Source organism: Staurois parvus, unplaced genomic scaffold (genome assembly GCF_062004578.1).
Source record: "Staurois parvus isolate SC_StPar_1 unplaced genomic scaffold, SC_StPar_1.0 ptg000133l, whole genome shotgun sequence".
Classification (NCBI taxonomy): domain Eukaryota; kingdom Metazoa; phylum Chordata; class Amphibia; order Anura; family Ranidae; genus Staurois; species Staurois parvus.
In genome coordinates, this window is record NW_028317929.1 from 14,438,807 (window position 1) to 14,582,985 (window position 144,179).

General features: G+C 42.3%; 1 protein-coding gene and 1 pseudogene across 1 annotated transcript; one reads left to right on the top strand and one right to left on the bottom strand.

The window, feature by feature from the left end:
* Nucleotides 1-295: 295 nt before the first annotated feature.
* HSPA4 (heat shock protein family A (Hsp70) member 4) lies at nucleotides 296-51,488 on the bottom strand. Its single transcript, XM_089673039.1, has 19 exons — nucleotides 51,231-51,488; nucleotides 29,080-29,137; nucleotides 27,165-27,305; nucleotides 26,446-26,568; nucleotides 22,796-22,895; nucleotides 18,004-18,137; nucleotides 16,831-17,075; nucleotides 15,859-15,935; nucleotides 14,993-15,144; nucleotides 14,506-14,612; nucleotides 14,277-14,410; nucleotides 13,929-14,110; nucleotides 13,744-13,830; nucleotides 11,795-11,947; nucleotides 10,975-11,100; nucleotides 5,098-5,205; nucleotides 3,469-3,588; nucleotides 2,686-2,847; nucleotides 296-1,772 (listed from the first exon to the last, which is right to left on the bottom strand). The coding sequence occupies exons 1-19, from the start codon at nucleotides 51,335-51,337 to the stop codon at nucleotides 1,572-1,574; spliced, it is 2,517 nt and encodes an 838-aa protein (XP_089529165.1). The 5' UTR covers nucleotides 51,338-51,488; the 3' UTR covers nucleotides 296-1,571.
* Nucleotides 51,489-95,787: 44,299 nt separating this feature from the next.
* Nucleotides 95,788-98,296, top strand: LOC149466074 (uncharacterized; annotated as a pseudogene).
* The last annotated feature ends 45,883 nt before the right edge of the window (nucleotides 98,297-144,179 follow it).

A 144,179-nucleotide genomic window follows, 5' to 3' on the forward strand; every position in this document is an offset into this window, starting at 1 on the left:
ATGCTTGATTTTATACACCTGTGGCCATGGAGGTGATTGAAACACCCAAATCAAATGATTTGGAGGGGTGTCTCAATACTTTTGGCAATATAGTGTACTTTTACAGTGTTACTAAACCCAGCATTCTGCATTCACTATTTCTGGTCTCCCAAGGTACACATGTACAGTAGCTGTATAATTATGCATAGCAAGTAATGTGCAATAATATTAAAAAGGGTCAGTCACTGGCTGCCCAGAAAACAAATGAGGTAGGTGGTGCAAACTTAATGACAAAAAGGGAAAAACAAAAAAAGACTTATGTTGCAACCCAGCAATTTTATTGTCAGACAGGAACTGCTATAGGTGTCAAGAGTTCTGGTTATAACAACACAATAAAAAGAAAAAAAAAAAAAGTGTTTTTAATGCGATATGAACTATTAACCTTAATTATGCTACAGTGTTGTACGCAGGTATTCCAAGTGGTCTGGGATGCCTTATGTATAACACTGCAGCACAATTAGCACGTGCTGAGAAAATAATCCAGTTTTCTTCTGGGATCAATATGGTTACTAGAAATGAATATCACAAAACAAATACTGAACACTTGTCTCATGTTTAAAATAACATGAAGGATGATTGACATACAAGCTGCATTGCATCTTGGTGCAAATGAATCCACCTGCACCCATCAAGTGATGACCATTAACATTAGCTCCCAGTTCCACAGCAATCAATTCCACAGCTATTCTTTAGGCAAGATGGGTTAGGTAATGCACAGAGTTCTTGGAGATTCAACAGTACTACAAAGGAAGGTTCTTGGCCTTGTGTTGTATTTGAACTTTCAAATAAGAAATACCTTCTGTATAAGCTCAATTTTCTGATATGGTGGAAAGCCAACTATTGCCTTACTGGATTCATTAGCGCTCCATCATGGATAGTACTTTGCTTCTAGAAATACATAGGTTATATCTTTACACAAAAGTATGGAAAACAGAATATTCAATGGATAAAGCTAGTCCAGCGCTTTAGGAAAAATGAAGACAGTGGCTAGTGCTGGGTTTTAACACTCCTATTTCTTGGTAGCCCCATGAAGCAACCAGGCTTCCATGCAAAAGGATGAGCTTGCTGCCAATAACCAGCTGCCAGTGGGGCGGAAATGCAGTGCACAGAAACAGATGCAAATCAAGACTTCAAAATCTGCTTAGAAACACAAAATTATGTTGCTATAATTGGGGTAAGTGCTTTTTTCCAAGCAATTCAGCCATTTGTAGAACTTGAATACTACTCAAGCTACAGACCTGGCTTAACTGCTGACAAAAGCCTACTAGTTAATTGTGCAAGTTACAGTCATTGCTAAAACTGCAACAATGAGGAATTGCTGCAAAGTAACAAAAATTAAAAAAAAAAAGAAATGGACATCAAAACAATACATATGTCAAAGGGTGTAGAAAATGCAGGAAATACAGGGGCTGACTAAGAAACTACAAGTAATTTGCAGTCATAATTTTTCTCTGATCGGTATTTTGAGCTGTATGAAGGTAACAACTTAAAGCTTTGTTATACTGTTTTATAATAGAAATAGATAATGGAATTTATTCAATGTCCATCTCAGGGAGTTTCTTTTCTGCTTCAGAGGCAGCTGAATCTGAACTCTGCTCTGTGGCCTGTGGCCCTTGGCCATTTGTGTTATTGTCTACTGGTCCATTCTGCTCGCCTGCTTGCTGCTCTTCTTTCGGGGGCTCCACCTTGGGTTTTGGTTTGGAGACTATGGGGTTACAAGTGTTCATCAATTCCTGGAAAACAACAATTGAAATAGTCAATTTTGTATATGAAATTCAGAACAGACACAAAAATGCATTTCCTTAATTGGGAATTAAAGTGGAAGTAACCCCACTTTAATATCTTTTACCTACATGTAAGCTTATAATAAAGCTTACCTGTAGGTAAAATTAATATCTCCTAAATGTGCACCGTTTAGGAGATATTTGCTCCATTTGACAGGCGGCACATACGCTCTGAAGGAGCCATTCCTTCAGAGCACTGTGCCGTGGCCCAAGGCTCGGCTAGTCAGACAGCCGGAGATCGCATACCCAGAAGGAAGTTTAAAGCCTCTGCAGTGGTGACAGCACGCCACTGGAGGGCTTCATTTTAAGGTACGTCCTTTAAAATGTGCAAGTATGCGATGCATTACATTACCTTGCAAGGGATCTCTCCTCCCTCCCCCAAGTTGCAGTTTACTACCACTTTAAGAAGGAAAGGGGGGTTGGTGGGTTGTCCTTTTCTAAAGAGGACAATGCAATAAATAAACATGCACCTTTGACTGGGCTATGACCTGTGCCAAGTGCCCTGCAAATGACAAAATGTCATCAAATGACAAGAATACACAGCTACAGTTTAAATCCTGCAGTCCTATCTAAAAGGATAGTACAGTAGGATAAAAGGGGCATGCACACTGCATAACCTAGTATATATGTGCGTGTACTAGAACAGAATGCCAACAAATGACAACAAAAGACATCCTAGGTTTTTCATGGCATGGATCTATTTTTCAAGCATGTTTTGGGTGTAAAGATATGCTCTTACAGCTTTTACATGACAGATGAGCAGGATGTATAATTAACAAACACCATATATCAAAGTGTCAAAAGTGTGAACTGCACATGTTCCTAGCAACCACACCCCTAAGGAAAAAAAAAAAATACTCACCTTTGTTTTAGCTTGAATATCCTTTGTTTTAACTACTGGATCTGCAGTAAGATTCTGCTTCATCTGTAGATTCATTTTGTTGTTCATCCACTCCATGGCTTCATTTATACTCTTTTCAACTTTGTCCATATCAGCGGGGTCCAGGTGGTCGTATGCCTCTTCCTATATGGAAAAGTCAGATTAGTCCAATTCAAAAAACAAATTTAGGCTGCTATGCATTCACCGGAGCCAATATAAAGCAAAACTTCCCATAATACTCCATAAATACACTGGCACTACAAATCCCCAACTCAATGCACCACAAAAACAACTGTGCATACATATGTACAGGGAAATGGAGCAAATGGTATGTTCGACTGTCACAGATTTCCACTAGCTGTCTACTGGGAAGGTACAGGTTGACACAATTGTAGTGTTGCTTTATTACAGGCAAGACTGCATAAGAAGACAGACTCTGAAGACAAGATTTTGCTTATTAAGTTGTATATACTTGCCAAAGTATGAAGCACAGATAAACAATCACGCATACTACACATGGTTTAAAAAAGAAAAAAAAAAAAAAAAAAAAAAAAAAAAAAAAAAACTAGTGACGTTTTTCCTTTAGGAGAAAGCTGGAGAGGCATGGAAACTGACATCAGTTAATTCATATCCAGACATGCCTGCGAAGGTGTGTATTCTCCCAAAAGGCAAAATCCTATTGTAGCAGCACACTTTCAGGCTGCCTCCAAATACAAAAATAAAATCTCAAGGAAGAAGAAAAAAAAAAAAAAAAAAAAGCAATACCTTGCTTTTGAAGGCATGAATAACTTTCATATAAAGCTGAATTTGTTTCCCAAGCTCATCAAAGGCCTTTGGTCTCTCTTCAAACTCTAGGTAACGTGCTTGTATAGGATGGCCTAAATTCTGGAAAAAAAAAAAGTGGAAAGTGAAATAAAAGCAAACATTCTAATCTTGATTTAACTATTTAAATTGAACTGTAATGGAAAACTTTAAAAGTGTCTGTAAACTTTTTTTTTTTTAAATAAAAAAAAAAAGTTATACTTACCTGCTCTGTACAATGCCCAGAGTGGTCCCTTTTCTTTTTTTCTGGAGCTTCCCGCCGATGCGGTCTACTCCTCCTCGTGTGCGCCTCCACAGCCTCCATGCTATGGGCACATAAGTGCAGGCGTGTCCCAGGCTGTATGCATCCATAGATACACACCGTGCCCCACTTCAGCCTCACAGGATTTAACTGACATCAGCAAGAGCCAATGGCTCCCACTGCTATCAGTGCAGCCTGTGACAGCAGGGAGAGGACAGAAGAACTGCAGTTGGGCACATCGCTGGATTAACAGAGGACTCAGGTAAAAGTTTAGAAAAGGGGATGGGGGGGGAGACAGGCATTGGAAGGTTTATTACCTTAATGCAGGGAATACATGAAGGTAAAAAACAAAAAAACAAAAAAAAAACAGAACTTTTGTTTATGTGATAACACAATCAATATCAGTTAAATGCCAAGTGTAAATAAAAATCAAATCCAAAGTGATCTATATATACCTTGTACACCACCAATAAAGGTTAATTCATGCTGAATACAAATAATATTGTGTAAATAAAACATCAAAACTAAAAAAGTATTATGTGCAAATTAACACCACGTGTGAAGACTGAAAAAGTCCATCCAAAAACTGTGTTCACCCATGGATCCCTTGACCCTGTCACACACAGCTTCTTACCGACGGTGAAGACCCCAAATCATAGATGTCTAGGCAAAGCTTAGAAGTGTGCCTTGCTGTGTCAAATTTTCCAATCTTGTATCATAGATCATACTAGCAAAGGACTGCACAGTGAGCTTCCTCTCTGCAGATGTTACCCAGCAAAGGAAAACACATAAATCTTCCATAGCATAAATCCGTCAGATATCTCAATTTAAAGAGCTGCATATCTACTTAAATAAGCAATAAGAAATCTCATGTAAACTCCACAAACCACACCGTTCGTACCGGATCCAGCAGACTCATGTGACATCAGCACAAGTTCTAGGGAGGAGCTTGTGCTGATGTCACCCACATCTGCTGGAGCCAGTACTAGTAGCGTGGTTTGTGGAGTTTACATGCAACTTGGATTTGATGTTTTACTAATACTTGCCCTTTATTAACAGACATTGATGGGATCATTTTTAAAATCTGTATTGGGCGTCTGATTTGTATTTTCAGTACAACAGTTTGGGAACATAATATTTGTGACATTTGAATTTTTTGGTTGAGAGCAGCTGTAATTTAATTTTTTTTTTTTCGTTAGCACTTAGCGTAGTTTTTTTTCTTATTAGAGTAAGATAAACTTGTAAGCAATAACATTCTGACAAGTGTTGACACATGGAGATTTACAAAAGAAATACGGAGAATGAATCCACCATATTCCATGCTAACCTACCTTTAAGTCTGTTAACTTGTCTATATAAACTTGTTTTGATTGATCCTCTCCATCCTCATACAACCAGTTCTCTGTATCTTCAAGCTTCAGGATGAAACGGTTTCTGTCCTAAAACATTAATTTCACAGCAGTCAAAAAAAAAAATAAAAAAGTATAATATAATATAAATGTATGTATGTTTGTTTATTAGATACACGGGGAGATGGGAGACACGGAGTTGCTAAAATATATAGAATTTTAACGGCACTAGACACTGACACAAAATTAACTTATGTAGAGAAATGGGGAAAAGATATGGGTAGGGAGATAGATGATGAACAGCAGAGGAAAATGTTTAGATTAACTCACGAAAATATTAGTATGAGAGAAGTAGAATTAAATTATAAGTGTTTAGTTAGATGGCACATTGCACCGACTGTGGAGCACAAGATGAACGGGGAGAACTCTCCACTGTGTTGGAGAGGTTGTGGAGAAGTGGGTACACTATATCACATATGGTGGGAATGCTCAAAGATACAGGTGTTCTGGGGGAAAATCGTACATTTAATAAGGAAAATTACTAAGATCGATATTAGATTGGATCCAGAGTTATGTCTTCTTCATATCTCTGAACTTACAGTGAGATCATATAAGGATTCAGGGATTTGGTAATTTTTGAGTGCAGCTAAAAGCTTGATCCCTAGGTTTTGGAAAAAAAGGGAGGCGCCGACGGAAGAAGATTGGTTTATCAGAATGAATCAGTTATGTGAGATGGAAAGACTTTATTATACACCTATAGATGGCATGGAGAAGTACTATAAAAAAATGGGGAAAATGGGAAGAATTTAGACAGAAAGTGAAATATACTTGATTTATACTTCTTGAAACGAATAAGGTATTTTAGAAATGAGTTTTAGAAAGAAAAAGCTCTCTCGGATTAGACAAGAAAAAGCAGAGTGGGCGGGAGGGGGGTTACGAGGATGGGTGTGGGTGTGGGAGGGATTTAGGGTTGTGGGAATTAAATAAATTACGAGGAATATAATGATCTTTTAATGAAGAAAATGTTTGTTAATTATTTTTGATTGAAAACTAATATTTATAAAGAAAAAAAAAAAAATATTATAAATGTATGTCTTTATCAAATCAAATTATTCCACAAGTGTCAAAGACTCTAGTCTTTGTAAAAACTAGCCTGCATTATGAACCTCTGCCATTTTGCTCTTCCAAACACAATCAAATAAAAAATTTGCAAGAACCACTATCTCATGGGGCAGTGGATTACTAAGCAACAATTAAGCGCTTTGTGTGCAGCGGATTTCCATTCATGTATACAAATGCCACTGAGCACCATGCTAACCATCCGTGGCAAAAGCTGGCAGCATTTGTGCGCAAGTGCGGAAATCCACTGCATGTGCGCATGTGTGCTGCTGGTTTCTTCCAGCTCCCAAATGCCTAGCATGAAAGAGCAGTGGGGGAGGTATTAAAAAGTAGTTTAGTTCCACTTTAATAAGACCACCCATCACAATAGATATCCAACAGTGAGGGGCAGGGCTAAGGTAGACCAACAGGAAAAGTCAAGTCATACCATTAGCAGCAAAATATCTTCCCATCTACTGAATGCTTTGACATGTAGTTTTTAACCAAGGTAAGCAACAAACACCCTCTTCTATAGGTATACCCATAGCCAAGACCTAACTGGGTTTTGGTTTTGTAAAAGGCTTTCCATGTAAAATAGATCCCAAAAGATTCAAAGATTTCTGCACCAGCACCAGATGGTATCTAGTAACACGCCCATATGCTGGTGCCACCAATTACCAGCATCGCATATAAACAGACATACAGCATGCTGATAGATGGAGGGCCCCCTTTAAAGTATTACTAAACCCCCGGACCCTACATTCACAATATCTGATCTCCCACAGTACACACAACATAAGAAGTGCAATTATTTTAGTAAATATAAACTGCTAAATACCTTTTCTCATCAGCAATTGGAGCAGTCCTGTGACTTCAGAAGAGCACTGATTAAAGCTTGTAAGAGGAGTTTTCTTTCTGCTCTAGGAGGATGTGAAACCTCTGACCCTCTGTCAGGTCAGTGCTGATCATATGCACCCTCTCAAGAAAAAAAAACCTCTCTTAAAATACACACCAAACTGAGCATGGGCATGTGACCACAGGTTCAGTGTGTATCAGGTGTCATTTCAACAAGAGGAGAGGCAGGATCAAAAAGGATCAAACAGCCTTTTTACACAATGCAGAGGATTAACCCCTTAGGTTCCACAGTGAGTATAACAAGCATGCTTTACTGCATATACAGACTGATTTTACTGTTGTGGGTTTAGGAACACTTTAATTGCATACACATTATAGCTTAAAATTTAATCCCCTATATTTTGACTTTCAATTTTAAATTAAACCAGTTTATTACTTACCTTATTTTAGACCTAGCAACTCATGTCTGTTGGGAGGAGCCTGCAGGATGCTGCACATACCTTCCTAAAAACACCACAGCCCTACCCAAGTACGCTTCTCAAAAGCCATCAACTCTGATGCAAACAGTGGACTGGCTCCTGGGGATAATCATGCAAATATCAAAAACACCTTCATGGGCAGGGTGTCAGTACTGAGGAGTGGACTTTCCTAGGCAGTCTGCATTTGTATGCAGACCGCCCTTGGCAACAGATCACAGGTGATACGGAGCCTACCAGAATGGAAAAAACTGAAATCTACTGTATTTCAATGGAAAGGGAGCAGCCAAGGGATAATATAGCTTGGGTGAAAATAGCAAGATTATATGCTGGACATCCTCCAGCCAAAAAATGGGGAGAGCTCTAATCTATCTGCAGCTTCTAACGCACACTGTGAAAAGCTCAGAGCGTGCAGTGAAATCAGACTAAGCAGATTCCTTACAGGAGAGGAGCCTATGCAACTGCAAGACTGAAGGTAAGGCAGGAGGTCAGCTTTTAACCAGTCCTTACATGGGACTGTGAAAAATGTGTCCCTCCCTACCTCACAGGTGTATACAAACCATCTGTTTAACAACAGAGATCCCTGCCTGCAGCAAATTTGTACAGTTGCACTCCTATTCCTACAGGTTTCACAGGTCTGCTGTAACTAAAGCCCTAAAAAGAAATGATATTCCATGGATTAGCCACAATTTGAGGTACTTCTCCATGAGAAACACTATAAAAACCCACAAACAAAACGTGAATTGTAGGCATCCCTCCTTATTTATTATATAGCCCTAGTGGTCCTTATCACCAAAATGGTAAATTCATATTTTACATTTGATTTACACTAGTATCTTTCCTCATGTGTACCAGTGTACAAGCATTTGCATTTTCCATCAGTTATTCAGATCCAGAGCAGATGTCGCAATATTTGACCACGATGTAACTAAATGGAAAAATCAAATATAAAGCAAAGTGCTTTGCATGCAGAGTAGATAATGTTTTGGTTCAAACAATGCACTGAAGGGACAAAAACCTGACTTCTCTCATCAAGCATCTCGTGTTTTCTGCCTCTATATTAGTCTATGTGTCCATGCACACATTTAAAAAAGGAGCTTAGCGCCATTTAAAAGGCAAAAAAACCCCACTGCCACGTGTAAACACGTCCATACGTGCATTAATGCTAGGAGAGTCAAGTACTTGAGTGTTATTTCATTTCAATGACCAGAATTCTGGTCAATGAAATGAACACTGAAGCACTTGAAGTGCCAGTACATGTTTACATGCATCAAGTATTTATTTCGGCAAAAAAGTGGCTGACAAGAGAAAAGGCATTTAGGAGAAGTAAGGTAAAGCCCTATGTGCATGGGGCCTAACTCGTCACACTCACAACATGTACAACTTTTCAGGCATCCTTGTTGACAGTTTAAACAAAGCTGATGGCGTTTCTCTACCGAATGGCGGCTATAGAGCGGTTGTCCAGTTCTGGGAGGGCGTCATGACATCCTCCCAGAACGAGCCCCCAGCGGCACACACCCGACACTGTCAGTGATTGCTGTGTCCCATGGACACAGCTGATCACATGACTAGGTAAAAGGCCAATCACAGTGGCCTTTTACCATGTGATCAGCTGTGTCCAATTTTTAGTGCAAAAAATAAAAACCCCAGTGGCAATTAAATACCACCAAAAGAAAGCTCTATTTGTGTGAAAGAGATTATAAAAATGTCATATGGGTACAAGGTTGCATGACCGCAAAGTTTTCAAAGTGGAAGAGCATTGAAAGCTGGCTTGGGCGCGAAGGGGGTAAAAATGCTTGGTAGGCAAGTGGTAAACAAAAAAAAAAAAAAAACACTAAAAAAATGACTATTTTAAATTTACTTGAATCTTTTTTCGCTCTTTCTATAAATGACTTATTCCTTGCAATGTGCCTTTACAATTGCAAGAAAATTGGACTACTCCATTTTAGTCAATGTGATAGCACAGCCTCCTCCCTTCTTGCAAGTCCTAGCCCTCTACTTCTGGGAGTGTCAAATTACTCAGTGTTGTCCCAGCATCTCTACCCCTTCCAACAATCTTATGTAGCCACCAGGGAGAAGAATAATAGAACACTATAGGGTGTCTTGAGTGGGAGACATCACTCAATCTGATGACATCATGTCCAAGATGGCAGCACTCAGGAGCAGTCTCATGGCTTCTGGAGGCCGACAAAAGGGAAGGTTATTACATGCATAAAAAGGCCAGGAAGTACTGGAGGCTGAGAAAAAGGAAGAACAAAAGAGTTCCTGTGGTTCCAAGAGTGCAGTTCTCTGCAGGGGCTTGCTGGGACTGGAGTCTCACAGGAACATAGTCAGTGGGATGTGCAGTTCAAGCTGCAGGCAGAGATATGATCAGCAAACAAGGCAAAATTATCTGTTCAGACAGCAGGCAAAAATGTGATCAATAAACAGGCCAGGGGTTAGTAGAGCTGGCAGGAAGAGGCAACACTGCACTGGTATGTGGTGGTGGACAGGAACACTATTCCTTACTTACACTGGGGACTACTGTGGCAGTAATCGGTAACACTGCTGCTGACTTAAACTGGTCTGGTGACACTGGGACTGGTGTGTAGACAATCAGGGACTGGTATACACTGGTGTGGTAACACTGCGACTGGTGTTAAGGTGATGAGGAACACTGTTGCTGGCATACACTGGTCTAATAACACTGGGACTGGTGTGACGGTGATCAGGGACAATATGACTGGTGCAGCAATGATCTGGAACACTGGAAGTGGTGCAGTGGTAATCAGGGACAGTGACTGGTATCACTGACATTGTTCTGTTGTGGTGGTGATCAGAGATAATATTTGGAGTCACTGACATACAGCAATATCAGAAGCAGCCAGCCATTGTACATAACTGTTCTGGTGACAGTATGCAAAAAACAAATGTCACCAGAGCAATGCAGTGTTACCATACCAACACTCTACAACCCTGGGGAGGCAATTTGGATTTTTTTTTTTTTTTACAATGATGATCACTGTATAACCATCATTTACACTCTGTGGCATCCATTCCTAATGTCATTGTTTACTACTGTGATAGCTGTGATTGGCCAAAGGTATCACAGGGTAAAGAGACACTGATTGGCCCTAGACCATGTGATCCCTGTGACCCATCAAAGAGATCACAGTAGTAAGCAATGGTGTCATGAATGACAACCATTGTTTGCTACTGGACATGTGACAGCGATCACATGGTACCAGGGCGAAGCACAGCGGTCTGGTACATCAATTGGTGATCTGCTGTGTCCAGTGGACACCTAATGTGTTGCTGTGTCTTCATGACGAGGTTTGACCACCCAGAATATCATTTGGTGGTTAAAAAATTATTACTAAAAAAGAAATTTAACAATTTAAGAGAAGTGAAAATCCCAGAAACAAATACGGTGAAGTGAAGTACCACTTACATCTTCATTGACAAATTTCTCATAAATGCCACACAGCTTGTCCCTCATCTCATATACATATTCTTCAACAGCATTCTTGGCATCATTTCGCTCCTTTTCAAGCTTATCCTGCATGATCATCTTTCCCTGGAGAACAGAGGTAAATAATTAACATATTAAACTACTTATTTCAGTGCCCAGCATTACAAGTAACTGTTAATATTTCATCCGAAGACAGGCAAACATCTAATAGCAGAAGACCCAGGTCTATGTGTCATAGATCGATTAGATGACAATCAATATGTTTTAACTGTTCATATGAGGTGCGTTTTGACAGCCCATTAATTTCAATGACCTGCTAAACATGCAGGAACTCACAAACATTACAGTAGGTTTCATCATTAAAATATGGAGGCACTATGTATTTTGATGGCAGCAAACGCCGTGCAAATAAATGGCACCCACACGACTGCAGCTGGCAGCATATTCCAGTGCAGGAAAACACATACTTCTGCACGTGTTCCTACACCACAATTGGTGTGAACAGACCCTTAGGCAGTTACAGATAAACAGTAAGTATGCACAATCCTTCCTTCTTGTCACTTGTATCACATAAATATGAATACGTGCAGCAGACAATTCAACAAAAGGCATTACATTAGAGGACTAAGGTTATTGGCCATAAAAAACCCCAAAAAACTCAACAGCATATCTGCCTTTCTGCAATCCCTTCAACATCTGCCAGCCTGAAATGTCAGTCTCTTTGCAGGCACCATTACCCAGCCACCCCTACCAATTCCCAACATCTGCCAGCCAATATTGTAATACACAGTCTACAAACCTCATTTTCCAGAAACAGGTTCAACATATCCCGCCCTATCTGCCATGGAGGATAGTGATCAATAGGCAATTCAATTGTACTAGTCTTCACTTTAGCTTTTTTGGCTTGTGGAGGTTGATCCGTCTTCTTGTCTTTAGGTGTTGCTTGTGAAGTCTAAAAGTATGAATTAAACAAAACAATTTCACAGACATACCAGAGATGTGGAATATTCATTAAATTAGTAGCACTTTGATGCCATATCTAATAGCGATGTGACTTTGCACTATTATATACGTAATATTGGTCCAACTGTTGCAATCTAGCACCTGGCTTCTTTGTTAGTTCACGATCTTTGATTTTTTGGGACTTCAGCTGTGGCTGTGTGATTAATTTACACATATTGGAACAGTAGTTGTGGACTGTGACTCAGACTGTGGACTTAATATGTTTTATCCAGAGAGTTGATACCTTGTGTGAATGACAAACACACCCTAACCATCCTCACACATGGACTATTCAGAGCCCATTACTTATTGTTGTTAATTTGAGCACTTTACTTGTGTTTAATGACTGCTACTAGTAATCTGTCTGCTTTGCAAAAACTGAATGTGAAGAGCATATCTATGATCCTATAATATTTTCCACATTAAGTTTAAAATGTTTCTAGCCTACTCCTATTAATCTGAACAATCTTTCAAAGATCCCCACACATTTACATCCTACAATTTCATGACACATTCACTAGGCTCTGTGGGTAGGAACTGCTGTGTCAAAGAACTCACAGAGTCTATCTTCTGAACAACAGACATGCCAAGAGTCTGAGTATCAAGTGGTACAATCTGTACAGGAACCACTGCTTACAGGCAGCAAGGTATCATGTAATATGTAGTCCTTAGAGACTGAAAGTAAAAAGCAGGGGAGATACTGCAAATCATGCTGCGAATCCAGGACATTGTGGAACGATGGCCAGCAGTCAGGCAGATCTCACAACATGAAAGGAGATTTTTCAAGCAAATTTATATTGGGTTGACAAGAACAGGTTTGTATCGTTTTCCCACAATGCTATTGTTATAAAATAGAAATGAAGGCTATGACCATAGATCTTCTTTAAGCCAGTTTGTTTACTGTTGTTCATAGTATCATCCCTGCAATGTTATAATGCTAATAATGGTCCACAATGTCCCCAACTTGCAGATAATTATATCACTTCAATAACATTTTCAACAATCATTTCATGAGGACAGAAGTAAAAGCCTCAAAAGCATTGCTTCTAAACATGGAGCGTCTGTACATTGTCGCTGTGCTTCTGCTGGTGGAGTCAAACCATACTAGATTTACTTGCAAGTAGTATGCACTGATGCATCCACCTACCTAGCCTCAGGCCTGTATGTATTTCTAGTGACACCTATAATACTGTTACCATGGACTGCTCAATTATGTACCTTTAACCAATTTCCTTGCAACGTGTCCGAGATCTACAAAACACCAAACATGTGGAGCAGAAACACTTGAAAGCAATCTTCCCATAGGTCCAGCGGATATATAATTTTGGTGCAGTCTAGTTTGGTAGAACCTGTATGACATATTGCTTAGTGTGCAGCACATGGCATGCGAAAGTGATATTCTCAGCAAATCATCCAGAACAAGTTTTAGGTCTAGCAGACCCACAGCTGTTCCAAAAAAGTGTTTCTGCAACTGGACAGGTTGTGGGTATGGTGGCAGATTAAACGCAGAAATCAGGTGCAAGTTACAGAAAAAAATAAATACTACCATAGGTCTCTACCTTTACCCAAACTGATCCACTCAGTAATGTAAAAAAAAAAACAAACAAACCCCACACACAACACCTAAAAAGGATCACTGATCCATTGCATGTACTCATAAGTACTGCAATCATGATAAACACAACCAGAGCTCTATTCTGGCTGATCTGCAGAGCATCTACAACCAAACAACTGAATTTTTGGCACCTCCATTTCTTCAGGATTAGACTTAGTTTCTGCCTGTGTGGACTGAGCTTCTTCTTGTTTAGCCTCCTCTTGATCAACTTGCATTTTCTGGAAAAGAACATGTGAAGTCAGATAACAAGTATGCATGACTTGCTTCTGATCAACAGTACTCTAGTACAAGAAAAAGGAACAGAACACAGCAATACCTCCTCATCTTTTGTAGTCTGGTCAGTTTCCATAGGTTCCTCAGAATCATCTGTTTTTTGGACTTCAACAAGAGATGCACTAGATACACTAAATATACCATGGACATTTACACGGACTTTCACTTTCACTTTGGAACTGGATCCATCAGCTTGAGGGGCAACCTTCTGTACATGGAACTGACCTGCCAAGAAAAATGAATATGGAAAAGACTGCAATACAGAAAACAAAATGTGTCTATTCCCATCAAACACCTGCTTTAGAAAACATGCACAGAAAGATAACAGACCTTTTATAGTCTTGAAATTGTATCATCTGAACCCAACAAGTATTTAACTTTAAATTTTTACCTAATGAAGGGTCTGGATAGGGCAATTCTTTGGGTGCACTATAGTAAGCATCCAAAGTGAAAGGTTCTTTTCTGTAAAAGGTCAACACTTTGGAGAAAGGAGCTGCGTGGTTCTTAGGAAATACCTCACAATCACTGCAAAAAAAAAAAAAAAACACACAGATAAAAACATGAACAGAGCCACATCAATTTTTATACATTAGTGGACTAAAAGTGTAAAGAACCCTCACCTAAGACCTTCCTCTGCTGGAGAATTCCATTTCAGTGATATTGGGTACGGTACAAGATCAGTAATGGAAAACTCACGAACTTTAAAGGCTGGGGATAGAATGGCACACTACAACCAGAGAAGCAAAAAAAGTCAGACATTAAAAGCGAACAGGCAGCAAATCAGTTCCTTCCTACAGAACATTCATGTAAATAGAATAACTACATAAATTGAACGACAGCCAATCAAGCACAAACTTTTCTACATCAGCTGTATATGGCCATGCATGCTTACACTATATAGAGTGGTTACATGGATTACTTACAAGCAAATAGAGAATTAGGTGTTACTTTTAAAACACTTGAGTTATGTTTTTAGGACATTTTAGTTCTAGTTCTAAGAAATTACAGTCTTTTTATACACCAAAACAGGTTCAGACATGTCGGAGAAAAATTAAAAAAACCAACAACATTGCCTGAATCTACAATACACATTGCAGTGACTCTTACCTGTAATGCACAGCCCCTGGTTACAGCTTCATCAGCATTCAACGTCGTGCTGACTTCTTTACCAAAGAATCGTATTATTCGTTCTTTAACAGCTGGAATACGTGTAGCACCCCCAACTATCTCTACTGCATAAACATCTTCTTTCTTGAGCTCTGTGAAGACATAAAAAAGGAGTGAAACAAAAAGGACTAAAAACATGAGGCTCATCACCCCAAAGGACAGCATAAATATCTAGCACCTGGTTATGCTGGTTTTCATTACCTTGTTCTAAGTAAACAAGAGCTCAAAAAAAAGCTGTATGTTTTTTTCACCCCTCTCTCCAATGGTAGATAAAAGAACGAATAAAACACACCTTGTCTGATTTAAAGCTGAAGAGTAGATATGGAGTATTTTGTAAAGTTGGATTGGTCCAGCTTGCAGAAATTTAAGTATGCATGTACCATACCTGGCTGATCCCCACAGAATATGGAAATCACTGCATTCACCGAGAAAATTCAAAGTGTTCTCTAAATGGCACCCATGCTGAGTGAGAGCCCAACCTCCTGTGTTCACTAAGCAGGACACTCACTTGGAACCAGGAAGCTAGTAGTGCTGCCTATCACAGCGATTTAAAACTTCCATGAAGGATCAGCTAGGTATGACATATGTAGAATTACAATTTGTCCAAGTTGCTATGCCTGCCTTTTTGTAAAGGCTCTTCTGTATGTTCCTTAACTCACTTTAAGAAGCAATAAACACATTTGTGGAATTAAAAGAAGGAATTAAAAGAGAAGGGTACAATAAATGGGCATCATTTCCATGAACTTTTTCTCCTATATTACCTAAACTTGTTCACAGAATAGTTTAAGCATTTTTCTTTTACTTACTAGCTTGCTCTAAGACGCTGCGTAGAGGCCCTTCAATTCGCGACAACAGGCTGTCACACATTTCTTCAAAGTGACCCCTTTGAAAATGGAGGAAAAAAAAATACTGTTCGAACAAAAGAAAAACTGTTTCCAATACAATAACTGATTTGGTCTGCAGACTTGCCCCACAGTGAGGTGAAGGTAGATGGTAGTACTTGGGTCAGAAAGCTGCATAGAGCAGCAATTCTACCATTATGCAATTTAGCAACTTCAGTTTGCTTTTCAGCTAAACAGTATGACATGGATTTGTTTAGTTTATTTGTTTTATTATTTTTCTCTGCACCCCCACCCCACACAAACTGCTAGAAGCAGATCATGTGACCGAACCAGAGTGCTCTTCAGCATAGGCAAGTATAGACATCTTTCCTTTACAGGCAGTTAGAACACGCTTTGGATGGGGGAGGGAGCAGGCTTAACCCCTTCAAGCCGGCACTTCCCGACCCTTTAAAAGTTTCAGAAGCAGGGAGGCGGGGTTTAGGGTCATGTGACTGCCATGACACGCTGTCACATGATCGGGAAAGATCCAGATCGAAAGAGGAGATCGTGACCTTTCCGTGAGTACCGGACATGTGTGCAGGGCACGCGCTGTCGGCACATATGTCCTTTTTTAATAGAACGCAAATGTGCGGCCTCCCGGCGTCTAGGTTGGATGGCGTGAAGTGGTTAAGTATAGTTAGGATTTGACTGGACATGCACTTTAACTGATACAATACTAGAGAAAGTTATTGTTTATTATATTTTGGGAGTGCAGAAAGGACACTTTAAAAAGTATGGTTATGCATAGTATCCAGTCAACTTGACTGAAAGGTAGTTTTAGGGGTGGATACTATTTCAAAATTATATCCATCAATGTACTCACAAAAAAGATCTTTGATTTTAAAGCTAATGCCAAAAAAAGGGCTAAGCTTCAGAAATATGCACATTGATAAATACCTGTTCATTGTTCCAGAGACATCAATATCATTCATAAAACATTCAATATTTAGAGGCAGATCTGAAGCATTTGCACTCATCAACTTCTTCAGCTTTTCGCACTCTTGAGCGAGTCGCAGTAAAGGCCTAATCTTAGACTTGATGTCCAGTTTATATTTCTTTCCAAACTCTTCGCAAAAATAGGCAACCAGAACATCATCAAACTTCCTTCCACCAACATACGAGTCAAAGGCAGTAGCTAATACCTGATAGATATTTAAAAAAAAAAAAAAAAAAAAAATTTAAATAAATAAAAAATGGATTAGGTTATGCAGCATCTTCTGATGTGTGACACTGTAGGCAATATATGAACTCTTGCAACCAACATTAAAGGTGAAGGAGCAACAAAAAGAAATAATTGATTCGGCAACTACTCATGTCACCTGTCTGGTTGTGCATTGTGAAATACAAGCACAGAATTACACGTTTTTGACAGATAAAATTAAACAGGTAATTAAAATGGTCATTAACAGTTTGTCTGGAGTTTTGCTTTAAAAACAGGATTTCTGAAACATGATAGATCGATATTTCCCTCAATGCATCTGGCCACTGTGATTTAGAAGCTTGTAACCACTTTTAGGCTCTATACGCACTAGAGACTGAAGGACCATAATAAATCCTCTTCATTGCAACCCCCTGTACAGGAAAGAATCTGAGGTGATTTGGGGATTTGGACTGCTGTGTAGATGGCCTGTAATAAATCTTTAATAAAAGACAAATACAGTAATTATCTGGGAGACTTCACCTCTTCTGCATCAGTGTATAGAGCCTTCCCTTACTGCACTGTACCCTCAGAGGAGTAATTCTTGTCTACTTCCCCTTTCCAAGTACCTGTATCCATGTTTGCGGGTGCAGGTACTGCAGGGCAAATTGCAGGGTCAAAAGTGATTTCCCTGCGGCTGCATTTTAAAATAGGTACATTTTCTGTGGGAAATTCAGACACAGCAACCCATTCAAATGAATGGGCTGCCGTGCCTGCACAAACGCAGGCTGCACATGTGTGAACCTAGGCTTATAAACTGTGTTACTCTGGCACCTCATAATTTCTTTCAGATTGTATATATGAAAAAAAAATCTCGTTAACATTATGTGCTTAGCATTGATCCTCTAGAAAACATGAAAATTCAAGCTTACTTTAAGTTTTCCTTTGTTAAAAGCACACACAGAGACTTGATACGCAGAATGTCCCATATCCACAAAAACCACAATCCTTGGCTTTTCTTCTGGTGCAGGTAAATCTTGTTTATAGATTCCATATGCAAGTGCCACTGTATTGGTAAATAGGGAAAGAACAGGGACAACAAAACTGTTTAACAGCATTTTAGATTTTTTGTTTCATTTGCAGAGGCACATGTTCATATAACTATTCCAAGACCATATTACTGTTTTATAAACAGGCCCCTAAAAGAAGACTTTTCAGAATGCAAGGGGATGTGTAAAGATTGTGAGAAAAAAAAAAAAAAGAAGTTTTACACTGGTCAGGGCTGCATTGTGGTTTTCAACGTTAGTGTTCCCAGGGTCCATCAAAATCCTGCACTTGTCACCCTCAATTCTCACCTGCTCAATTCCTACGGCACCATTCAGGCATTCCCAAAACTTTCATATTTCAAATCTTTGGCAATGCATATTATGAACGTGGCCAGAATGTGTGTTTCTGTACCCTGGCGGGTAACCCATCCATCCCGATTGCCAAGTGGTTCATTTGCATCAATAAAGTAGAGGAGATGGAGGAGATATTCACCACAGGAAATGACTGAATCCTCCATTTCACCAAGACCTGGGCTTGTTGGTTACATATATTATACTGTAAATCTACCAGCAAAAACACAGCAATTGTTAATGAATGCAGTTAGCAGCCCTATAGGCTCACCCAGTGGCATAGTTGAAAGTTACAGCTTTAAAAAAAAAAAAAAAAAAAAAAAAAAAAAAAAAAAAAAAAAAAAGGAGAGAGAAGGACATGCTCCACACTTGCGTGGACAATGTGACTCAACCCCCGCTTCAGTGGGTGTGTTTTCCCATTAACTGGCTTGCGGTTTTGAGGATCCCTTCCCCTCCTTTCTTTCACCTTGCCCCGTTTTTTTTTTTTTTCCATGTCTCTCCTGCTTTATTTTTTTGTTTTTTTCCTTCGTCTTGACATGGAAGTGACAGCAGACAAAGTCTCTTTGGCTTAGAGGAACCTTTTGAGATGGGTTCCTTATATGTCACAATTCAAGCTATTGTGCACTTCCAGAGTAACTTTGTAAGGTTTGGACTGCCCTTACCAGCATTTATCAGCTGCAATTTGCTTCCACCCCTCTCTTTGCTTAGTCTATAAGAGATCGCTATAAATTATGTACCAATGGCTATGTCATGATGTGTTCTGCTGTCCTTCCATTAGTGTTTTGAAAGCATAAAACTCCTCATAAACCTTTTACAGAATAGAAGAGAAAAAAATCCTGCACTTACACTTGGCCCAGAGAAGAACATATTTAGATCAGGGCATACACGGATTATCAATATAAACATATCATACAAGTGAACAAACACATATTGCAGACACTCTCATTGAAAACATGTCAAATGGCAATAACAGTCTTTCAGGTACAAAATCCAAACCAGATGTCAGACATCCCCCTTCCTCAGTTTTATGTGGCTGAAGGCATCTGGTGTAACCCACAAAATGTCAACTGAAACACAATCAATAAGGACTATTTGATGCCTATGTATGTGATGGCTGTACCATTTGACAATTTGAAATCCTTTGGATAAATTGACTGTTTGCACTTGAGAAGCTTTTGCCAAAATAAAAAAAAATAAAAAAATCAATAAGGACTGATAACCAACTAAGATATACAAGATCTGTATATAGTTATTGTAAAGCTGTAACTTCCAACACCAAAATAAGCAAAGTTTAATTTCATAGTTACATAGGCTGGATGCTGTCATATGCACATGCTGGACATTGGGAGCAGCAGGATAGCAAGGGGAATCGTAGAGCTACCCCAAAGGATGGAGCTGAGCGGGAACAGAGGAGAGCTTAATGACAGTAGAGTGAATCGGGGACCCCAGCGGTGAGCAGTGAGGTGTTTGGAAACGGAGCTAAAAACACAGACTGCATATAGGTGGACACAGGGGGCAATGTGATCAGTGCGCGAGATCAGAGGAGAGAACGCCGGGGGCTGTGCGCACTGAGGGATTGAGGCTGGGGCCCCGTGCGCACTGAGGGATTGAGGCTGGGGCCCCGTGCGCACTGAGGGATTGAGGCTGGGGCCCCGTGCGCACTGAGGGATTGAGGCTGGGGCCCCGTGCGCACTGAGGGATTGAGGCTGGGGCCCCGTGCGCACTGTGGGATTGAGGCTGGGGCCCCGTGCGCACTGAGGGATTGAGGCTGGGGCCCCGTGCGCACTGAGGGATTGAGGCTGGGGCCCCGTGCGCACTGAGGGATTGAGGCTGGGGCCCCGTGCGCACTGAGGACACAGAGTGATGGGAGTGGAAAACGAAAACACCAGGGACGATGTGATCCGTGAGCAGGAGCATGCAGAGAGGATGTCGGGGGCAGTGTGGTCAGTGAACAGAAGATGCTGGGGGCCATAGAACCAGAGAGCAGGAGGAGAGGATGCCAGGGGCTGTGATGAGTGAACAAAAGAAAAGAACGCCAGGGGCCTTTGATCAGTGAGCAGGAGATCCAACACTACTAGTGCTCAGAACGAGGTTAAGATAGACCATAAATATAAAACAAAATATTTCTATTGTATCAGAAGGACAGATAGGGCAACAAGTCACAAAGACCATGATAGCCAAACAGTATGCGGTTTACCGGATACTTGGGTTCTTTACATTGCAGATCAGATGAACACACTGTTGGGTGGGGCTGAGCAGGATCCAGGTGTCATGGAACATATTGGTACCAATGACAAAAACAGGAACATGAGTGTACTAAAAAATGATTTCAGGTTCTTGGTGCTCAGAAAAAGGGTGCTACTATGGGCAATGTTGGTAGTGTAACTAAAGCACCAATGCCTGTAAACTGGCAGAATCTTATTGCAGTCTCAGAACAAACAAGGAGGAAATATGCTTTTACCAGCGTCAAGTGTTTTTTTTTTCTTTTTTAAACATCCGACGTGCATGCACCCGAATAGAATAAATGCAAGGTCAGAGCATATTGGCCCCAAAAAGGATAATCAGGGGACGTTGGCTACAAGTGAGGAGAAGGCAACTGTACTAAATATATTCTTTTCAGTTTTTGCATACGAAAAAGGAGGGGAATAAAAGACAAGAATGTATTTTTAGTAACACAGCACCAACAAGTACCCTTGTGGCTAACTGAAGCCAGTGTTCAAAAAAAAAAAAAAAAAGAAAAAAAAAAAAAAAAAAAGGACTTGAAAGAAAACCTAATGTGAATAAATCAGCAGGACTAGATGGCTTACAACCAATAGTACTCAAAGAACGTCTTTATTCAATCTTACCAGCTATGTAACTACTCAATCAGATGATAGCAAAAATCCTTTTATAATTTTCCCTTGTACATTACTAGGATTTCAAAGCGAACACCGCTTCCCACTTATTTACATTAATATTGCCAAGTGAACAGCAATTACCCTCTCAGCATATAAACTCCAAAGTTTCCACATACATGCAAAAAAGCAAATTACTAATTTACTAGGCAAGCAGCAACAGAATGAAAGCATCAGATGATAATTTCCTCCATGGAGGGTTTGTCAGTAGCATCTGCCTCAAAAGACCTCAAAGAGCTTCCAACCCAAGCGGTCAGATCAGGTAATTCACCTCATAAACCTCAGACTGATGAGGTGACCAAATGATCATTAACTGGCCACCTGCACGTTTGGGTCTATGGTCATTTACAAAATGAAGAATTAAACTGTCCCCAACCCCATGACTGCCATATGCCTAGTTAAATATTTGCGCTCTCTCTTGCTACCACTGACTTCATTCTATAAAATGTTAGTTGTCTGGCTGTTACTGATTTTAAATAATCCTGGGTTATGTACCCCTGCAATATACAGTCAATTACAATGTGGATATGCCTTTTGCCAATACTATTCAACTTATGGTATCATTACACTTCCATGTATATTGTAAGACTGACATGCACAATTGAATAAATAGAAGTTAAAAAAAAAAAAATACTGAATGACCTAAATCAAGTATGCATGGTGAGATATTAGTGAAAAGTCCTGATAAAATCTAGTGCAACTGCATAAAAACCAATTAGCTGACAATTTTTTTGTGAAAGCTTAAAACAAACAAAATACCATGCACAGCTGCACCAGATGATGCTCTCTACAGTTTTAGTAAATCACCCCCAATGTGCTGTGACAGACATTTTACGGCAATGTTAAAAGTCTATCACCGCAAGTATGCACAGAAAACAATTGTTTCTTATGTGTCTCATTCACAGTGCAACACAGCATATGGCTGGGGTGCAGCATACTGCAATACAACACAGAAATGCTGTATTTTATCACAGCACACTGTGCTGAATCGAATGGCAATGTACAGAAGTGCAGTCTACTGCCATCATGACTGAATTGTATGTTTTGTACACTTCACAAAGTTTGTACAAAACAAAAAAAAGGAAGCATGTGATGCGCTAAATCGGGCAGCAAGCTACCCTCTACTGCAGCCGGCAAACAAGAGCTGCCAGATCAGTGAATTGCTCTGGCAGCTCTCTACGTTGCTGTGTAAAGTCACTCATAAGTAACCTTTTAGCAATCCAACTCTTTCACCCAAAGCTGAAATATTAACAAGGAATATAAAGTGATTAGAATTCAGAGCAGAACCAGTTTTAGGATCTATTACTAGCTAGGAAGAGGCAGCTTCTCAGTTAAAGACCTTCTGTAATTACACAGAAAGGGACTGCTTGTTGTCAAATCAGTCTGAAAATATAGCCTTTCCTGAAGTTTGAATGATCATTTTGATCTGTTACCTGCAGTAGTTTCATTAATTAGTCGTAGACAGTTGAGCCCAGCGATCTGTGTGGCATCCATTACAGACCTCCTCTCTGCATCAGTGAAGAAGCATGGAACCTGGAATAAAGAGAACACTGGACTACACATCATGACACACCTTTATTTATATACACTAAATACTAGATAAACACTATAGACGTATCAGTGTTCAGATACTCATATTTCAGTCCCAATTAGATTCATAAAAAGTTATGATAAGGGCAAAAATGTGTCAACTTTGTGCTTCCTAAACTTGTCCTGATGTCCTACCAACAGGTTTGTGGTACACACACACACACACACACACACACACACACACACACACACTTTTCCTTCGTACCGTTCTAGCTACGTTTGTATTTGCTCCTTGACTTATGATTTTATTTCCCTTAATGCATTCTCAGCATTACGGTAAAAATGCTTCAATGCTCAACCAACCCCCCCCCTCAATCTTAACTGAGCCAAATCTCGATCCAGAAATATGCATAAGACCAGCAGCTCTCCCCCTCCTCATTAGCTGAAAGACAGCATCAGGAGTCGTTGGCTCCCGTTGGTGTCAATCACAGCCAGTGAGGAGAGAGTAGGGGGCGGGGCTTGCACAAGTGCCCCCCTTAGCAGCGACTTACTATTGAGGCAAGTGTACAATCCAAAAGCACACATTCCTGCGTTAAAAATGGCTGTGTGTATAAAAGGGTGCTGCAGCGACTGTCAACTGAAACCGAACAGAATCAGCAAGGGAGAATGTCACCAACACACCGAGGATCACCAAGATGGGTCCAAAAGTTTTAAGCAAAGATAACAGTTACAGCAAGGCAACGTGTCGGAGTCTCGCAGGACCCCTTTATCAGGCATGTGACCAAGGCTTTTACAAAAGGGGATGAGCCAGGAGCGCTGGTAGGGACCAGAGAACAGGAGGATTGGGGCTGCTCTATGTAAAACCTAGCACAGAGCAGGTAAGTAGAACTGGTTATTTATTATTATTAATAATGTTTATAATCACTTTAAAAAGCAGAGCTCCAGTCATCTTGTATTTTTTTTTTTTTTTTAAATTACCCCCGCGATTGTTGCTGCAACTGTACTATAATCGTCATGCTGTATATTTGTTTGGGGCTTTTTTTTTTTTTATATAAAATTCAGCATTACCTACAGTACCCCGTGGATCATGTAAGTGGCCATTGAACTAACTGTGGCGTACTATGTGTATTGCAGGTTGCCAAGGCAATGGCAGCGTCTGAGGAATTTCCCGCCCTGTTATGGCAACTGGCAACCTGTCAATCAATCATGCGCCTACCTCCCCCTGGCATTGCATCATTTCTGTTTTTGAAATAAAGCAATGCTAGAAACGGAGGATACCCTTTGACTCCTGATGATACCGATATCCTAGGAGTCAACAGGAAAAAGGAAAGGTAGAACAGAAGTGGAACAATTACTTACATCTAAGGAGGTACTAAAACTAAACAAACCAAAAAAATGACAATATCCAAAAATTAATGGCACAGGGATGGGCGACAAATGTTTCTATGGTTGCAAAATAGGGTGGAACTCTTAAAGTAGCAGTAAACTCTTATTTTTACCTACCGGTAAGCTGACAATAAGGCTTCCCTGTAGGTCCAATGAACATCTCCTAAACATACACAGTTTAGGAGATAGCCCAGTGAGCGGCAGCCGGTGATGTCACCAGGGCAAGCGTTCTGAAGAAACGGGCATACCTGTGCTGTTCCTTCAGAGGTGTGCGACATGGCTGACACTCCCGCAGGCATGCGTAGGAGTGACGTCATCACAGATTGGCCATTTAAGTGGCCGCAGACCACAATCCCAGAGGAAGGACTGGGTGAAAATAGAAGCCTCTGCAGCAGCGACAGCAGGCCACTGGAGGGTTTCATTTTCAGGCAAGTCTTTCATAATGTGCTAGTATGCGGTGCATACTAGCACATTATATTGCCTTACTACTGCATATTATATTGCCTTACTACTGCTTTAAAGTATTGAAGCCAGATTGAGAATTCCTCCTTCATGCTGATCACCGGATTCAGACCGCTAAAAAAAGGGGTCTCCAAACTTTCTAAACAAAAGGGCCAGTTTACGCTTACTGGAAAATGCTTCGACATAAGTGGGTCTAAACAATGCCCTATCTTTGGTGTCACTGGGTGAAAAAGAATCATGCCCCATTGTTGGTGTCAGTGGGGAGCATTGTGCCCCATTGTTGGTGTCAGTGTGGAGCATTGTGCCCCATTGTTGGTGTCAGAGAATGAAATACTGCTCAAAGGGCCAGAAAAAAAAAAAAAAAAAAAAAAAGGAAGAGGCAAAGAGCTGCAGCCAGCCCACAGGCCAGTTTGGAGACCACTGCAAGCCTGACACAGAAAACAATCAGCATGTTCAGAAGGAGTTCATTAAAGGCAACCCCCCACTTGTTAACCACTTCCCGACCGGCCGTTGTATATAAACGGCCGGACGGTGGCACTGCAGGGTCGGGTGGCCGTCTATAAACGGCCTCCCTGGGAGCGCGCAGCACCGCGATCCGGTGCCCGCTGTGTCCTCCGGACACAGTGAAACACCGATCGTCGGACGGGACCGCTGTACGAGGTCCCGATCATGTGATCACTGATTGGCCAATCAGTGATCACATGCAAAGTAGTAAGCAAGATGTCACTTCTGACATCATTGCTTACTATGTGTGAAATCTGTGAATGATCACAGAGGTCACATGGTACAAGGCTATTCACAAAAGCCTTGTACCATGTGACAAGCTGTGACCAATCACAGCTCACTCAGTTCTTCTCAATGAGTGCATGAATGCACACAGAGAGAAAGAGAAATGATTGCTTTTACATCCTATATGGGTGTAAAAGCAATCAGTGTAAAAAAAAAAAAAATCTTCATCACCCCTCACAAGTAGTACAGTGTCACCATGGTGACACTGTACTGCTAGGGTGACAGTATGTAAAAAAATAAATAAATAAATAAAAAATAATATAAAAAAATAAAATAAAAATGTAAAAAAAAAATGTTTAAAAATTATAAATTTTTGCTTATAAACTAATTTGGATTTTTTTTTTTTTACTAAAAAGATAACGGAATAAATTTTGGCTAAGATTTATGATGAAATATTATTTATTTGCAAAATTTTATTAAAAAAAAAAAAACACTTTTTTTCAAAATTTTTGGACATTTCATTTACATAGTAAAAAAAATACAAATCCCAGTGGTGAATAAATACCACCAAAATAAAGCTTTATCTATCTCAAAAAAATGGTAAAAAATTCATTTGGGTACAGTGTTGCATGACCGCGCAATTGTCATTCAAAGTGTGATAGCGCTAAAAGCTGAAAATTGCCCTGGTCAGGAAGGGGGTAAAAGTGTCCGGTCTGGAAGTGGTTAAACACTGCTGCCTCATGAATGTAAAAAAAAAAAAAAAAAAAAAAAAAAAAAAAAAAAAAAAAAAAGGATTTCAGGTACTGACTGAACCTGGTATGCAGATTCAATCAACGCCCAATTATAAGAATATGAAGAATTGAAATATAGAATGTAAAGGAAGTTGGAAAGGCATGCATACACAAACTTTTTACACCACAATCCCTGCACTCTTTGCTAAACACGAAGTTAAGCCTTATGACAAAAAGATACTTACTGCAACAACACAGTCTACTACAGGCTTCTTTAATGCACTTTCTGCAGTTTCTTTAAGTTTGGTCAGTAGCATGGCAGTCACCTGCTCAGTAGTAAAGGTTCTCTCCTCCTCCAAATACATGAGCTAAAAAATAAAAAAATGTGGTATTATATTTTGGCATTGAAAAACAAACCCTGTACAGCATCTGGAAAATGGTAGTCTTCTCTTGACTGGATCCCCAAACAAGCGTTTAGATTTCAACTAAAATGGTAAAGGTTACTTAACAGGTGGTGCTGCCGACAATTCAATGGGATTTTAGCAATGCCATCTTAAATAGGTACTGTTGGAATGCAAATTCTGATACCATATTAGCATTTCCCGGGCTTACCACCTCCCTTGGTTAAACCCTTCAACTACAATTTAGGACTAGGTTCTACATTATTTTTGCTGAAGGCTCTCGTGGCATAGGTGGCCTACTGGTATTTATGCTAATGATGGTATAGTCTTCAGCTCATTTAACCACACAAGCCTCGCACTAAATCATAGAACAGGAACCATCAGACATGCAGAATAAATTCTGTATACAGCAACAATATATTAATGAAAATCTCAGATTCAAATTATGTAATAAGCGCACATGGAAAAACTGGGTACTAAACCTATTTAAAAGCCATGAAGAATTGCCATTGAAACCAGACAAACCCTACTAATGAAAGAGCATTTAAAAACTTTTTATTTACCTTGAAACCAGTGGAGCCCATTGGCAGCTCAACAAGCTCACAGGCCAAACCAGGCTTCTCAGCCTGGACAAATGGGTCAGTGTAGGCTCGCCCATGAAACCTTTTAAAGCCTTGCAGCGTGTTCTTTGCATTGGAAATGACCTAGAGAAAACAAAGCCAAAAAGTTACTCAGCATGTTTTTGGCTGCTGACATAAGCAAGAGGAAATATTGAAGTACAAACAAGTCTGTATCAACCATAGGAAATGAACAATGCAAAAAAAAAAGAAAAAGACAAAACCATTAGCTTAGGGGAGAAGTGGCTGAATGTACTGCGTAATACATTTTTATATTACTATAAAAAACTTAACTAGAATCACCCAGTGAACTTGGATTTGTGAAGTTTTTTGGAATAAAAGTTTCAGAAACAATGTGGCCAATTTAGAACATGTGTCAGATGAATAGGTTTTTGTCCATGGATTCAATCAATAAGTAAATGACAGAAGCAATGTGAATGGTTGCTATGAGCAGTGCATTTCTATTTTTATAGCTACAGCAATACCTCGGTTTACGAATTTAATTCATTCTGCAGGACTTTTCGTATAGCGAAAAATTTGTAAACCGAAACACCGTTTCCCATAGGAATGCACTGAAAACCAATTAATCCCTTCCGGAGGTCACAAAAAAGTAAAACGCTACTAAAATACCGAATAAGTTATTTTATTAAGTCATGCAGTATTTTAGTAGTGACAACCATGTGTTAATGTTTCAGCTGTCAGCGGGGTTCCCCACTGACAGCTGAATGTAAAATAATTGCCAGCAATTAAAAAAATGTTGTGGGGTTCCCCCTCCTATCCATACCAAGCCCTGTCCCCCGCAGAAGATCCAACGCCAATCACAATGAACGCAGTCACCGCTGCTGACCCGGGTGGCCCCGCCCCTTACATATGTGAGAACTGTCAAGCTAGCTCAGAGGGCTGAAAGCCATTTTCGGAAATTTTTTTTTTTTTCTTTTTTTGGGTCGACGGCGGGCATCTGGATTGATGTTGGATCTACTGCGGGGGACATTCTTTACGTTTTTTCTTTTAATAAAGGACTTGTCAAAGATCGTGTCCTGTCTTATTTCACACTACACTTTTTGTGAATGAGTAGCAGTACCATGTACCCCATACTCATTCACATGGGGGGGTTGGGATCTGAGGGATCATGTTGAGGGCATGTGGCCAGGTATGGTTTAGGAGGGGGGCGCTCACTCTTGCCCTCCCCCTTTTCTGACCTACCTGACTGCATGCTTGGATAAGGGTCTGGCATGGATTTTGGGGGGACCCCCCACGCCATTTTTTTTAAATTTTGGCATGGGAATTTTCCTCAAAATCCATACCAGACCTGAAGGGCTTGGTATGGATGAGAGGGGGGACCCCACGCCATTTTGTTTATTATTGTGCTGGTTTTTAAATGTAATTACCGCTTTTTTTTTTCTTCACTATAGCTCAGAAATTCAACTGTCACTTCCCCCCCAGCTAAAAGAGAAAAAAAAGTTTTTTTAGTTTATTTCCCCAAGTTAAAAGATCCTTTTAGTTTCTTAAAAGCAACAAAATTTCCTGCAACTCTGGGGAAAGTGACAGCTAATCTTGTGAGCTATAGTGAAAAATAAAAAAAAATAAAAAAATAAAATCAGCAATTGCATTTAAAAATCAGCACCGACATACACTTCATACTGCAAAAAAAAAAAAAAAAAGAATTTGTAAACCAAGGCATTATTTTCAATGGATTTTCATTTGTAAACCGAAAATTACGTTAACCAAGGCATTCGTAAACTGAGGTACCACTGTATTTGCCACTTTTTTTTGTCCACTGTATTTGGACAAAAAACAAAAAAAAAAAAAAAAAACACACACCATAGGGCTTTATAGATTTCATAGGTAGATTGAAGCTTACTTGACTTTTTGCTGCTGCTCCAATGGATCTGCTTTTAGGACCAAATGAAATGCATGACCTATGAGACAGAAACAGAGACTAAAATGAAGCACAATATAAAAGACACTGGATGCATTCTCATAGCATTTAATACTTCAAACTACTTTCTACCTTTTATCATATTACTAGGTAATGCTTAAATGATACAAATTCCATTATATCAGCTCAGTTCAAGGTCTCTGATTTAAAAGGATGAGTTCACCTTTTAACAAAAAAATAAATGCACTTTTTTTGCAGGTAAAAAATAAACATTTATTTTTTGTTTCTAGAGCCTGTAAAGCTCTGCACCAGCAACTTGTAGTGTCCTCATTCCCAGAATACTGGCCGGGCGGTTCACCTTTTTTGTTTCAAAATTTTTTGTCGATAGGAAAAAGTTTGCGGATATTGGGGACTGTGTGTACTGCAGATGGGGGGGATAGGGGGGCGGCGGAGAAATGCAGGAGAGGAGCAGTGTATACAGTGACTTGCTGTCACTATATGTTAGTGCTGGTTTTTAAATGCAATTGCTGTTTTTTTTTTTCCCTTCACTATAGCTCAGGGAATCAGCTGTCACTTTCGAGCTAAAAAGAAACAGTTTATTTTTAGTTTCTTATCCGAGTTAAAAGAAAGAAAGAGGACCTGTCACTTCTATGCTATCAAATAGGGGACTATTTGTCCCCTATGCGATAGCAATAAAATCAGAAGTTAAAATTTTTTTTTTTTTTAAATATATACATGAAAGTAGAAAAAAAAATAAAAATAAAATTAAAGCCTTCCCACGTACGCAGACATTTCAGTTTGGTTTTCGGCCACATGCATTCTGAATTTACGATTTCGGTTTTGGCACCAGAATCTTCATTTTGGCGCACCACTACTTTTTGGTATTTGGGACAGGAAAATTGTTAGTGAACTAAGGAAATAGTTCAACACCTGATGTGATTCACAATCCCTACACCTGCCCTTCTCCTCCAGGTGATTGCTCCGGCTCACCTCTGTAGTTTCATTCTTTTCCAATGTGCAAACTGCAATGTGCCAAAATGCCCCCATGAGCTATTTTGCTGTGTTTGTCTCATGTGGGGCTGCCCATTGAAATCAATGGGCTGCCCTATGCATGTCATGGAAAATGCACCAAATAACATGTGCTCCTGCTACACAGTGCGAATGGGGCCTGAAAGTGAAATTGTGTTTACACCCTCCTGCTCCCTGAGCTGGACCTGGTTTACAAGAACATCTATAGCCGAGTATCTCCCTTCCCATGCATTTTTATAAAGCTGGCCATACACTGCAGTCTGATTGTACAATCTCTGTACAACTTCCTTTAGATTGACCAAAGCTATGTAAAAAGGAGGACCCACCAGAACAATCCATTCAATCAGGCAGCCCCTTACACTACATAGCTGATGGCAGAAGGAAAGGAAGGAAGGAAAGGAAAGAAAAGGTATATTAAGGAGGGAGGTGTGGTTCACAGATGTAAAAACACACCTTTATTCTGTGATGCAGTAAAGCAGTGCATGATGGGATATAAAATTGCCTGGATGACCCCATGATGCCACAGGAAGTCAGGTCTCAAAGAACTTTTTTCAAATTTTGAACAGAGAGGTGAAGATTCAAAGTCTATTTATTACAAAAAGTCAAATTCTATCTGAAAAGGTGAACTTAGCCTTTACAGGGATGTGCAAATCATATCGTTGGTTGCCCAGGACAGTTGCAGGCACCAGTTTTTTTTTGTTTGTTTTTTTAATTTTTAGCCCTGCTGTGGGCAAGCAGCCTCTTTAGCCTGGGTTCACACATGTACAGAAATCGCAATGCTTCTTTGTGAATACCATTCCAGTTTCTGTGCAATTTCATTACTCTCTCTCCACAACCGCAATGCAAAAGACACCTGTCAATAGCAATCCTATATAAACATTTCTCTCCGCATGCCACTCTACTCTATCACTTGCAAGTCTGGAACACACAGCTACAAGCTCACACAGGACCGTTTACGTAATACCACTCAAAACACAAGCCTGTCATGCAAATCTGTGTGTTTGAAAACGCATGTCTGAACCAGGTTGGCTTCATTAACACCTGGGCATTTTGGGATTGCAGCAGAATTGTTGTAATTCTGCCCGGAATCGCAAAATGCATGTTCAGATGCCATTATTTTCAATGGCACCTAAAATGTGATGCGGTTCTTTCTGGACGACAAGCTTCACGCAACGTTATTTGCCGCAAGTAAATCATGCTACAAAGCTGCACCACGTTTTATGTGCCATTAAAAATAAATGACACTTGAACCTGCATTTTGAGATTGTAGTGCATTTTGAGAATATGAACAGAATCGCAACGATTCTGCCACAATCCCAAAACACCCAGGTGTGAATGGAGCCTAATGGAGTGGACGTCAGAGCTTGATTCGGATGCTCAGCAGGAGCTAGTACTGAGCACCCAAGTGCTTCCGTGTGCCAGGGTATCCTGAAGGAATAAAGTTTTTTGTTTTTTTCCCCTCATTGAGGCCGGCTCCTTATTTACTCGATCAGCAGATGCACTTTTGCTGAGCATTAAAAGAGCCCAACACTCCTCTTTCCTGACCAGAACCCAACTGGTGCTCATCACACTGCAAGGTCTCTCCCCTGCCTGCTAGTTCCTGGGTGCGGTGCTGAAGACATGCAGGGCGGTGAGGAGAAAAACAGCGCAATGTTAAAAACATTCCAAGTTTAAGTCATCTTAAAGCCCCTTTTGTTTTTAGAAGCCCCAAACATTCCTAAAAGCACCTGTGCCTTATAAAAAATGTCAACACACACTTTTTAATTTTTTTTTCTTTAATCAGGATGAGTAGATAGGGAGCCCAATTTAGACCCTTGGACAGGAAGTTTTCAAAATAATTTCTAGATCCCTGCCTTTAATGACGAACATCAATAAAACAGATCTTTAAAGACAAATCTAAATGCTAATGGGCTGCCAAATGACCATTTTTTTTATGGTCATCAAAACAAGTGTCAAGAGACAAGAACCAAAACACGATACCAACTGGCATAGGAACCTATAGTAATGTGCTCTCCCTATACCATTTACCAGCATATATCATATCAACAGCAAACCTTAGTAACCCCTATTTGGAGGGAGAAAAACAGCATGGTGAAGGTTTTCTACCTAAACGCAGGTAATGCAATAAGGTAAAAAAAACCCTTTTGACTTCAGAGCCACTTAATCCACAAAAATGTCATATTTTACTTTACCAGTCCTTAAATATGTTGGCAGCATTAGCTTTTTTTTTTTTTAAGGCGTTGCTGTTTTTTTTTTCACCTGATTATCTGCCCATAACACACCTCCTGTCTTAGGGTGATTTCATTCTATAGAAGGAACAATGGAGCCACCACTGGAAAACACCAACCTGTCAAGGGGGTAGCATTAGATGCACTATTAGATAAATAGCCACTATTAATGTAAAGTGCCAAATACAGCAAGCCCTGTTCCACGGGACCAACTGTACCCAATTACAGCTGCCACAATGTAAACAAACAAAAGGTCCTTTTTCACTTACCACCTCTCATTACCTCACACAGAAACCGTATGTGAGGAAAGGAGAGTCAGTTTGTGCTGGATCAGTAAGTTTGTTTACATACTGTGACCATTACAGTATCACACACAAATACCCAGAACTGCCACACCAGTCATCCACGCCAATGCAGCCTCATCAGTGCCCTGATCAGCCACGCCAGTGCAACCTCATCAGTGCCCTGATTCAGGCACATCTGCCCCAGTGTCACTGCAGTATGGTGTCACCAGAGCCAGCCATATCCAAAAAAGTTTTACACAAGCCAGAACCCATTTCAAATCCTCAGCATGACAGAGCTCTCACTATCCAATTCAGATTCGGAGTACAGAATGTATATCAGGGTATAATTCTAACAATGCATGCTGTGTGTAAGAAACAGAAGAGGAGACATATGGAGTATATGCGCTTATATTCCATTAAAATATGCATTTCTTTACTGGTTTACGCTATAGAGTGTTTTTTCTTTTCCATGATGCATATTATATATATATATATATATATATATATATATATATATATATATATATATACATATATACACACACACACACACACATACACACAGTGGGGATCGAAAGTTTGGGCACCCCAGCTAAAAATTTGTATTAATGTGCATAAAGAAGCCAAGGAAAAATGGAAAAATCTCCAAAAGGCATCAAATTACAGATTAGACATTCTTATAATATGTCAACAAAAGTTAGATTTTATTTCCATCATTTACACTTTCAAAATAACAGAAAACAAAAAAATGGCGTCTGCAAAGGTTTGGGCACCCTGCAGAATTTATAGCATGCACTGCCCCCTTTGCAAAGCTGAGACCTGCCAGTGTCATGGATTGTTCTCAATCATCGTCTGGGAAGACCAGGTGATGTCAATCTCAAAGGTTTTAAATGCCCAGACTCATCTGACCTTGCCCCAACAATCAGCACCATGGGTTCTTCTAAGCAGTTGTCTAGAAAACTGAAACTGAAAATAGATGACGCTCACAAAGCTGGAGAAGGCTATAAGAAGATAGCAAAGCGTTTTCAGATGTCAATATCCTCTGTTCGGAATGTAATTAAGAAATGGCAGTTATCAGGAACAGTGGAAGTTAAAGCAAGATCTGGAAGACCAAGAAAAATATCAGACAGAACAGCTCGCAGGATTGTGAGAAAAACAATTCAAAACCCACGTTTGACTGCACGATCCCTCCAGAAAGATCTGGCAGACACTGGAGTTGTGGTACACTATTCCACTATAAAGAGATACTTGTACAAATATGGTCTTCATGGAAGAGTCATCAGTAGAAAACCTCTTCTACGTCCTCACCACAAAAATCATCGTTTGAACTTTGCAAATGAACATATAGACAAGCCTGATGCATTTTGGAAACAAGTTCTGTGGACCGACGAGGTTAAAATTGAACTTTTTGGCCGGAATGAGCAAAGGTACGTTTGGAGAAGAAGGGGCACAGAATTTATTGAAAAGAACCTCTGTCCAACTGTTAAGCATGGGGTTGGATCAATCATGCTTTGGGGTTGTGTTGCAGCAAGTGGCACAGGGAACATCTCACGAGTAGAAGGAAAAATGGATTCAATAAAATTTCAGCAAATTTTGGATGGTAACTTGATGCCATCTGTGAAAAAGCTGAAGTTAAAGAGAGGATGGCTTCTACAAATGGATAATGATCCTAAACACACCTCGAAATCCACGGGGGATTACATCAAGAGGCGTAAACTGAAGGTTTTGCCATGGCCTTCACAATCTCCTGACCTCAACATAATTGAAATTCTATGGAAGACCTTAAAAGAGCAGTGCGTGACAGACAGCCCAGAAATCTCAAAGAACTGGAAGACTTTTGTAAGGAAGAATGGGCAAAGATACCTCAAACAAGAATTGAAAGACTCTTGGCTGGCTACAAAAAGCGTTTACAAGCTGTGATACTTGCCAAAGGGGGCAGTACAAGATATTAACTCTGCAGGGTGCCCAAACTTTTGCAGATGCCATTTTTTTGTTTTCTGTTATTTTGAAAGTGTAAATGATGGAAATAAAATCTAACTTTTGTTGACATATTATAAGAATGTCTAATCTGTAATTTGATGCCTTTTGGAGATTTTTCCATCTTTCCTTGGCTTCTTTATGCACATTAATACAAATTTTTAGCTGGGGTGCCCAAACTTTCGATCCCCACTGTATATATATATCCCCAATAGAGTTGTGATCTGTGGGAACATAGAGGTGCAGTTGTTTGAATATGTACCTACGTGAACATGGATATCCTGTGGAGTTTATAGAGCACTGTTTTTCCACTCATTACAGGGGTCATTCAATTCTAGTAAGCCCCCCTCTTTTACACACCGAGGTGGCATGCTACTTTGACACAAGAAAGCTTTTGGGATTTACATTAGTCCTCTTCTTGTTGCACATCGAAGATTGCTCAATACATCTTTTGGCTCTTCACTTGGGACTTTTAGTTTTTTTTCCACTTTCAACGCTTTTATATTGATATAATTTGAAGATATTGGTTTTTGTTATACACGTGTTTATGGGTTGAATATCATGTCACTGTGATTTCATAGTGCTGCACTGCTGGTTGTAATATATTACGAGTGTTTTTGGATTTAGATATGGATTATAAATGTTTCCTTTGTAGGACTTCTGTCATTGAGGGATGGTATTGCTACAGCTGGAGGTGTCTGCTCAGCTACAGAACTCCATTATAATGTCTCTCAAATATCGGTTAAGCATTCCACTCACGTCAAATAACTGGGTCACCAACCACAGGCCCTGGTGGTCAAAATTCCATTCACTAAGCTAAACTGACAAAAACACCTTTTATAGTTTCAAATAATATCAGCTTAATTTCATCTCCACCATTCTTCAGCAAGGGTACAACTAAGTGGAAGCCAATTGAATGTAAACTGTTGCTTTTTGTTGGTAGCTGCCAAAGGGTTAATCTCCATGTAGATGTTTTAAAGGACCATATACCTACTACCTGTAAGAATACCCCGTACTATAAGAAATCAAGGATTCGTATGAACCACTGATCTCAGCATCTGATTGGCTGTGCTTAATCTCTGCAAGTGTACGTGTAAGTTTGAACATGTGCAGAATGACACACATTCGGTAACAAAGCATAAGTTAGTCATTTTACATTTGATTATATTGTGCAACAGCTCTTCGTTGCACTGTATTTGGCATGAATAGACAGGGGTTTAGGGTATCTCTGTTATGCATTGTCTCTACACTCGTGTGTGGACAGGATGCAGATATCATACATTGTATATGGGAATGGAGTTTTGTTAAAGTAGATGTAAAGTCTAACTGGAAGACATTTAGGCCCCATTCACACTATGATGCATCACGTAAGGAATCACACAGTCGCACTTTTTTTTTTGCACGTTGTCACGCTACATGTGCAGGGTAGCCCTGATCATTATAATAGACTGCCCTACACGCATTAAGTAGCTCATGCAGCTTTTTGAGCGTCAAGGGTCAAGTGATTTTCCACACAAAAGCCACGCATCTATTTGCTACCTTTGCGGTACAATTACGTTTTATATGTTCTTATGGTCATGTTGATCAGGTGCAGAAAAATGCCAATCACAACACACGAGGGGAGTTTTACTAAAACTGGTGCAGCTGTGCATGGTAGCCAATCAGCTTCTAACTTCAGCTTGTTCAATTAAGCTTTGGCAAGAAAACCTGGACGCGGATTGGTTACTATGCAGAGCTGCACCAGATTTTGCACTCTCCAGGCTTAGTAAATAACCCCCATACTGTGACTGAGGCCTAGATGATATTGCGTTAAAGAGATTTAATAGGTTACAATAAATTAACAGACAACATGCCATCTATATAATACAGTGAATATCAAACATTTGTAAATGTCCTTTCACATTGCAAAGTCAATGAGGGCAATTCCTTATCCTTGCTACAAGCAGAGGCCAAACGTAAAACCAAAATTTTTACCCCGTCCAATTACTTGCAGAAGGTGTTGTAATTGCATTAGTCTGGACTTTTGGCTTTCCTAGAAATTTTGGTTCCTTCTCTTCAGCCACCAACCAGCATCAGGCCTGCCATAAAAGTGTAACCTAATTGGTGGCTATGGGGAAATAACTCCAGTTCTAAGCTCAGTGTGTAAGAATGTTAGTATAGTAGGCTGCAAGAGATTTACAGAAAATCTGCTCTGGAAGAAATATATATTGGTTTCAGACTGTGATTTAGGTATGCTAAATGGTAGAGATGCGCCACAAATAGGGTTAATAAAAAAAAAACCAAACACAGATGATGATGGCAAGCTGCGTCCCACAGACTTCAATGCAAAAGCGTGTGCCATGGACTTCAATGCAAAAATCTCCAGTCAAATTAATTTTTTTAGAAAAAAAATTAAACAAAAAACGGTTTCCGTTTTCAGCCAAATGCATCCTAAATTTTTCGTATGGAAATGTTTATTTTGTTGTACCAATAGTCATCAGTCATGCTGCTCCTTTGACAATTACATACTTAATCAGTAGCTCAGGAAGTACTGAAACCTTAAAGTGGTTGTAAAGTTGAAGGTTTTTTACCTTCATACATTTTATGAAAGTAAAAAACCTGTGTGCTACTCTACCTACAGCCACCCTAATACTCACCTGAGCCTGTTCTTGATCCAGCAATGTTCACACGTGCCTTGGCTGCCCTGGTTCCCTCTCTACTCATTGGCTGAGACATAGCGTTGGGAGCCATTGGCTCCCACTGCTGTCAATCACAGCCAGAGGAAAAAGCAGGGGCAGGGTACAACCATGGCTCTCTGTGTCTTATGGATGCATAGAGCAGAGCTCGGAAGCAAGCGAGCATGTGCCAGGACCCTCATAGCAAGCAGCTTGCTATTGGGGGCACTGGTCAAGGGGGAGGACAAGCAGCTGGAGACCTGAGGAGGATCAGGGCTGCTCTGTGCAAAACCACTGCACAGAGCAGGCAAGTATAAAGTTTGTTTTTTTTTTCTTGAAAAATAACCAAACCTTTGTGTCTTCAGAGAAAAAGATTGACATTATCACAGGGGGACTGTAGGTGATCAATGAACAGCATGGTAGCTCTTGATTAACTGTTCCTCACACCAAATCCAGCAATGGCAAAGGACCTGGAGGGGGCGAGTAATGCCAACTTTACCAGATATAGAGAGAGAGAAAAAAAAAAAAAAAAAAGAAGGACTGTCTACATAGGTAAGAGGAGATGGGAAGGGTGTGTGTGCGTGTGGTTGGGGGGAGGGGTTAAAAAGTTTGTTTTATTTAGAGTAGGGCTTTAAAACATTCATGGATAGCTGTGAAGAATTTGACTAGATTACATTATTTATGGAAAAACTGACCTTTTATATTTCCTCTGTGCTCTATCTACACCGTGGAGCGGCTTACAAAATCCAAAATTTGTTTGCACATACAAATCCTTTACTAGATGGTATTGTTACTTATGTCGACAAAGGTAATTATGTAACACACTATTACACCTCTGCTAGCTCTTTAGCAACATGCAGCAACAAATGTTGCATTTGTCTGCAATACTATCTACTTGTCTTTTTCAACCTGCCTAGCATGAAGGAATTCTTGCAATAGTTTTCATGTCTCAGAAAACCCCAGTTAATAATTACTATAGCTACAGCTCATGGTACACTAGTGTAAATAGCAAGGTGAAATATAAGAATAAATGAAAGCATATGGAATGTGGCATACTTAGCCAGTACCTTGGTACCAAGGGCTGCTCAATAAAAGAAAATTATTTTCAGTAATAATGAAATAAACAAATAATGACCAAAAAAGAAAGGCAGACCATGAAAACGGTACTGCTCCTTTACATTGGTGGTGAGCAGCAGACTTATATTAGTCATCCGAGAAAGCAATGTCCCTTAAAGGATAAGGTCACCTTTGGAACATGCTACATGTTCCACCCGTTTTTAGGGTGGAACGTGTAACATGTTCCAATAGTCGTTGCAGCGCCTGCCACCCCCCTCTGACAGATAATACAGGGAGAAGTTTCCCCGTACTATCCGTAAGATTTTAAAACAATGTGGCCATGCAGAGCTCTGCCAACACGTCCGCGTCACTCATTCACAGAATTCTATGAATGTGTCTACAAGTCCCAGCATCCTTAGCAGCTGTCAGCTTGTAGTTTTCAATGAACTATCATGGTGCTGTGGAGCGCCGTGGTAGTTCATTCAAGCTTCCTGTCAGAATTTCTGCTTGCCCATACATCCCGTATGGCTAGCAGATATTCTGACAGGCCTGCAGGAGACCTGCATAGCATCAGCAATCTACTGATCACTGGTGCAATGCTTTACAAGCTCCTTTGGACAAAAAAAAAAAAAAAAAATATATATATATATATATATATATATATATATATATATATATATATATATATATATATATATATAACAAAATTTTCTTTACCTGCAAAAAAAAAAAAAAGTACATTTATTATGTTTGTCCAAAAAGTTATCTTATCCTCTAAACGGTCAGTATGCAGATTTTTACCGATCAGCCTGCAAGTATACAATATTCCTCCATTCATACTACACAGTGCGGATGGTCAAAAATCCCACTGCGTACATTCTAATCTGACAGCCAGACCCCACCTGCTGTCAAAATACTAGAACATGACTGAATCCGATTGGATACTGGACTGTTCAGATGACAGACAGACGTGTTCTGCCTGGCTCCTTTGATTTTTTTTTTTTTTTTTTTTAATCAAGAGATGTTGGACAGGAGGCAGCCAACAAGGTCATCCATTGAGCAAATTTTGGTAGATCAAGAACTCGCCAAAATTTGCTTTGTGTGTGACTAGCTTTACATCTCCTAGTTCCTAAGGTTACACAAAACCTTGGTTGAGCAAGACAGGTCCATATCAACGATGCCCAAATGCAAGATCTTGTTTTACCCGAGTGTTGGCTCCATAACAAATTATGATTTTGTTTTAATGCCTTTCCTTCACCTGCAGATTCTACAACTGGAATATAATCAAAATATAGAGAAGTGCTGTAATTTCCATTTCATTCATTACATCACAGCCCCCGACACTACTGGCACACTCTAACAGCTCCCACACACAAATAGGCAAGATTGTTTCATCCATTTATTGGTAAAAGATAATTCACTCAGTGATTACAGTAGGGTTGGTGTGGTATGCCTGTATATTCAGGACTTTTGACCTAATGTTTACTTGGCATCTCTCCCTCTATACAAGTGGGATGAGTCTATTGGTTCCAAATTATCTTCTATGTCTGCTTTAGGCTTCCAACATTACAAATAAACCCGACTAATAACATATGCTGAACATTGCACACTATATGGGATGCTGGGTGTCATTTAATGTTTTTTGATTGCCGATTCCTAATCACATAATCTGAGGAAGGGGCAAGTCCCTGAAACATGTTATGATGACCGGCTTCTCTCCTTTGGTTTGAGTGCTCCCCTAGGCTTCCAGTTTGCCCTCATCAGCACTTGTTCGGGTGGTCTCTCGCCAGGTGCATGACACAACCGTATCTGGGACATGTGACTTACGGAGGACACGCCCTCTCAGTGATCCCAGAGGCTGCCATCCACACACCCTGCCCAGTGTTCTGAGGCTCTTGGGCTGAGAAACCTACTGTTGGGTCCAGGATCAGATGTCATCCTCCAGCTGCTGGGAATGTGTTCCTCTTCTCTACAGGCTTGGTGATGTATCAATCTGAGCACTCCTACAATATAGGCTTTTTAACCCAACATTAAAGTGAATTTAGCTATTGCTGGGCTTGTGAATCCATTGATTTCCACAGGGTTGGGAGCGCTCCTTTATTTGTTTTGTGTTTAATGCAAAAATGTCTCCCACTGACTTCAATGCAAAATTGCCTGTCAATAGCAATCCTATATGAACAATTGTCTCCACATGCCACTCTACTCTATCACTGGAATGCACCGCTACAAACTTACACAGGACCCTTTCTGTAATTGCACTCAAAACGCAATGCATGCAGATCGCATCTGTGTGAACAACCTCAGTAGAAACACATATGTAGCCTGTCCTGCAAATATGTGCGTTTGTAAATGCATCCAGAATCCCATATATATGAATCAGGGAAGCGCCATTCACACCTAGGTATTTTAGGATTGTGGCATTTTTTCCAATGGCACCTAAAACGTGGTATGGTGTTGTTGTGCAGAAAATTGCTTGCGCTCCTTTTTGGGAGACAAGCTTCACATGATGCAAATTGCCATGCAGTAAATTGCACAATAATTATGGCAAAACCACATGGTGTTTTAGGTGCTCAGGTGTGAATGGGGCCTAATTGAGTGGACACCGGAGGTTGATTTGGCTGCTAAGCAGACACTAGTACTGAACACCCAAGTGCTTCCATGTACGATGATAACCTGAAGGAATAACTTTTTTTTTCCCCCCCCCTCATTGGGGCCGGCGCCTTATTTGCTCGCTCAGCAGATTTGCTTCTGCTGAGCGTTAAAAAAAAAAAAAAAAAAAAAAAAAAAAGAGAGCCCAACACTCCCCTTTTCATCACGAGCACCCTATCGGTGTTTGCAGACAGGGAGGTGAGGACAATGTTAAAAACATAAGTTTGTTTAAGTCGCCATAAAACCCCTTTCGTTTTCAAAAGCCCCAAACATTCCTAAAAGCACCTCAGATTTAAATACGGTTTTGGTTAAAATTATTTTTTTTATCAGGACAAGTAGATTGTCATGAGGGACAAGTAAATTAGAACCCCAATTTAGTCCCTTGAACAAGTAGTTTTTTGTTTTTTTAAATTTCCACACCTCTTGAGGGGAATGGGAAAGAGAAGGTAAAAGGAAGAAAAAAACAAAACAAAAAAAAAAAAAAAAAAACAAAAAAAAAACACACCATAATTTTGCTTGGGGTTTAAAACTACTTCGGGTTTATTTAGTTTGCTATTAACATCCAAACAGCCCATAACATACTACTCAAGATTTTTTATAATAGTTTCAAAGGAAATCTTAGGTTTTACTGACATTTTATTGTGTTGCATGTTGAGAACATTAGGAAGCAAGACCTGGAATGATTTTACAAAACCAGGGAAAGGTGTGTTCATCAAGAACTATACAATAACTAGCCTGCCAACTACAGCTTTATGACTCAGGATTTGTTCAGCCCTGTCTGGGTACAGATGAGTATGTGAACATTGCACTCACTGATAGTACGCACTTCATGAGGGGAAAAAAAAAAAAAAAAAAAAAAGGGAGGCAGTCATTGCTGGCCTCAATACACAACAGAAGGGATTGCTACAGTTGGTAGGGTAATGTATACATAGGACAGTGAGGGATGATTTGCTCAGCAAAACAACTAAAGGAGACCAGTCATTGAAGAAATATATGGGTTGCTATTATGGATCTCCATTGCCCTTACTGATGCTTGCTAGTGTGCTGCACTGACATTCATTGTTGACCACTTCAACCCATTCCTGCCCAGGTCAATTTTCAGCTTTCAGTGCTATTGCACAGTCATGCAACACTGTACTAGGTTTTTTTTTTTTTTTTTTAGCAAAACACACACACTTTCTTTTAAACAATTTGTCAAATAAGTAATTTTTCTTCTTCACTGATGAGGTACTGATGGGCACTGCTGAGGCAGTACTGGTGATCAGTGCCCTGATCATCACTGTAAAACAAAGTGCTGTCAGGATTGCCAGTTATTGGCTTTCCTTTCCTCACACAGTGACAGCGCTGAGAAAAGGAAAAGCCGGTAACTGACAAATCTGTTTGGGATTGGACACAGCCGATCACATGGTAAAGGGCCGCTGTGATTGGCCCTTTACCGCGATCAGGTTTTTTTTTTTACACTTCGATAGGTACATTATCTATATCAGTGATCGTTACCTTTGGATCTGCCAGACCTTTTCTGCTCATCAGCTATCTTTATTGTTAGTGTATTTTGTGTGGTCCAAGACAATTTTTTTTCAAATGGCCCAGGAAAGTCAAAAAGCTCGGATATCTCTGCTTTAAGACCAAGAACGTCCAAGTGTCCAAAAGGACACAGCAGTCACAGAGTGCGCCTGATGTGCACCCCAGGGGGGTCTATAGATGCCCTCCTATAACAAGTGAACCAAGCTGTAGCTATCTTTTGGCTATAGCGCAGTATTAAAGTGGTTAACCAGTAAAGCTGCATTGCAATGCCCCGTAGTGAATTATGTGCTGCATTGCACAAACTGTGTATTCACTTTTTTGGGCTCATCAGGCTGCTTTAATGCATGTCCCCTTCTGCAATAAAAAAAATACACCTATGTGCCTGGTCAGAGTCTTCTGTGGCATGTAAATTAAACTGCATGTGCAGCTCAGTTTACATTGCCAACACGAATCTGTGCGCTCGGGTGACTGAACCCTGCATGCTTGCAGGAGTTAAGTCAACCCATGCCAGCTGATGAAGATGCCAGTACCAGCGAGGGACCCTTCCCTGACTTCAGACCTTTACAGAGATGTTAAGTGTAGTGATTTTAGTTCCAACAAGCTGTCCAGCAAAAGTGGCAGGGGGATAACCAAACCATTTAACACTGACAGCTGTGCTTACAATGGTCAGTTTATACATTCATGTAAAATCCTAATATGAAAAGGAAACTTTTGCTGTGTCTGCTTAAGAAATGTTAGCTGGAGTCTGGCTTTAACTCATTAGTAAATTTTCTGGTGCATAGAACGCTACCCCTTCTAAAAGTTGACAGTGCTGCTTTCCAAGGGGGGCAATTGCTCCTTCATAGAGCACACAAATCCGAAGACAGATGTATGTTACTTGTGGGATCATTGGATGAAAAAGGAAACAAAAGCCTAAAAAAGAAAAAATAATCCAGCTTCCATATTGAAAGAACTGGTAAGCTGTGATATAGAAAATTTTTGTTTTTGGATTTAGATACACTTTAAACCAGGAGTGTTCAACCTGCAGCCCAAGACAGCTATGAATACAGCCCAACACAAAATCATAGAATTACTTACGATTGTAGATTGTTTTGTAAAAATGTATTGATACCTAGGGCCGGTTTACACCAGAATCCATGCTGTGCGCATGTTTCCTGCACCGTACAAGAGGCACTGTAGATGTGATCTGCAGTTGGTGTCATTTGTAAGTTAATGACATCCCAGTTTGCCCACACCGGACTGCATGGTACAAAAGTACCCCACGATCAGGTTGCAACGCGCTTCTAAAAGTAGTGCATGCATTACTTTTGGTGCGATGTGATTTCATGCGTTAGTTTATCAAAAATAGTGTCAAACATCGCACTAGTTTTATGTTCCCTCTTACTTTAATAAAAATATTAAAAAAAAAAAACAAAGTTTTTTTTTTTACTTTGATAGGTACATTATCTATATCAGTGATTGTTACCTTTGGAACTGCCAGACCTTTTCTGCTCATCAGCCATCTTTATTGTTAGTGTATTTTATGTGTGGCCCAAGACAACAATTCTTTTCCAATGTGGCCCACGAGAGTCAAAAAGCTCGGACACCTCTGCTTTAAGACCAAGAAAGGAGCGGCAATAGAAACCCATTTGTTCTTAAATGCAGCAGAGTACTATGTATTATGTTATTTAAAGCGAAGGAGACAAGTGTTGAACTGCAATGTGTACAATGGTTAATTTGTGCAGATTACCAGGCAAAAGGCTCCAAACACAAACGTATTACATTGTTTACCACACACTGAAGTAAATGTGATGCATTGCTTTTTGCTAAGAGCATGTGTGCAGTACTATTCATTTTCGATAGCACCCTAATTAAACTGCACTAGAATGCCTAGTAACACACCACTGTGCATTGGGATGTGTTGGGAAGAATAGTGTAGTTTCAATTTCAAGTCTGTTGTGGTGCAACATAACCCACCAGATTGAACCGGATAGGTCTGAATGGACTCTAAAAGCACAACACAATTACACAGTTACTCATATTACATGTTTACTACTGAATCTACAGTTTAATTTCAAATACTTAAAATAAAAGCTTATTTCATTTTAAAGGTTTAACAGTTCAAGCATTCACTACGGCAGAGCTATAGTAGTTACTATATGGTATGATGAGTCTTTTTTCCTCTTGGTACCTGTGTCCAAACACAACCAGTGACTGAAAAAAGGGAAAAAGGCACATCCATGCCAGAGATCACTGAGCCCTGTTTACATTAGGATGCACTCAGTTATTTTCAGTGGCTCTCAGTAACATGAGTGCTTAAAATAGATGTAATTTTTGTGAAAATAAAGGATTCTTAACCTAGCATGCCAGCTTTGTGACTTGTATCTTTAATTTGTTAAAAGGGCAGAGGAACAGCAAATGTACGCTTTTTATTGTTCAAAATAACCAAAATGTTTATTTGAAGTAAACCTTTCAAAAAGGTAAAGGATTCCTACTTTAAAGGCAGAGATAAAAGTATTAATACCTCTAATTAGTAAGGTTATGTCTAGATTCCTAAATGAAAAGCAAATTAAAGCGGAGTTCCACTCACGCTGTCAAAAAATAAAAAAAGTCAGCAGCTACAAAAACAGTATCTGCTGACTTTTAAAAAAATCAGCCACTTACCTGTCCCTCTGTATGTCCCCCGCAGTCTGTTTCACCTGCCATCCTGTATTCCAGGAGGCCAGCGTCTTCAGTGTGGGCACCCTGGCTGTGATCGCTTCGTTTGGGTGACAAGCTTTGTGTGATGTGGTTTGTAGCCATTTATACTGCACAGCGTTTGGGTACCATTCATTTATAATGGCACCTCAAACACGTGTGGCGCAGTTCGCCACTTCTGCAGTGTGATTGCAGTGGAATCGCAGGTAGAATTCTGCCCCTGATCCCAAATCGCCAGATGTGAACGGGACCTAAAAAGGAACCTTGCCTGCATGTATACATACGTACATACACACCAATATATAGAGCAATTTTATTGTTGATCAATACACAACTGAAAAAAGTTATGACGTCTGTACAACACGTATATATCACGCTGTTCCTCGTAACAAAATCTAACAGCCCTTTAACCACCTTTCTACTGCCATACTGTAAAACGAGACGAGAAAAAGGTGGGTGTATATTTATGGAGTGCCATTTACAAATAGGGCTTTAGAAATCACACTCGAGCGGCCAGTACATTCGTGAATGGCTGTGACCTAAGCCATCATTGGACAGGTCAGAACACAGTCATGATGTACAGGGCCAAAGTGGTTCTGTATTTTGTGAGCATTGTAAACCAATCCCAGCCATTAAAAGTATAAACACTTGGGATGAATGTTTCCAAACACTACCACATCAATAACAGGGGAAGCCACCTTCATTGGGAATAGGCTGTATGCTTGCAAACTAAATAGGAAAGATCGGTATATCAAAGAGAAAAGATGAGGGGCTTTAAAAGGATCACTGACCAGAGTTTTTTTTTTTTTTTTTTTTTTTTTTTTTTAAGCCTAACTCCATTGTTTTGTTATTTTAACTAGTAAGGAAATGCAATCTGATTGTGCAATCGTATTTATATCACCAAAACTATATAATAGCAGGATAAACCTACATGATCCAATCAAGGTCTATCAAGTCAAACAGGCCCTTATATTATATAGCTGATGGTACATCCAAAAGTAAATTGTACAAATCAGATTGTAGTGTGTGGTCAGCTTGAGAGAAATATCCTCAGTCACAAATGACAATTAAAAATGCGGCAGGATTTTCATTACTCCCATTGAGTCTATCTCAGGACCTCTATCTGGTCTACTCCCCCCTCCTTTTCAATAAGCAACACCTTACAAACAGCAATACCTCTGTTTTTACATTTGTCAATACTACCCAACAGCTTTCACAATTGTACTGCCCATATATAACTTCTGTCTACCTTTAAAATTCTCTGTATACTCATGAAACTCTTTAATAAGTCTATTATACAGGAACAAAGGAAAGCACTGAATATTTAAGTGGCTGTATTAGCATTGATCCCTCTCCTGATGCATGTTCCCAGTCACCAACCACCCCTATAGCATGTTCACAGTCTCTGGCCCTCTCCTGTAGCATGTCTGCAGTCTGACAGCTTTCTGTAGCATTACAACCCCTAAACATTATGTGCATCCCTTTGGTGATGTAAAGGGCTGCACACAGGACCCTACATATTGTGAACGTTGACCATTGCTAAATATTTCTTTTTTCCTCCCCACAGCAGCTACATAAAATGTTATGTAGGGAAATAAAAGGAGGTGCAGAGGAGCAAAAGGAGGGGCAGATACTCCCAGAAGAGAAGGGAATGTTCAGAGGCACATGTCAATTGAAGAAAAAAAAATAAATAAATTTATGGAAAATGCTGCAAGTAAACATCTGAAATACTTTAAAAGGATATTAAATCTTCAGGTTTTTTTTAACCACTTCCCACCCAGGCCAATTCTGACATTTCGCTCCAACATGTTAAAGTTTTTTTGCTAGAAAAAGACTTTGAACCCCCCCAAAACAGAATTATATATATAATTTTTTTTTTAGGCCCTAGACTAGAGAATAAAATGGTGGATGGCGCAATTTTGTATGTCACATGGTATTTGCGCAGCGGTTTTTCAAAACAAATTTTTTGGGAGAAAAAAAAACAAAAAAAAAAAAAAAACACTTTAATGAATTTTAGTGCACAAACACAATATAATAGTGATGTTATGCCGAGTAGCTTACCTGGTTTTGACCGGTACCTGCACATATCGCCTAGGCCATCCGAGCGGCCATCTGGGACACATCACAGGTCCCAGAACACTATGGGATTACACAAAGCACGGATCGCACATCACAGCCGGTTTCCCTTACCTAAAATGTTGGGGCTAGGGACATGAAGACTGGTCAAAAACCAGTCTATGCGAGGACAGCGCTGGATCCATGGACTGGTAAGTGTCCTTTTATTAAGTCAGCAGCTAAAGTATTTGTAGCTGCTAACTTAATTTTTGGTGGGGAGACTGAAGCTTCTCTTTAACCACTTGTCAAATATGGAGTTGCTTTACCCTTCAATGTTATAATCCACTTTAAACTGGTGACATGACCGCTGCCACAAGTTCCCTTTTTCAGGGTGGTTCCTTTCTTTTGCAGTGTCCTATGGAGCCAGCCGTGCATGCAGAGACTAGAGTTGTGTCTCCCTACACTGTGTGCATCAACAGAAACACAGCCCCATAACCTAGAATGGAAAAGCATCTTTCCCCCATCCCACTCTTCCCTCCTTCAAGCTAACAGACTGGCTAGAGACTGCACTGTCCAATTTAAAGCGTTGTTAAACCCAAAAGCAAACATTATATTGCAGCTTACCAATTCTTGGATGTGATGGCTGCTTTGGTTTTCTTTTTAGGCTTCCTTTCTTTTATTTTAACTTGGTGAACTGGCCAGTAAATCTGTTTTTCAAAAGAACAACCTTTTCCAGATGTATCAGTTTAAAGGGATGAAACAATTTACCACTGACAGGGGTGCTTACATGATCAGCTTTTATTTATATAAAACCTTTATTGCAAAAGCTAAAAAATGCAGTAACTGCCAACAGAGTGTTAGCTGGAGTTTGCCTTTAATTTGTTAGCTTAATTTATTTCAGTGCTCTCCAAACTGTGGCTCGCAGGCCGGATGCAGCCCTTTGCTTGCATTTTTCTGGCCCTTAGGGCACTATTCCTTCCACTCTCTTCTATGATGAAACACTATTCCTCCCAATGACACCAACGCTGTGGCACTATTCCTCCCAGTGACACCAAACATGGGGCACGATTCCTCCACCAACTGACCACCATTTCTGGGACATTATGTACTCCCACTGACACCGAGGCATTTTCTACTCCCACTGAATACAGTCTGGACCGTCTAAAGCACAATAAACTGGCCCTTTGTTTGGAAAGTCTGAAGTGTATTTAAATCTGCTAGTACATCTAATACAGGAGGGCAAATCATTGGACAGATGAAAGCCTAAGAAGATAATGCAGCCACCACATCTGATTGTTAAGCTGCAATATATGACATTTATCATTTTGAGTTTAATACTACTTTAAAAGTAGTAATCCACTCAAATTCTAGCTAAACCTAAAACCTGCTCCCAGACCCATTCTAAGCCTATTCTAACCGCCCTGTAAGGCTGCTTTCACACGGATCCATTTTTCTTCTGCTTTTTGTGTTAGCCACTCGCCCTCGGGAAGATTTACACCCCCCTTCATGACCAGGCCATTTCTGCATCAAAAATGCACCCATCCATTGAAAGAAATGTAAAATGCAGCAAAAATGCATGTGTTACATTTTTGAGTCACACGTCCTGTAAAAAACACTGTAAATGTGGTAAAATCTCATCAAAAACACAAGCGTTTAAGCCCTGGATCAGTGTGAAAGTAGCCTGAAGGAAAGATGGCTATACTTACTTAAGCTGAAGGCACTCCAGTCCATTCACATGATCTCTCCAATGGCCAGCTTCAGCGAAAAGGAGAGATCACCGACAACAGCTGTAGAGCCCATGCGGTGACGTCACCCGTAGGCTATGATGGCTGTCCCTCAACAGTGAAGTTGGCAATGGGTACAAATCATTTGACTGGACTGAACAGGTAAGTATATACATCTTTACTGGGTAGATAGAACAGGCTTAGAATGGGGTGGAAGCAGGTTTAGGTATAGTTAGGATTTGACTGGGATGCTACTTTAAAGTGTTACTAAACCCAGGAGCCTGCATTCACTATATCTGGTCTCCCACATAACATGGAAATGCATTATGCCACCAGACAATCATTGACCACTGTATGAATGCCTCACACCCTGTAATGTGCATAGCCTCTGCTATTCTTTGTTTACTATTCACCATTTTTTCATAAAAATGTATCGAAACAGAAAAATAAGCGATGGCACTTCCAATATTTCTTATAAATTTCTTCCAGGAAAAACAGTGAAGCGGAGTTTACCTGGAAAAAAATTCAGCTTAAATTGTTACTAAACCCAGGACCCTGCTTTCACTATATCTGGTCTCCCACAGTACACACAACATGGAAATGCAATTATTTTAGTAAATATAAACCGCCAAGTACCTTTTCTCATCAACAGAGCAGTCCTATGACTTCTATCAGTGTCCAGCAGAGCACTGGTTAAAGTTTACAGGAGGAGTTTTCATTCTGCTCTGACTGTCCTATGAGGCTGCATGACCCGTGACCCTCTGTCTGGACAGTGCTGATTGGTGCTATGCTGATCACACACACACCCTCCCAGGGACAAAACAACTCTAGCCATACACACCAATCTAAGCATGTGCAGAGTGACTCCTAAGGCTCTGTACTATCAGCAGATGGATTGGGGACAATAGAAGGGGAGAAGCAGAGAAGCCAGGATCAAACAACCTTTTTACACAATGCAGAGGATTAACCCTTTAAAGTGATAGTAAACTACACATTAAAAAAACCCCTGCAAGGTAAAGGCATAATGTGCTAGTATGCATTGCACACTAGCACTTTATAAAGGACTTACCATATAACAAAGCCCTCCAGTGGAGCGCTGTCATGGCTCCCCAAGGCTTCCATCTTCACCCGGTCTTCCTTCCAGGTTTGCAAGCTCTGGCTGCCCGACTGGCCTTAGCTGCGATCACGCAGGGAGTTCCATTCCACGGCACAGTGCTCTGAAAGAACGGTACGGGTATGGAGTTCCTTCAGAGCGCATGCGCAGGAATATCAAGAACGGGCCAATATCTTCTAAACGGTTCACATTTAGGAGATATTCATGTTATCTACAGGTAAGCTTTATTATAAGACTAGCTGGAGGTAAAAGTATTAAGAATTTACTACACTCTACGTTCTATAGGGAGAGTAACAATCCGCAGCTTAAGGCTGCATGCACACTTCAATGTGTGATTTTTTTTTTTTTACGATTTTTTTAAGTTTGAGATTTTTTGGCGCTTCAAGCTACACAAGAACTCAAATTTAGAAAAAAAAAATCAAATTGTTCTCTACGGTGCTTGTTCACACCTGATCACGCGAACAGGCACCGTAGACAACTATTTTTTTTTAATAAGTTTGAGCGTTTTTGGAGCATCAAGCTCAAGTGTGAATGCAGCCTTACTGCATATACAGACTGATTTTACTGTTGTGGGTTTAGTAACACTAACTTTTTCCTGTGATGCCAGGAAGTTCAGGGAAGCAGCACTGTAAGAGCAGAAGCCAGTAGCAGAAAGCTGTGAAGTGTTGAGGGTAAGAATTTGATTTACTATGTTTTCTATGTATTCTTCTTATATTATTATACAGGATTTATATAGCGCCAACAGTTTACAATATAATGGGAGACAATACAGCAACAATACAAGAGGGATAGGAGGGCCCTGCTCCTTGGAGCTTACAATCTAGTATTACATAGTTTACTCTGTTAAAAGAAAATAAAAAAAAAATTTGAGGGTTTACTAGCATTTTAATTGTGTTTTCTAGCCAATTTGTTTAGTGGATGAGAGGGATAAGCAGAGGGATTGGGAGGTTCACCTCCTGATATGAATGAAAGCCTATGGCTGAGGAATGAGGCAATGTGGAGGTCTAATAATGATGTGCTAATATGAATGGCGGCTGGATGGTGTGAAATGAGGAGAAAGCAGGCAGGAAGGCTCACGCGGGCCTCCCCTGTGTCTAGCAGCGATGACACGATGAGAGGGAATGACAAGGATCAGGCAGCATGGCGGCGCCGGCTCTACTCACGGGGTACTGCGGTCGCTGTACTCATTGGCCACAGTCTCGATCCCTCCGGCTCTCGCCACCGCGACATAGCAGCTCTGGAAGCCCAGGTCGAAGCCCACCACTGACATGACTGCAGCTGGGGACACCGGTAGCGTACAACACGGGGAGGGGACACGGCAGAGCGGCCGCACTACACTCCTGCACGGGGAGATGAATGGAACCCTGGAAGATCTCGAAAGATCTCGCTGTCACAGGACGAGGAAAAGCAAGAAGCAACGCCGGAGAATCTCGCGAGAAACGGAAACGTCATGGCCTCAGGTTTACCCGGCCAATCCGCTCCTCCCTGCGCCTGTGTCTGGCCAATGAAAAAAGGCGAACGGCTAGAACATCACTAGAACGAGTAGGAGGGCTCTCGGTGACGAATTCCCTCCTCACGCTGCGATTTCCCTTTCAAGGGGAGGGGGTGGGGCCACGCCGTGGAGGGTTGCGTCATACGTACGTTGATGCAGTTGCTACGGATACTGCAAAGTAAGGAGAAGAAGGCCTCCCCTCTGGTGTGACGTCAGCTGCTCTATAAATAAATGGCGTGCTCTAATGAAGATGGCTCTGCTGGTTTTTTGTATTTATTTGCATGTTAAAGTCTAACTCCAGCCTAAATAAAGCGGGAAGGATACAGTTTCTATCAGTTTAATCTCCGGCTGCTATAGGGAAGATATTTTTCCTCATATCCTGTGTTAGTAATTTGGGGTGCAAGCAGTATTAAAAAACACTTTTAACCCTTCTTATAAAATGTGAAGAGAGTAACCATCACTCCTGTCACTTCCTGTCCTGACAGGAAGTGAAGGGAAGTCACCCCAATAGGGATACGGAGGGAAATGAAAACCTGACTAGAGGGGTTCAAACTATGAGAAAATCAGAAGAAAAATTCTGTATGAGGCACGATTGTCCGATGTTCGTATAGTGTGTACACAACTTTTCACACCCGACTCAAGACTTTCCAAATGAAAATTTTCAAAGGGACAAATTCCAAAATGTTTCTGGTATGGGAAGAGAGCTAATGATTTTTGTTTAACCTCTTCATGCTGGCCGAACGCAAATGTGTGGCCTGCCGGCGTCTGGGCATAGACACAGAGCGGCTGCACATTTGCATTCTATTAAAAAAGAACATATGTGCTGAGAGCGCGCACCCTGAGCGCTCCCAGCATACATGTCTGGTGACAGCGTGTCACATGTGTGACGATCACGGCGTCAGACTCCAGCCCTTCTCACCAACTCGTGACCGAAGGACCGGCCAATCTAAAACCACGCTGTTACGTGCGTAACAATGCCACGCCCAGCTGCACTCTGCACAAAGATTTTCCAGCTAATGGACCACAAGCTGTGTATCTGCAGCCTGAGAGCGATTGTTACTGGGTCAGGTTAATTACGCAATTAACCCTTCACACTGCCACCACCTCCTTTTTGTACAGAGAAAGAGGAAACTCGGCAATATCAGCAATAACACTATGATGTTTGCATAAGCGTTGGTATACCACTGGCAGAGATATACAGAAGTTTAAAACACACACAGTAGCGCTTTTCAGAGGCAGGGGTTCTTAGTTTGCAATAAAGAGCTTTAGAAACAGTTCGACACTTTCAGAAAGTAAGATTTATTACTAAAAGGTCAAAAGGGTGCAATAAAATATTTACAGAAAAAGATGTATATGTATATAAATATACAGAGAGCAATAACACAGCAAAGAGATAACAGAAAGAAGTTTAGAAGGAAAAAGTACTTGCTGTCAGCCTTGGTTTAAGCAGATCAGGTTTCCTGAGGCAAAAAGATGCCTTATCTCCCAAAGTTAGTTCCGATGTTAAAAGGGAGAATCTTCAACTTAGTTCAACTCAGCTAAGCTCAGCTTTCTCTAGGAACTCAGCAGGGTGTCTCCTTAAAGAAGAGAACCAATCGCTTCATTTGGGGAGGGGTGTTGGGGCGGAAACCCAAGCTAGAACCATAAACCCTCGCAGTTGATGTCATGGTTCATAACCTATTCTTGGTGCATTTAGCAGCCTTGCCACTAGTAGATTAATACGCAGAATACCCTGCTGAACGTCTAGGCATGAAATATGACATACCTGCTGGGATGGTTAAGGAGATATCATGTTCTGCTCTCCTGTTGATGCCAGCTAGGGGATGTAATATATCAGATGACTTGTATTAACGAGACCGATCTTAATATATGCACGTTTTTTTATATAAGTCTTTCATAATCCAAGATATGTAATCATAGGGGAAAATGGATGTTGAATGTGGTGTCTGGTTTACTGTTTATCTGGAATGTCTTAGTGAAGGACTTGGTTTATGGCTTTACGATATCCCAGATTGAGAAGTTAACAGACATCTAGGCACCAGCTCGGTTGGAATTTTATAGCCCTGGAGCTCGCCCGCTGAGCCTTGACTTGCCTGTGGCCTCTGCCTTATCCAGACCACATGTCACTCAACAGAGAGGGAGGGGGGATGTGGAGGAGCTGAAAATGATAGAAGATGGAGGCCTTTGCCAAAATGGAGCTTCGCATCCATCTCTGTGTGCGCGTTTGCTACATGACCCTAAACCCCGCCTCCCGGCTTCTGAAACCCTTAAAGGGCCGGGAGGCGCCAAGGGGTTAATGTGTACTGTTACGAAAGACTTGCGCATGATCAAAAACTAAAAACAACAAAAAAAGCCTTTGTCGTACAAGAATTTTTGTACAATTAGTACCCTTCTCAGTTTCCACCTGCTGTGAAACATCAAGGAAAACTGGACAATCGTTCGTCTGATTTTTTTCTAGTGTGTACTGGCCTTAACTCTTACTCTTTCCAAAACAAAATTAAACATTTTATACTTTTATTTATACTTCTTGTTTTTTTATGGATAAATAAAATATATATACCTTATAAATATACCCTCAGCGGCCACTTTATTGGGTACGCCTCTTCAATTGCTTGTAATACAAATTGCTAATCAGCCAATCACATGGCAGCAACTCAATGCATTTAGACATCTAGATGTGGTGAAGACGACTTGCTGAAGTTCAAACTGAGCATCAGTGCTCAGTTTTGCCACCCATCAGTGCTTCCAAGCAGTTCTGCACGTCAGCGCTGCCCATCAGTGCCCATCAATGCAGCCTATCAGTGCCCATCATTGCTGCATATCAGTGCAGCATCATCAATGCCTCCTCATCAATGCCCAACAGTGGCGCCTCATCAGTGTCACCACATCAGTGCAGCCTAACAGTGCGCCGTATTAGTGCCCATCAGTGCTGCCTATCAGTGCAGCCTCATCAACATACATCAGTGAAGGAGAAAATTTACCTGTTTGTAAAATTTTATAATAGAAACAAAGAAAAACTTTTTTTTTCAAAATGTTTTGCTCTTTTTTTGTTTATAGTGCAAAAAATAAAAACCCCAGTGGTGATTAAATACCACCAAAAAGAAAGCTCTATTTATGTGATAAAAAATATAAAAAATTTCATATGGGTACAATGTTGTATGACCGTGCAATTGTTAATCAAAGTGTAACAGCGCTGAAAGCTGAAAATTGGCCTGGGCAGGAAGGGGGTAAAAGTGCCCAGTAGGCAAGTGGTTCAATCCCCTTTCTTCTCCATTCTGATGCTCAATTTGGACTTCAGCAAGTCGTATTCACCACATCTAGATGTCTAAATGCATTGAGATGCTACCATGTGATTGGCTGATTAGTAATTTGTGTTACCAAGCAATTGAAAAGCTGTACCTAATAAAGTGGCTGCTCATTACAGTGCTCATTATCAAATATATAACAAATAATATGTAATCCTGTATTAGACAACAGCATCTCATATGTAAACTTCTCGTGTCCCTTCTTTTGCACCATGTGTTCTTGATTTCTCTCAATATATTCCAATAATCAGGTCTTGTATAGTGACTCCTACCACCTCTGTGCCTGTGCACTCACCTCAAACTGTATGAATCAGGTCAAATGCACTTTTCCAATCTGGGGATCAATCCAGTTGTCACTCTGGTGGTACCTCTGGAGATATTCTCTCTTGTAGAGCTGTCATATCTACTTTATATCACATTAGGAAGAAGAGGCTTGTGGTCCCTTTAAGAGTTCAGGCCAGTGTTCGCATATACTCTACTTCCAAGCTCACAACATATGGGCACCCACATAGTGTAGTAGTTAATAAAATTGCTTTATTTAATTTAAAATTGCACCTACAAAAGAGTAAAACTCAAAGCAATTCAAAATATACAGAGGGGCTGCAGCTCCTGCATCACTTCTGGTTGCAGCTGTCAATCAATGTCACCCGGCTCCACCCTTTCTTATGTGACATTAGGGCTCATGTATCTGGACATATGATTTTTATCTAGGTTCAGTGTGAGGGTTTGTGTATATCCCTGGGAACAAGATGCTGCGTAAAGTCTTGTTAGTACACTGTGTGCATGTAATGAGTGCATGTGAGCTAACACTACATGCATACAGCCCAAATGTACCTTGTGTGCTAGGACACAGGTGGCTCACACTGACTAACATCCTTGATTGCTAAGGGTCCTTTCATACGGACATCAGTTCAATCACATTTATTGTTGAGAAGAAACTGATGAATACTGATTCAGAGTACATCAACTTACCTCCGTATCCAGTTCAGTTTACATCAGTGTTTGCATTAATTTTCTGTTGTTGAAGAAACTAATCATTAGTGACAAAAGTATAAACAAAAATATGTTTCTTGCCTATAAACGAACATCTGTTTACATCTCTGTATATCTGTTAAAATTTGTATAAATGGAAAAGAACACAGCCTTGTGCCATTTAAAAACAGACCTAAATGGACACTGATGTAGTAGGATGTAAATAGATGTTTACTTTTAAAGTGAAACTAAACCCATCGATTTAACGGTTTCAAAAAACAGTTACATTCCTGGCATGCCAGGTATGCTAACTGTCACTTTTGCTTTCATCCAAACTGTCAAACCATTAAATCACTGGTGTCATAACTGATCATATGTATAGCACCATGGCAGTTGCAAATCAGAGGCTAAGATGGCAGCTTGGTTGGCTGAAAAGACTTGGAGGATTTTGTTCCACTTTAAATCTGCAAGCCCATAGGAATAATTTGATGTCCATTTTCCATGGATGTATGAAAACAGACAAACAGAGCAGTCGTGTGAAATGGCCCTAAGACTGAAGAGGATCCTACCACATAGTTTCCTCTGTTGCTAGGACTCAGGAGGTTCCTACATTATAGTGTCCTCGGTTGTTAGGACACAGGCAGATCCTGACAGATAGCGTTCCCTGTTTTGGGGACACAGGAGGTTCCTCCAGATAGTGTCCTCAGTTGCTAAAACTCAGGAGGTTCCTACCACATTGCTTCCTTGGTTGCAAGGACTCAGACAACTGCCACATAATCTCCTCGGTCCCTACAACACAGGGGGCTCCTGCAGCATAGCATCCTCGGTTTCTAGGACACAGACAGCTCCTGCCACATCACATTTTCAGTTTCTAGGACACAGACAGCTTCTGTCACACAGCATCTTTGGATAGTAGAACATAGATGGCACCTATTACATAGCTTTGTCTGTTGCTAGGACTCAGGCAGCTCCTGCAGCCTAACATCCTCAGTTTCTAGGACAAAAGCATATCTTGCCGCACAGTATTCTCGGTTTCAAGGACACAGACAGCTCCTGTCACATATCTTCATTTGCTAGGATACAGCTGGCTCCTAGCATCCTTGGTTGTTAGGACACAGGTGGCTCCTGTCACATAGCATCTTCAGTTGCTTGGATTAAGGGGATTCCTTCTGCATTGCATCCTCAGTTGCTAGGGCACAGACGGCTCCTGCCACCTAGTGTCCTTGCTACTAAGGGCCAATAGCATACACTGTATTTATGCTAAATGCTGTATGCATGTAAACCTTAGCATAGAGATTTACATGTGCACAGCATTAAATAAGGTCCATATGAAGGACTGTAAATGCAATGTTTTGAAAACATTTTTAATCAGCAGAACACATCTCCTGATTAAAGCGGAGCTCCACCCAAAAAAGGAAGTTCCACTTTAAGCCTTCATCCCCCGCTCCCCATTAAGGATTGGCACCTTTGGGGAGCGGGGCGGAGCGGGTATCTAAATTTGAAAGGCACCACCTCCACTTCTGCTGTGATCGCCTAGGCGATCGGAAGCGGAAGTTGCCCTCCCATCCCTGTAGTGGCAGGTCCCAGAAGACTATGGGCCATAAACAAAGCGCAAAGCTTCTTGTGTATGCACAGTGGGCACCCAGCTGTGACGCTGCAAGCTGTCACAGCTGGGTGCCCACACTAAAGATGCCGGTGCCAGGGAGAGAAGACGGTCGGTGAAACCAGCGGTGGTGAGGACACCGTTAGACCGAGGGACAGGTAAGTGTCTGTATTTTAAAAGTCAGCAGCTACAGTTTTTTTAGCTGCTGACTTTTATTTTTTTCTTTTCAGGTGGAACGCCGCTTTAAGGCACAGTGTACAGCTTGGGACCACTGCAAAGCATACAGCTACATTCAGATTTCTTTTTAAAAATGGATGCATTAGGGATCTAAATGCAGCATATTTTGTGACTGTGTGCACTATGTGCATGATCCTTAAAGTGGACCTTTCAGTAACTTTTCAAGTCCCCCTGAGAACATGACTTTGCAAAAGACGAGAGACCCCTGAGGACTTGCCTTTTCACGAAACACTTCCAATCTGGAATGGTGGCCATTGTTTGGAGAAGATTTAAAAATACCTAAGGTACTTAAAGGGAACTGGAGCTGGGATGTAAAAAGGGAGAACCTGGCCATAGTACTATATTGAGCACTGTATGTTGTGATTTTTGGCAGCAGATTGTTTGGTGAGTGCATATTGGTGGAAGTGTGGTGTACTCATGTCTAGAGGGTGACCTTCCTTTGGTACAAATAATGAAAGTAGTGGAAAAAACAGACGTACACATTTGGATGAATTATCAGGACTTTTTATTATTAATTTTACAGACATATTGTATGTTGAAGCATGATTATTGCTTTAGTACAGTTAAGAAATTTTGTTTTTACACATATATTTGTTGGTCACTGTTTTATTTATTCATCTTTTTCTCACTTTTGGAGTTGTATTTATTTGTAATATATTTTGGCACCGCACTCATTATTTATTTAACTTTTCAAGTCTGCCTGAAGATATTTCTGATATGTCACAACATACAGTATAATTTTTCAGAAGAGCTCAAGGCAAGGGCATATAGCAAAACCCTGCTCTGTTCACAATGCTGTATTGTGTGAACAGAATACAAGTTGTTTTGGAAATGGACAAGGGGAGAGTAAAGGGAGGGAAAACAACAGAATTCCTTTACTCTATGAGAGCTACCACTCTCATAACTGCAGCACCAGATATACAACACTGGCTATACTTTCCGGCATGAGTAAAACTACGATTTTTACCTTACCTTATACCTTCTGCTTTAATATATCCAGAGATGCAAAACAGCTTTGCAAGCATAACCTCTTACCACTGCCTTCATGCCTTTGATTTGAGAGCTGTTATCATATGCCTATACCAGTGTAAGCATGGCTCTGTTTGCATTCAGCCTGTTGCATGCATCTGTAAATAAAGGAAAATGCATCTGTTGCTCATGAAGGATTACTGGTCTGGGAAGTATTCCAAGGGTGTGTCTTTTACCTAATCATTTGGCATTACATGGTGTTTCTTGTAGGTGCACAAGGATACAACACCACATTTGTTATGCCACTTTATTAAAAAAAAGTTCCAATAAGTTGACCAAATCATTGAAAGGTCTCTTGCACGTAGGTATCTGAACTTGTGCAATGTAAAATCTAGCATATTTTCCCTCCCCGAAGAGCCCAGGTGTTATGTACAACTTTTTGTTTTTGTGGTTTTTTATTTTTTTTTTGTTTTTTAGTAATCTCACGCATTATACTCAAGTTGATGTGAGCACCAACATACACTCAAGTACAGCTACATACAGCAATTTATATCTATGGCTGACTGTATGCAGCGCCTGAACTTTCTAGGCAGGGGAATGTGCTGAAATGTATGTTCCATGGGTTCAGACACCAATGTGCACAAGCAGGGCAGCCATCAGAAATTTTGGGGCCCCTGACACAGCTTTAAGCCTGGCCCCCTTCCCCTGGGCCTGACCACGAACATTCCTTAGGGCCCAATTACTGGCTGTCCCACTGAATCCACCCACTGGCCATCCCACCAAGTCGTTCGGTGCACCCACTTTTATTTTAACACTCTTACAACTTTATATATCCTCCAGTCCCATCTCCTCCTCCTCCAATCTCATCTTCTCGATCCCATGTCCTCCTCCTCCTCCTCCAGTCCCATTTCTTTAATCCCATGTCCTCCTGCTCCAGTCCCATGTCCCCCATCCCATGTCCACCTCTTCCAGTCTCATCTCCTCCATTCAATGTCCACCTCCTTCTCCATCCAAGGTCCTCTCCCTCCTTCAGTCCCATCTCCCCCATTCCATGTCCTCCTCCTCCAGTCACATTTCCTCTATCCCATGTCCTCCTCCAGTCCCATCTCTACCATTCCGTGTCCTCCTCCTCCTCCAGTCCCATATCCCCATCTCATGTCCTGCTCTTCCAATTACTCCCCATCATATGTCCTCCTCACCCATCCCATGTGCTCTTCTTCCAGTCTCTTCTCCCCCATCCTATGTCGTCCTCCTTCTCCATGCCATGTCCTACTCCTCCATCCCATGTCATCCTTCTCCTCCATCCCATGTCCTCTTCCTCATCCAGTCCCACTTCCTTCATCCCATGACCTCCTCCTCCATCCTATGTCCTCTAGTCCCATCTTCTCCATCCCATGTCCTCCTCCTCAAGTCCCATCTTCTCCATCCCATGTTCTCCTCCAGTCCCATCTTCTCTATCCCATGTTCTTCTCCCACTCCAGTCCAGAGAGAGACAGAGAGAAAATAAGGGATAGAATGAGAGAGAGAGAGAAGGAGAGAGAGAAAACGAGGGAGAGAATGAGAGAGAGAGAATGAGGGAGAGAATGAGAGAGAGATCGAGGGAGAGAATGAAAGAGAGGGAGAATGAGGGAGAGAATAAAAGAGATTGAGGAAGAGAATGAGAGAGAGAGAATGAGCAAGAGAATGAGAGAGTGAGAGAACGGGTGTAAGGAACCGCCTGGTGGTACCTCTAGCAGCCCACTGGTCAGGTTTCCCCAGAGCGGGGAGTCTGAGTCCCGGTCCGCTTGTTCACCAGGGCCCCTGATGGTGGGGATGGACTTGGAGCGAACTGAGACCAGGTCGCGGCTCCTGAGTACACCTACCCGTGGTAGAGGAATCCGCCAGAGGTTCCTGCAGGGTGAGAGCCTGATGTGAAGAGGCGGATATGCCAGGGCAAGGTGGATGGATGAGCAAGAGCGTGGTCGGACAAGCCGAGTCGGTAGCCGTGGGAGCAGTGCGGTACAAAGCAGCAGGCAGAGAATGGTCGGGTCACACGCCAGGTCAGCAACAGAAGATCAGATCCACAAGGGGGCATCCAGGAGGGAGGTCAGGCAAGCCAGGGGTAAGAGCAGGAGAGAACAGCAAGATCAGGAACAATCTGAGTCAGCAACGATCAAGAATCACGGTAACAGGATCAGGAACACAGGGAGACCAAACGGCAATACATGTCAGCACAGGGCGATTTAAATATCGCGCCCTGCGCTGTCATTGGTGCCAGGCGTGCACCCGCGGCTCCGAGTGCGCATGCATGGCTTCCGTCTCCGCCGCGGCCGGCCAGGACCTAGTGTCCGTACACTAGCGTGAACGGGCACAGTGCACCTGCGCCGAGCTGCGGATCGTGGCGGCTCCTGACAACGAGAGTGAGAGGACGAAAGAAAGAATGAGATAGAGAGAACAAGGGAGAGAATGAGAGAGAGAGAATGGGAGAGAGAAAAAATCTCAATCCCATGTCCTTCTCCAGTCCCATCTCCTCCATCCGATGTCCTCTTCCTCCTTCATGCCATATCCTCTTCCTCCTCCAGTTCCATTTCCTCCATCCCATGTCCTCCTCCTTCCAGTCCTATCTCCTCCATCCCATGTCCCCCTCCAGTCCCATCTTCTGCATCTCATGTCCTACTCCTCCTCCAGTCCCATCTTCTCTATCCCATGTTCTCCTCTTCCTCCAGTCCAGAGAGAGAGACAGAATGAGGGAGAGAATGAGAGAGAGACAAAGAGAGAGAGAGAGAGAGAGGGAGGGAGGGAGAGAATGAGAGTAAAAACGAGGGAGAGAATGAGAGGGAGATATTGAGGGAGAGAATGAGAGAGAGAGAGGGAGAAAATAAGAGAGAGAGATCAAGGGAGAGAATGAAAGAGAGAGATAAAAAGGAAGAAAATGAGAGGGATTGGGGGGGAGAGAGAGAGAGAGAGAGAGAGAACAAGGGAGAGAATGAGAGAAAGAGAACAAGTGAAAGAGAGAAAATAAGGAAGAAATGGGAAAGAGATCAAGGGAGAGAATGAGAGAGAGAAATGAGTCAGAGAATGAGAGAGAGAGAGAGAGAGAGAGAGAGAGAGAGGACAAGGGAGAGAATGAGAGAGAGGGCACAAGAGAGAGAGAGAGAGCTCGAAGGAGATAATGAGGGAGAGCACAAGGGAGGGAGAGCACAAGGGATAGAAAGGGAGAACAAGAGAGAGAATGAGAGAGAGTGAGAGAGAATGAGGGGGAGAACAAGAGAGAGAGAGAGAGAGAGAGAGAGAGAATGCGAGATAGATAGAATGAGGGAGTTAACGAGAGAGAGAGAGAATGAGAACAAGAGAGATGGAGAGTGAGGGAGAGAATGAGAGGCAGAGAAGGAGAGAGAGAATGAGGGAGAGAAAGAGAGAGAGAAAGAACAAGAAAGAGAGAACAAGGGAGATAATGAGTTAGAGATAATTAGGGAGAGAATAAGAGAAGGGGAGAATGAGGGAGAGAATGAGAGAGAGAACAAGAGAGAGAACGAAAGAGAGAGAACAAGGGAGAGAATGAGAGAGCAAGAACGAGGGAGAGAATGAGAGACAGGGAGAATGAGGGAGAGAATGAGGAAGATAATGAGAGAGTGAAAAAGAGCAAGAGATATAGAGAATGAAAGAGAAAATGAAAGAGAGAGAAGGAGGTAGAGAATAAGAGGGATTGAGAGAATGAGGGAGAGAACGAGATAGAGAGAGAATGAGAGAGAGAATGGGACAGAGAGAGAACGAGGGAGAGAATGAGAGAGAGAGAACGAGAAAGAGAGGGAGAACGAGGGAGAGAATGAGAGAGAGAGAGAGAGAGAGAGAGAGAGAGAGAGAGAGAGAGAGAAAACAAGAGAGAAAGAACAAGAGAGAGAGATTGAGGGAGAGAATGGGAGAGAGAGAGAGAAAGAGAATGGGAGAGAGAAAGAGAATGAGAGAGAGAACAAGGGTGAGAACAAGAGAGAGAGAGAGCAAAAGAGAGAGAACGAAAGCGAGCAGGAACAAGAGAGAGGGAGAGAAAGAGAAAGAGAAGTGGCCGTGATGTTTTGGATCCTGTCACCTACCCAGACCAGTCCAAATGGGACTGCAACCCACCAGAAATATTTCACCTGGAATTCTGCAAGCACCTCCTCCAAGCCCACTGGAGCACCTCCAGGGAGAGAATGAGACAGAGAAAGAACAAAGGAGAAAATGACAGAGAGGGCAAATGAGGGAGAGAATGAGAGAGAAAGAAAATGAGAGAGAGAGAATGAGGGAGAGGAAGAGAATGAGGGAGAGAAAGAGAATGAGAGAGAGAAAGAGAATGAGAGAGAAAGATAATGAGAGAGAAAGATAATGAGAGAGAGAGAGAGCAAGGGAGAAAATGAGAGAGAGAAAGGGAGAGAGAGAATGAGAGAGAGAATGAGGGCGAGAACATGAGAGAGATGGAGAAAAAAAGAGAGAGAACAAGAGAGAGTAAGAGAGTAAGAGAGAGAGAGAGAACGAGGGAGAACAAGAGAAAGAGAGAACAAGGGTAAAAACATGAGAGATGGAAAGAACGGGAGAGAGAACAAGAGAGAGAGAGAGAGAGAAAACAAGACAGAAAGAACAAGAGAGAGATTGAGGGAGAGAATGGGAGAGAGAGAGAGAAAGAGAATGGGAGAGAGAAAGAGAATGAGAGAGAGAACAAGGGTGAGAACAAGAGAGAGAGAGAAAACTAAAGAGAGAACAAGAGAGAGAGAAAACGAGAGAGAGAACAAGAGAGAAAGAGAATGAGGAAAAGAATGAGAGGGAAAGAGAATGAGGGAGAGAAAACGAGAGAGAGAACGAGAGACAAGGAGAGCGAGAGAGAACAAGGGATAGAAAACAAGGGAGAAAATGAGAGACAAAGAACAAGAGAGAGAATAAGGGAGAAAATGAGAGAGACAGAGAACAAGGGAGAGAACGAGAGAGAGAGAGAGAGAGGGGGGGGGGGAAACAAGATAGAAAGAGAACGAGGGAGAGAATGAGGGAGAACGAGAAAGAGAATGAGGGAGAGAACGAGAGAGAGAATGAGATAGAGAGAGAGAGAATGTGAGATAGAGATAATGAGGGAGTTAACGAGAGAGAGAGAGAATGACTGAGAAAATGAGAGAATGAGAAAGAGAACAAGAGAGAGAGAGAGAGAATGCGAGAGAGAGAGAGAGAGAGAGAGAGAGAATGAGGGAGTTAACGAGAGAGAGAGAAATAGCATGGGAGAGAGAATGAGAACGAGACAGATAGAGAGCAAGATAGATAATGAGAGACAGAGAACGAGAGAGAGAGAGAATGAGGTAGAGAATGAGAGGGAGAGAATGAGAGAGAGAACACGAGAGAGAGAGAACGAATGAGAACAAGACAGATAGCGAGCAAGATAGATAATGAGAGACAGAGAACAAAAGAGAGAATGAGGGAGAAAATGAGAGGGAGAGAACGAGAGAGAGAGAACAAGAGAGAGATAGAACGAGGAAAAGAATGAGCTAGAGAGAGAACGAGGGAGAGAATGAGAGAGAGAGGGAGAATGAGGGAGAGAATGAGGGAGAGAACAAGGAAGAGAACAAGAGAAAGAGAGAATGACTGAGAAAACAAGAGAGGGAGAGAATGAGAAAGAGAACGAGAACAAGAGAGAGAGAGAGAGAACAAGAGAGAGAATGAGAGAGAGAACAAGCAAGAGGGAGAATGAGGAAGAGAATGAGAGGGAAAGAGAACGAGGAAGAGAACGAGAGAGGTAACAAGAGAGAAAGAGAACGAGTGAGGAAACATGAGATAGAAAGAATGAGAGAGAGAAAGAGAATCAGAGAGAGAGAACAAGGCATAGAGAACAAGGGAGAAAATGAGAGACAGAGCATAAGGGAGAGAACGAAGGAGAAATGAGAGAGACAGAGAACAAGGGAGAGAATGAGAGAGAGAGAGAGAGAGAGAGAGAGAGAGAGAGAGAATGAGGGAGAGAATGAGAGAGAGAACAAGAGAGAGAGAGAGAGAGAGAGAACGAGGGAGCGAACAAGATAGAGAGAATGAGGGAGAGAATTAGAGAGAGGGAGAACAAGAGAGAGAGTGAGAGAGAGTGAGAGAGAATGAGGGAGAGAACAAGAGAGAGAGAGATAATGCGAGATAGATAGAATGAGGGAGTTAACGAGAGAGAGAGAGAGAATGAGAACAAGAGAGATGGAGAGTGAGGGAGAGAATGAGAGGCAGAGAAGGAGAGAGAGAATGAGGGAGAGAAAGAGAGAGAGAAAGAACAAGAAAGAGAGAACAAGGGAGAGAATGAGTTAGAGATAATGAGGGAGAGAATAAGAGAAGGGGAGAATGAGGGAGAGAATGAGAGAGAGAACGAAAGAGAGAGAACAAGGGAGAGAATGAGAGAGCAAGAACGAGGGAGAGAATGAGAGACAGGGAGAATGAGGGAGAGAATGAGGAAGATAATGAGAGAGTGAAAAAGAGCAAGAGATATAGAGAATGAAAGAGAAAATGAAAGAGAGAGAAGGAGGTAGAGAATAAGAGGGATTGAGAGAATGAGGGAGAGAACGAGATTGAGAGAGATAATGGGACAGAGAGAGAACGAGGGAGAGAATGAGAGAGAGAGAGAACGAGAAAGAGAGGGAGAACGAGGGAGAGAATGAGAGAGAGAGAGAGAAAACAAGAGAGAAAGAACAAGAGAGAGAGATTGAGGGAGAGAATGGGAGAGAGAGAGAAAGAGAATGGGAGAGAGAAAGAGAATAAGAGCGAGAACAAGGGTGAGAACAAGAGAGAGAGAGAGCGAAAGAGAGAGAGAACGAAAGCGAGCGGGAACAAGAGAGAGGGAGAGAAAGAGAAAGAGAAGTGGCCGTGATGTTTTGGATCCTGTCACCTACCCAGACCAGTCCAAATGGGACTGCAACCCACCAGAAATATTTCACCTGGAATTCTGCAAGCACCTCCTCCAAGCCCACTGGAGCACCTCCAGGGAGAGAATGAGACAGAGAAAGAACAAAGGAGAAAATGACAGAGAGGGCAAATGAGGGAGAGAATGAGAGAGAAAGAAAATGAGAGAGAGAGAGAATGAGGGAGAGGAAGAGAATGAGGGAGAGAAAGAGAATGAGAGAGAGAAAGAGAATGAGAGAGAAAGATAATGAGAGAGAGAGAGCAAGGGAGAAAATGAGAGAGAAAAAGGGAGAGAGAATGAGAGAGAGAATGAGGGCGAGAACATGAGAGAGATGGAGAAAAAAAGAGAGAGAACAAGAGAGAGTAAGAGAGTAAGAGAGAGAGAGAACGAGGGAGAACAAGAGAAAGAGAGAACAAGGGTAAAAACATGAGAGATGGAAAGAACGAGAGAGAGAACAAGAGAGAACGAGAGGGAGAGAGAACAAGAGAAAAAGGACGAGAGAAAGAGAATGGGGGGAGAGAACAAGAGAAAGAGAATGAGAGAGAAAAAGAATGAGAGAGAGAGAGAGAGAGAATATTAGGGAGAGAATGGGAGAGAGATAGAATGAGGGAGGGAATTAAAGAGAGACAGAACGAGAAAGAGAGAGATCGAGGGAGAGAATGAGAATGAGAGAGCAAAAGAGGGAGAGAATGAGCGAGAAAGAGGGGGAGAGAGAGAAAGAACAAGGGAGAAAATGAGAGAGAGAAAGGGAGAGAGAGAACGAGAGAGAGAATGAGGGCAAGAACATGAGAGAGATGCAGAGAAAAAGAGAGAGAACAAGGGAGAGAAACAGAGTAAGAGAGAGAGAACGAGGGCAAACAAGAGAAAGAGAAAACAAGAGTAAAAACATGAGAGATGGAGAGAACAGGAGAGAGAACAAGAGAGAGAAAGGGAATAAGAGAGAGAGAACGAGGGAGATAACAAGAGAAAGAGAGAACAAGAGAAATAGAACGAGCGAGAGAGAGAACAGAAAGAGTACGAGAGAAAAAGAGAACGAGAGAGAGAGAACAAGGGAGAGAATAGGAGAGAGAGAATAAGGGAGAGAATTAGAGAGAGAACGAGAAAGAGAGAGGTTGAGGGAGAGAATGAGAGAGCAAGAGTGAATGAGGGAGAAAACAAGAGAGAGAGTGAACAGGGGAGAGAATAAGAGAAGGAGAATGAGAGAGAGAGAAAGAGAGAGAACAAGGGAAAGAATGAGAGAGAGAACAAGGGAGAGAAAGAGAGGGAGAGATAATGAGGGCGATAACAAAAGAGAGAGAGAAAATGACTGAGAAAACGAGAGAGAGAATGAGGTATAGAATGAGTGAGGGAAAGAGAGAGAACGGGGAAGAGAATGAGAGAGAGAGAACGAGGGAATGAATGAGAGAGAGAGAGAGAGAATGAGAGAGAGAACGAGAGAAAGAGAACGAGGGACAGAATGAGTGAGAAAGAGAGACCGAGGGGAGAATGAGAGAACAAGAGAGAGAATGAGGGAGATAACGAGAGAGAAAAAGTATGAGAGAGAGAAAGAGAACAAGAGTGATAGAGAACGAGGGAGAGAATGAAGGAGAGAGAAGGAGGGAGAGAAAAAGAGAGAGATAAAATGAGGGAGAGAATGAGATAGAGAGAGAATGAGGGAGAGAATGAGACAGAGGGAGTACAAGGGAGAGAATGAGACAGAGGGAGTACAAGGGAGAGAATGAGGGTGAGATCTAAAGTGAGAGAGAGGGAGAATGAGAAAGAGAATTAGAGAGAAAGAACAAGCGACAGAGAGAGAGAATGGGAGAGAGAGAGAGAAAGAGAATGAGAGAGAGAAAAAGAGAATGAGAGAGAGAAAGAGAACGAGAGAGAAAACAAGGGGGAGAACGAGAGAGAGAGGGAATGAGAGAGAGAGAGAAGTGGCAGTGAAGTTTGGGATCCTGTCACCTACCAGTCCAAATGGGACTCCAGCCAGCCAGAAATATTTAATCTGGAATTCTGCAAGCACCTCCTCCAAGTCCATTGGAGCACCTCCAGGGAGAGAATGAGATAGCGAGAGAACGAGGGAGAGAATGAGAGAGAGGAAGAACAAGGGAGAGAATGAGAGAGAATGAGAGAGAGAGAACAAGGGAGAGCAAAGGGGAGAGAACTAGAGAGAGAGAGAGAATGAGAAAAAGAGAATGAGGGAGAGAGAGCAAGAGAATGAGAGAGAGAGAGTAAGGGAGAGAGAGAATGAGAGAGAGAGAGAGAGAATGATAGAGAGAACAAAAGAGAGAAAGAGAATAAGAGAGAGAATGAGGGAGAGAACAAGAGAGAGAAACGAGAGAGAGAGAGAGAATGAGGGAGAGAAGGAGAGAGAGAGAGAAAGAGGATGCGAAAGAGAGAAGGAGAGAGTGAGAGTGAGACAGAGAACAAGAGAGAGGGAGAGGAAGAGAGAGAGAGAGAAGTGGCAGTGAAGTTTGGGGTCCTGTCACCTACCCAGACCAGTCCAAATGGGACTCCAGCCTGCCAGAAATATTTCATCTGGAAAGCACCTCCTTCAAGTCCATCAGAGCACCTCCAACAGTGCTTGCCGGTCTGAGCTGTGCAGATTTCCTTTGCTTCTCGCAGTACAGAAGAGGGCGCTATCATACTGGGGACATCTACAAAACAGCAGTCCTAACTCATACCACCATAGGGCCCTACTGACCAGTCGAAGCCATGTAGCCTGCAACAACTCATCAGTGCCTTGTCTATCCCAAACGTCCAACAATCTGGCTTGACTAAATCTCAAATAAAAAACATAATGAATGCTTCCCAAGAAAAATATGTTGGGGAATGGAGAAATGAAATTACTTACCCAAAAAAACTGTTTACCAGTCACTGCAAAGAGACTACAAACTGGCCCCATACCTGGACATGCTACGAGACCCTAAAGACAGAAAGACCCTGAGCCGATACAGACTGAGTGCCCATGGACTGGAAATTGAATAAGGATGGCACAGACAGACCTACAAGCCCATGAGAGAGGAGGGTGAGAAGGAGGAAGAGAGGGGGAAGGAAAAATGGGAAGAGGAGGGGGGAAGAGGGGGGAGGGGTAAAGAGGAAGGGGGAAAGAAGAAGCAGAGCAAAAAGGGGTAGGCAGGAGAGAGGGGGGCTGTTCTGGGTGCGGAAGGCTCACTCACCAATTATGCCTCTCCATTCAGGCTGGTCTCCCCCAGAGCTATTGTTTACAAAATTGTTTCTCACAGCATAGTGTATTGTGTACAGGTGGCCAGAATGTGGGCGGGGTTGGTGAACACAAATGGGAGGCGGGGTATCGGATTGGACAAGCAGCAGAGTGAGGGAGGGGCTAGAAGGACAGTGGAGACAGGATGACACGACGAGAGACAAAGCGGGTACAGCCTGACTCCCGTGTAAGCTGCTTTACCCGCTCTCAATTTTCTACTCCGCCAGTCTGCCGGTGGCTTTGGAGGGCTGGAGCTAGAGCAGTGTACCCACTCTCCACACTCTCCCCGACTTAGTCCGCCTCTGCCCGCAGGATCTGATTTCAGTGCGAAAAAATAAGGTGCCTTTCATGCTGGTGCGGCGCGATTTGAGTCGTACAAAATGAATGGCTCTAATCTCACTGCAAAGAACTGCATGCGATTTGAACAGGAACTCGTGTAATTTGTGTGAATCACATCCAGTTTCCTGCACTGCAATTGTGTGAACCAGCACTTAATCTGACTGACATTTCCACCAATCATGGAGCATACTCTGCCACATTATGCAGAGAAGATTCCCTGTAACAATGTAGGCTCCACACCAGGCCTGCCAATAATGAACGGTTGCCCATCTTGCATGTTGATGAGGGGTGGACTGACAACTCATGGGGCCGCCGGACAATAGGGGATCATGTGGCCCCTGTGTCCTCACCCACACCCACACCCAAAAAAGCCAATGAAAGGTACCAGGGGCATCTCATGGGGCCCCCTACTGACCCCGGGCCCTCGGGCAGTGCCCAAGTGCTCGAATAGTCAGTCCGCCCCTGATGTTGATTAATGTTGAAAAGAAGATTTCCTCTACTCCCTGTGTTTTCCTTTTGATGGATGGAATTTTCCTTGTCCAACATCTTGGAAAAAAATGGTTGAATCATCATTTTGTTTTTTTTTAAGAAGTAATGTTTGCTTCACTTTTGAAAAAAAGAGTACTCTGCATCCAGTACTAATTTACAATAAATTCTGATTTCCTTCATTACCAGACTCATACAATGGTAAGGATCATCAAAAAAGGTGTATTTTAAAAAATAGGATTTTTCATTTACTTGCAAAATCCTTTTTTTCGAGTAGAGTACAAGACACAGGCTCTTTAATCATTACAACTGGTATTTGTGCAACTTCCTTCCAGTGATTGGACACTGACATACTGAGAAGGTTGCAGGAACTTCCCTTATATAACCTTTCCCAGCCAAAAGCAGAATCATTGCTGTAATTTATGTCTTTGATTGTTATATGACATTTATATATTCATTGTGTTAGCAGAAGCAGAAAAGGAAAATATGCCTTTAAGAGTTAGTATAAGGTGAGCCAATCACAGACAGCCTCACACTGTACAGAGCCTTAACCAATCCCAGCCAGTTTCACATTTATGCCTGTGTAAAACTCCCTGCTAGGATTTTCTAGAGACACATGCTCACCAGACAGAGGAGGAAACAGACAAAGTTCCAATCAGAGAAGCTCCATGGAAGTAGAGAAGGCCAAATAGGTATTTAATGCACTTGTGTGTTTCTCTATTGTTTAACAGTGCAGGTAGATCTGTGTCTAAAAACTGTTGTATGTGTTTACTTGTAGTTCCACCGAATTTACGAATTAAACGAATCAAGTCACTGTAGAGTAATGATAATCGAACGAATCCTATCGAATTTATCGAGATAAGCTATCGAATCAACCCAATGTAATACGAATTAAACCATTGTAATATGAAAGAAATAAGCCATTGTTAGCAGTTATATGAAGAAGATTGAAGTTATTAAAGAAGTTAACTAAAGTATTCGGTGTGCTCTTTAAACCTACTGCATCCATAGAGCGGCATTGGAGGAATTACAGAGTAAAGTCAGTCTAATCAAACAAAGAAACAGCAATTGTATAATTTTTCTAATGCCACAGCGCACTAGGCACCAAAGGGTGCTGCGCCTGCCACAGTAACCCCGAGCTACACTCTTGCTTACCATGCGGTGCTGCTCCGGGATCCCTCGGTCACTTACCTTGTCCTACGCTCCCGTGATGTCCCTCCTGCAGTGTCCCTGGGCAATGTAATCCGCCGGATGCCGGAATCTGTCATCTGGGTTCCGTCCTCTGCAAATGTCGGGACGTACGGGGGACGGAACGGCGGGAAATTTGAAAATGACAAAAAGTGACATTCACAAAAATCACTAAAATCACATAGTAAAACATTACTGTACCAAACCATTTCACATACATTTTGTCCCTAGTGCTTTGTCCTGTGCCCTGCCTGCATTTTTACTGTTCTTTCTGCCTGGAAACTGAGAAATGTCCATGGCGTCCAAAAAGCATCCCTTTAGGTCAAAAGCGGTTTTAGACCAGCTAGAGAACAGTGATAGTAAATTAGAACTACTTGCAGAATTGAGTGATAATGATTCGTGGGGAAATTCGGCATCAGACACTGAAAACGATTTTGCGACTTTGCTCAGTGATGTGCGAACTTGGAGCTATATTTCAAATTTCAGTGTTTTTGGTTTGATTATATTATTGAATTAAATTTATTATTATTATATTATTATTTTTTACGATTATTTATTAAATTATAATTTATGATTTCGTGTTTCAAGTTTTATCCTACCCGGGATGTTTACTAGACTCTTGTTCGGACAGATTTCAGTGAGTTATTTCTAAGAATTACAAGCCTACAATAGAAAACGCCAAATTTCCATGCAAAATAATGGTATCGCTTTCAGCACCAAAAATCTGAAATAATCATACCGCCAGGGAGGTTAATAACTATGACTGGGATGTCCAAAACCAGTTTGAGAGATCGCCAACACATCAAACAATGTCCACAGGGCCACATCACAACTTGGGTAAGGAAGGGCTCAACAGACTCATAAAGCAGTTTGTAGCACCTTCCACCTGAAACTGCCAACAAAAGAGGCCTGAACATCCACCTGGTAGAACTTAACAAACGTGTAACCAGAGCCCCAAGTGGCAGCCTTGAAATTCTGAGAACCAGGTGCCTGATGCTGAAAAGCCCATGAAGCTCTAATAGATCTAGTAGGTTGTGCTGAAAGGATAAGTTCACCTTTTGTATCATGGTACGTTACACCCGTATTCAGCCGTATATGTTACTGTTGCAGCAGCCCCCAAACCCTCTGGTCCCCCTTTGTGACAGCGGGCCGAGGATCCTCTCCCCGCATCCACTGTCACAATTTTTAGAAATGCGACCATGCGAGGTGCCGCCCACCCAGCCGCATTATTCATTTACAGAGTTCTGTGAATGAATGAACTACAAGTACTGATAGCCTTTGCGGATGATGGCTTGTAGTTCTCAACCACCCTGAGCACTGGTGAGCTCTCTAGGTAGTCCATTGATGCTCCCTGTCATTCAGTAACTGCCTGTATGCGGTATGAGTAGACAGATAAACTGACAGTCTGCAGGAGACTAAGATTGCACCTGCTATTTGCTGATCACAGTTACAATGCTTTTTGCTCCTAGTAAAAAAAAAATAATAAATGCACATTTTTTACCTTGAGAAAGTGTGCATTTATAATTTTTTTTACAAACAGGAAGGGGCGGACCTTATTCTTCAGCCTTTAAGCCCTAATAATAACTTATCCAATCCACCTAGCAATGGTGGAGCAAGAAGCAAAGAGATCCCTGCAGGAAAAAAGGAAATCTAATTGCCATAGGCTAGGTTCACACCTATGCAGGTTGCGTTTGAGCCATTTCTGCACTGCGTTTTGCGTTGCGGTTTTTGTTTTTGTAGTTCAATGGTTTTTATTAATTTTTAAACAGTTTAACACAGGAGCAACAAATCACACCCACGTAGGGGCTATAAATTACACACAGAAAAAAATAGAAAAAGCAGTGCTCTAACACCAACAGAGCAAAAGGTGCACCCACGCGTTTTGTGTTTTTGTTGCGTGTTTGCCACATTTTTGATGCATTGTGCTTTTTTTTTTCTTTTTTAATTTTGCTTGTTGCTAGGCAGATTTTTATAATGCAAAATGCAGCAAAAATGCAGCAAAAATGCAATACATGCTATTCTGCAGCATTTCCATTAAGTCTATAGAACCAAAACGCAACTTTTTGCATTAAAAAAAGTCCCTGACCCTTTCCAAAAAATGCACTAGGTGAAAATGCGGAGATGTGAACATGTCCCATAGGAAATCATGTTAAATGTACTGTACTGCGTTTCTGCAAAATGCTGCAGAAAACACTTCGGTGTGAACCTAGGGTAAAAGAGGCAATGACCGGGAGGTAAACTTTCGCAGCATTTACCACATCGAGCTAGTGGGGACAATGTGCGACCTGGCATTGCCAATAACGCTGCATGGTCTAGCCACCTGCATCCTAGCAACCATTGGCATACTTTTGCACAGCATCATTGGTCGCTGTGCCAACGTCCTAACAACCAAAGTATGGGAGCAACAAAAAAAAGAGTGATATCTGGGGGGAATTGGGGTATTAGCCACTTGGGAGAAGGGTGGCGATTACCTCAAGCAGAGAGGGTTAGCGGGGGGCCCCATCAAAATATTGCTATGGTTCCGCATGATTCCTAGTTACATGCCTGGTGTATAGAACAAATAGAAATATCACAATAAAACAAAAAGAAAGGCAAAAGAACACAGTAAGGTCTCCTTCACACAGGGAGGACCTGTCAGCGGATCTGTCCACTGATCCCCGCTAAGCAAGCGGATGACAGGTCTGTGTCCGCTCCACTGCTGCAGAGCGGACACAGACACAGCACGCTGTCCTCTATGGGTGGTTGGATTGAAACAGACTGCTTGTCCGTTTCTATCCAGCTGCCATCCCATATGATCCGACTGATGGAAGGGGAATGGATCCCCATCCGTCTCTTTTTATCGGATCTAATTAGATTGCATGTCGGTGGGTGTAAACGGACACATGTTGCTACATAGAAAATAGAAGTTCTGATCGGGTCTGCCTGAAAAAAGGGGCATGCGGACCCGATCGGAACATCTATGTGAAAGGGGCCTGATTTGTATGCAGTGTCCACAATAACCACTGGTTAATTATCTGCAGCAGTTGAGCACAAAGAAGGAAAATGATCTATAGGCAAAAGCACAATTGATCACTTGATCCAGCAGCTCCAAAAAATGGAGGGTATCCATACACTGTAACAATAAAGAACAAGGCAAGAGCACACAGATCTTGGCCAATAAAAACGGTATTCTTAACGGTAATAAAAGCAAATAGGCAGATTATGAACATCAATGATGAAGCAGCGCATCTCAAGCCAGTTGGAGTATAGTCAGCACACTGTGGTAGGTGACAAGGCTGTAATACAGTTTTTGAGGCTGTCAGAATAATTGCTCAGATAGGTTATATTGTTTGGAGATCTCCCACTGGGGCCTAAGGAATTATTCTGATAGCCACAAAAACTCTATCACAGCCCTGCCATTTGCCATAGTATGTGGGCTGCTCCTGACTATACTCCACTGGCCTGAGATTCACTTCTTGCTCTTTAACATTTATGAGTTGCCTATTTGCTTTTATTACATTCATAGATCAGTGTGCACTTGTCTTATTCTCAGACAAAGGTGAAAATAGATTTAATTTTTTTCCTTTATTTTTACTTGATCCAGCCTGTGTGTCTGTTATTTTTAAACTTCTTTTAACAAACCAAGTTGTCCAGCAACAACGCCACCATCTCTCCCACCCCACACGCCAAAGTCCTGGGTGTCACCCTGGACTTCCACCTCTCCTTCCTACCCCACATCCAACTGCTATCTAGATCTTGCAGGCTCCACCTCCGCAACATCTCCAAGATACGCACATTCCTCACCCCAGACACCACCAAACAACTCGTACACTCCCTCATCATCTCACGCCTGGACTATTACAATTCCCTTCTCACTGGCCTACCCAAACGAACGCTATCCCCACTCCAGTTGATCCTAAACTCAGCAGCTAGACTCATCCACCTCACCAACCGCTCCACATCTGCCTCCCCCCTCTGCCAATCCCTTCATTGGCTCCCGATTGCCCAACGCATCAAATTCAAACTGCTAACTCTGACCTACAAAGCCATTCACAATGCCTCCCCAAACTACATAACTGACCTGATACCCAAATACTACCCTACCCGTGCCCTCCACTGCTCACAGGACCTCCTACTCTCTAGCTCCCTGGTCTCCTCCTCCCACGCCCAATTGCAGGACTTCTCTAGGACTTCCCCCATCCTCTGGAACTCCCTACCCCAATCCATCAGATTGCAACCTACCCTCCTCACCTTCAGGCGCACCCTGAAAACCCTCCTCTTCAGGGAAGCCTACCCCAACCTCACCTAACACCTGACCTTACCCAACAACTAACCTCCTCCACTCCTCCCACCACTCCATCCCCCACAGCCATTTCCTCCTGTACCACCTTCCCCTCCCTCCTAGATTGTAAGCTCGAAAGAGCAGGGCCCTCGAACCCCTCGTGTATTGTATTGTTACTTTCAGCTATAAAAAATATATAGTAAACTCAAAGTTAGTTATAAATTTAGGCCAAAATGTATTCTGCTACATGTTTTTGGTAAAAAAATCCCAATAAGTGTATATTGATTGCTTTGTGTGAAAGTTATAACGTCTACAAACTATGGTATAGATACTGCAATTTACACCATTTTTTTGCTATACAGTGCTGTGCTAGTTTAACAGACAATTGCGCGGTCATGCAATACGGTACATAAATGAAATTTATGTCCTTTTTTTCACACAAATAGAGCTTTCTTTCGGTGGTATTTGATCGCCTGTGCGTTTTTTATTTTTTGCGCTATAAAAAAAAATGGCTGACAATTTTTAGAAAAAAAAACAATATTTTGGACTTTTTGCTATAAAACATGTCCAGTAAAAAAAATTTAAAAATCAAATTTCATCATAAATTTCGGCCAAAATGCATTCTGCGACATGTCTTTGCTACAAAAAAAACCCAATACGTGTAAATTAATTGGTTTATGTGAAAGTTATAGCGTTTACAAATGGCGGGAAAGATACTCGGATTTTTAATTTTTTTATACTAATAATGGCGGCGATCAGCGACTTATGGTGGCGATCAGCGACTTATGGCAGGACTGCGGCGGACATTCTGACACTGGGGGGGAACTGACTTGGGGTCACTGACATCCCCAGTGACACCAATACAGTGATCAGTGCAAAAAAAACCCCACTGACACTGTACTAATGGCACTGGGGAGGAAGGGGTTAACTTTTTTATTCACTGAAAGGGTTAACTGTGTGAGGGGAGTGTTTTACTAGGGGACGGCGGTGTGTACTGCACGGGGAGACACTGATCGGGAGAGATAAACTCTTCTCTCCCGATCAGCATGTCAGGAGCTGTCAGGGAACTGACAGAAAACAGAGCTACTGCAGCCCTGCTCTCTGTCAGTGATTGCCGCTAATCGGCGGGACACAGCCGGTAATGACCGGCTGTGACCCGGCGACTGACACCCGCGGCCGAGATCGGTGGTGCAGGTAGGGCGGCGGCGCGCCTCGTGTACGCCCTCTACCTGTTTTGCAAAAGCGCAATTTAAAACGTGCTTTTGCCCAGCCATGCTGCCCTGCCGCCGTATTTCTACAGTGGGCGGCATATGGTTAAAAGCTTTATCCCAAAAGGAATAAAAACTGTCACGGTAATTGCTTAAAAAGTATTGGTTGGAGTTTGGCTTATTCACACTAAACGCACATGAAAACTGATAGGAAAACCACACAGATTTAACTTGCAGAGACATGCGTTTACATCAGTTTCACATCAGTTTTCAGATATGCTCGTTTCAGTGAGTTTTTATGCACATTGGCATCAGTTTTCATGCATGTCAGGTATGTGCCCTGTTTACAACACAGTGTTGATTTCACATACATTTTTTTCCATGCAGAAGACTGCATACATGTTGCAGATTTGTGCGCAGAAAAAATCTGCATGTGATACTTGTGTTGTAGTGTGAATAGGGCACATAGAGAACAATTGAGTTTTTTGTATCCTTGCAGAACGTGTGCAAAAAAACTGACGTGTTCACATGGTATGAACGAGGCAGAACTAAACCCATTGATTTTACACTCTAAAAAATAACTCAAGCGACCTGTTACCACCACTTAATTAAATGTGTATTTCCAAGATAAAAATCCTAATTTATTGGTTTAAATAAACTTTTTCATTTAAAAACCTACTTTCATGAGTTGTGTTGAAATGATAATGTTGGAAATTACATCAACCTAATATTGTGTGTCATGTACAGTTACATTTCTGCATTCATTGTTGTACAATGAAATTTAAGTTAAGGTACCTTAATAAATTTGACTTGGTAACTTAATTTTGCTCTACATTGAGAGCTGCATTGCAAGTCTCCACCCCCATTCACTTAACACAAATCAAGTCTCAGTTGTTTCAAAAACTGTTCCTTGAACTTGATGGACTGAAAGCCAGTGCTAAAGTAATGGGTCTCAAGTACAGTATTCTCTGAAGAACGTATGTGTTCCATAGCACAGTCATACTCAGATGACATTTTTCACTTTTATTCCAGTTCTATTTCAGTTTTATTTCAGTTCACAAAATGGTTGTCGCAGGGTAATGCGGAAAGAATATAGCAAATTGTAAGAAAGCTCACAAAATATCAACTTTCAATATCCTCCAATAGCTTCACTATATTGCCACAATTTGTTGCACAATATAGCAAAGGTCTTGTAGAGAAACAGTTTCTGCACCAGACAGACAATATTAAAAAAATCTTAATGCAAAGTGCTTACTCATTCATCAGTACAACTTTAAGGATTTGATTTTGGTGTGCAAAAAATGTCAATTGTTTAACAATTGGATTGTTGGGCCTTGGTTCACACAATGAAGTGCATGTGAATCACAAAGGAACTGCAACACATTCCTGTGCAATTCACATGTGGTTCAGTGTAATGCAATTTGAGCCCATTCATTTTGAATGAGCTCAAATCACACCACATCGCACCAAAGACATGCATGCACCAATTTTTGAACCACAGTGCAACCAGATTGCATGTTTTGTTTTGTACCATGCAATCTGGTGCCGGCAAATGCACTGTGTTTGCAACACTGACATCCACTGCAGACTGCAAGGGTAGTGCGATTTGAATGCGGTGCGCAAAATGCACACAGATTGCGGGGTTTCTGCAACACATTCTAGTGTAAGCCTAAACTGATTAATTCATTTTTGAAAGCTAGTATAAAAAAAACAAAGCTAAAAACTAATACAGAAAATCAATTTGGATCAACTTGATTTTTAACTGCTTTTTAACTTTAAAAAACTTGCTCATAATTGTAGCAATTAAGTACACGTGACTTGAAGGTTTCTTATAAAAACTGGAAAAACTATTTGAATTAACTTAATATGTTTAAGTACTCAACTTAAAAACATGTGTTTATAATGCCAGTAATTAAGTTGGCGGTAAATAAAAATGCATTCATTTCTATCAAAAAAGCTAATTACCTCAATGCAATGTAGTTTGTTGCTTCAACATAATTTCACCAGACATTGTCATAACTTAAAAAGCTTGATGCAAACTGTTGCATTAATTTTTTTTGTTCAGCCAAAACATTATTTTTTAAAGTGTACTGTTACCCAGAATAGACATGCAGTGAATGATAACTGTCACAATTTGCTTGCGCTCTCAACTAACTGTCAAACCATCAAATGGCTGGTGTCATAACTGATCACCTGTGCAGCCCCATGGCAACTACAGATGAAACAGAGACTAAGGGATTGATTTACTAAAGGCAAGAAGACTGTGCATTTGTCAAGTTCAGTTGCTCCAGAGCTTAGTAAATGAGGTAAAGCTTCCTTTTGCCAAGAATGCCATATCACATGCAAGGAAAATTAAAAAAAAGCAGCATTTTGCTTGCATATGATTGGATTATGGAATTCAGCAGAGCTTCTGTTCATTTACTAAGCTCTGGAGCAACTGCACTTGAAGAATGCAATTGCACTTTGCAAAGTGCACAGTCTAATTGCCTTTAGTAAATCAACCCCTAAGATGGCAGCTCCTTGGCTATAAAGGGGATAAAGGTGTAGTTCCACTTTAATTTGTCAGTCAAGTCCATCTAAATCTGCTAGTGCATCTAACACTACCCTTTCCCCAGACTGACTGTTGTTGTTTCTGAAAGGTGTCTCTGTTGTTCCTCCATCCAGAGTGGACCCCAAAACAGGAAGTGTGATACTGGTCAGATCACCAGGTGAAAATAAAGAAAAAAAAACCTAAGGCCCCTTTCACACAAACGTTCCATATGTCAGTTTTATGGATGAAAAATGGATGCCAATGTATTTCTATGGGCTAGCGGATGTAAGTAGATGATCATCCGTTGACAACATTTACATTTGCTTCCAGTAACATCCGTTTTTTGAAACGGTAGAAAGCCCTATTTTTGTTCTGTAAAAAACCCCAAAACTAACAAAAAATGGATGTAAATGGATATATGATCTGTTTTTTCATTGCTAAAGGATGTAAAAACTGATAAAAACTGATGAAAAACTGATGTAAACTAATCTGTTATTTTCTTTAAAAAAGTGTGACTGAACTGATGAAACAAACAGAACACCCATGTGAAAGGGGCAATGAATGCAGCCACCACATTTAAGAATAGACAAGCTGCAATATATTAGTTTTCATTGTTGGTTTAATATCGCTTTGATATTCAGCTAGTGCCATGTTTTTTTAACCACTTTACAACCATGCTATAGCCAAATGACGGCTGCAGCGCGTTTGTCCAGTTCTGGAAGGGCGTTATATGACATCCTCCCAAAATGCGCTCCCCCCGCCGCCCCCAGTGACGCGCACCCGGTGCTGTCAGTGATCAGCTGTGTCCTACGGACACAGCTGATCACATGACTAGGGAAAAGACCAATCACAGTGGCCTTTTACCATGTGATCAGCTATGTCCAATGACACAGCAGATCACAAAATAAATACAGTTGCCAGTTATCGGCAGCACACTGTCACAGTGAGGAATGTACTGCCAATCACTGGCAAATGTCACAGAGCATATCTGAACTGATAATCAGGAGACTGATGATCAGTGCCCTGATCATCAGTGCCACCCACCAGTGCCCAGCAGTGACGCCCACCAGTGCCCAGCAGTGCCACTCATTAGTGCCCAGCAGTGCCACCCATCAGTGCTGCCCAGCAGTGCCACCCAGCAGTTGCACCTATCTGTGCTGCCCATCAGTGCCTCTAGTCAGTGCTGTCAGTCAGTGCCGCCAGTCAGTGCTGTCAGTCAGTGCCGCCAGTCAGTGCCACCTATCAGTGCCCATCATTGCTGCATATCAGTGCAGCATCATCAGTGCCTCCTCATCAATGCCCACCAGTACCACCTTATCACTGCAGCCTATCAGTGCCCATCAGTGCTTCCTATCTGTGCCACCTCATCAGTGCCCATCAGGCTGCCTATCAGTGCAGCCTCATCAACGCACATCAGTGAAGGAGAGAAATTACCTGTTTGCAAAATGTTATACTAGAAACTAAGAACAACTTTTTTTTTCCAAATTTTTTAAATTTTTTTTGTTTATAGTGCAAAAAATAAAAACCCCGGTGGTGATTAAATACCACCAAAAAAAGGCTCTATTTGTGTTAAAAAAAATTATAAAAATTTCATATGGGTAAAATGTTGCATGACCGCGCAATTGTCATTCAAAGTGCAACAGCACTAAAAGCTGAAAATTGGCCTGGGCAGGAAGGGGGTGAAAATGCCCAGTAGGCAAGTGGTTAAATAGCCTATAATGACATTTTTCTGCACACAATAGTTTGTACAGGTTGTTCTACAATTTAGAAGATTGGGCACATGATAACAGTTAGGCTGTTACAATGTAATTTTCATGCAAATGTATATTTGTGCGTTATTATGATTTATAGTGTAATGTCTTCTTGTTCTTTTCTTTGTGTAATTCCACATGTCTCAGCTTTTAGAAGGGGAACAGTTTTGAATCTATGCACATTTTCTGTGTGATTATGATTTATTACCATAAATCATACCAGGCTATGTTCCTCTTTTCTTTTTCTTTGTACAATTCTGAGTATTTCAGCTTTTAGAACAGGCACATTTTTGGATTGATGAGAACATGGTATTTTTAAGTACAGGGGGATATAAGGAACCCTTTGGGAGAAAGATTGTGTTTTATTACCGTGTGTTTCATGCAGTTTTGCAGTGTTTACTGGAAAATTCCTGGCATGGTGCTTCAGTACAGGCCTGTAAGAAAATGTTAAATGTAACATGATGCTGCTGACAGTTATAATGTGAAGCTGTTAGAAAAGCAAAAAAAAAATCTAATAACAAAAATACATTGAAATGCTCTGTAGCATTAAAAATACACATTGATGGGTAAAGAATGCATAAAATATATTCATTAATGTACATTTGTTGACAGATGTGAATGTAGATTAATGGAAACCTGTCACAAAACTGGGCAATTCAGACTGAGCATACGATGAAAAAACATTTAAGCAGAGGTTATCTTCAGTGGGTACTGCATGTGAAACCAATCAGTAAATCCAGAGATATAGAAAGATAAAGCTATATGCAAATCTTAAATTTTTCTGTGTTAAAGCAGACCATTCCCCCGTTACACAAAAATCACATCAGCATGCAGTTCTACACATTCATTAGTTAAACAAACAATTTTTGCCTTTACTTACAATTACCATTTTTCCACTTCCTGGTTGAGTGAGGTACTGGTGATGTAACCTTGACCACACAGATGCAATCTGGGGAGGCTACATCACCAGTGCCTTCCCCCTCAGATGTTCACTCTCACGTGTTCCAGGAGAAAATTAAATGCAATGCATTATTCATTGTGGATGCATTTTTGCCTTGTTTGTATTGCGTTTTTCCTAAATCACTTTCCACTATTTGAATGCCATTTTTATATGATTTCTAGTGCGACTATGCAGTGCCACTTGCTTGCAATTTTGATACAACTTCAATGTGACTTTAGAAGTCACATCAGCATAGATGAGAAGCATTCCTATGTGACTTTGATGGATGAGTATTTTTTTTTTTTTAACTTCCACCTCCTTTGCCCCATCATCCTTGCTGCCTAAGGCTTATCCTTATCCTTTCATCCATCGATCAAAGGAAGGAAGGATCGATCAAAGGAAGGATCAGTCAATCGAAGGAATGATCAAAGGAAGGATTGATCGAAAGAAGGGTTGATTGATTGATCTAAGGAAGGCTCCAAAATCTCAGCTGTATCAAAATAAATAGATGAAGGATGACCAGGGAGGAGAGGTGGGGGTAAAAGAAACCCACTCATCCATCAAAGTCATATTCTATGCTGATGAGACTTCTGTGAGATAACATAGAAATCTATAAGGCTGAAATTGCACTGAAGTCCACCAGGAACCTTTTCCAAAATCACACTGAGTTGCATTGATCAGAAGGGCACCATATACAGTAATGTGATTTCCCTTTGGCATGCAATTCTGTTAACCTAGGCTTGAGCACTTCCCACAGGTGCATTGCATTTTTGTTGCGGTTTCTATTCATTTCAATGGAGGAATGCTTTTTTGTACTTTTTTTTTTTTTTTTTTTACCAGACCAAGCATGCACCAAAAATGCAGAAAGTAGGACTTTAAAAAGTGCAACACGTCCACATATGGCCAGTGTGAACAGTTCCATTGGAAGAAAATTGGATCAATGGGGAAGCAGCCTAAAGTTGCTTTTGTTTTAATTTTTAGAATAAAATATAAAAGTGTAAATGTTGCAGTCAGGTGCAACAATAAAAAATTAGCAGCTAGCACCAAGAGTAATGGTACAAACTCCAAGAAGGTACTGCCATAAAAGTACAGCGCTTATATAAAACAAATATTAGATGCAAACCTGTGCAAACTAATATACAAACAAATATAATATGAACAGAAATTAACCATAAAAACTCCACTATATAAAGTGCAAATCCAGTGCTGTCCTCACAGAAAACAGATAGAATAAGTTCCTCCAAACTGGTGTGAGTCAAGACAGAAAACTCTCTCACCAATCCACCACCATGCAGGTGAATACACCCTTACCAGATGATGAGACCACTGGTTAGAGTATTGTCATACAAGCTCCAAAGAAATCCATGTTTAGACTGTCACTCTTGAACAACAGGGTTCCTCACGACGTGACATCTCAAGGGTATTAGTAAAAGTATGTGGAGACAACAAGGACTCTCATAGTGAAGTAGATAAAAGAACTTCTCAATTTATTAAGATTAAAATTACTCACAAAAGTAAATAGGAGCCAAGCAATAATCATACAAACTCCACACAGTATATCTCCCTGCACTTCTGCTATGCAGAGCTCCACTTCCGCGTCTCAATCAGCGTAACAACGTCACGTCCCATGGCCGGGGGATGTTCTTGCCAGACTTCGATGCGGTGTTCCTTCTGCTCCTGGGTCAGCAGCCTGGGGACAAACTTGGCAGCAACACAGCACATGTTCAAATCACACATGAGGATTGCCTGGACTGTTTTGTATGACAAAACGACAATGGCAGCAATGTTGTGGATTGTTTTCCAACAAACATCATGCATAAGTTGCCGAATGATTTTGACATTTTCAGGGATTGAGCTCATTGAAGGTCCTCCTGATCTCTCATCATCTTCCAGTGATGTTCTTCCACTCTTGAAAAGCGCATGCCACTCAAAACACCTTGAACGACTCATCATGCAGCATCGCTGTAAACTTGCCGAATCATGTCAAATGTCTCTGTGGCAGATTTGCCCAGTTTTACACAGAATTTCACGTTTGCTTTTTGTTCTAACTTGCTGTCCATGATGAAATAGCAGACGTGGTAACGCACATGGTCAGATCAGCACCAGTTGCACAGCTCCCGATGTTCACAGGACGATGTCTTTTGGCAAACTGACTTATGAAGATCAGGTCTGCCTGTGACTGTGCATGCAGCCTTGTGCTGCCATCTGCTGGCATGCTACAATACTGGTCTCAAAACTTTTGAAATCGTACGATATTAGTGAGATGAATGATTTTAAATAAAAGGCTGTGACTACATTGCAAGTATATAGTATTTATAAGAATTGTATCAGTGTGGTACTTCTGCTATGATGGAGATGTGTTATAATAGATATCTACTATTCTCCTAAACAAGTGAACATTGTTCATGAAATATGTCAAGAGACCATCATAGTACCACCACCAAGTAACATAATATACTGTATTTGTAGAATCTTTTAGGCTCATGTTTCCAGTATATGTGATGGCAGGGTTTGTGTAGAGGTGTTAGAAAACATTAATTTGTAATAAAATATATACCAGCCTATCTGAAAGTCTTTTACTGTATATGTGGTTTTAATGACATTTGTAAATTAAATATATAACTTTTATAGAACTATATAGATGTAGATTTATATTTTCAGTACCCTAAAAGTCCCAAGTTATTCTGTTTTTATCTGCATTATTTTCAGTCTTTATAGCTGCTTGGAATTTAGATATAACCAATCTACTGTTTAATCTCTGAGGTTGTTAGAATGAGTGGACACGCATGCACTGTGGGGACTTGACCTTGGAAAGTTTATCTAGCTTCTTCATCAACTCTCCATTTATTCAGGGGGAAAGCAAAGAGGTGTCTGTATTTGCTAATCTTAGTAGCATTTGTTTTTTATTATGAAGGCATTGTCTTGTAAAATACTCAGGGGCTCCTTGATCACTCACATGGTTCTCCCAAGACAACATGCAGGGCAACCTGGGTGGGCCACTTGCTAGGAGAAGAGGCCTAAGAGTTTCTGAAGACCAGACTGCTGGAGAAGAGAGCTCAATGAGACCTCTACATCATACTGCACCACACTGAGCTACAGTACTTGTAGCTGCTGACTATAACATAAAGACTAGTAAAGTCATTCTTTAAAAATACATTTAACGATTTGTTAATGACTACTTAACTGACTGAAGTTTGGCTTTAAAATTAAAATGTCATCACTGTGATTTATTCCCAATATGGCACTGTTATTATGTGAAGGAGAAGGCTGATGATTCAGTAGTGTCTCCATGCAGATGGCAGTGTAAGGTCCAGGGCAGAAAAATGCCATGTGCTCTTATTAATGCAATACAGTTTCGAGAACAACCTCATCATCAAAAGATATGGTGTGGCAGCACCCAAATATTGTAGGGTTCCCCTTAAGTTTTAACATTTCTTACAGCATCTGTTTGAAAAGCAATGTTATCAGCTCATTTACCCCCTCTCTTATTTCCCGTGTAACAATGTATTCCAGTCTGTAGCTGGTATTCTTATCTGTTGTTATCACGTACCTGGTGATGGAGGCCAATGGAGAGAGGGCTTCCCTTGCGGGTAAGTTCCGGACTCCCCTAAGACTGGGACAGCGGTAGTCAGGCCCAACGTTGCACAGGTCGCCTGTATGAGTGCTGGTTGGTGCTCCACTCAGAAGCACAGCTGGTGCACGGAGATAGGTCTGAGGATAGGAGGCGCCTGTGTGTGATATGCAAGCCCTTCCGGGATTTGGATGTTTACTGGGTAGTCGGTTCAAGCCAAGGTCAGGTACCAGGTGGGAATCAGAGCGGACGAAGTCAGATGGGAAAGCCAAGGTCATGCACAGAGGAGGGAGAGGGAGAGAGTATCTGTAATCCAAGCTGAGGTTAGATAAGGGGTAAATCAGAGTAGACAGGTCCAGGAGCAAGCCGAGTCGGTAACAGGTAATCACAAGTCAGAATCGCAGGAAACAGGAACCAGGAACAGGGCACAGGGAGCTAGAGATCATCCAGCAACTACAGGAAGTGATGAGCCTCCTTATAAAGGCCGCCTGGCACCAAACTGAGGCTGATGTGTACTTCTGCGGCCATGTAGGGTGCTGGCAGAAATGCCAGATCTTCCAGAACTTCTGCCGTGGACAGGACCCTGACAGTGCCTCCCCTAAAGGGCAGCCTCCGGATGCCCACCTGGGCCATATTTTCAGGATACGTGGAATGAAATTCTTGGAGAAGCCTGGGGGCATGTACATTCCCTTTTGGTTCCCAAGAACTTTCTTCAGGTGGGTACCCCTCCATCTGACCAGGTACTGGATTTGTCTTCCCTGCCAACTGCAGTCCAGAATTGCTTCAAACTCGTATTCCGTCTTCTCCCCAACTGTTATCGGCTCAGGACGTGGTTCTACTCTCCCTGGAAAAGGATCAGGAACAGCTTGCTTGAGTAGGGAGACATGGAAAACTGGGTGGATCTTGTATAATTCCGGAAGGGACAGCTCAAATGCCACAGGATTTATTTCCCTCTTGATCCGGAAAGGGTCAATGTACCTTGGACCCAACTTACGTGACAGGCACGGGAGTTTTAGATTGACAGTTGATAGCCAAACTTTATCTCCAATCTTCAGAAGAGGGTTTCCTCTCCTTTTCCTGTCGTAGTGTTTCTTATAATCAGCCTGGGATTTCAGTAGAGACTCTCGGAGAACTTTACAGTTGTTCTGTAGCATGGAGAGTCTGTCCTGTACTGCAGGTACCAAAGCTTCAGGAATGGTGTCAGGTATGGAGGAAGGGTGGAATCCATAATTGGCCCAAAATGGCTACTGGTTTGTGGCAGAATGGACTGAGTTGTTGTAGGCAAATTCTGACAATGGGAGTAGAGATGTCCAATCATCCTGAGAAAAGGCAGAGAAGCACTGTAAATATTGCTCCAAAGTCTGGTTCGTTCACTCCGTTTGCCCGTTACTCTGGGGTTGGTAGGCGGATGATAAGCAGAGTTCCACCTTCAGGGCTTTGCAGAGGATTCTCCAGAACCTGGACGTAAACTGCACCCCTCGGTCTGAGACGTGATTACTGGGCAGACCATTAACCTGACAATCTCTTTGATGAAGGTTAGTGCAGTCTCTGGTGTGGATGGCGTACCCACCATTGGTAAAAAGTGGGCCATCTTGGATAGCTGATCCACTACTACCAGAATGGTAGTAAACCCCTCCCAGGGTGGCAAATCCACAATGAAGTCCATTGCGACCATCTCCTAGGGACGATCAGGAATGGGCAGGGGCCTCAGCAACCCCTAGGCCTTGGCTTTGTCTCCCTTGTTCCGCAGACACACTGTGCATGACTTCACATAAGCTCTACAGTCATGATTCAGGTTGGGCCACCAGAAGGATCGCTGGATTAGTTCCATAGTCTTACGGGCTCCAAAGTGTCCAGCCAGTTGATGGTCATGAAAAGCCCTTAACACTTGAGACTTCACTTCTTGGGGTATAAAGATTTTTTCCTTGTGCCACAGAAGACCATCCTGCCTTCTAAGCGAATTTTGTTCAGGTTCAGGGCATAGTGCAGAGGCCTGCTTGATCAAAGACTTTAGGCTGGGTTGGATCAGCAAGAAATTTTGGGCCGACAAAATGGTGTTAGTGGGAGAAGGCTACTCTGGGTCCGGGAACATGCGGGAAAGGGCATCTGCCTTCCCGTGCTTGGATCCTGGGCGGTAGGTTATGTGGAAGTTAAACCTGGAGAAGTATAGAGCCCATCTAGTCTGTCAAGGTCTTAGGCTCTTGGCGGACCTTAGATACTCCAGATTTTTATGATCTGTGAAAATCATAATTGGGTGGCTGGCTCTTTCCAAGAGATACCTCCATTCTTCGAAGGCTATTTTAATTGCTAAAAGTTCCCTATCTCCCACATCGCAGTTCCTCTCGGCTTGAAGATTGTAGAAAAGTCCTTAATAAATTTCCGATAAAAGTTGGCGAAACCCACAAATCTTTGGACCCCTTTCCTGTCTGAAGGCGCAGGCCAATCCAGGATAGCAGATACTTTCTGAAGGTCCATGGAGATCCCCTCGGTGGAAATGATGAGCCCCAGGAACTGAATGGACTGCTTCTCAAACTCACACTTCTCCGCCTTGGCGTACAAGCCGTGCATCCTTAGAGTGTTTAGCACTTTCCTAACGTGATCACGATGGAGTTCCAGTGAGGTAGAGAAAATTAGGATATTGTCCAGGTAGGCGATCACAAAAAGGTCAAGGTATTCTCTAAAGTTGTCGTTCACAAAATGTTGGAACGTACCAGGGGCATTGCATAGCCCAAACGGCATCACTAAATATTCAAAATGTCCGAAACGTGTTCTAAAGGCGGTCTGCCACTCATCGCCCTCTCTTATACGGACTAAATTGTAGGCCCCCGTAAGTCCAATTTAGTGAAGACTTGGGCTGTTCGAAATCTCTGAAATAACTCGGGCACCAGAGGAAGAGGATACCGGTTTTTTATGTTAATCTTATTAAGTTCCCTGTAGTCAATGCACGGCCTAAGAGACCGATCTTTTTTTTCTGCCAGGAGAGGAAGAGGGGCGGATGAATCCTTTAGCGAGATTCTCATCTAGATAGTGCTGGAGGGCTTCCAGTTCAAGTTCAGACAATGGGAAAATTTGCCCAACTGGTATTTCTGCTTCTGGGAGTAAATCAATTGAGCAATCGTAAAACAGATGAGAAGGCAATGTGTTGGCCTTCTTTTTATCAAACACATCGAGGAAGTCATGGTAACTAGTTGACTGGCCTCTGGTGAAGGTTGGACTGAGAGACATAAGGAAGAATTGATGTGTGGCACCACAGTGTTGTAGGCAATATTCTGAAGAAAATATGATTTCCTTCTTGGGCCAATTGATCTGTGGGTTGTGGGCTTGCAACCAGGGTATTCCTAGGATGGCTGAAAACATGGGGGATCTGATCACATCAAAACGAATAAACTCCTGATGGCCGGAGTCGGCGGTTGCAAGTATAGGAATGGTTTCCTGTATAATAGGTCCGGAACTCGGAGTAGTGCCATCTGCAAGTAAGATGTCAAGTCTCTGTTTCTTAGGCAGAAGAGGGATGTGTAAGTCCTGGGCCAATTGGATGTCTAAGAAACAGCTACAAGCTCCCGAGTCAATGACTGCCCGCAACTTGACGTCCCTTCCAGCCACCTGCAATGACATGGGGAGAATAACATGGGTGGTTAAAGTCCCGGATAGCTGAAGGTACAAAGGATGAGGCTGGACTTACTTGGGCATACTGGGCAGTTATGCAGGAAGTGGCCCGTGGCCCCACAGTAAAGACAGAGGTTGCCTTGCTGTCTGCGTAGCCTTTCTTCTGGAGTTAGGGCAGGTCAGAGAAGGCTGATTTGCATAGGTTCTACCTCCAAATTGTTGATGGGTTGTGGAGCAAGGGCAGGAGCCGTTGGCCCTGGAACTTTTGGCAGAACCCAAGTGGGCCGAAATGTCCGAGTACACTCAGCGTGTCTTTCCTGTAGACGCCAATCCAACCGGGTGGCGAGCAGGATAAGATTCTCCAAGGAGGAGGGAGCTTCCACCCTAGCTAACTCGTCCTTGAGGGACTCGGACAGGCCTAGGCGGAATTGGTACTTCAATGCTGCATCGTTCAAACCGGTGTCTGCAGACCATTTACGGAACTCCACTATGTAGTCCTCCACAGGCCGCCGACCTTGTAGTAGAACCTGGAGGGCGGACTCAGCAGTGGAGGCTTTCTGGGGATCATCGTAGAGGGCAGCCATGGCTTCAAAGAATTCACTCACTGATTTGAGTGCTGGGCTCTTTTGTTCGGAGGCGGAGGGATCCTGGTTCACGGAAGTAGAGAGAGAATGAAGACGCCCTTCTAGCTGAAAGTATCCTTGCTGTAAATCCTTCACTGCTTGGGTAAGTGTCGTCATCTGTTGGCACAGGGCCTCTAGTGCGGAAGTGCCTCTCTCGGCCTCGGACATACTGGCTGGATGATACTATCACGTACCTGGTGATGGAGGCCAATGGAGAGAGGGCTTCCCTTGCAGCTAAGTTCTGGACTCCCCTGAGAGTGGGACAGCAGGAGTCAGGCCCAAAGTTGCACAGGTCACCTGTAGGAGTGCTGGTTGGTGGTCCACTCAGAAGCACAGCTGGTGTACGGAGATAGGTCTGCAGACAGGAGGCGCCCGTGCGTGGTATGCAAGCCCTTCCGGGATTTGGATGTTTACTGGGTAGTCGGTTCAAGCCAAGGTCAGGTACCAGGTGGGAATCAGAGCAGACATAGTCAGATGGGAAAGCCGAGGTCATGCACAGAGAGGGAGAGAGTATCTGTAATCCAAGCAGAGGTCAGATTAGGGGTAAATCAGAGTAGACAGGTCCAGGAGAAAGCCGAGTCGGTAACAGGTAATCACAAGTCAGGATCGCAGGAAACAGGAAGCAGGAACCAGGAACAGGGCACGGGGAGCTAGAGATCATTCAGCAACTAGAGGAAGTGATGAGCCTCCTTATAAAGGCCATCTGGCACCAGACTGAGGCTGATGTGTACTTCTGCAGCCATGTAGAGTGCTGGCAGAAATGCCAGATCTTCCAGAACTTCTGCCGTGGATAGGACCCTGACAGTAGCTGAAGATTAATTATCTAGCAAGGCCATGTTCTGAATTGCTTAGAAAGCCTTTTGAATGTACAGAAAATAAAGTAGGAAATATATGCATTGTGATGTAATTGCTGATATGTATACTCTGTGAGATGTTTTTCAAGCCACTTAGCTTGCTGGCATGAGCCCTTGCTGTGTCACTCAGCACTGATTAATGAAAAGGTTTTTTTTCTCAAGTTTTACCTGGTATCCCCAAAGTTGCTACTACAATGGTATACAATGATATAACCAAATATAAAATATACGGCTGTGTACAGCCTACCATTTAATAAGTTAAAGGGAATACATTTACGAATCTGTATACTGTTATTACATGTAATATGAAATACCTGCAGCAGCTTAGCTACCCCTCCTGTCTCAACTAACATTCCCCTGTCACAACCAGCTGCCAACAGAACAGGAGGTGAGGGGAAATCTTCTAATGATTGTTTCATTCTCTTTGGAGAGATCTGTTCTCTCTTCCTGTTGTGTCTCTAAACCAGAAAATCTCCCCAACAGGACATAGAAAGGCAAAAAAAATATAAAACAAAAAAACCCCTAAAGTTCCAAAGTATATCCAAAACTAAAACAAAATACTTTACCTATAGCTACACTTCAACCTAACCACAGCATCAGTTACAAAAAAAAGCAGCTTGTACTGCTACACACACCCTATTTCCAGCAGTGTCCCTGCAGACTCACCAGCGTACCAAGTCAATACAGTTACTCTTTTTTTTTTTATACGCATCCTCTCTTCATTACTTACAATAACTCCTAAAGTCTTGTTTTTTGCTGTCTCCTGTCCCTAAGGGACAAAGTAGATGTAGTACCTTGCCACATCTTTCTAAGCACTTGCTAAGCCTAGCTTTATGGTTAGGTAGGGCGCTGTCTCTCCCCCTATGGCTGTCTGAGCACACAGCTAGCAAGGGGACAAATAACAAATGAGCTACAATTGACGGCACTTGCCTGAGACAAGCACCGTCGCTAGGAATGCAGGGGGAGGAGTCTTGTCAGATAGCTTGTCAGTAAGCTCCCCTGTCCTCTAGACACATAGGCCCTTTCACCAAGTTCTCCTGTGAAGCCCGTTTGCCTCGTTGCAGCGCAGCTGGATCAGCCACCAAGTGATTGCTGGGATGCAGGAATCTCAGCCACCAGCACCATGAAAACCAATGATGCTCTGCAGCCCAGGGTGCCTACACCATGGAAAACAATGACACTGGCATCCAAGAATACCAAGACCATAGAAACCATTGATGCTCTGCAGCCCAGGCAACCCAAACCATGAAACCAGTGACGGTGTGCAGACGGTCTCCCTGCTGTCAGAATACAATAACTCAAGGGGAAGAATTCCCCATCCACATTGAGTGCATGAATGGGGGAATCTGGATACTGTCAGCCTCTTCTGAAAATATCACTTATCTGGCTGTCCCTTTCTCCCTGTCCAGCACTTTGAGGTTTAAATACTAAAGGCAAATAAATAGTTCACGTTGCAAGGGAAGTTGCACTTTGCAAGAGAATTCACCTCAAAGCTTAGTGAAGCAGGGCAAGTTCTGCTGACTTCCATCAAGCAATCATATGTAAGCAAAAATGCTGTTTTTTTAAATTTTCCTGATAGGGTATTCTTTGTAAAGTGATGCAGCGCTTACTCCTAAAGGAGATACTGATGTTTGGGTCCCCTGACTCCCGATGTCAACAACCTCCTTGACAATGCCACATCTGTTGTGACACACCAAAGTTAATGGGTGAATATTTATTGAAAAAACACACAGTAAATCAACAGTCAAAAGATGCAAAACCAATAATAAACACTTTAAAGGATAAGTTCACCTTTACCCAAAAAATAATACATGCACATTTTTTGCAGGTAAAAAAATGTGCATTTATAATTTTTCTTAAAGCATTGCACCAGTAATCAGCGGATCGCTGGTGCCATGCAGGTATCCCTCTGTCTTGTCACTGTATCTGCTTGCTTGGACATCCCGGACAGGCAAGCAAATGCATACTGATAGGAAGGCTCAATGCACTACCACGACGCTGTGGAGGGCCGTGGTAGTTCAATGAGAACTACAAGCCGACAGCCAGAGAATACTGTGAATGATGCTGCTGGGCAGGCAGATTTTGCATTTCCATCACCCCCTACCCGTGCCACTATTGGCTGCTGGATATGTCAATCACCGGGTCCCGGCCAGCAATTCCCGACTGGGACTCTGTGATCATCAGCAGGGCTGAGAGGGGAGAGATTTGTGTAAGAAACACAGATTTCTCTCCTGTCAGCATGGACATGCTGCTTTGTATCCCTCCGCTGTGCAGATGGATGCAAAGCAGCATGTCTCACAAGTAAAAAACAACAGAGCACACATAGTAAAACACACAGCACACTGTTAACCCTTTGATCGCCCCAGATGTTAACCCCTTCCTGCCCAGTGTCATTAGTACAGTGTCAGTGCTTTTTGTTAGCACTGATCACTGTATTAGTGTCACTGGAGATGTCAGTGGCAGTTATTCAGTTCTCATTCAGTGTCAGAATGCCCACCGCAGTCTGCAGTTCCGCTATAAGTCGCTGATTGCCACCATTACTAGTATAAAGAAAAATTTAAATTCCAGCATACATACTGCCATTTGTAGACGCCATAATTTTCACGTAAACCAATTAATATTCACTTTTAGGGATTTTTTTTAACAATATATTTTGGCCTAAATTAATGAAGAAATTTTATTTTTTAAATTTATTTACTTTTTTATATTGTTTTTTTACTTCAAGATTGTTGGTCTTTTTTTTTTTTATGGCGCAAAAAATAAAAAACACAGAGGTGATCAAATACCACCAAAAGAAAGATCTATTTGTAGGGAACAAAAAAGGACATAAATTTCATTTGGATGCAGTACTACATGACTGTGCAATTGTCAGTTAAAGTAACACAGCGCCGTATCGCAAAAAATGGCCTGCTCAGGAAGGGGGGTAAATCTTCTGGAGGGCAAGTGGGTAAATTAGCTTCAGAACCAGTGTAAATAATATGTGTTCGGGTTTAAAGGGATGAGGTGGCAAACCTAGGTGGGTATTGTCTTTGTCAAGGTTCTTATTGTAGTCTGTATAGGCACAGGTAAGACACTGGCAGCCAAGATCTAAGGGCAAAAGTACTCAATAAGTTTAGCATCAACTAAAAAATGCATTTACTCTAACTTTCAATTACTTTAATTATAACTGCAATTAATCTATCTATTCAGATATATTTGATGGACTTGTTAACTTAAGCAGTCACAGTGTTCTTATATCTAAGAGACTAGCGCTGTTTACTGAGTAGCCCTAGATCTCCCTCTAGTGAAATCATATTACCTATTCAACACCCGGTTTCTTCTGGATTTTAAGTGTTATTTTAAGTATTACATTTATATTTATAGTATACATTAGCTGCAGATAAGACTATAGTTTCTAAAGTATTTTTTTTACATTTAGGCAGCATTTGGCACGGTCATATAAGAGGATTCTGACATTTTTTTTTAACGCTGTTTAGGAAGTATATGTTGCGATTAAATTTTAGAGACCTAACTCTAAGTCACATAGCCTATAAAAGGATGATTTGTGGAGTTTTGGGGTCCTGTTAGTTGTTCTCCATTTTGGTTTCTTGTGTGTACAGTGTATTTTCTGTTCTAATGTAATATATTCAGCAAAGATCTTTTCTTCAAATCTTCGTTTCAGTGTCATCAAGAATTTACCTTGTCCTCGATTATGACAGCTGTTATGTGGGGTGTTTTTACACAGTGGAGTATAAGGGTTTCAGCAATAACATGTCATCAGAGGGTGTTGTGAGAATATAATGGTTAACAATAATAACACCAAAAGCACCCAAAATTAAATAAAATGTTGCTGCAACTTCTTAAAAAGTGTTAGCTGGAGTTTGGCTTTAATTTGTTAAAATCAAGTCCATCTAAGCCCTCTTGCACACTGGACGTTTCTACAGCTACTGTTTTTGGCTTTTGACGTTTTTTTCTACAGCTAGTAGACCACCCAGCATGTTATCCTATGTGTTCATGCACACATAGACTGTAATTAATATTTTTTGGCAGGAACATTTTTTGGCTGCAAAAATCCCAGGACTAGTGGGTTTCTAGAGGAGTTTTTTAGCTGTAAAAACACTCTAACACTGAAAAACGCAACAAAACGCGGTAAACTGCCACAAACCGGCGTTTTTTGGGGCACCTGTATAAGGGGCACCTGGATCGTTTGGGATCAGTGTCAGTGGCCAGCCTGCAAGCAGAAGAGCTCCCTGCCAGAACAAGGACTTACCATTTTGGAAGAAAATCTTCTTCAGCACTTTCTGGAGAAGGAGGAGTGGCTGCGCTGCTGCCTGGCGCTGGCTGAAGAAGAGAGCCGGGACCCGCCAGAGCCTGCCGACCGCGGCGGGGTATCGCCTGCTGAGCCAGGAGAGGGTCAGAGGGTGCCCAGGAGTGCAGCCAGGGGTCCGGTCCACCGCAGCAGATGGCAGCGTAGACAGGCAGACAAGGAGGTGGGACAGGAAGTGATGGAAGGGAAGGACATAAAACCCAGGGAATAGCAGATGACGCCCATAGGTGAGCACAGAGAGACACACGTGAAGGAATCAAGAGCAGCATGGAGGTAAGAGTAAACACACAAAAGGCTGCAAGCTAACTTGTGACAGTAGCCCCCTCTTATGAGGTCTCCCCACTTTTTTAGACCCAGCCTTAAGGGGAAACCTCTGATGAAACAATTCCACCAGACGGGGTGCAGAAACATCAGTAGAAGGAATCCAACACCTCTCCTCAGGACCATATCCCTTCCAGTCAATTAGATACAAGAGCTTCCCTCTGATGAATTTAGAATCCAAGATTTGTTTGACTTCATACTGATCCGAAGTACTCGCTATTGGGGAAGAATGATGATGAGGACAGGAAAATCTGTTGATGATATACGGTCTCAGAAGAGAAACATGGAAAACATTAGGGATTCTCAGATGTGAAGGGAGGCGGAGTTTGAAAGCAACAGGATTGACCTGGCGAAGGATGGTAATGGGACCAATGAACCGAGGAGCAAATTTCATAAAGGGTACCCGTAAACGGATACTCTTGGTAGAGAGCCAAACCTTGTCACCCGGAAAATATTTGGGACTCACCCGGTAGAGACAATCTGCAGCTACTTTGTAATTAGAAGCAGACATATGTAAACATATGCCTCGGAAGGAGTAAGAATAGGAGAACATACGACAGGAAGCTGGACTGGAGCAGACCCCAATAAGCGGGATGAAGGGTCTGGTGAGGAGGCTGCCAGGGAGGGCGAGAAGGCTTTGATTTGTATAGTGGGCAAGACAGGCTGTGCGGAACAGGAACCTGGGGTAATACAAGGAACAGAGGGCACTGTAGGATGTATGGGGGCAGTACAGGAGACAGAAGGCACGGTACGGTGTAGGGGGACAGGACAGGAGACAGAGGGTTCAGTAGCTACTAATGTGGAACCCACGGCTGGCTCCAAAGCAGCTAAGAGGAGTTTTGGGGTCTCAGCATGCAGGGCACATGAATCTGGGAACTCAGATGGTACAGAGGTCACAGATGTTGGGACCTCCGCCCATCCGAAAGGTCGCGATATAGGAGCTCTGAGCTGCAACATATGTAAAGGGACCAAAGATTTGGGCAGCAAAGAGGGTAAGGAACTAGAGGCAGACAGCACCGGAAGGGGGCCGTAATAGGAGTAGGCATGGGAGCAGCCTTACTACAAGAAACATCTTGTAAGGTCTGGCAATGTTGAGGAAGCATCGGAGAGTGGTGGCCACAGCCACGGGTACAGTGCGAGGTGGGCGGACAAAACAAGACCTAATTAGATGACCTTCAGCCCCACAGTAAAGGCATAGACCGAATCTTAGGCGGCGCGATTGCTCTTGTGGAGTAAGGTGTGTTCGGCCTAACTGCATGGGCTCTTCAGACGTTGGTATGGTTGCAGAGGTAAATTGCTCAGGGAATTTCTGGAAAACTGGAGCAAGAGAACCCACTGGAGGGCGACATGGATGAGCCCTTTCCAGATCTTGCTCCTGGAAGCGGATATCGATCTGGATGCTAAGAGCTATCAACTAATCCAGGACAGAGGGTATGGTTCTCCCAGCTAGTTCATCCTTAATTCGGTCTGCTAGACCCTGCCAAAAGGTTGCAGAGAGGGCTTCATTATTCCATGCCAGTTCCGAGGCTAAGGTGCGAAACAGAACTGCATATTGTCCAACAGTCCTGCTACCTTGATGAAGCTGAAGAAGAGCTCCAGCAGCAGATGACGTCCTGCTGAGCACATCGAACGTTTTTCAGAAAGCTTGCAGGAAGGCTGGGAGACTAGAGATAGTGTGGTCTTGACGCTCCCACAGTAGCGAGGCCCAAGCCAATGCTTCACCTGAAAGGAGGGAGATCATGTATGCCACCTTGGAACGATCGGTAGGTAAATGATCGACTGCTAATTCAAAATGAATCGAGCACTGATTGATGAAGCCTCTACAGGCCTTAAGATCACCAGAGAAGTGAGGCGGTGGAGGCAGCTGGAGTCTCGAAAGACTGTGTTCCCCTGGGGGAACAGCAGAAGGTGGAGCAGCGGGAACCGGAGCAGAGGGTGAGGAAGTGGATGCAACCTGTAGCTGATCCAACCGGGAGGAGAGTTCCTGCAGACAGCACATTATTTGTTCTTGGAAGGCCTGTTGGACCTCGACTCTCAGCGCCAAAGCCTGAAGTTGTTCCAGGACAGGCTGCGGGGTCTCCGAAGAGCTCATGGCCTGTTACGTCTATGGTAGTGAGCTCTATAAAACCACAGCTTGGGGTTCCCCAGAGCGCGGAATCTAAGCCCCAGCCTGCTTGTTCACCAGGGCCCCTGATGGTGGGGATGGACTTGCAGCAGGCTGGGACCAGGTCGCAGCCTCCAGGTACACCCAGCTGAGATAGAAGAGACCACTAGCAGGAGCAGAGTACAATGGGAGTAGACTCAGGAGATCCAGTAGGCAAGCCAAGGTCAGGACAGGCGGAAGACAGGCAATGTCAGGAACAAAGCCGAGGTCGGTACACGGATAGACAATATAGGAGGAATGTCAGGGACAAGCCGGGGTCGGTACACAGATATACTTGAACGGATTCTCAGAGGAACACAGGGGACCTCAGACAACAAACGTTGCTCAGGCAATGTGGCCCAGTCTGAGCACATCTTAAATAGACAGGCAGACAAGGAAGTGGGACAGGAAGTTATGGAAGGGAAGGACATAAAACCCAGGGAATAGCAGACGACGCCCATAGGTAAGCAGAGAGAGACACACATGTGAAGGAATCAAGAGCAGCATGGAGGTAAGAGTAAACACACAAAAGGCTGCAAGCTAACTTGTGACAGTACCTGATATGAACCTTTTGGGGGAGTCGATAAAGAATTTGATTGCTCCTCACACCTGGGCAGATTATTCAGCAGCATGGAGGAGGTAGGTCTTCTTTGCACATAATTGGGGCTTTCTGCCCAATTCCCCCACTGAATTAGCCATCGCATCCTTTTTGACATCTTTGATGCGCTGTGGTTACTCCTAAGGACACTTGTCTAAGATATTGGCCGGAGTTTCCTTTTTTCTCAAATTATCGGGCCTCCCTTCTTTTACCCAGTTCTTTTCGTTAAAACAGGCGTTGAGAGGGTATCGGAAGTCCAAGTTTGTACCTGATGAGCATAGACCTATTTCCATGACGCTCTTGGCCAACCTATGTACTGCGGCTTCAGTGGTCTGCTTTTCCGATTATGAGGCTTTGCTGTTTTGTACTGCATTTTCCCTGATGTTTTTGGGCCTTTAGAATATCCGAGCTGGTTCCGTTGTCAAGGCGTGCCTTTTCTGGAATGTTGTCTGAGCATGTTGTGGTGGATGATTCGTTGGTACGGCTGTTTTTGCGACACTTCAAGACTGATCAGCTGTAGAGGGGCACATGGATAACGTTACTGGCTGTTTGTGGCTTTTCTGTTTGTCCGGTGAGCCTTCTTAGGTAGTTCCCTGCTGTGCGTCCTCGAGACTCAGGGCTGTTTCTGCTCCACTCGGACTTGTGCTCCCTTACTAAATATCAGTTTGATGCTGTTTTGCGGAGATGCCTTAACCATTTAGGCCTTTTGCATTTCAAGTTCTCTTCCCATTCATTTAGGATTGGCACGGCATCAGAAGCCTCCAGGTTGGGTTTTTCCCCCTCGGGTATTAAGGACCTGGGTAGATGGAAGTCTAAGTGTTTTCAGTTATATATAAGACCTAACCTCTTTCTTTGACTCGATTGCAGGTGCCCAGCACTGTGTCTGGATTGTAGGGCACTTATAGGTCTTTTGGGCTCTTAAAAGAGCTCTTCAGCGTCATCCTTGTGGAACTCTGTCATTGTTGCCGGAAGCCTTCACTGTATATTGGAAGGGAGTGAGAGTCATGCGTTGATGTCAGCTGTACTGGCATTTGTCCAAATTGTTTCAAGTGTGGCCCCCACCTATTTTAGTGGTCCACCTGGGAGGAAATGACTGGGGCATGGTGGGAACATTTGACCTGTTGTTTATGATTAAGAGGGATTTGCATAAGTTTTGCTTGTCTTCCCCTCATGCAACCATGGTGTTTTCAGAGATTGTTCCCAGTTTTTCTAGGTGGTCCTCTCCTTCGATGCGGGCTTATGAGAAAATGAGGAAGAGGATTAACGGGGCCTTGGAAAAATGCATGCCATCACTGGGTGGCTTGTCATACAGGCATGTTGATCTGGAGGGTGGAATACTGGGTCTGTATAGATGGGACGGAGTTCATCTTTTGGATGTTGGCCTGGACATCTTTAATTTAGGCCTACAATCTGGCATCGAAATGGCCGCTGCTTTGGGGTAGGCCGGCCTTGTTCACAAGGCCAATGGGTGGGGGATGTTTTCAGAGTTCAGATGTTGTGTGTGATGGCTCGAGTTCCAATAACTGAGCCAGAAGTGGGTGATTTATTATATTTTGCATGTTGAATCTCATCAACGGTTATTGTAGCATGTACATGGTTTATTTGTGTAACACCAATAAAGTGCTGCGGCCATTTCTCGCCATGATCTGCTTAATGGTTGTGGGGGGGGGGGGGCGGTCTGCAATCCCAGTGTGTTACTTGCAGGATCACCAAGTTGAAAATAAAGGAAAAAAGCATAAAAAGAGAGAATGAACTAATACTGCTTTAAATATTTGTTAAAGGAAATCCTCTATATAATAGCTCCTATAATCTCCTACAGAACAAGACCTAGGCTGTGAGAGAAAAAAGCAGCACCAATATTTAAACCATGTATAGGCAGGCTGAAGGTACCGAAGTTGGGTACAACCAGACTGTTGGATTTGCTGACAGCTGTAGCAGTAATCATTGTGTTCCATGCTTGCAAGAAAGAAAATTGCTCCATCTATGGCTGGCGTAAGTCTCTACTGCATTTTCACAGCTGAGAGCAAAGGGTGACTTTATCAGTGAGGTATTGCCCATTTGATATTCATTTACAGGCTGGTTAGATTAGTCAACAAGCTGTACGACTTAACCGTAATGGAGAAAAGTGAGTTTACTGACTTGGCATTGTTGTCTTGCTAGGTTGTCTGGATCACAAGACTAGCTGAACAGTTTTGCCTACAGTTCCACTTTAATGTAGAATGCTGCCTTTGTATGCTTAAAAGAAAACATTAATTCTACTATAAACAGGGGACTTTGGACTAACACTATGCAAGGTGACTTGGAACCTTCCCTGAAGAAACACATAGGAATTAACATTCCATAAGCCTTCTTGCAGCAAACAACAGCAAGAGCATTGTGTCAATCCTAATTACACAAGTAGAGAACTGAATTCCTTCAGAACACAAAACTTGAATCATAGAGCATTTATGTTAATGACTGGACAGACTGGTATTTTAGATTATAATTGGTGCAGTTGTTGTCTCAGTTAAATTTGAAGATCATAATTCTCGGTTTCCCAAAAATAAGAAGCTGTGATAATTATAAAGAGAGAGAGGCACAGTGGCAGACATTCTGAGACATTGGAAAGTGCCACAAATGCTGATAGAGTTGCTGCTTGATTAAGGGGGAAGGATGTTGTAGACACAGACTGACAGTGCTCCACCCAGTATACAGTGGGAGACCACGTGCTAAGAAGTTGGTGAGAGGCCACTGGGCAAACCCACATTACACTTTCACAATCAAGGGACAGTGTTGCCTGTGAGTATCACAGAGCCAGTGACATTATCAGTGCTTAAAGAGACCAGAATCAGTGTCATTATCAGTGTTTACAGAGACATTATCCTGAGTGCTCTCACATAACAGTTAGGCCATAATGAGCTGGCAAGCATATAAACGTATATTACAGACTGCTGAACTGTTAGAATGGCGTAATTTTCCTTAGTTACTATTGCCCCAATAAAGGGTATAGGAGAAGTTGCCAGAACAGGAATAGCGGGGAAACCTTCCAATTAGGACACTAATGCTGGTGATCGTCAAGCATTTCTCTCACTTTGGGGGATTTCCTCTCACTTCCTGTTGTGGCAATGGGACAGAACTTAACCTTAGATTGTACGCCCCTTGAGGGTTAGGGACTGATGTGAATGTACAATATATATGTAAAGCGCTGAGTAAATTGATGGCGCTATATGAGTACCTGAAATAAATAAAATAAAATAAACAAAAATAAAAGGAAATCTCCCCAATAGGACACAGGTGGCAAAAAAAATCAGAAATTTTGAATGTCACATACAGTTGCAAGAAAAAGTATGTGAACCCCTTGGGATTACGTGGAGTTTTGCATGAATTGGGCATAAAATGTGCTCTGAAGTGGCACACAATTCCGCATCATAGCAACCACACCGCTCTGCTTCCTCCCAGCACACGGGGACCGCAGAAGACGTAACGTCCAAGGGAGGAGCCTCTCGGAGCTTGTCCAATCCCAGTGTGGAGACGGGGAATCTCTGGTGAACATCCTATGAACTTCTCTAGAGGCCGCCCAGTCACCGCGCCCGGAGAACACGTGCTGCTTCTCAAGTGCCTACATAGGAGGAATACAAAGGCAAAGGATTAGGGAGTGGAACAAAGGAGGGAGTATCCCTCACAGTCCTGCAGTCACACAGGTTTACAACATCACTGCAAAGATCTTATCTTCACACCGAAGGAGAGTATATCTGTTCAGGCTGGATATTCATTTGCACATTGGGACAGTTTTCTCAGAATAGACTTTTTATTTTATTTTATTTATTTTTGAATTATTTTTCATATTATTGCATTTTTATATTATGTTATTGATTTTTCTTGAGGTTTACAAATGGAAGATTTGCACATTGTTATAAGGTTTGCACATATAGGGATCTGCTAATATGATATGATTGTATCAATTTTTCATATGCTTTATTTTATTTATTTAATTAGTCACAGCACATCAACAATTATTATTTTTATTTATTTATAAGCACTTTTTGATTACACCTTTTTGATGATATTAGAGCGCAGTAATTATTTAAATATTTTGTTGATAAAGCGCTGCATAAATTGATGGTGCTATAGGAGTATCTGAAATAAATAAAATAAAATAAATAAATAAAAGGAAATCTCCCCAATAGGACACAGGTGGCAAAAAAAATCAGAAATTTTGAATGTCACATACAGTTGCAAGAAAAAGTATGTGAACCCCTTGGGATTACGTGGAGTTTTGCATGAATTGGGCATAAAATGTGCTCTGAACATCATCTAAGTCACAATAGAAGAACACAGTCTGCTGAACATAATACTACACAAACATTAGATGTTGCCATGGTTTAATTGCACATAACATGTAAACATTCACAGTGCATGGAGGAAAAAGTATGTGAACCTTTGGACTTAATAACTGGGTGACCCTCCTTTGGCAGCAATAACCTCAACCAAACATTTCCTGTAGTTGCAGATCAGACCTGCACAACGATCTGGAGTAATTTTGGACCACTCCTCTTCACAAAACTGTTTCAGTGTAGCAATATTCTTGGGATGTCTGGTGTTAATCGCTCTCTTAAGGTCATGCCACAGTATTTCAATCAGGTTGAGGTCAGGACTCTGACTGGGCCACTCCAGAAGGCGTATTCTGTGCTGTTGCAGCCATTATTTTGTTGAATTACTTGCATGCTTTGGGTCATTGTCCTGTTGCATCACCCATCCTCTGCGGAGCTTCAGTTGGCGGACAGATGGTCGTACGTTTTCCTGTAAAATGTCTTGATAAACTCTGGAATTCATTTTCCCATCAATGACAACAATCCGTCCAGGCCCTGAGGCAGCAAAGCAGCCCCAAACCATGATGTTCTCTCCGCCATGTTTTACAGTGGGGATGAGGTTTTGATGTTGGTGTGCTGTGCCTTTTTTTCTCCACACATAGTGTTGTGTGTTCTTCCCAAACAACTCAATCTTGGTTTCATCTGTCCACAGTATATTTTGCCAGTAGTGCTGTGGAACATCCAGGTGCTCTTTTGCAAACTTCAAACGTGCTGCAATATTCTTTTTGGACAGCAATGGCTTCCTCCGTGGTGTCCTCCCATGTACTCCATTCTTGTTTAATGTTTTCCTTATTGTAGATGTGTCAACAAAAATGTTAGCATGTGCCAGAGATTTCTCTAGGTCTTTAGCTGACACTCTGGGATTCTTCTTTACCTCATGCAGCATTCTGCGCTGTGCTCTTGCAGTCATTTTTACAGGACCACCACGCCTAGGGAGAGTAGCAACAGTGCTAAACTTTCTCCATTTGTAGACAGTCTGTCTTACCGTGGACACATGAACATCAAGGCTTTTGGAGATACTTTTGTAACCCTTTCCAGCTTCATGCAAGTCAACAATTCTTGATCGTAGGTCTTCTGAGAGCTCTTTTCTGCGAGGCATGGTTCACATCAGACAGTGCTTCTTGAAACCAGTCAACCCAAAACAGGTGTGTGTTTTTTAAGGGCAGGACAGCTGTTAGCAACACATCCAATATCATCACACTGATTGGAGTCAAGATTGGCTCACTCCTGGCTCCAATTAGCTCTGGGAGAAGTCATTAAGCTAGGGCCTCACATACTTTTTCCTCCCTGCACTGTGAATGTTTACAAGTTATGTGCAATTAAACCATGGCAACATCTAATGTTTGTGTAGTATTATGTTCAGCAGACTGTAATCTTCTATTGTTGTGACTTAGATGACGTTCAGAGCACATTTTATGCCCAATTCATGCAAAACTCCACGTAATCCCAAGGGGTTCACATACTTTTTCTTGAAACTGTACTCTTCATTGGTTGGGGATTTGTTGGTTTTGAGCTTTGTGGCTTGGTTTATCATTGGGCAGTATTTGCCCTAAAGCTTAACTGCTTAAGCGCTTCCCATCCAGCTCATGTACATAAATGGCCAGACGGGATGTGTGCCGATGCTGGCGGACATATCTGAACGTTCTCCTGCATCAGAGGCTCGTACATTGCTCACAGAGCAGGCACCCAGGAGCCAACCGATTGGCGTGTCCCCCAGACACAATGGATCACATTACGGATGTGTCCAGGTGATCACATTGTGTTTTACCATGTAACTGATGTGTCCAATCACAGCAATCACATGGCAAACATAGCAAAGTGAAAATCCTCTCACACAGATTGGCTGTGGGAGTAGAGAGAACCATTGCTGAAGCCTAAAACCTGTCACACTGCATGTACACTCACAGATTGCAGTAGATGCCAACCCCAGGTTCCCTGATCACTGCCCCCAGTGTAATGTAAATAAATAGTGCAGCCACCCTGTCACCTGTCCCAGTGTGGTATGGACCGACCGGCGGTAGCCTCTAGCGCTCCACAGACCAGAATTCCCCAGGGCGCGGAATCTAAGTCCCGACCTGATTGTTCACCACGGCCCCTGTTGGTGGGGATGGACTTGGAGCAAGCCGAAACCAGGTCGCGGCCCCTGGGTGCAACCAGCTGTGGTAGAGGCACTTGTCATTGGTACGTAGCAGGTGAGAGTCTGATGTGAGGAGGCAGAATAAGCGAAGTCAGACAGGCCAGGTCGGTAACAGCGGAGGCAGGTCGGTACAAACGGCAGGCAGGTACAAACGGCAGGCAGAAGAATAAACGGGTCACGGTCCAGGTTCGGCAACAGGAGATCAAAGGCACAGGATTAGACAGTAGAATGGTCAGGCAAGCCAGGGGTCAGAGCAGGAGAAGTCAACGAATCAGGGTCAGGCAGGGTCGGCAGCAAAGCAATCACTCAGGACACAGGATACAGGAAAAGACCATAGGGCAACTAAAGCACAGTCAGAGCCTGTTTAAATAGGGCGCCCTGTGCTCCTATTGGTGCCAGGCACGCGTCCGCAATCGCGAGTGCGCATGCGCGAGTGCCGTTGCCGTCGCAGGCGCTCAGGTCCTAGTGCCCGCAGGCTAGTGCGCCCCGGCATACCGCACATGCGCGGACTCGTGTGCCGTGATCCAGCCTGAGATCCCTGACATTGTGTCAACAATGCTCCCAGTAACTGCCATATGCCAACGTCGTGATCACCACCATACCAGCATTCGGATCACCACCATATTTCATACCAGCACCCTTATCACTGCCACATGCCTTTCCAGCACCCTGATCACTGCCATACACCATACCAGTGTCCTGATCACTGCCATATGCCATACCAGCACCCTAATCACCACCTTTTGCCATAGCAGCGCCCTGATGACCACCATATGCCATACCAGTGCCCTGATCATCGCCATACCGGCACCCTGATCACCGCCATATGCCATACCAGTGCCCTGATTATCACCACATCATACCAGCATCCTGATCACCATCATGCACCATACTAGCATCCTGATCACAGCCATACCCCATATCAGCATCCTGATCACCACCTGTAAGGGAATTCCTGTGATACGGCTGGCTAATAGAAATGCACATGCACACAGTAATCTCCACAGAATAGTGACCTGATGCGCACAGAAATGCTTGATCGCGCACAGGCATGCGCACACACACAGTGAATATTGGCGCCAGACTGACTATTTAAAAGGATGCTTCTGCTTGTGCTTAGTGCTTACTGGTCATTAGCTGTTTCCCTGTGTCCTGCTGTATTCTTGTATGATCTCCTTGTTGCTGACCCGGCTTGTTCCTGACCTGACTTAGGATTCCGTTCCTGCCTTGTTGCTAGTTCCTGTTCCCGACTCTGTTCCTGACTTCGGCTTGCTCATGATTTGGTACCTTGCTGTCCGCCCGTTGATGACCTTGGCTATTCCTGTGACCTTGCTCCTGTCTCTGATCCCAGCTTCCTGTCCTGCTCGAGTGCCCGCCTAGCTGTCTACTATACCAGCTCTGCTCACTATAAATAAACTGTTCCTGCTTCAAGTTGGCTGGGAAATCTGACACGTCACTTATCCTGAACCTGTTATGGAAGCGGAGTGCCTTTTTAACCCAGGTGGGATTCTGAAAAATTGCTACCGTTCCTGAACCGGTGATTCGCCAGTCTCTTCAGGACTCCTACTGCAAGCTCTTCAGGCAACACCTGCTGGTACTTTTGTTCCCTTGGTCCCTCGGCACCCTCTGTTCCACTTCCAGTGGAGTCAGGGCTAGTGACACAAGTGAGGCCGACCTTGTAATTTCATTCTCCTATCAGGTACGTGACAGTGCCATTCAGCCAGTGATGGAGTCTGAAAGGGAGGTCTCTGCACTGGAGGACATTTGTTGATCAATCTCTGCCTTGTCCTACATTCTGCAGTGTTTGCAAAGAAACCTTGATCACATGGAGGACCTACTGCCAGCCAAGCCAGATGTTTCATTGATCCTGGGTCCCTCTACAGCCTTAGATGTAACCATCTAAATGGAGCTTAGCATGATTTATGGGACTATTCCTCCACCTGAACCCTGGGTGCCAATACCTGAATGTTTTACTGGAGACCGCAGAAAATTTCGGACTTTTCGTAGCTTTTGTGAACTGTATTTCTCTCTGCTGCCTAGAACCTTTGCAGCACAAAGTACCAAGGTGGGGTTCATTATCTCACTCCTGCAGAATGAACCCCAATCCTGGGCCCATCATCTCCGGGAGCAACATCATCCTGCTTTGACTTCTACAGACTCTTTTTTTTCCGCCATGTCTCAGCTATACGCTGACCCCTTCTGTCACCAGACTGCAGAATATATGCTTAGCAAGCTACAGCAAGGCCAAAGGCCTGTAGAGGACTATGTGACTGAGTTCCATGTATGGAGTACTGACATTCAATGGAACGATTCAGCACTCCGTCATCAGTTTTGTCTCAGTCTATCCAATGCCCTTAAAGATGAACTTGCCCGAGTGGCAGCGCCGACCTTACTAGAAGATTATTATTATTATTATTATTATACAGTATTTATAGTGGTGCATAAAAGTATTTAGTCAGTCACCAATTGTGCAAGTTCTTCCACTTAAAAAGATGAGAGAGGCCTGTAATTGGCATCATAGGTAGACCTCAACTATGAGAGACAAAATGAGAAAAAAAATCAGGACAATCACATTGGCTGATTTAGAAAGAATTTATTTGCAAATTATGGTGGAAAATAAGTCTTTGGTCACCTACTAACAAGCAAGATTTCTGGCTCTCACAGACCTGTACCTTCTTCTTTAAGAGGCTCCTCTGTCCTGCACTCATTACCTGTATCAATGGCACCTGTTTGAACTTGTTATCAGTATAAAAGACACCTGTCCACAACCTCAAACAGTCACACTCCAAACTCCACTATGGTGAAGACCAAAGAGCTGTCGAAGGACACCAGAAACAAAATTGTAGACCTCCACCAGGCTGGGAAGACTGAATCTGCAATAGGCAAGCAGCGTGGTGTGAACAAATCAACTGTGGGAGCAATAATTAGAAAATGGAAGACATAGAAGACCACTGATAATCTCCCTCGATCTGGGGCTCCACGCAAGATCTCACCCTGTGGGGTCAAAATGATCACAAGAACGGTGAGCAAAAATCCAAGGACAACACGGGGGGACCTAGTGAATGACCTGCAGAGAGCTGGGACCAACGTAACAAAGTCCATGTTGCCCAGCGACAGCCCCAAAACATCACTGCTCTAGAGGAGATCTGCATGGAGGAATGGGCCAACATACCAGCAACAGTGTGTGCCAACCTTGTGAAGACTTACAAGAAACGTTTACCTCTGTCATTGCCAACAAAGGATATATAACAAAGTATTGAGCTGAACTTTTGATATTGACCAAATACTTATTTTCCACCATAATTTGCAAATAAATTCTTTCCAAATCAGCCAATTTTTTCTCATTTTGTCTCTCATAGTTGAGATTTACCTATGATGCCAATTACAGGCCTCTCTCATCTTTTTAAGTGGGAGAACTTGCACAATTGGTGGCTGACTAAATACTTTTTTGCCCCACTGTATATAGCGCCAACAGTTCGCTCAGCACTGTACATTACAATGGGGGACAATACATGAGACAGTACAATAACAATGCAGTGCGATACACAAGGGGTTCGAGGTCCCTGCTCCTTGGAGCTTACAGTCTAGGAGGGAAGATCTGATAAACCTCGTCATCCAGATGGATGGACGGCTACGGGACAGGCAGGGTGAAAGAATCAGCAAGGGTTTTTTGGTTTGCTCAGAAATTGAGGTTCCTGTTCCCTCACCCACTGCTTTAACGGCAGATGTGCCCCCTAGCAAAGGGAGGCATCGCAACCCTCCTCAAAAGAGCTTTTGGAGGCCGCCTTTATCCTCTGCTGAACGTCTTCGACGACAACGTTCCAACCTCTTTCTCTACTGTGGTGATGCTGGTCACTTCATACTGACATGTCCAGTTAGACCTCATAGGACTTCTCCTAACTGGTTTCATATGGTGCACCCGCAGGGAACGAATTAAATGCACCTCTTCCTCCTACTTTACTTGCAGCTTGCTGAAAAGATTGTTACTGTTCTAGCAATTATAGACTCTGGTGCCTGTAGCTGTTTTGTGGACTCTACCTTTGTAACTCAGCACAATCTTCCTCTCTATATCAAGAAACAAGGATTTTCAGTTCACCTGGCTGATGGCTCTGGTATCAGGTTTGGCAAAGTGACGCAAGAGACTGTTCCAATCTTCTGCCACTCGTCCTCAGGACATCAGGAATTTCTACGTCTAGATGTCATAACATCACCAATATAACACAACCCCTCCATTAACTGGCTCACCGGGGAGATAACCTTTTCATTCAAATACTATCAGATTCATTGTACTCCAAAGAAGCCATGCACAGCTACTCCTCTTCTTAGTATTTATCCTGATTCGAAGATGATGAGACTTGTTCCTACCGCCTACCATGATTATCTGGATGTATTCAGCAAGAAAAGTGCTAATGCTCTTCCCCCTCACCAGCCCTACAATTGTCCTATTGAACTCCTGCCCGGTGCTGAGATTCCTTTTAGCCGAATTTACCCTCTTTCCGAGTTGGAAATAGAGGCCCTTCAAAATTACATAGATGAAAGCCTGGAAAAGGGGTTTATTTGGCCCTCCGCATCAATAGTGGGAGCTGGCATCTTCTTTGTTGAAAAAAAGGACCATACTCTTAGACCATGTGTGGACTATCGTGATCTTAATAAGATAACCGTCAAGAACCGCTATCCTCTTCCTCTGATTCCCTAACTGTTCCAGAGGTTACGAGGGGCATGTGTATTTTTCAAAACTAGATCTGAAAGGTGCATACAATTTAGTCAGAATTTGTGAAGGAGATGAGTGGAAGACGGCCTTTCAAACGCACTTCGGGCATTTTGTCAATGATATATTCCGAGAAAATTTTGATTTATTATCATTGTCTACTTGAATGATATTCTAGTCTTCTCCAGCTCAGTGGAGCGACACCGAGACCATGTGAAGAAAATACTAGATAGACTACGCCAACATCACCTCTATGCTAAAGCTGACAAGTGTGATTTTGAGAAACAGACTATTCAGTTTATCGGACTTGTCATTACTACCGATGGCATTGCTATGGATCCACAAAAAGTAACTTCTGTATTAGAGTGGCCTGTCCCAGGAGACAAAAAAGCTGTACAATGCTTTGTGGGGTTTGCTAACTTCTATAGGAAATTTATCAAGACTTTTTCTGGTATCACTGCACCAATCACGCAGTTGACCAGGCAACATGTTTCATTCAAAAGGACCCCTGAGGCTCAAGCAGCTTTTGAACAGCTAAAAACGCTATTCACTTCTGCTCCCATCCTGAAGCAACCAGATCCTGCCTTTTCAATTTTCTTGAAGTCGATGCTTCTGAAAGTGCTGTTGGAGCCATATTATCTCAATGACAGGGACCCAAATCTCTACTTCACCCTGCTGCCTTCTTCTGTAGGAAGTTAAGCTCCACTGAAAGGAAAAAGGGTTTATTTTCCTGAACTGGTGATTCGCCAGTCTCTTCAGGAATCCAACTACAAGCTCTTCAGGCAACACCTGCTGACACTCTTGTTCCCTTGGTCCCTCTGCACCCTCTGTTCCACGTCCAGTGAGGTCAGGGCTAGTGACACAAGTCAGAACGACCTCATCATTTCATTCTATCAGGTACGTGACACCGCCATACCTCATACCAGTGTTCTGATCACCCCATATGCAATACCAGCATCCTGATCACTTCCATACCCCATACCAACGTCCTGATTATGGCCATAGCCAATAACAGGTCCCGATCACTGCCAAACCCCATACAAGCGCCCTGATCACTGCCGTATGCCATACCAACATCCAGCATTTTAGGGTCTCAACTGATCAATTTTCATATATATATACCATAGTTTGTAGACTCTATAACTTTCACACAGACTAAATAATATACACTGTTTGTGGTTACCGTTTACTAAAAAAAGGTAGCACAATACATTATGGCCTAAATTTATGAAGAAAGTTATTTATTTGCAAAATGTTATAACAGAAACTAAGAAAAAAACCCAGTGGTGATTAAATACCACCAATTGAAAGCTCTATCTGTCTAAACAAAATCATAAAAATTTCATATGGGTAAAGTGTTTCATGCCTGTTTAATTGTCACTCAGAGCGTGACAACACTGAAATCTGAACCAGTACTAATGCTGGGAAAATTACCAAGTCCAATTTAATATACGGACCATAAGGACCATGTATTTATCTTCCCTGCATCACCTTGATCCACTACCAAGATTTCTTTGATCAAAATAGAACTTAAAAAGACCTGCCTGCTCCCCACATTCCCACACTCCCATGCATGGAAAGACAAGGGAAATGTCACGTGTTTCCCCTTATCCAGAAGTACTGTGTATCTTGGTGACAGATCAGGGCTGTGGGGAAATGCAAGCAACGTGAGTAAATGCTGCTAATATGTTCCTGAATCTTCTACCTATCTACTTGCAATTATTAACTCATCTGTATTAGCAAACATGTGTTTCAGATTTAGACTCTTTAAAATAGTTCCTGAGTCATGGAGATTCCCACTTGTGTTAAAAATAGCACATAGGGTCACAGAAAACATGATGCACCATGCTATTTATAAGAGGTTCACACATTGTCCCCTGGCCATTCTCCAATACATGACTTCAGATATGCATCAGAACCTTGTGACCCCCTTCATTAATGAATGTAATGTTTTTTCAGACTAATTGCTTCACAAATTCCGAATGGCCCAGATGTGTCTGGTTATTTTAAAATTAAAATAAGTTATACTTACCTACTCTGTGCAATGGTCCCTTGCTCCTCTTCTGAGGTCCCCCGTTGGTTCTCTCGGCATCTTCTTCCTGCAGGTGCCCCCATAGCAAGCCATGTGCTATGAGGGCACCTTTGCAGGCACGCTCCTGAGCCAGGCTGTGTGCATCCATTGACATATACAGCGCAACTCAGACATGCCTCCCACTCCACCCTCAGGATTTGACTGACTGAGAGCAGCAGGAGCCTATGGCTCCAGGTGCTGCCTGTGTCTTCTGTGAGGTCATTAAATATAGGGAGAAGAGCTGCAACCCAGACAGTGCTGAATCACTGACAGGATTCAGGTAATTGTTTGGAGGTTGGGGAACAGTAAGTGGGGAGCTTTTTACCTTAATTCAGGGAATGCATTTAAGGAAAAAAAAAACTGTTTGACTTTAGAACCACTTTTAGTGAAACTTGAGTGAGAAAACATTCTTTGGAAGAATACATTTTGTATTCTTCCTCTGCCAGAAAAAAAAATCATTCCCCTTTCCCTAGAAATTTGTGTTATTTCAACTGCTCATAGCACATTTGTAGTGCAGTGTGCACTCTTGGTCCACTTTCGGCATCTGAAATATGCAGAGAAGGGAGTTGGGATAATGTGCCACCAACATCTATGCACAAGAGTTACAGCAATGGTTGAAAAAGAAAAAGTATGGCTAGAAGAAGAATCCTGTCAATGAAATAGTAATGGAGAAAAGATGGGTGAAGGGGGAGGGTCATAGTAAATAGTGAAAAAGCAGAATAAAGGATCTTGCTGATTTAGTCCATTTGAGTTGTGCTTTTCCACCTACAAAGAACAGCAGTATTAGTTGCCTAGGAAAAGCATGCAGCCCTCAAGTTTGACTATCTTGAGACAACGTAGGCTTTCTCAACATGGGTGATTATCTGCATACATTGGATTCCACTGGCAAGAATCAGCAGATTCTTGTAGCTGTGATGACAGGTGTATGAGAACAACTGTACAAAGCAATGACAGCCTGAGAGGAACTGTCACTGTCCTTGTGTATTGGCACGACCAGTGGTTGCCTGCAGCTAGGGACAGATGAGCGACCCTGGATGCAGACAAATGTATCCAGACATGGACATCCCACATCAAATCACATCATTGGTTGTGCGTGCAAACAGATTAAACCCAAAACACATTCAAGTTTTTCTAACCTCATGGGTCTGTCTCTCATAGGGCTATAATGACTGGACACTTAAAGCTAAACTCCAGAAATTCAGGCACTTTGTAATATTTGCTGGCATACTCTGAGTTAAGTCCAGTGAGTTACATGCTACCTCTCTTATCACTTTTATTTACATCTGACCATTTTATGGAGCACTGGGATTACAGCTATTGAAGATGACAGGAGAGAAACTGCCTTCTCATACAACAGACACTCTGCCCACCTCTCCACTGTTTATTCACAGAAGGCTTTGTATTTTGTGAATGATGTTCACATAATACAAAGCAATCACATAATACAAAGCACTCTGTGATTGGGCAGGAGGAGGGGGGAGGCTGGCACAGCAGCTGCAGTAGCTGAGACCAGAAGATCCAGCAATGGGATGCCAGAATTATAGTGATAGCTATGTTCCTGCGACTCAGTAAAAATACAAATTGTAAGTTAAGGAGATAAGTCAGTGAGATGGCATGCACCTCGTTGGACTTTACCCATAGTAATTCAGCACACTGTACAAAGTGGCTGAATTCCTGGAGTTCAGCTTTAAGCTTCAAAAATTACTCCTTGAAAAGGAGGTTCTAGTGGTAGTTTTTTCTTAGAATTCAAGGCAAGACAGCAATCTAAAGGTTGCTTTCCTACTCAACAAGTTACCCACCACCTTCATGTGAGAGAGCACTGCAGTCTGCTCTCCTAGGAAGGGAGATCCTTGTAGCTTCCCACGTCCCTAAGGTCTAAGGACAAGACAGCTTTTACAGTTGTAAAAGTGTACTTTCAGGTCAAAAGCCAAGAGCGAGGACCATGTGCCAGGAAGTGCCCCAGATATTTAATACCACTCCCAGCATGCACCAACGCATCAGCAGACCCCCCAAGCCTGAAGATTGGCCAAATAATAAACATCCTTTTTTAAAAATCAGCACAAGAGGCATTATTTATAATTAGTAGGATGTGTTCGCTTGTGCTGCTGGGACTCTACATTACACAATCCTGACCAAAGTCTTTATTATCTCAATGATCACTGGTTGCTAAGTAGTGCCCAACTGTTTTAAAGCTCAGCTGAACTCTTTTAATTTATTACTGTAATGCAGGCTGCATACACAGTGATACATATGCCTCTTTTTACTTACCTGTGCTGACAGCATTAGGAGAGTCAAACTCGGCTCTTACAAGAAAAGGCTCAGTTTTCCTGTGGTCCAACACATCCTACTAAACCCTGTGTTAAATGAATAAAATAAATACATATTGCTCTTGCTTATTGAAGGGTGTTGCTGATTAGGGCAGTGTTCAAGAGGTGTGTCAAAGAGCTGGGGGGGGGGGTGGTGGCTTGTGTGTGAGAGTGGTGGTCTAATTCTCCTATGTGCACAGGATTTTTTACCCTTGCTACAGCACATAGCAGATAGCATTACCACCGGTCTGCTTTACTGTAATAAATTAAGAGGGTTCAATTGAGCTTTAATGAAAGCCCAACTCCAGGAATTACACAAAATCTAACAAGCATTTAAACCTTGCTGTAACTCTGCTCCAGTGCTCTTTCCTATTTTAATTGTCTAGAGAGTAAGCACACCACATAACAAAAATGCTTTAGGCTGAACAAACTTTATGCAATTTTCTTGTACAATTATCCTATAGATTTACCAAACCCTTATAATGTGAGGACAAACCTAAACACTTTTAATATGTATGCAGACACTTTCAATTTGTAAATCTAAAGGAAATTAAATAAGAAAATGTTATTGTATGGCCAGCTTTAGCAACCTAATTGTGTTAGGTATATACATACAATTATACAATAGGTACAAGTATCCACCTATGTCATATCACATCAAGCAAAATGCAGCAAAGATATTGACTCCATTGTTGAATCACACCAACAAAATACATGTAAATATATAGGTACAGTGAGCTACACTTAACATGTATAAGGGCGGATGTTCAGAAATACATACAGGAGTTCAGTACCCAGAATAAACTGATGAAAAGGATAGCTGAGCCAGACCCTGGTGAAAAGAGAAAGGAGGAGGAAAAAACAATGTTTCTAGGATGTAAGAAAAAAGTAACACATCCTACTCACTGGTTACACTGCTGAAGGGACCCCACTGGAGCAAACAAAAAGAGGCATTACTCCTTATTTCTGAACCGTTGGACTGAAGGAGAAGTTAAGATGTTGAAACCCAAAATCAAAAATGTAATATATTGCATATTACTAATCCGTAGCCTCCCTAGCGGTCTGATTATGTCAGTATTTCTGTGCTCAAAGCAGTACATTTTTTTGCATGGAAATATGTATTTTTTTTATTGTAGGCCTGTAATTTTTAGGAATAACTCACTGAAATCTGTCCGAACAAGAGTCTAGTAAACATCCCGGGTATGATAAAATTTGAAAAACAAAATCATAAATTATAATTTAATAAATAATCATAAAAAATAATAATATAATAATAATAAATTTAATTAAATAATATAATCAAACCAAAAACACTGAAATTTGAAAACCGCTTTTGACCTAAAGGGACGCTTTTTGGACGCCATGGACGTTTCTCAGTTTCCAGGCAGAAAGAATGGTAAAAATGCAGGCAGGGCACAGGACAAAGCACTGGGGACAAAATGTATGTGAAATGCTTTGATACAGTAATGTTTTACTATGTGATTTTAGTGTATTTAGTGAATGTCACTTTTTTACATATTTAAATTTCCCGCCGTTCCGTCCCCGTACGTCCTGACGTCGCAGGGAACGGAACCCAGAAGACAAATACCGGCATCGGCCGGAGGACATTGCCGGGGACGCTGCAGGAGGGACATCGCAGAGTGAAGGACAATGTAAGTGAAGAAGAGATCCCGGAGCAGTGCTGCAGGTTATTCCTGAGTGTAGCTCGGGGTTACCGTTTGTGGTGCTGAAACTTTACCCCGAGCTACACTCGGGAATACCTCCAGGTAGGTTAACAGTGGTGGCTGCTTTATTTTTATTTTTTAAATGGTTTTCCTTTATTTTCACCTGGTGGCTCAGCCAGTAGCACACTGTCTTAAAGAAGAACTCCGGGATAGGCACAAAAATCACCCATTAGTACACTCCCCTATATAAAACACTAAACAGTTAATATTTTGAAAATCTTTATGATTTAGGAGAAAAGTCTAATTGAATTTTCATGACTTCATCTCTGTAATTCAAAAGATAACATCATCTGCTCTGCCAAGGAGGATGTGGAACACCAGGGCTTACATCATATCCTCTTCTCTCTCTCTCTGCAGTAAAAGGAAATTACAGTTCCCATCAACCACAGGGAACTGTAGTGAATGTGAGCGGGTACACTAGGCCTGTGCATGTTGAATGTGTCTGAGAGTCTTGGTTTGTCCATCACTGCAAGTGGGGCTGAATTACTTCCCTGCTTCCTGGAGAAGTAACTACAGAAGGGATGTGCCAAGACCAGTGGCTGGGGGAATAGGAGGCATAGCAGCCACCAGTCTTACCAGCAGGAAACCAAAGAGAGTTAAGTGTTTGATTTGAAAATGAATAGGCTATTTCAGAGCAACTACTGAATGAAAAATAACTACAGCTTACATTTTTTAATTTAACTTTATTATTAAGCCCAATAAAGATGAAACTGTTGGAAGGGAGTGGTAACAGACAGGGACTACCAGTACGCCAGGGTGCGTAAACATCAATGGAGTGACAAAATCAGTGTGCAGCTTTTCCTGGGTGTTTGTCCTGAATGCAGAGCGAAGACAGGTTTTTGAGGGCAGCCACCTAATTCACCAGCATACTGGAGAAGATGTGAGAAGATTGAAGCTCCACATATCTGTAGGGTCTTTACACTTAAGTAGTTAGAGCAACATTTTTTTTGTGGGATAAAGGTCTTACATAAGTGGATAAAAGCTGACTATTTTAAGCACCCCTGTCGGTGGCACTGTCCCTTTTGCTGGACAGCCTGGTATGTTAAAGGGAGGTGAAAAATAACAATCGTATTGGCCAAATTACCAGGTGAATATAAAGGGAAAAAAGCAGCCACCAAGAATTAGTAAGCTGCAACCATCACCATCAAACCAGCGGATAAAGGGGGAGCAGTTGTTGTGATGGATACAAACAAATACATACAAGAAGGCCAGAGGCAGCTGGAAAATGCCATCTACTATAAAAAACTGGATTATGATCTGACCCAGGACTTTACAAAGCAATTAAAAGGTCTCATTAAAAAACTTTTAGCCCACCTACATTCAGAACTTATAAATGCGATTCCAGATCATCCAGAATTCGGGGACTTCTACATGCTGCCCAAAGTACACAAGCCAGGAAATCCAGGCAGACCCATCATAATAGGTATGAATACACTCACCGAACAAATCTCAGGCTTTGTAGAAAAAAATTTAAAACCGTTAGTCATGAATACTGCTAGTTTCCTGCAAGACACAACTGACTTTCTGAACAAGATCAACAACATACAGCAATTACCATCTAATACACTTCTAGTGACTATGGATGTAGTATCCCTGTATAGTAATATCCCTCACAAGGATGAATTAGCTGCATGTCACAGATCCTTATCATCCTCACCAAACAACAAATACACTGCTGAGGATGTTACACAGCTCAATGAATTCATGCTTACACACAACTACTTTGCCTTCAATAAAGACATCTATCTTCAATGTATGGGTATTACGATGGGAAGTAAAATGGCACCCCAATATGCCAATTTATTTATGGCTGACCTGGAGGAGAAATTCCTGAACAGCATGGAACAAAAACCATACAGATACTTTTGCTATATTGATAATATTTTCATCATATGGACAGAAGGTGAAGAAAACCTAAAATAATTTTACTCATTGATCAACACTTTTCATCCATCAATCAAACTAAAAATGGAATACTCAAACACACACGTCAACTTCCTAGACACCACAGTATACATCAGGGATGATACGCTTCGCACCTCAGTATACAGGAAACCCACTGACAGATGCAACTACCTCCACAGTTCCAGCTTCCACCCCCAACACACAAAACGTGCCATCATACACAGTCAGGCCATTAGATACCACCGAGTATGTTCTGACCCAAGAGACAGAGATACGCATCTCGGGACACTAGCAGATGCCTTCCATAAGAAAGGTTACAAGGACAAAACTATTAACACCAGCATAAACACAGCCTTGAGAACCCAAAGAGAAAATCTTCTTCAGCACAAGGAGAAAAAAACAAACAACCGTGTACCTCTAGTAACCACATACAACCCAGCACTAGAAGGAATAAGAAAAATAATCAAAGATTTACAACCCATCATAACAGAGGATGGAACTCTGAAAGAAATATTCCAACAACCCCCAATACTGGCCTTCAGACAACCCCCCAACCTCAGAAATAAACAAATCAGTAGGAAACTTCCTTCTGATTATGATGTCATAAATAATGGAAGCAAACCCTGCAATAAAAAACGCTGCAAACTGTGCAACCAAATCAATCCATCAAAAAGTGTCAGACACTCAAAAGGGATCTTCAATATTTCCGGATCATACAGCTGCACTTCCAGTAATGTTGTGTACCTTATCCAGTGCAGAAAATGCAGCAAAGGATCTTATGTTAGCGAAACAGGACAGTAGTTGCAAACAAGGATGAATTTGCAGACATATCAAGGAACATAAAGAAGATGACCTCTGCACACCTGTAGGACACCATTTCGCACAACCAGGCCACACAATGGGAGACCTCAATATTTTAGTTCTTAAAGGAAATTTCAAATCTATTCAGGAAAGAAAAACTTTTGAACTAAGAATGATAATTCTATTTGACACAAGAGATAACGGCGTTAATTTGGACATGGGATGCCTCACTCATTATCCAACAGTTTTATGACTATTAGCTGAAGCTTGACTCCCTCTGTGTGAGTGTAGTATTCCCCCCACTCCCCTCCTTGCTTTTGCTCTATCTTATCTATAGCCTTTTTTTTTCATCCCTTTTAACATTCTGCTGAAACTTTGTGATTTGTATAGTACTGCTGGACTTTGAAGAAGGGGACATACCCCGAAAGCTTGTCCTCAAAATTGTATATTAGTGAAAATAAAAAAAGTATCACGGACAGTACTCAGTTGTTTCTGTTGCAAATGCACTAATACAGCTACAATCACCTTAAGCTGCAATAAAATACAATCTTTTGTTTTGGGGATTTATACTGCTCTAATTTTTGCAATTTCCAGGAGAGGGGGAGTGGGGGAACTAGTTGCCATTTCTAGGAGGGTTGGGGTTGCCATTTCCAGGAGGGGGGGGGGGTTGCACTGCAAGGGTAGATTTTGCCTAATTCCTGGAGTTAGCCATTAAGGAAGCTTCAAATGAAGTGTCGGCTCCATTTCTATATTTTGTGTGAGACTTAGGCTGGCCATACATTATACAATTATCTGCAGATTTTTGGTTTAGATTTACCAAAAACCATATAATAGGAGGACAAACCTAAACAACACTTTCAGTTGTATCCAATTAGGCAGGCCCTTGCACTACATAGTTGAAGGTAAATCTAAAGGAAATTGGGCAGAAAATCTGCAGATAATTGTATAATGTATGGCCAGCCTAACAGTAGTATTTTGTAGGTATTTTGTGGAATATACAGTATATGCAGTGTATTCAAAACCTCTAAACAGAAGCCTCAAGGTCAATATGGGATCCCTAATCAAAAATGCAATAGTGAACCGAACTTAAAATGACTAGTTATGGACTCAACCAGGATTAGTGGGTTGTTGTGTTTTATATACATATATATATATATATATATATATATATATATATATATATATAAATGTTAAATAATAAGGCTGGTGGTCAAAAGTGCATGAAAAAAGTTCATGTGTTTTTGACCATATGTATATATATAAAAGACAACAACCCACTAATCCTGGTTGAGTCCATAACTAGTCGTTTTTAGTTTGGTTCACTATATGCAGTGCATACAGAAAGTATTCATTGGCCAGCACGGGAAGACGCCATTTCCGCCAGAGGCTGTAAGCTAAGCTGCACATGACAGGCTCAGTTTACATGCCCGGAGACGCAGAAAATAGGCAGGTAATTGTATTTTACTGTAGAAGAGACATTGGGGGTTATTTACTAAAACTGGCAAGTGCAAACTCTGGTGCAACTCACCAAGGAAACCAATAAGCTTCCAGGTTTTATTGCTAAAGCAAAAGGGGAAGTTCAGCTTTAAAGATTGGTTCCCTGCTCCCCATTAAGGATTGGCACCTTTGGGGAGTGGGATGGGGGGGAGCGTGTACCGGAAATTGACAGGTACCTGCTTCCACTTCCACTGAGATCCCCTAGGCGATCGATAGCAGAAGTTGTCCTCCTACCCTCCCTCCCCATAGTCTTCTGGGACACATAACAGGTCTCAGAAGACGATGAGGAATTCAGGAAGCCGCAAGCTGTCACAGCCGGGTGCCCACACTGAAGATGCCAGCGCTGGGAACACAGGAAGGCCAGTGAAATGGGCTTCGGGGAGGACACTTTGGGATCGAGGGACAGGTGAGTGGCGGTTTTCTAAAAGTCAGCAGCTACAGTTTTTGTAGCTGCTGACTTTTATTTTTTTTTACAGTGTGAGTGGAACTCCGCTTAAACTGAACAAGCTGAAGTTAGAAGCTGATTGGCTACCATGCACAGCTGCTTCAGATTCGGAATGCATCAGTTTTAGTAAATCATTCCCAATGCATATTTCTTCTGCAATAAATAAAAACCTGCCTGCTCGCACTGAACAGCAGCTGAACTTTAGTTCCACTTTAAGTAGGGAGGTAAGCTGTAGACTAGACAGATCCTTAAACCCAGGTAAAGCCTAAGAACTGGTTCTAAATACAGTGTATGAACATTTCACTTATTTCAACACCCAGTTTTCATTATTTGCAAGCCTTTTGATCTGCATTCTGCCCTGATGGGCCCAAAGTAAATGCAAATGTTTCCATTGATTGGTACTGAATATCCATTTACGTCTGGGCAGATTATGAAGGCTTAAAATGGCAATGACTTTTCCTGAAATTCCTATCCTAAAGATCTTCGCTATACACTATGTATAATACAATAAGTTCAGAGCACATGAAACTTTAGAAGAAAGAAACATAACTTCTATCAAAGGCAGACTTGGTTCATTGGCAGTCTGCATGAATGCTGTTTTTTGAATCCCAAGCCTACAGCTCCGTATTATTTTCATTGTTATGATGTTAGCAATGTGTTCTTTCTCCATAGATGATGTTCTCACCAATGACACGATCCGAAATGTGAGCATGCCTGTCTAAAAATAGCAGTGCAAGAATAAGCCAAGAATGGGAACATTCACCACATAAGTGTCTACAGCTCAAAGTGTTACAATGGTACAACCCGCTCCCATGGAAACATTACACAGCTACATGCCATGCATCAGAGCACCAAGTAAAAAGGGCAATCACTGATACCACAGTTAACCAGCCTTACAGCTGGAGATTGTTACTGGCGTGCAATGTTAACATGAGCTCATCTGGCTTCATCTCAAACATCAATATTGTTTTAAGCATTTCTCTATAAACAACAAATCAGCTGTAGAGAACATTGCAGAGTCATTAACACTAAACATGTACCAGTGCTGTTACAGCTGGGTTTGTTTAGTAAAGTTGGCTACAGGCATCACATGGCTGTTAGACGTCCAGACGCAATTCTGAGAATATTTTTATAGACAGAATGCAAGTGTACAATCCAAACGTACACGTCCCTGTGTTAAAAATGGCTGTGTGTATATGTGGGTGCTGCAGCGACCATTGGCTGGAACCGAACAAGATCAGAATGTCACCAGCACACCGAGGATCACCAATATGAGTCCAAAAGTTTTAATTAGCGATCATATAGTTACAGCAAGGCAACGTTTCGGAGTCTAGCAGGACCCCTTCATCAGGCATGTGATAGTTTGTTAAAAATTTTGGACCCGTATTGGTGATCCTCAGTGTGCTGGTGACATTCTCCCTTGTATTTTCATAGATAGGTACATAGTGGTCATGATGGGCATGTTTATACGTAACTAGGGAGGCAGTGCTTTGGGTATAAGCCCAATCACCTACAGTATAAAGCTCCATGCACACTAGGAGCTGAGAAAAAAACTGGAAAACACTGGATCAAAAACGCTCAATATGATCTTTTTCCAGCATTTTGCCAGCGTTTAGCAGTGTAGCTGATTGTTAAGGAGCAGGCCGGCCTTAAAGCGGAGTTCCTGCCGTTTTTGTGTTTATTAACCACTTGCCGTCCGCCTGCTGTTTATAAACGGCAGGACGGTGGCACTCCAGGGGCGGGTTGCCATTTCTAGCTGTGCGCGTCCCTGGGAGCGCGCAGCACCGCGATCCGGTGCCCGCTGTGTCCTCCAGGCACAGTGAAACACTGATCGTTGAACAGGACCTCTGTACGAGGCCCCGATCATGTGATCGCTGATTGGCCAATCAGTGATCACATGCAGAGTAGTAAGCAAGATGTCACTTGTGACATCATTGCTTACTACGTGTGAAATCTGTGAATGATCACAGAGGTCACATGGTACAAGGCTATTCATAACAGCCTTGTACCATGTGACAAGCTGTGACCAATCACAGCTCACTCACTAGTTCTCAATGGCTGCAAGAATGCAGACAGAGAGAAAGAGAAATGATTGCTTTTACATCCTATATGGGTGTAAAAGCAATCACTGTTAAAAAAAAAATAAAATCTTCATCACCCCCCACAAGTAGTACATTGTCACCATGGTGACACTGTACTGCTAGGGTGACAGTATGTAAAAAAAAAACAAAAAACAACATAAATAATAATATAAAAAAATAAAATAAAAATGTAAAAAAAAATGTTTAAAATTTTAATTTTTGGTTAAAAACTAATTTGGCTTATTTTTTTTTTACTAAAAAAATAATGGAATACATTTCGGCCAAGATTTATGATGAAAGATTATTTATTTGCAAAATTTTATAAGAAAAACACTTTTTTTCAACATTTTTGGACATTTTCATTTACATAGCAAAAAAAATAAAAATCCAAGCGGTGAATAAATACCACCAAAATAAAGCTTTATCTGTCTAAAAAAAATGGTAAAAAATTCATATGGGTACAGTGTTGCATGACCGCGCAATTGTCATTCAAAGTGTGATAGCGCTGAAAGCTTAAAATTGCCCTGGATAGGAAAGGGGTAAAAGTGTCCGGACAGGAAGTGGTTAAAAGTCAGCAGCTACAAAAACTGTAGCTGCTACCGTTTAATAAACACACACTTACCTTTCCCAGAGTCAGGGGCGGACTGACCATTTGGAAACTCGGGCACTGCCCGAGGTCCCGGAGTCAGTAGGGGGCCCCATGAGATGCCCCTGGTACTTTTTCATAGGCTTTTTTGAGTTTGGGCAAGGACACAGGGGCCCCATGATCCCCTATTGCCCGGGGGGCTCCATGAGTTGTCAGTCCGCCCCTGCCCAGAGTCCAGCGATGTTCTCACCCATGCTGTCCCTTCTCCCCTTCTCTCCTCCATGGTGCCAGCATCTCAACTGTGACAACTTCACAGCCAGGTGCCCACTGCGCATGCACGAGTCGCGCTGTGCCTCCTAATTGGTCCGGCAGTCTTATGGGACCTGTGAAAGTTCCCAGGAGACTGTGGGAGGGAGGAAGGGGCCGAACTTCAAGCTCACTTCGCCGTGTTGAACTGAGCCAGAAGTGGGAGCAGGTACCTGTCAAAAACAGGTATCCACTCCCCCTCCACCCCAAAAGGTGCCAAATATGGCAGTGGAGAAGGGGAGGACGCAAATAAGCAGAGCTTCCGCTTTTGAGTGGAACTCCGCTTTAACAACCGATGACCCATCAACTGTCAGCAGGGGTTCTCCACTGACAGCTGAATGTAAATAAAAGAATTGCCAGCAAATAAAATTTGAGAAAAAAAAAACGTGGGGTCCCCCCCAATCTATAATAGGTCCTGGGTCGGTCTGGTATGGATTTTATGTTCAGATAAGGCTCTGATATGGATTTTATGCTTGGATAAAGGTCTGGTATGGATTTTGGGGGAGACCCTATGCCATTTTTGCCAGCAGTTCTTTTGTTTACACTCAGCTGTCATCGGGAAAGCCCACTGACAGCTGATGAGTCATCCATTGTTAAAGGATAAGTTCACTTTTGTAAAAAAATAATAAATTCACTTTTTGGCAGTAAAAAATGTCCCTTTATTATTTTTACTAGGAGCGTAGAAAGCAATGCACACGCGATCAGCAGATCACGGGTACCATGCAGACCTGTCAGTATATCTGTGTGCTTGTACCTCGTATGAGCAGGCAGACACACACTGACAGGAATACAGAATGAACTACCATGGAGCTCAGCAGCCCTGTAGTAGTTAATTGAGAACTACAAACCAATAGCCGCAAATTCACAGAAATCTGTGAATGAATGACCCTACAGAGTGGGCAGCAGCTTCGGCAGTGGGAACATGTTACATGTTTCACCCAAAGAATGGGTGAAACATGTAAGATGTTTCCAAAGGTGAACCTATCCTTTAAGGACACAGCGGCCGGCTTGGCTGCCCACTCCTTAAAGTGTTACTAAACTCAGGACCCTGCATTCACTATATCTGGTCTCCCACAGTACACAGATCATGGAAATGCAAAAGTATTTGAGTAAATTTAAACTGCTAAATACCTTTTCTCATCAACAGTATATAGCAGTCTTGTGACTTCTATCAGTATACAGCAGAGCACTGGTTAAAGCTTGTAAGAGGAGTTTTCATTTTCCCCTGATTTTCTTATGAGGCTGCATAACCCCTGACCCTCTGTCTGGACAGCACTGATTGGCCCTGTGCTGATCACATGTACCCTCCCAAGAATAATAAAACCTCTCTAGCAATAAACACCAAACTGAGCATGTGCAGGTTGCCCCCAAGAATCTGTTTTATCAAGAGATGGATTGGAGACAGTAGAAGAAGGGGAGGATTAGGTGTCACAACGAGTATAACAAGCATGCTTTACTGCATATACAGACTGATTTTGCTTTTGTGAGTAACTCACCTGTTCCTCGATCCCGCGTCCTATGTTCCCGGCACCTGCATCTTTAGTGTCGGCACCTGGCAGTGACAGCTTGCAGCTTCACAGCTGGGTGCCCACTGCGCATACGGACAACTTCTGATTCTAATCGCCTAGGTGATCACAACGGAAGCTGGAGCGGGTACCTGTCAATTTTGGGTACCGGCTCCCCAAAGGTGCCAATCGTTAACGGGGAGCGGGGAAGTAGTCAAACTTCCCCTTTAGAGTGGAGCTCCACTTTAATCTAGCGTGCATGATATCTAATCCTTGAAAACACAATAACAATCACCCAAAATTATCCAACATGGCTAAAAAGTACCTCCACTTTTGTTAAGAAAAATCAGTCCACATTGCAAGGATTTGTAAAATTTTTGTATGAAATTTGTATATAAAATGCAATACAAACAATGCACCCACGAAAGTGCAGAAATAAAAAAATGCAAAAATCTTCAGAGTAGTACAAGGCTCCACACTGCAGGGATTTTAGCAAACTTTGTAGCAGATTCCTATTTTTTGTTGCTCTGAAGAAACAGCTGTGAATCTGAATAGGAGGAACTGGTTCATTATAATTAGCAGATGCACTCTCCGTGTTCTGAGAAAAATGTCAGGGTCTAAATCCCTTTTAAAAGCCTTTAACCCTTGTTGAGTACCGCATCAAAATTGAAATACCTATTGCAAGGGGTGCCTAAAATTTTATTTGTATCTTAGTGCAAACTTCTGGAAAAGTCAGTGAGCCAATCACACAAGCAGGAAGTGACATCTCTGGGGGCATTCTGTACACCAGTGTTTCTCAGCCTTTTTTCTGTCAGGACACTCTTGAGGCACCCTGCAGGTATGAAAGTCCACTGAAATGAATGGACTGGCCTACATGCAGAAGCACAGATCTGAACCTTCAGTTTGGGGTTGTGGATGTGGTGGACAGCGGGTGGGTATGTTATTGTCCTTGGATTTATGCAAGGCCTTTGATACAGTTTCATGGCTATATCTCTTTTGTATACTTTCAAAACATAATTTATGCTTTCCTTACGTTCTTAGAGAATCTGTATTCCACTCCCTCGCCTCAAATGATCATGAATGGATACCACTCGGCCCCTATCAATATTGCGTCGGTTACTAGACAAGGATACCTGTTATCGCCACTTTTATTTATCATTGTGATCAAAACTTTAGATATTGCGATTCGTTCGGAATCAAATATCATGGGAATTGAAAGAGGAAATAAGCATCAAAAATGCATTCTTTTTTTCTAATGATCTGCTCCTCTTCATTACATCCCTTCACACAACTCTTCCAAATCTGATGTCATTGCCGGGTTGCTTTGAATTGATTTTGAGCTTCAAATTTAACCCTGAGAAATCAGAAGCTCTCAAGATCAACCTTTCAATAAACCTCTCAACCTTTCAAGCCCTATCTGGGCTTTAAACTAACACATGACATTGCTTCTTTTTATACGGTAATTACCCTTCTCTATTTGCTAAATTGCTGGTGGAGTTGAAGATGTGGCAAAGGCATATGTTTTCATTGTTGGGCAGAGTTGCTGTTGTTAAAATGGTGGTATTACAGCAACTCCTAAAGTATTTTAGAACCTTCCCCATTCAGGTTCCCAAATTGAGCTTCCAGCAATTTCAATCACACATTTTACATTTTATCTGGGATTCTAAAGGATGCAGTTTCTCGGGATGTACATTATATTGCCACCAAAGATTCCAGGGGTATGGGGGTTTTGGATTTTCGCAAATACTATAGAGCAGCACAGCTGACAAAACTGTATCAATTTTTTTCCAATCTCTATAAGCCTGATTGGATTTTGTTAGAAGCACAAGCATGCAAATTCCTGCCCATAGACCTTTTAACGTGGAACCTGTTTAAAAATAGGCGAGCGATCCTCTGTTCCTCTCTCTCACTCAATGCATCTCCGTGAGTGCTCTTGCAAAATAACACCTCTGAAATCCCTGCATGTACTGGTAGCTGCAATATTCAATAACCGAGAATGCCAAAGACAGAAAACTTTGAGGATGTTGCTGTTCACACAGTATTTGAAACTCAATGTTTGAAGGGAACACCTTGAAAGGATGCTTATAATTGGTTGGCTTTCCCCAGAGACTTTCGTATAGACTCGCCTGGGAAAAGGATTTGGAAATCAAGATTGCTGATGCTGATGAAGACTGGAACACATGGACTGCCAGAATACACAAGGGTATTATGAATGTCCAATTGATAGAGGCCAATTACAAGGTCTTGTCACAAGGGTAACATCTCCCAGCCAGGCTATCTAAAATGTACCCTGAGGTGGCCCCCATGTGCTTTTGAGGCTGTGGCCAGGAGGAAATGATGTTTCATACCTGGTGGACTTGCCAGGTGCTTTTGGGTGAGAGTGGGTATTTGGTGAAATCTTCAATATTCCCAAAAAAGCTCAGGTGGCTTTCCTAAACTAGCCTGTTGATAATATTCCCAAACATACACAGACCCTTATCTTTTTATATTTTTGGCTGCTAAAATATCTATAGCTACCGCTTGAAAAACCTCTATGGTAGATTTAGCATTAATGAAGAGCAAACTCACTTGCATCATGTTGCATGAAAAATTGGTCAGCATTCAGCATTCAAAATTGAAAAAGTTTGGGACCCTTGACTACGTTACCTGCAATGCCCATCTTAGCATATGCTGGTTGGTAGGTGGGGATGGCGGAGCTCGGACACTATATCCCCTTTTCCTTCTCTCCCTTTCTCTTCTTCTTTCAGTTCTTTATTGTGTCTATACTTGATCGGTATTTTGTGATGTATTCATGTTTCACACCTATTGGTTGATAGCCATGCAAGCTATGTTATTGCAGGTACTATTTTGGTGAAAGGAAAGGCAACGGTCCTCTTTCCTCTTTCTCTGACACTTCTAGCATTTCCTCTGCCTGTATAAGTAGTCCTTATAAACAGTATCAGCACTCTGATAACCATAACAATATCAAAGGTTCATTTTTGCTGTTAGTTTATCTCCTTTTGTACAAAACCCAATAATAATGAATGGAAAAAGAATTTGTTTGCTGTGGAGGTACAACAACTTTTTTTTTAAGGATGCCCCCCACTCCCATCTCCCCTGTCTCTACTATATAAACATTAAAACCTAACTAGGGGGGAAATAAACAATTACACTTACCTACAGTGCTCAGCATAAATGAGTATACACCAACAGATTTGTCAGAACAACTTTACTTTCCTCTGAGATTCAAAGTTTTCTATGGGACACTATACTACAAAATACTCCCACAAACGCTGGTTGATTATAAAAGGACGTTACTTAACAAAGAAACCCCCTTCCCATTTCATGCTGTCAGCAATGGCACCACATGGAAGAGAAATGTCACAAGGCCTGAGAAAGAAAAAAAAGATGGAACTGCAACCATCTCAAAGAGACATCCAGGCCGTCCATGGAGGTTAACACCTCGACAGGAGCATCTTCTGATGAGAATGGTTGAAGAAAATCGCCATGCAAGTTACCTGTAGTTAGTTAAAGAATTAGAAAGGCAAACTGGGGCGATTGTTTCCCGTGACACAATACGCTGCAGAGGAATGGCATGCATAGGTGTCATCCACAAAGGAAGCCTCTCCTAAAGCCCATGCACAAAAAAGTACACCTAGAATTTGCCAGGGCCCATGCTGAAAAAGGAAGACTACTGGGACTCTGTACTCTAGAGTGATGAGACCAAGATAAATGTTTTTGGAACTGATGGCTTAAAAACTGTATGGCATTGTAAAAGGTGAGGAGTACAAAGAAAAATGCATGGTGCCTACACTGAAACATGGTGTTGGCCTTCTGTGGGACTGCATGAGTGCTGCTGGTGTCAGGGAGCTGCATTTCATTGATGGTATCATGAATTCACAGATATACTGCTCTATATTGAAAGAGAAGATGCTACCATCACTGTTAGTCCTCGTGCACTTTTCCAGCATGACAATGATCCAACACACACTGTGACGGGAGTCACTTTGGGTGGGAGGCCCATGAAGCCCAGCCCCCTTTGGAGAGGTGGGGGGACCCTTGTCTCAGCTCCCCATATCCCTCTTATGTGTAAGGCACCCTGTGTCTCTTAGGGGCACAGGGTGACTAATGGACGCTGAGAATGCGGTCAGAATGGCTTCAGATGTGACAGCAATATTTATCAGCTATAAGAAGACTATTCCTGGTTGTTGATTCTGAACTAGACATGTGAATTGAAGGAGCTGGACCTTCTGCTCTTTAGTGAGATCCTAATTCATTCAACCATTGTCTAGGTGTGAATTCCCATTCACCTTTTGTTTGGATCACCCAGCTAGCTAACCTAATTGACTTACTGTTTACAGTGTTAAGTATTTCTGTATATAGCTGCTTTGCATATGATCATGTGATTGCATCCCATTGTTCTATTGTGTGTCTTGCTTGGGAGCAAACTATTATGGGATGTATGTGTTTGTGTATTGGCTTGGTGGGGGGTGTCTGCTGTGTGTCTTTTGTTACTAAATGTATTGCCCCACCCTGTGTATATATCTTGTGTCTATGTTAAAATAAAGCAGTCTATTTCCTGATTTTACTTTGAGTAGTGTCCCTGGATCTGTGTTCGGACAGGGAATCGGGAGTGTAACGGAAATACCCTAGTGCAGTCGGGGTCCGGTTCCGTTACACACTTCTAAGGCCACTGATGCATTTCTGAAGAAGAAAAGGATGAAAGTGATTCAGTGGCCAAGTATGTCTCCTGATCTGAACCCAATCGAACACCTATGGGAAATTCTGAAGAAATAAGTTGAGCATCACTCTCCATCCAGCATCCAGGCTCTAAGTCCCAAGTCCCACCAGTGCGACTTGTCATGTGATCTGATAGTTTAAAATCACATGACAAGTCCCACCCTATTGTCCGTGAATTCAAGTGAAGTTGCACAATTTCAAAGTTGGATTCGTTGTGACGGAAGACTGAAAGAGGTTGTTCTTGAATGGAAAAAGATAGATGCTGCAACATGTCGCCAACTTGTTCATTCCATGCCTAGAAGACTTGGTGCTGTCCTTACAAATCATGGAGCTCATACAAAATACTAGATGGAGTAGTTTTTGTTGCGAGGTGTATTCATTTTTGCATCAACTAATTTGAGTAAAACTGAAGATTTTGTAATCTAAATTATATTATTAACCTTACTTTCACGTGATGAGGTAAACAAATGTTCTATAAAACTCAGTTTTGTCAAAATTTTGGAAATTGTTCTTGTGTTCATTGAGATATTGACTAAAATCTTACTTTTCAAAAGGGGTGTACTCATTTATGCTGAGCACTGTATAACCATGTGCTTGGGTCCCCACAAGATGTCATGCGCCTCACCGCACGCAAGTGCTGTGTGACACTACAGGCATCTATTGGGGATCTTGCGAGATACTACATAAGGAGTATGAGAATACTGCAAGATCTCACACACACAAACTTTATTCCTGCATCATTTTATCGTAACGCACACCAACACAGCGCACACATGACAGTGAATAGGGCAATACCAAACCAAAAAATAAATGAGTTTTCAACCCTTTCTACTCCTTTCTACCCCAAAACAAACAACAATGTGTATCCCATTACCTTCTATGCTACATTGTATTTATGTTTTTTACAGGATGTGGATGATGCCAGGGTGTATTAAGTACCCATGTCCAGATTTAGGCAGCAGTTACTCTAGTATTAATTTACTAAAATAATACATATTGACTCAGTGAAGCTATATTCATGTTAATCATCTAATCATGTGCGTAACAGGCTCCCAAATGTTCCCCAAAATATCTTTTCCTAATATTGGGTGTTTGATAAGTGGCTACAGATTAACTTTCCTGAGTGCAGAATGTACTCCTTTAGTAAATCACCACCTCTCAGTCTGAGATTTAAAGCGGAGTTCCAGGTGGAGAAAAAAAAAGTCAGCAGCTAAAAAAACTGTAGCTGCTGACTTTTAAATACAGACACTTACCTATCCCTCGGTCCAGCGGTGTCCTCACCATGGCTGGTTTCACCGGTTGTCTTCTCTCCCTGGTGCCAGCATCTTCAGTGTGGGCACCCGGCTGTGACAGCTTGCAGCTTCACAGCCGGGTGCCCACTGCGCATGCGCGAGAAGCGCTGCGCTTTGTGAATGGCCCTGTAGTGTTCTGGGACCTGTCACTTGTCCCAGAAGACTACAGGGAGAGAGGGGAGGAGGACAACTTCCGCTTCCGATTGCCTAGGTGATCGCAGCGGAAGTGGGATTGGGTACCTGTCAAATTTGGGTACCCGTTCCCCAAAGGTGCCAATCCTTAATGGGGAGTGGGGAACAAAGGCTTAAAGCAGAAATTACCCTTTCAGGTGGAGCTCTGCTTTAAGTGTTCTGCAAGTTCTACTTATTACAAACTGAACAAACTATATCCTGGAAAAGAACATCACAGTTCCTGAGGAAAGCTTGGAGATGTGCCACAATATCTAGAGTTTAGTATAAACACTCTTTTCTTGCAGCTTTTTAAGGAGGTGCACTGTTAAAATTCAGTTACGGACAGTGAAGATATAGAGAAGAACATCTTGAACTGCACTCAAAGAAAACAGCATAGGGATTTAACATGCCAGCAAAATACGTTGCATGATCATTTCCAGAGTTTGAAACTTTAGAGGTCCTCTGAAAATAATGCAAGCTATCTGTAGGCTCGGTTTGTTTGCTTTTAGCACAGATTTACATTAAGAAGTTTCAAATCAAATCATTTGCATTAAATTCTTCTCTTCTGCTATAGGCCATATTGATAATTTACATCAACACATAGTACAGTAAGCCCCCTACATACGAAAGTTCAAGTTGCAAAGTTTCAAAGATGATAACATGTGTTTGCATGTCCAATCATGTAAAACTGGGTACACACACTAATTTTTTATTTTTTTTTGTTAAATCCAGCAGGCTGAACAAAAAAAAAAACATGACAGATCACCGTACCAACACAAGCGATGTTGGTGTGGCGATCTCCCCCACTGTGCCTTTGTGTTCTGGCAGGGTGACTCCCTGCGCCAGAACACACTGATCAGCACTCGCAGTCATTGGCTGCAAGTGCTGACTTTTTGTTGGAAAAAATATGTATATTTGTTTTTACTCACTTTTTGTGTTTCCATGACCTGGTTCTTTTTAGGCACTGGTGACGTAGTCAGAGCATCACAGATGGGAAAGCAATGTCACCAGTGCCTTCAGGGAGATGCACTTCATCTTGCTCATTACAATACTGCAAGCTAAAAAACAAACTTAATTGGTGGGCTGGCACAGGAAATAGAGAAAAAGAAGTCAGCTGTTGACGTTAACTTTGAACATTGGGTGCAGGGGCACAAACAACACAGAGGCAACATAAAAAATGCCAGCAATGAGCAAAAAGGAACATGGGTGTATGTTAGTACTTGTTTAGCTACATATGAGGTGTGTCGAAAATGTTTGGGGAATGGTTGGGGAATGGTTCGTTATCTCAATGGCAACATGGGCCAGGTTCGTGCACGTGGCTATCCAGAGACACGTCAAGAAGCGTCATCTAGCGTGGCGTACACGTGACCGTCAGGGCAAACACTTTGGGGCCAATCGAGCATAGTCAGTGTGACAGGTAGGGTCACAGTGCAATGGATCAACGAGTGAAGTTCTGCTACAAATTGGGGGAAATGGAGACAGAGACACAAGAAATGTTGGTGCTAGTGTACGAGGCAGAATCCATGAGCGGAAAATGTGTTCACAACTGGTTCAAACGCTTTCACGATGGGAAGGAAACGACTGAGGATGAGTCATGTTCAGGTCAGCCGTCAGCAAGCAGAACCCCAGACATGATTGAGCGATGCGACAAATGCTGGCACGAGATCGGTGACTGACTCTGCAAAGATTGGAAGAGGAATTGAGCATTAGCAAGGACATGGTGCACACCATTGTCTACAAAGATTTGGGTAAGTGGAAAATTTGTTCCTGGTTTGTGCCACACAAGCTGACAGATGAACAGAAAGTAAAATGGATGGAAACCTCTTGAGATTTCATTACCATAAGTGACCAGGATACATGATTTCTGCAAACCATCCTCACAGTGGATAAGACCTTGTGCTACCAGTTCGATCCGGAATCCAAGTGGCAATCGATGGAATGGCGTTCACCATCTTCCACATGACCCAAAAAGAACTGGTTGCAAAATTCCAAGGTCAAGACAATGTTGATCGCCTTCTTCAGCAATGATGCCATCATCCATAAGGAATTTGTTCCTGCAAGTCAAACCAGAGGAAATTTTGAAATGGTTGCTACGACCCATCAGCCTTGTTCAGCCAGAGTTTCACAGGACTGGACAGTGGAAGTTGCTGTGCGATAATGTACCTGCGCACTGTGCAATCCGTGTGCGCCAATTCTTAGCCCAATGCTGCATACCTGTTCTCAATTATCCACCAAACTACCCTGATCTGGCACCTGCGGACTTCTTTCTGTTTTCCCGCTTTAAGAGCATCATGAAATGCACACGTTTCGTTTGCGGATGTGGCGGCAATCCCACAATGTGTGACAAAGTTTCTGCAATCGATTCGAGGAGAGGCCTTTGTTGACAGTTTCCAGCAGCTTTTTGAACGTTGCCAAAAATGTGTTGTGAAGGATGGTGATTATTTTGAAGGCCAATAAAGGTAATTTGTTTGTATCTTCTGTTTTGTTTGTTTTCTGGTACCATTCACCAAACGTTTTAGACACACCTCATACTTTTACTTAGTGTGGGTGTTTTTTTAAAGATGTGAGAGTAGGTCCTATTGGCTACTTAATGTGGAACAGTACTTTAAAAAATTGTTAGTATGAAAAGGTTTTATTGCAGAATATACACACTACGTCTCCTCCATAGACAGGGTAGATGTGTGTCTTAATTTCTCTTTCCTCTGAAGACTGATCTACGTTCAGATTGTGCTTCAGAAGCTACCAGCAGGCAGTGAGAAAGTGATGCAATGCCTTAGCACCACCTATTTTAACCCCATTTTATGAAAAAACGTGCCAAAACTGCTTGCATTGCTTCCCCATTTGCTTAAATGTGTAATGTACTTGCTGCCCACTGATCATTATATGTTGGGTAAACTTTGCCGTGAGTGCAAAGCATCGCAGCTGCGGCATGTAAACAACCGCTTATTGCAGCTTAAAGGGGGTGGTTGGTGGAGGGCAAAAACGCTGCTCAACTGTGCATTTTTGCCATCCCCAAACTGCATATCTAAATGAAGCCGGAATGCTTTTAGCGTGCCTGGCAGCAAGCTGCATTAACTGCTTGCCAACCGCCCTATAGCAGAAATACTGCTACAGGGTGGCAGCGGTGCGCAAAATCACATATATATATGTGTGTGATTTTGCATTTCCAGGTAGGGGGCGCGAGCACCCTACTCACGCTGCCATTTGCGGCTGCAGCTGTCAGTCACCGGGCCCCGGATGGTAATAACTCGCCGGTGCCCAGTGATTTCCGAGGATCTCCAATGGACAGGAGGACTGTTTTGTTTACTAACAGTCCTCCTCCCTGTCAACTTAGGCACACTGCTGTGGATGGCTGTGCACAGCACAGCCATCCACAGCAGTGTGATTACAGTGACTCACACACACACCACCCCATATTAAAACACTCCCAGTACACAGTTTACCCTTTTGATCGCCCCTCATGTTAACCCCTTCCTGCCCAGTGCCATTAGTACAGTGTCAGTGCTTTCTTAGTACTGATCACTGTATTGGTGTCACTTGGGATGTCAGTGACACCAAGTCAGTTCTCCCCAGTGTCAGAATGTCCACCGCAGTGCAGCTATAAGTCGCTGATCACCGCCATTACTAGTAACAATGAAAAAAAAAATCCCAGTATATATACTGCCATTTGTAAACGCTATAACTTTCACGTAAACCAATTAAGTTACACGTATTGGTATTTTTATTTTTTTTTAGCAAATACATAGAATACATTTTGGTGTAAATTTATGACGAAATTTGATTTAGTACATTTTTTTACTGCACATAGCAAATAGCAATAGCAAAAAGTTAAAAATATTGTTATGTTCTCAAAATTGTCAGTCGTTTTTTTTTTTTTTTTTAGGGCAAAAAATAAAAAAGCACAGGCGATCAAATACCACCGATAGAAAGCTCAATTTGTGGGAAAAAAGGACATAAATTTCATTTGGGTGCAGCATTGCATGGCCGCCCAATTGTCAGTTAAAGTAACACAGCGCCATAATGCAAAAAGCGGCCTGTCATGAAGGAGGGTGAATTCCCTTGAAGAGCAAGTGGTTAAATTGTACAATCAACATACGCAGTACGCTTATACAATCTGAGCTTGCCTTGGTGCCAGGAAGAATTGACACCTGTGCATGTGTGGCAGAGACCAGCCAATCAGGATTGCCAGAAGATGACTGGCTGAAGATGAAAGTGTTGGTGAAGGAGCTTGCATCACGCAGGGGCAGGTAAGTTCTTTAGTCTTGCTTCGGTAGCTATCTTTAGTTCTATTTTTAAATATATTTCCAAGCAAAATAAAAAAAATATATATATTCAATACATTCATGCAATTCATGCATTTTTCACCATATTTTGCATCTTGACTCCTTAAAGCAGAACACCACTTTCTACTTTAAGGCCGTGTCCCCTGCTCCCCATTAAGAATTGGCACCTTTGGGGAGTGAGGGGGGAGCGAGTACCCGATTTTGACAGATATCCGCTCCCACTTCTGTGGCGATTGCCTAGACAACCTGAAGCGAAGGTTGTCCTCCCTCCCTGTAGTCTTCTGAGACACTTGACAGGTCCCAGAAGACTATGGGACCATTCACAAGGTGCAGCACTACTCGCGCATGCGCAGTGGGCACCAGGGCAGAGAGGATGGCCAGTGAAACCATCTGCCGTGAGGACACGGCTGGACAGGTGAATGTCTGTTTTTTAAAAGTCAGCAGCTAAAGTTTTTTTTATTTTTTTAGATTTTGACTGGAGCTCCTGTTGGTCAACCAGAAATACAGTGAGTACCTAACTTCCTGTGATGTGCTGACAACTCTACCCCTACTGTTGTGAAATCGCAAACAGATTAAGTGGTATTTTTCTACACTTGCTGGATCCTCTTTTTATTTTGTTCAAATTTACACTTTAAAAGGATTGCAGACCTTGCAGAGGCTACTCAGTGATATTTTTTAGATAAAAATAAAAAAGAGATCAGCTTGAAATAATCTTTGTGCTGCTCATTTTTTCACAACAAAAGTCTACAAGTTGACCAATTAATTATTAAAAAAAAACCTTTCCTACATGGGTGATATCCTGTCTCAACAGTGGTTAGAGAAGTGGTCAATCAGGCAATCTCCAAATTTTGCTGCATCTAAAAAACAGAAAAGCTAACTTATAAAATGTAAAAGTCTTATAAAAATATATTAAGATAAACACTGCAGTAATGACTCAAAATACATGCTCACTGAATATATATTATACTTTCCCTTTAAAGTGATCCTTGGCAAAGTAACAAGAGGCAGCAAATGCTGGCTGAATTTACTTTCTTTGTTTTACTCCACTCCCATGATCTGACATTAGAAATCCTTGTACAAGTTTAGAACTTCTGAAAGACCAAAGAAGTTTCTGACCCCTCTGCAAGTGACTATGCTTGGGCCTGACATTGCACTATGGCAGATGCCTGCTGCTGAAACTGCTCCTGTCCCTTAAAGTGGAATATCAGACAGTGTGTACAGCTGCCTGTTGGATTTTGACTGAACCTCCACTTTACAGTGAAATTCAAGCCTAACACTAACTATTCTTAAAAATGTTCCTTCCTTGTTCTTGTGTAAAAAAGATTTTTATATTTATAGTACCTACTGTATTTTCAGTCCACATCACGTGTTCCTGCAGCTTCAGCTCCTCTGTCACAGTGAGCAGTGGCTTCAGAGAGGAGGAGTGAGCGCTGACAATAGCTGGGCCATGGTTGGGAGATGTCATGGCTTCTGGAACTCCCAACCATTGTTGAGCATTCCATGACATAGGGAGAGCCAGAACTGCAGGATCATCTGACCAGACTGGAAAGGAGCCAAAACAAGATAAGTATACAAATCTTTTTTTTCACAGGCTAGGCATGGTAGGTAGGGGGAGTGGGGAAGAAACATGTTTAAGAATAGTTCAGCTTGAATTCCACTTTAAGAGAATAAGTGTAGTGCTACTTCCGTAGGAGCCGCAGGAATACTGTCCAGGTCCTCCCCAGTTACTTTGCCCCGCACCCAGGCACATAGGCTTCCTCAGACATTTCTCTAATAACAAGTCTAAGGGTGTTGTTTTTATTTTTGTAGAATTTGGATAGTGATGAGGGAAATGAGTGGGATACTCCAAAAGTAGAAACTATGTACACTTGAGGACTTTATCTAATCTTCAGGATAAGCTATGTTGGAGTGGTAGTAGTAGTAGTAACTTCTTTAGAGCCCCAGAGCAGTGTCCCTTTACCCACTTCAATACCAGGCACTTTTACCCCCTTCCTGCCCTGGCCAATTTTCAGCTTTTTTTGTTGTTGCACTTTGAATGACAATTGCATGGTCATGCAACACTATACCCATAAATAATTTGTATCATTTTTTTCACACAATTAGAGCTTTATTTTGGTGGTATTTAAACACCACTGAGTTTTTTATTTTTTGCTAAATAAACAAATAAAACACGTTTTTCTTTTTTTTCTAATTCTTTATTTATAACAACAGAACAGCAGGAGACAAGTAACCATGTATCAGCACAGTCAACAAAATATATAAGAGAAAACATCAACAGCAGGTTAAAAAGTGTATAGTATTCAAAAGAGTGCAAGAAAAATACATTCCAGATTTGGGTACGTAGCCCAGTACTCACAAAGGGTCCACCACTCCACTGTCCATAATTATAAGTACTCATATATGAGAGATAGAAAAAGATAGAAAAAGAAAGAATCAAGAAGAAAGTGAGCAATAGAAAATGCACAGAAAAGAGAAAGGGCAGAGAAGAAGTGGGAGGGTCGAAAAGGAAAAAAAAAAAAGGGGGAAAGGGGGGGACTATTTGAATGCCAGGTAGAAGCCGGTCATTCCTCTCCCACTTCCAGGAGAGACTTACCCTCCTCCGAGTAGACAAACAGGTTCCAAAGGGTCCAGGTTTTAGAATAAATGTCTCATTTATGTTGATGCAAAAGCAGCAAGTCTTCCATATAGTTTGTTTCCTCCAATTAATGTAGCCAAAGACCAAGCGAAGGAGGTTACATCTTTAGCCAACATAAAGAGATACAAGATTTGGCTTGTAAGTTCTGGATGGTATATTGGTGACATGTAACAGAAAAAATGCTGGGTCCATAGGCACGGAGTAGTCCCTGAATTTTTGGATGATACGATGAACCCCTGTCCAGTAGTGCGCTAGCCGAGGGCACTGCCAAAATTTATGGAGATGTGTCCCCTCTGCCTCCTGACATCTCCAGCAGAGATTAGAGTTGGAGGGAGAGAGCTTCTGTAACACTACAGGAGTTTGGTACCAATGGGACAATATCTTAAAGTTGTTCTCTTGTACTTTCATGTACGAAGACGATTTCAGCAAGAATAAAAGAATATTAGATTTTTGAGTCTCCGAGAAGGATACCCAGAGGTCCAATTCCCATTTCAGAAGGTAAGAGGGGGGTAAAGTCTTCAGACGGTGTGAGGAGTAGATTATAGACTTTAGATAAGGCATGGGGCATAGCGCCCCCAGCAGAGCAGTATTCCTCTAGCACGGGGAGCGGATGCCAGAAGCCAGCAGGAGAGGGAAGCAAGCTCAAGAAATGTTGCAGTTGGAAAGCTTTCCAGAAATTCAGGTTTTAGGGGCCCTTGGGTCGCAGAATAGTAGAGAGGGCCATGTTTTGTGTACTAGGAAGTGAGAGGCCTGAATCTGCCCCGAGTGGTATAAAAACATAAATGAACCATGAAGGAGGCCCGGTTCAAAATTGGGATTTTCCAGTATGGGGTAGAGGGGGGAACATTCTGGTGACAGGGAGGTTGAGGCAAAAAGAGAGGAGCATATACGGAATGTCGTACCTATCAATGGATTCATCTTGAGGGATGCACCATGAAGCTCTACTGAGAGAAACTCGAGTTTGAGCCTGCTCGATGTTTGGCCATAATTTAATGTCATGGCGGCACCAGTCTATCAGTCTACTCAGATGTACCACTTGGTAATATTTGCGAAAGTCTGGGACTGCCAGTCCTCCATACCATTTAGGTAATGATAAGAGCTTACGTTGGATCTGTGTTTTTTCCTTCACCCAGATGAAGTCATATAGCACAGTATCAGCTTGTTTGAAGAACCGTAAGGGTATACAAATAGAAAGAGGTAGAGGAACTTAGGTAGAATACACATCTTCACAATGTTGCATCGACCAAACCAGAAATATAGGCACTTATGCCAAGTAGACAAAAGAGAGCAAACTTTGTCTCGGAGCGGGGAGAAATTCAAGAAGAAGGTGCGTGTTAGCTGTGAAGGGATCAGCGTGCCCAGATGTTTCAGAGCAGTGTCAGACCATTTAAAGTGAAAATTGGTTTGCAGGGATTGTCGGAGATATTGAGGTAGCTTCACTCCCATCACCTCTGATTTGGAGAAATTGATCTTAATATTAGATAGGTATTGCTCACATTCCTGTAGAAGGTTAGGGATAGAAATCAGTGGGTTGGTTAATGTGAACATCATATCATCAGCATAGACCAAGATCTTGTGCCACGTCCCACCAGCCTCCAGTCCCGCTATATCCAGGTTCCACCTAACCGTACAGAGAAAGGGCTCCAACGTGAGGGTGAAAAGAAGGGGGATAGTGGGCACCCCTGTTTGGCTCCATTGGAGATGGGAAAAGGATCAGAGAGAACTCCATTCACCTTTACCGAGGCAGTAGTTGAGGTATAGACACTAGAGACCCAGCGACACATATGGGCTCCCAGTCCTATATGGTGGAGAACCTCGAACATGAACCTCCAATCCACGCGGTCGAAAGCCTTTTTCGGCGTCCGTACCTAGAAGTATGCAAGCAATGTCTGACTGATCAGCGATGTGAATTAAGTTTAGGACTTTAATAGTATTGTCCTGCACCTCTCGGGATGGGATAAAGCCAACCTGATCCTGACATATGATGGAGGGCAGATGTCTTTGAAGACGTAAAGCGATTGCCTTGATGAACAGTTTGAGATCTACGTTTAGGTGGGAGATTGGTCTATAGCTAGCACATGATGAGGGGTCTTTCCTTTCCTTGGGGATCACTGTGATGTGAGCTAGTAACAAATCTCGAGGGAAGGAGGCCGAATCTCCTAATACGTTGAACAGTTTGACCAAGTGCTGTCCAAGGTGTGGGAGTAAAGTCTTGTAATATTGTATTGTTAGACCATAAGGGCCTGGTGCTTTCCCAGATTTAGCAGAGCTTAATGCGTTTTGCACTTCAGTCAGGGAGATGGGATCCTCGAGTTTCCCTCTAACCAGTGAAGGCAGTCTGGGTATACTTGAGGCCTTCAGGTACTTTTGTACAGAGGTCCTTGGGCAGATAGAAGGTCCCAAATTGTACAAAGTAGAGTAAAATTCCCCAAAGGTCTTAGCTACATGCGACGGAATAGTAATGTTTCTGCCGTCCGGTCATGTGATGTGCGGGACGTAGGTTGCTAGACATTGTGTTTGTAATGAACGGGCTAGAGTTCAACCACATTCGTAAAATACTCAACTACATGTTTGCAGGGCAGGTTTGTCCTTGAAGCGCAGGAGATCTACGATTTGGTTGCGTAGAAGGAGCAATTCTGTTTCCATTACCAGGGTAGGGGCATGTTTATGATGAGACTCTACTACCTGAACCTTAGTCAAAAGGGCAAAAAGCTGCATCTCTCATTCTAGCTCCGTGTTTAATAAGGACCCCTCTTATCACGACCTTATGGTCTTCCCAAATCATTCCCGGGTTACTGTCTGGGGTGTCATTTATGGTAAAGTACGAGTTAATCTCTCGGGTCACATCTGCCAATACCACATGGACCTGCAGCAGGCTTTCATTAAATTTCCAAGAGGGGCACCGTGGATCCCGAATACCAGATAGTGAGTATCGGATAGAGATTGGAGCATGGTCTGAAGAAGTGATGTTTCCGATGGTCACCAAAGTTATCCATTGTAGCTGCCTATGAGAGACCAGAAAATAATCTATTCGCGGGTATAGTTTATGAGACGGAGAGTAGTATGTATAGTCACGTTCCCCTGAATGAAGAAGCCGCCAAACATCATGGACCTGTGCTCTATAGAGAGCTTGTGAGATACGTTTACGAACAGTGGGGTAATGGAGGAGGTACCTGTGGAGGTGTCTATGTTGGGCATGAGAGGAACATTAAAATCTCTTTCCAGAACAAGGTGCCTCTCAGAGAACTCCAGTAGTCGAGCAAGCACTCAACTAAGAAAAAGGTCCTGTTGAGCATTCGGGCATATACCGTGGCAAAAGTCACTAAGATGTCACCAATCTTACCTTTCAAGAAAAGAAAACGGCCATTGTCGTCCACCAACACCTCATGTTGTGACCATGGCACGTGTCGAGATATGAGAATCGATACGCCTTTAGATTTAGCCATTCTATTAGTAGCATGATAGACAAAGGGGAACTGTTTATTTCTCAGGTAAGGAAGTCTGTCCTCTTGAAAGTGGGTCTCCTGTATAAACGCCACATCGGATCAAAGCCGCTTGAGGTCAGATAGTAGCATTCAGCGCTTCTCCGGAACATTCAACCCTTTAACATTCAACAAGGTGATACAAAGGGACTCCATAATCCCACCTGATAGGGAAGAGAGAGAAGGAGAGAGAGAGAGACAAAAAGGGGGGGGGGGAGAGGATGGAAGGGAGGAGAGGAAGGAAAGGAAAAAGGAGAGAAAATAGAGGGTGGAAAAGGAGTAAAAATAGAAATAGGAAGTGTCAGAGAGAGAGAGTAGAGAAGCAAGCAGAGTGAAAGTAAACAATTTAGTGGTACAAGATCACCACACTGTGCGACCTCGTTACAATACTAATATGAACAATGCAAGTGTACTCCTTGGGGTAGCCAATGGCCACCGGAGCAAAGGCCTAGTGGAGAACGAGGTAGGAACTAGCCAATGGAATAGCCCGCCCCCTCCCTCTCTCGAGTAGAAAAGTATCGCCAAAATACGCACGTTCCTAACCCCTGAAACCACTAAACAGCTCATCCACTCCCTCATCATATCACGACTCGACTACTGCAACTCCCTCCTCACTGGCCTGCCTCGCCGCTGGCTATCCCCGCTTCAGTCGATCCTGAATACGGCAGCCAGACTCATTCACCTTTCCAACCTCTCCATCTCCGCCACCCCCCTCTGCCAATCCCTCCACTGGCTTCCGATTGCGCAACGGATCAAATTCAAAATCCTAACACTGACGTACAAAGCCGTCCACCACACTGCCCCGAACTACATCACTGACCTAATATCCAAGTACCACCCAGCACGCGCACTCCGCTCCTCACAAGACCTCCTTCTCTCTAGTTCCCTGGTCTCCTCCTCCCATGCCCACCTCCAGGACTTCTCCAGGGTGTCACCTATCCTCTGGAACTCCCTGCCCAAACCCATCAGATTATCACCTACTCTCCTCTCCTTTAGGCGCACCCTGAAAACCCATCTCTTCCGGGAAGCCTACCCCACCCCCTGCTAACTTGCCGACCTCCTCCACTCCTTCTACCACTCCATCCCCCACAGCTATCTCCTCCTGTGCCACCATCCCCTCCCTCCTAGATTGTAAGCTCGAAAGAGCAGGGCCCTCAATCCCCTCATGTTTTGCATTGTATTGTTATTGTTCTGTCACATGTTCTGTCCCCCTTTGTAATGTACAGCGCTGAGCGAACTATTGGCGCTTTATAAATACTGTATAATAATAATAATAATAATAATAGTTGAGTTGCTACAACAATTACACTTTTTTCTTTATTTCTGTTATAAAATATTGCAAATAAATAACCTTTCCTCATACATTTAGATCAAAATGTATTCTGCTACATTTCTTTGGTGAAAATAACTCAAATCAGTGTATATTATTTAGTCTGTAGGAAACCATGGTATACAGAATATATATATAAATATGTATGTATTTCATTGATATTGGCAACCATTTTTACTGAATGAAACTGATTCATTCAGTCTTTTGTTGTGATTAGCTGTAATTGGGCAAAGCTCATCACATGGTACATATGGGTTTTGATTGGCCCTGTCTGTACCAAGTGACCGCTGTGACCAATCACAGCTAACAACACAATTGTATACAAGGATGGCATGAAAGAAAACCATCCGTTGTATACAATTGTAATGTGATCTGCTGTGATTGGTAACAGCGGTCACATGACACTGGCAGTGGGCCGTGTAGTGATCAGTACATGCCGTGGCCGCAGCCGTGTGAGCGGCACCTTCTGAAAGGACGTTATAAGAAGCCCACTCAGAAGGAGTGTCCTGCCTGGCCTATAGCAGATTGACGGTGTTAAGAAGTACCTCAGATGGACAAAGCTCTTTGAAATGCTAACCGTGTTCCCTCTGCTAGACCCGCAACTGACTTCCTAGCACCAGAGGGGGTTAAACAGCACTCTCCAAAATCTTTAAGGGATGTCTGTACTAACAAGGTCCAAGACCAGCTGAATGCATTCCTCTATGATACCAGACCAGATCTTCAGTAGACATCCCCTCAGTCAGCATCGTAGAACTCGGTTCTCAGTGTTCAGGTCTTCAGGTCACCCACCTGAGGTCTCATGGCAGTAGATGCCTGGGAGGGCAACATGCCCACTCCTAGGCTGGATCAGTTCTTTACAGGAAATAACCCCGAGCCCCATGTGCTCACTGAATATATACAGTTACCCAGCATGCCTTAGAGCCCCTCTCTCTGGGATAGGCTGAGGCTGTATCAATATTCATGCTTCCATCTGCATAATTTCACACCTATTATCTAGAAACTTCCAAAGTTTCCTAGATACAGGTGAAGCTAGGCAGACTGACAGCAGCTGAGCACACAAAGCAGACGTAACTAAATTATTACAGCTCACAAAGTACAGTGAGCTAGCTATGCTTTTTCCTAACAAATATTTACAGCCACTCTGACTACAGAGGGACAAAAAAATGTACCTATCAAAAACACAACTAATTCGAAATATCTAACCCTAGCACCTACCTAGGAGGGTGCTACATTTGTTTGGGCTATAGCCTGGTCATAATGCCTTCTAGCCTATGTGGAGAATGAGGAAAGGTAACTTCAAGGATAGAGTCACCAGCTCCAACACTGTTCGAGTCACAGCAATGTCAATTAGAAAAAACACCTTTTGCGACAAAGTCATTAAATGTACTTCATGAAGAGTTCAAAGAGAGGCCCCTGAAGGACAGACAGAAGTAGATTAAAGTACCATGGGGCCATAGGGAAGTTGACAGGTGGTATAATGTGAGACAATATGCAGACCAAGGAATGGGATGCTAAAGGGCTTCAAACAAAAGACCAGGGGTCAGGTATTCACCCTTAGTAGTACCTACTGTTGGTTCTGTGTCTGGCTGCTGAAAACTGAGAACCTGAGCTCTGAGAAGGCTCTAGTGTTGATGTTGTGGGTTTCCCACAATTTGATGGTCTCCAGTTTTGATCTGACAACTGAAATGACTCACTATTTCCAGGCAAGATACAGGCAGCACCAACAGTATGATGCTGACCACAATTCTTTAGAAAATACAGTACGTCAAAAGTTTCCTGCACCTTGTTTGTCGTCTATCTATAATGTGATAGGCCTTACTTGGTAATTTATATCAAATTAGATATGGTGACAGCTGCTAGCTCTAACACTGATGACAAATCATGTACTTCTACACAGTATAAATAAACTCTGTAAACGAGCAACTTTGGCCCCTGGAGGACTGGTCCATGAGCATATATGTACCTAGTATGTAACTAGTACGTGATCCGGCACTTCCAGGTAGGGGGTGTGATTAGACACAACACATGCCAATCAGCGGGTGCCAGCCAATGGATGACCACCGGCACCTGCTGATTGGCAAGGAGAAAGACAGAACAGAGCTCTGCTTATGTAAACAAAGGCAGAGCTCTGTCCTGTCAGCTGGGATGTGCTGGATTTTGTTTCCCTGCGATGCAGGGAAAAAAACCAGCACATCCCTCAGTGACAGCACCACATAGTACACACAAAAACACTGGCTAGGCACACATTTAGCTCGTTGATCGTCCTAGATGTTTAACCCCTTCTCAGCCAGTGTCATTAGTACAGTGACAGTGCATATTTTTAGCTCTATTTGTGAGAAAGAAGATGATATAAATTTCATTTGTGTACTGCATTGCATGACTGATGCTGTGCCAAAAAGCAGAAAA

Coding starts and splice junctions, on each gene's coding strand:
- HSPA4 (XM_089673039.1), bottom strand. CDS start 51,337: ATGTCAGTGGTGGGCTTCGACCTGGGCTTCCAGAGCTGCTATGTCGCG. Junction 2,848..3,468: donor TTCATGCCTTCAAAAGCAAG/GTATTGCTTTTT, acceptor TTTTCCATATAG/GAAGAGGCATACGACCACCT. Junction 1,773..2,685: donor ATATTCAAGCTAAAACAAAG/GTGAGTATTTTT, acceptor GTTGTTTTCCAG/GAATTGATGAACACTTGTAA.